This window comes from Leptodactylus fuscus, chromosome 5, assembly GCF_031893055.1.
Source record: "Leptodactylus fuscus isolate aLepFus1 chromosome 5, aLepFus1.hap2, whole genome shotgun sequence".
Classification (NCBI taxonomy): domain Eukaryota; kingdom Metazoa; phylum Chordata; class Amphibia; order Anura; family Leptodactylidae; genus Leptodactylus; species Leptodactylus fuscus.
The window spans coordinates 203,153,156-203,276,856 of record NC_134269.1 but is presented as its reverse complement, the minus strand read 5'-3'; the positions used below and the strand labels follow the sequence as shown (position 1 = coordinate 203,276,856).

Here is a 123,701-nt window from a genome sequence, read left to right as displayed (position 1 = left end):
TATACCCTGCTCCTTATCATACTGGTCCTATACCCTGCTCCTTATCATACTGATCCTATACCTGCTCCTTATCATACCGGACTTATACCCTGCTACTTATCAAACTGGTCCTATACCCTGCTCCTTAACATACTGGTCCTGTACCCTGCTCCTTAACATACTGGTCCTATACCCTGCTCCTTATCATACTGGTCCTATACCCTGCTCCTTATCATACTGGTCCTATACCCTGCTCCTTATCATAATGGACTTATACCCTGCTCCTTATCATACTGGTCCTATACCCTGCTCCTTATCATACTGGTCCTATACCCTGCTCCTTATCATACCGGTCCTATACCCTGCTCCTTATCATACCGGTCCTATACCCTGCTCCTTATCATACTGGACTTATACCCTGCTCCTTATCATAATGGACTTATACCCTGCTCCTTATCATACTGGTCTTATACTCTGCTCCTTATCATACTGGTCCTATACTCTGCTCCTTATCATACTGGTCTTATACCCTGCTCCTTCTCATACTGGACTTATACCCTGCTCCTTATCATACTGGTCCTATACTCTGCTCCTTATCATACTGGTCTTATACCCTGCTCCTTCTCATACCGGACTTATACCCTGCTCCTTATCATACTGGTCCTATACCCTGCTCCTTATCATACTGGTCTTATACCCTGCTCCTTATCATACTGGTCTTATACCCTGCTCCTTATCATACTGGTCCTATACCCTGCTCCTTATCATACTGGTCTCATACCCTGCTCCTTATCATACTGGTCCTATACCCTGCTCCTTATCATACTGGTCCTATACCTGCTCCTTATCATACTGGTCCTATACCCTGCTCCTTATCATACTGGTCCTATACCCTGCTCCTTATCATATTGATCCTATACCTGCTCCTTATCATACCGGACTTATACCCTGCTCCTTATCATACTGGAACTATACCCTGCTCCTTATCATACCGGTCCTATACCCTGCTCCTTATCAAACTGGTCCTATACCCTGCTCCTTATCATACTGGTCTTATACCCTGCTCCTTATCATACTGGTCTTATACCCTGCTCCTTATCATACTGGTCCTATACCCTGCTCCTTATCATACTGGTCCTATACCCTGCTCCTTATCATACTGATCCTATACCTGCTCCTTATCATACTGGTCCTATACCCTGCTCCTTATCATATTGATCCTATACCTGCTCCTTATCATACCGGACTTATACCCTGCTCCTTATCATACTGGAACTATACCCTGCTCCTTATCATACTGGTCCTATACCCTGCTCCTTATCATACTGGTCCTATACCCTGCTCCTTATCATACTGATCCTATACCTGCTCCTTATCATACCGGACTTATACCCTGCTACTTATCAAACTGGTCCTATACCCTGCTCCTTAACATACTGGTCCTGTACCCTGCTCCTTAACATACTGGTCCTATACCCTGCTCCTTATCATACTGGTCCTATACCCTGCTCCTTATCATACTGGACTTATACCCTGCTCCTTATCATAATGGACTTATACCCTGCTCCTTATCATACTGGTCCTATACCCTGCTCCTTATCATACTGGTCCTATACCCTGCTCCTTATCATACCGGTCCTATACCCTGCTCCTTATCATACCGGTCCTATACCCTGCTCCTTATCATACTGGACTTATACCCTGCTCCTTATCATAATGGACTTATACCCTGCTCCTTATCATACTGGTCTTATACTCTGCTCCTTATCATACTGGTCCTATACTCTGCTCCTTATCATACTGGTCTTATACCCTGCTCCTTCTCATACCGGACTTATACCCTGCTCCTTATCATACTGGTCCTATACTCTGCTCCTTATCATACTGGTCTTATACCCTGCTCCTTCTCATACCGGACTTATACCCTGCTCCTTATCATACTGGTCCTATACCCTGCTCCTTATCATACTGGTCTTATACCCTGCTCCTTATCATACTGGTCTTATACCCTGCTCCTTATCATACTGGTCCTATACCCTGCTCCTTATCATACTGGTCTCATACCCTGCTCCTTATCATACTGGTCCTATACCCTGCTCCTTATCATACTGGTCCTATACCTGCTCCTTATCATACTGGTCCTATACCCTGCTCCTTATCATACTGGTCCTATACCCTGCTCCTTATCATATTGATCCTATACCTGCTCCTTATCATACCGGACTTATACCCTGCTCCTTATCATACTGGAACTATACCCTGCTCCTTATCATACCGGTCCTATACCCTGCTCCTTATCAAACTGGTCCTATACCCTGCTCCTTATCATACTGGTCTTATACTCTGCTCCTTATCATACTGGTCTTATACCCTGCTCCTTATCATACTGGTCCTATACCCTGCTCCTTATCATACTGGTCCTATACCCTGCTCCTTATCATACTGGTCCTATACCCTGCTCCTTATCATACTGATCCTATACCTGCTCCTTATCATACCGGACTTATACCGTGCTCCTTATCAAACTGGTCCTATACCCTGCTCCTTAACATACTGGTCCTGTACCCTGCTCCTTAACATACTGGTCCTATACCCTGCTCCTTATCATACTGGTCCTATACCCTGCTCCTTATCATACTGGACTTATACCCTGCTCCTTATCATAATGGACTCATACCCTGCTCCTTATCATACTGGTCCTATACCCTGCTCCTTATCATACTGGTCCTATACCCTGCTCCTTATCATACCGGTCCTATACCCTGCTCCTTATCATACCGGTCCTATACCCTGCTCCTTATCATACTGGACTTATACCCTGCTCCTTATCATAATGGACTTATACCCTGCTCCTTATCATACTGGTCTTATACTCTGCTCCTTATCATACTGGTCCTATACTCTGCTCCTTATCATACTGGTCTTATACCCTGCTCCTTCTCATACCGGACTTATTCCCTGCTCCTTATCATACTGGTCTTATTCCCTGCTCCTTATCATACTGGACTTATACCCTGCTCCTTATCATACTGGTCCTATACCCTGCTCCTTATCATACTGGACTTATACTCTGCTCCTTATCATACTGGTCTCATACCCTGCTCCTTATCATACTGGTCCTCTACCCTGCTCCTTATCATACCGGACTTATACCCTGCTCCTTATCATACTGGTCCTATACCCTGCTCCTTATCATACTGGTCTTATTCCCTGCTCCTTATCATACTGGTCTTATTCCCTGCTCCTTATCATACTGGACTTATACCCTGCTCCTTATCATACTGGACTTATACTCTGCTCTTTATCATACTGGTCTCATACCATGCTCCTTATCATACTGGTCCTCTACCCTGCTCCTTATCATACTGGTCCTATACCCTGCTCCTTATCATATTGATCCTATACCTGCTCCTTATCATACCGGACTTATACCCTGCTCCTTATCATACTGGAACTATACCCTGCTCCTTATCATACCGGTCCTAAACCCTGCTCCTTATCAAACTGGTCCTATACCCTGCTCCTTATCATACTGGTCTTATACCCTGCTCCTTATCATACTGGTCTTATACCCTGCTCCTTATCATACTGGTCCTATACCCTGCTCCTTATCATACTGGTCCTATACCCTGCTCCTTATCATACTGATCCTATACCTGCTCCTTATCATACTGGTCTTATACCCTGCTCCTTATCATATTGATCCTATACCTGCTCCTTATCATACCGGACTTATACCCTGCTCCTTATCATACTGGAACTATACCCTGCTCCTTATCATACCGGTCCTATACCCTGCTCCTTATCATACTGGTCCTATACCCTGCTCCTTATCATACTGATCCTATACCTGCTCCTTATCATACCGGACTTATACCCTGCTACTTATCAAACTGGTCCTATACCCTGCTCCTTAACATACTGGTCCTGTACCCTGCTCCTTATCATACTGATCCTATACCTGCTCCTTATCATACTGGTCCTATACCCTGCTCCTTATCATATTGATCCTATACCTGCTCCTTATCATACCGGACTTATACCCTGCTCCTTATCATACTGGTCTCATACCCTGCTCCTTATCATACTGGTCCTATACCCTGCTCCTTATCATACTGGTCCTATACCTGCTCCTTATCATACTGGTCCTATACCCTGCTCCTTATCATACTGGTCCTATACCCTGCTCCTTATCATATTGATCCTATACCTGCTCCTTATTATACCGGACTTATACCCTGCTCCTTATCATACTGGAACTATACCCTGCTCCTTATCATACCGGTCCTATACCCTGCTCCTTATCAAACTGGTCCTATACCCTGCTCCTTATCATACTGGTCTTATACCCTGCTCCTTATCATACTGGTCTTATACCCTGCTCCTTATCATACTGGTCCTATACCCTGCTCCTTATCATACTGGTCCTATACCCTGCTCCTTATCATACTGATCCTATACCTGCTCCTTATCATACTGGTCCTATACCCTGCTCCTTATCATATTGATCCTATACCTGCTCCTTATCATACCGGACTTATACCCTGCTCCTTATCATACTGGAACTATACCCTGCTCCTTATCATACCGGTCCTATACCCTGCTCCTTATCATACTGGTCCTATACCCTGCTCCTTATCATACTGATCCTATACCTGCTCCTTATCATACCGGACTTATACCCTGCTACTTATCAAACTGGTCCTATACCCTGCTCCTTAACATACTGGTCCTGTACCCTGCTCCTTAACATACTGGTCCTATACCCTGCTCCTTATCATACTGGTCCTATACCCTGCTCCTTATCATACTGGACTTATACCCTGCTCCTTATCATAATGGACTTATACCCTGCTCCTTATCATACTGGTCCTATACCCTGCTCCTTATCATACTGGTCCTATACCCTGCTCCTTATCATACCGGTCCTATACCCTGCTCCTTATCATACCGGTCCTATACCCTGCTCCTTATCATACTGGACTTATACCCTGCTCCTTATCATAATGGACTTATACCCTGCTCCTTATCATACTGGTCTTATACTCTGCTCCTTATCATACTGGTCCTATACTCTGCTCCTTATCATACTGGTCTTATACCCTGCTCCTTCTCATACCGGACTTATACCCTGCTCCTTATCATACTGGTCCTATACTCTGCTCCTTATCATACTGGTCTTATACCCTGCTCCTTAACATACTGGTCCTATACCCTGCTCCTTATCATACTGGTCCTATACCCTGCTCCTTAACATACTGGTCCTGTACCCTGCTCCTTAACATACTGGTCCTATACCCTGCTCCTTATCATACTGGTCCTATACCCTGCTCCTTATCATACTGGACTTATACCCTGCTCCTTATCATAATGGACTTATACCCTGCTCCTTATCATACTGGTCCTATACCCTGCTCCTTATCATACTGGTCCTATACCCTGCTCCTTATCATACCGGTCCTATACCCTGCTCCTTATCATACCGGTCCTATACCCTGCTCCTTATCATACTGGACTTATACCCTGCTCCTTATCATAATGGACTTATACCCTGCTCCTTATCATACTGGTCTTATACTCTGCTCCTTATCATACTGGTCCTATACTCTGCTCCTTATCATACTGGTCTTATACCCTGCTCCTTCTCATACCGGACTTATACCCTGCTCCTTATCATACTGGTCCTATACTCTGCTCCTTATCATACTGGTCTTATACCCTGCTCCTTTTCATACCGGACTTATACCCTGCTCCTTATCATACTGGTCCTATACCCTGCTCCTTATCATACTGGTCTTATACCCTGCTCCTTATCATACTGGTCCTATACCCTGCTCCTTATCATACTGGTCTCATACCCTGCTCCTTATCATACTGGTCCTATACCCTGCTCCTTATCATACTGGTCCTATACCTGCTCCTTATCATACTGGTCCTATACCCTGCTCCTTATCATACTGGTCCTATACCCTGCTCCTTATCATATTGATCCTATACCTGCTCCTTATCATACCGGACTTATACCCTGCTCCTTATCATACTGGAACTATACCCTGCTCCTTATCATACCGGTCCTATACCCTGCTCCTTATCAAACTGGTCCTATACCCTGCTCCTTATCATACTGGTCTTATACCCTGCTCCTTATCATACTGGTCTTATACCCTGCTCTTTATCATACTGGTCCTATACCCTGCTCCTTATCATACTGGTCCTATACCCTGCTCCTTATCATACTGATCCTATACCTGCTCCTTATCATACTGGTCCTATACCCTGCTCCTTATCATATTGATCCTATACCTGCTCCTTATCATACCGGACTTATACCCTGCTCCTTATCATACTGGAACTATACCCTGCTCCTTATCATACCACTCCTATACCCTGCTCCTTATCATACTGGTCCTATACCCTGCTCCTTATCATACTGATCCTATACCTGCTCCTTATCATACCGGACTTATACCCTGCTACTTATCAAACTGGTCCTATACCCTGCTCCTTAACATACTGGTCCTGTACCCTGCTCCTTAACATACTGGTCCTATACCCTGCTCCTTATCATACTGGTCCTATACCCTGCTCCTTATCATACTGGTCCTATACCCTGCTCCTTATCATAATGGACTTATACCCTGCTCCTTATCATACTGGTCCTATACCCTGCTCCTTATCATACTGGTCCTATACCCTGCTCCTTATCATACCGGTCCTATACCCTGCTCCTTATCATACCGGTCCTATACCCTGCTCCTTATCATACTGGACTTATACCCTGCTCCTTATCATAATGGACTTATACCCTGCTCCTTATCATACTGGTCTTATACTCTGCTCCTTATCATACTGGTCCTATACTCTGCTCCTTATCATACTGGTCTTATACCCTGCTCCTTCTCATACTGGACTTATACCCTGCTCCTTATCATACTGGTCCTATACTCTGCTCCTTATCATACTGGTCTTATACCCTGCTCCTTCTCATACCGGACTTATACCCTGCTCCTTATCATACTGGTCCTATACCCTGCTCCTTATCATACTGGTCTTATACCCTGCTCCTTATCATACTGGTCTTATACCCTGCTCCTTATCATACTGGTCCTATACCCTGCTCCTTATCATACTGGTCTCATACCCTGCTCCTTATCATACTGGTCCTATACCCTGCTCCTTATCATACTGGTCCTATACCTGCTCCTTATCATACTGGTCCTATACCCTGCTCCTTATCATACTGGTCCTATACCCTGCTCCTTATCATATTGATCCTATACCTGCTCCTTATCATACCGGACTTATACCCTGCTCCTTATCATACTGGAACTATACCCTGCTCCTTATCATACCGGTCCTATACCCTGCTCCTTATCAAACTGGTCCTATACCCTGCTCCTTATCATACTGGTCTTATACCCTGCTCCTTATCATACTGGTCTTATACCCTGCTCCTTATCATACTGGTCCTATACCCTGCTCCTTATCATACTGGTCCTATACCCTGCTCCTTATCATACTGATCCTATACCTGCTCCTTATCATACTGGTCCTATACCCTGCTCCTTATCATATTGATCCTATACCTGCTCCTTATCATACCGGACTTATACCCTGCTCCTTATCATACTGGAACTATACCCTGCTCCTTATCATACTGGTCCTATACCCTGCTCCTTATCATACTGGTCCTATACCCTGCTCCTTATCATACTGATCCTATACCTGCTCCTTATCATACCGGACTTATACCCTGCTACTTATCAAACTGGTCCTATACCCTGCTCCTTAACATACTGGTTCTGTACCCTGCTCCTTAACATACTGGTCCTATACCCTGCTCCTTATCATACTGGTCCTATACCCTGCTCCTTATCATACTGGACTTATACCCTGCTCCTTATCATAATGGACTTATACCCTGCTCCTTATCATACTGGTCCTATACCCTGCTCCTTATCATACTGGTCCTATACCCTGCTCCTTATCATACCGGTCCTATACCCTGCTCCTTATCATACCGGTCCTATACCCTGCTCCTTATCATACTGGACTTATACCCTGCTCCTTATCATAATGGACTTATACCCTGCTCCTTATCATACTGGTCTTATACTCTGCTCCTTATCATACTGGTCCTATACTCTGCTCCTTATCATACTGGTCTTATACCCTGCTCCTTCTCATACCGGACTTATACCCTGCTCCTTATCATACTGGTCCTATACTCTGCTCCTTATCATACTGGTCTTATACCCTGCTCCTTCTCATACCGGACTTATACCCTGCTCCTTATCATACTGGTCCTATACCCTGCTCCTTATCATACTGGTCTTATACCCTGCTCCTTATCATACTGGTCTTATACCCTGCTCCTTATCATACTGGTCCTATACCCTGCTCCTTATCATACTGGTCTCATACCCTGCTCCTTATCATACTGGTCCTATACCCTGCTCCTTATCATACTGGTCCTATACCTGCTCCTTATCATACTGGTCCTATACCCTGCTCCTTATCATACTGGTCCTATACCCTGCTCCTTATCATATTGATCCTATACCTGCTCCTTATCATACCGGACTTATACCCTGCTCCTTATCATACTGGAACTATACCCTGCTCCTTATCATACCGGTCCTATACCCTGCTCCTTATCAAACTGGTCCTATACCCTGCTCCTTATCATACTGGTCTTATACCCTGCTCCTTATCATACTGGTCTTATACCCTGCTCCTTATCATACTGGTCCTATACCCTGCTCCTTATCATACTGGTCCTATACCCTGCTCCTTATCATACTGATCCTATACCTGCTCCTTATCATACTGGTCCTATACCCTGCTCCTTATCATATTGATCCTATACCTGCTCCTTATCATACCGGACTTATACCCTGCTCCTTATCATACTGGAACTATACCCTGCTCCTTATCATACCGGTCCTATACCCTGCTCCTTATCATACTGGTCCTATACCCTGCTCCTTATCATACTGATCCTATACCTGCTCCTTATCATACCGGACTTATACCCTGCTACTTATCAAACTGGTCCTATACCCTGCTCCTTAACATACTGGTCCTGTACCCTGCTCCTTATCATACTGATCCTATACCTGCTCCTTATCATACTGGTCCTATACCCTGCTCCTTATCATATTGATCCTATACCTGCTCCTTATCATACCGGACTTATACCCTGCTCCTTATCATACTGGTCTCATACCCTGCTCCTTATCATACTGGTCCTATACCCTGCTCCTTATCATACTGGTCCTATACCTGCTCCTTATCATACTGGTCCTATACCCTGCTCCTTATCATACTGGTCCTATACCCTGCTCCTTATCATATTGATCCTATACCTGCTCCTTATCATACCGGACTTATACCCTGCTCCTTATCATACTGGAACTATACCCTGCTCCTTATCATACCGGTCCTATACCCTGCTCCTTATCAAACTGGTCCTATACCCTGCTCCTTATCATACTGGTCTTATACCCTGCTCCTTATCATACTGGTCTTATACCCTGCTCCTTATCATACTGGTCCTATACCCTGCTCCTTATCATACTGGTCCTATACCCTGCTCCTTATCATACTGATCCTATACCTGCTCCTTATCATACTGGTCCTATACCCTGCTCCTTATCATATTGATCCTATACCTGCTCCTTATCATACCGGACTTATACCCTGCTCCTTATCATACTGGAACTATACCCTGCTCCTTATCATACCGGTCCTATACCCTGCTCCTTATCATACTGGTCCTATACCCTGCTCCTTATCATACTGATCCTATACCTGCTCCTTATCATACCGGACTTATACCCTGCTACTTATCAAACTGGTCCTATACCCTGCTCCTTAACATACTGGTCCTGTACCCTGCTCCTTAACATACTGGTCCTATACCCTGCTCCTTATCATACTGGTCCTATACCCTGCTCCTTATCATACTGGACTTATACCCTGCTCCTTATCATAATGGACTTATACCCTGCTCCTTATCATACTGGTCCTATACCCTGCTCCTTATCATACTGGTCCTATACCCTGCTCCTTATCATACCGGTCCTATACCCTGCTCCTTATCATACCGGTCCTATACCCTGCTCCTTATCATACTGGACTTATACCCTGCTCCTTATCATAATGGACTTATACCCTGCTCCTTATCATACTGGTCTTATACTCTGCTCCTTATCATACTGGTCCTATACTCTGCTCCTTATCATACTGGTCTTATACCCTGCTCCTTCTCATACCGGACTTATACCCTGCTCCTTATCATACTGGTCCTATACTCTGCTCCTTATCATACTGGTCTTATACCCTGCTCCTTCTCATACCGGACTTATACCCTGCTCCTTATCATACTGGTCCTATACCCTGCTCCTTATCATACTGGTCTTATACCCTGCTCCTTATCATACTGGTCTTATACCCTGCTCCTTATCATACTGGTCCTATACCCTGCTCCTTATCATACTGGTCTCATACCCTGCTCCTTATCATACTGGTCCTATACCCTGCTCCTTATCATACTGGTCCTATACCTGCTCCTTATCATACTGGTCCTATACCCTGCTCCTTATCATACTGGTCCTATACCCTGCTCCTTATCATATTGATCCTATACCTGCTCCTTATCATACCGGACTTATACCCTGCTCCTTATCATACTGGAACTATACCCTGCTCCTTATCATACCGGTCCTATACCCTGCTCCTTATCAAACTGGTCCTATACCCTGCTCCTTATCATACTGGTCTTATACCCTGCTCCTTATCATACTGGTCTTATACCCTGCTCCTTATCATACTGGTCCTATACCCTGCTCCTTATCATACTGGTCCTATACCCTGCTCCTTATCATACTGATCCTATACCTGCTCCTTATCATACCGGACTTATACCCTGCTCCTTATCATACTGGAACTATACCCTGCTCCTTATCATACCGGTCCTATACCCTGCTCCTTATCATACTGGTCCTATACCCTGCTCCTTATCATACTGATCCTATACCTGCTCCTTATCATACCGGACTTATACCCTGCTACTTATCAAACTGGTCCTATACCCTGCTCCTTAACATACTGGTCCTGTACCCTGCTCCTTATCATACTGATCCTATACCTGCTCCTTATCATACTGGTCCTATACCCTGCTCCTTATCATATTGATCCTATACCTGCTCCTTATCATACCGGACTTATACCCTGCTCCTTATCATACTGGTCTCATACCCTGCTCCTTATCATACTGGTCCTATACCCTGCTCCTTATCATACTGGTCCTATACCTGCTCCTTATCATACTGGTCCTATACCCTGCTCCTTATCATACTGGTCCTATACCCTGCTCCTTATCATATTGATCCTATACCTGCTCCTTATCATACCGGACTTATACCCTGCTCCTTATCATACTGGAACTATACCCTGCTCCTTATCATACCGGTCCTATACCCTGCTCCTTATCAAACTGGTCCTATACCCTGCTCCTTATCATACTGGTCTTATACCCTGCTCCTTATCATACTGGTCTTATACCCTGCTCCTTATCATACTGGTCCTATACCCTGCTCCTTATCATACTGGTCTTATACCCTGCTCCTTATCATACTGGTCTTATACCCTGCTCCTTATCATACTGGTCCTATACCCTGCTCCTTATCATACTGGTCCTATACCCTGCTCCTTATCATACTGATCCTATACCTGCTCCTTATCATACCGGACTTATACCCTGCTCCTTATCATACTGGAACTATACCCTGCTCCTTATCATACCGGTCCTATACCCTGCTCCTTATCATACTGGTCCTATACCCTGCTCCTTATCATACTGATCCTATACCTGCTCCTTATCATACCGGACTTATACCCTGCTACTTATCAAACTGGTCCTATACCCTGCTCCTTAACATACTGGTCCTGTACCCTGCTCCTTATCATACTGATCCTATACCTGCTCCTTATCATACTGGTCCTATACCCTGCTCCTTATCATATTGATCCTATACCTGCTCCTTATCATACCGGACTTATACCCTGCTCCTTATCATACTGGTCTCATACCCTGCTCCTTATCATACTGGTCCTATACCCTGCTCCTTATCATACTGGTCCTATACCTGCTCCTTATCATACTGGTCCTATACCCTGCTCCTTATCATACTGGTCCTATACCCTGCTCCTTATCATATTGATCCTATACCTGCTCCTTATCATACCGGACTTATACCCTGCTCCTTATCATACTGGAACTATACCCTGCTCCTTATCATACCGGTCCTATACCCTGCTCCTTATCAAACTGGTCCTATACCCTGCTCCTTATCATACTGGTCTTATACCCTGCTCCTTATCATACTGGTCTTATACCCTGCTCCTTATCATACTGGTCCTATACCCTGCTCCTTATCATACTGGTCCTATACCCTGCTCCTTATCATACTGATCCTATACCTGCTCCTTATCATACTGGTCCTATACCCTGCTCCTTATCATATTGATCCTATACCTGCTCCTTATCATACCGGACTTATACCCTGCTCCTTATCATACTGGAACTATACCCTGCTCCTTATCATACCGGTCCTATACCCTGCTCCTTATCATACTGGTCCTATACCCTGCTCCTTATCATACTGATCCTATACCTGCTCCTTATCATACCGGACTTATACCCTGCTACTTATCAAACTGGTCCTATACCCTGCTCCTTAACATACTGGTCCTGTACCCTGCTCCTTAACATACTGGTCCTATACCCTGCTCCTTATCATACTGGTCCTATACCCTGCTCCTTATCATACTGGACTTATACCCTGCTCCTTATCATAATGGACTTATACCCTGCTCCTTATCATACTGGTCCTATACCCTGCTCCTTATCATACTGGTCCTATACCCTGCTCCTTATCATACCGGTCCTATACCCTGCTCCTTATCATACCGGTCCTATACCCTGCTCCTTATCATACTGGACTTATACCCTGCTCCTTATCATAATGGACTTATACCCTGCTCCTTATCATACTGGTCTTATACTCTGCTCCTTATCATACTGGTCCTATACTCTGCTCCTTATCATACTGGTCTTATACCCTGCTCCTTCTCATACCGGACTTATACCCTGCTCCTTATCATACTGGTCCTATACTCTGCTCCTTATCATACTGGTCTTATACCCTGCTCCTTCTCATACCGGACTTATACCCTGCTCCTTATCATACTGGTCCTATACCCTGCTCCTTATCATACTGGTCTTATACCCTGCTCCTTATCATACTGGTCTTATACCCTGCTCCTTATCATACTGGTCCTATACCCTGCTCCTTATCATACTGGTCTCATACCCTGCTCCTTATCATACTGGTCCTATACCCTGCTCCTTATCATACTGGTCCTATACCTGCTCCTTATCATACTGGTCCTATACCCTGCTCCTTATCATACTGGTCCTATACCCTGCTCCTTATCATATTGATCCTATACCTGCTCCTTATCATACCGGACTTATACCCTGCTCCTTATCATACTGGAACTATACCCTGCTCCTTATCATACCGGTCCTATACCCTGCTCCTTATCAAACTGGTCCTATACCCTGCTCCTTATCATACTGGTCTTATACCCTGCTCCTTATCATACTGGTCTTATACCCTGCTCCTTATCATACTGGTCCTATACCCTGCTCCTTATCATACTGGTCCTATACCCTGCTCCTTATCATACTGATCCTATACCTGCTCCTTATCATACCGGACTTATACCCTGCTCCTTATCATACTGGAACTATACCCTGCTCCTTATCATACCGGTCCTATACCCTGCTCCTTATCATACTGGTCCTATACCCTGCTCCTTATCATACTGATCCTATACCTGCTCCTTATCATACCGGACTTATACCCTGCTACTTATCAAACTGGTCCTATACCCTGCTCCTTAACATACTGGTCCTGTACCCTGCTCCTTATCATACTGATCCTATACCTGCTCCTTATCATACTGGTCCTATACCCTGCTCCTTATCATATTGATCCTATACCTGCTCCTTATCATACCGGACTTATACCCTGCTCCTTATCATACTGGTCTCATACCCTGCTCCTTATCATACTGGTCCTATACCCTGCTCCTTATCATACTGGTCCTATACCTGCTCCTTATCATACTGGTCCTATACCCTGCTCCTTATCATACTGGTCCTATACCCTGCTCCTTATCATATTGATCCTATACCTGCTCCTTATCATACCGGACTTATACCCTGCTCCTTATCATACTGGAACTATACCCTGCTCCTTATCATACCGGTCCTATACCCTGCTCCTTATCAAACTGGTCCTATACCCTGCTCCTTATCATACTGGTCTTATACCCTGCTCCTTATCATACTGGTCTTATACCCTGCTCCTTATCATACTGGTCCTATACCCTGCTCCTTATCATACTGGTCCTATACCCTGCTCCTTATCATACTGATCCTATACCTGCTCCTTATCATACTGGTCCTATACCCTGCTCCTTATCATATTGATCCTATACCTGCTCCTTATCATACCGGACTTATACCCTGCTCCTTATCATACTGGAACTATACCCTGCTCCTTATCATACCGGTCCTATACCCTGCTCCTTATCATACTGGTCCTATACCCTGCTCCTTATCATACTGATCCTATACCTGCTCCTTATCATACCGGACTTATACCCTGCTACTTATCAAACTGGTCCTATACCCTGCTCCTTAACATACTGGTCCTGTACCCTGCTCCTTAACATACTGGTCCTATACCCTGCTCCTTATCATACTGGTCCTATACCCTGCTCCTTATCATACTGGACTTATACCCTGCTCCTTATCATAATGGACTTATACCCTGCTCCTTATCATACTGGTCCTATACCCTGCTCCTTATCATACTGGTCCTATACCCTGCTCCTTATCATACCGGTCCTATACCCTGCTCCTTATCATACCGGTCCTATACCCTGCTCCTTATCATACTGGACTTATACCCTGCTCCTTATCATAATGGACTTATACCCTGCTCCTTATCATACTGGTCTTATACTCTGCTCCTTATCATACTGGTCCTATACTCTGCTCCTTATCATACTGGTCTTATACCCTGCTCCTTCTCATACCGGACTTATACCCTGCTCCTTATCATACTGGTCCTATACTCTGCTCCTTATCATACTGGTCTTATACCCTGCTCCTTCTCATACCGGACTTATACCCTGCTCCTTATCATACTGGTCCTATACCCTGCTCCTTATCATACTGGTCTTATACCCTGCTCCTTATCATACTGGTCCTATACCCTGCTCCTTATCATACTGGTCTCATACCCTGCTCCTTATCATACTGGTCCTATACCCTGCTCCTTATCATACTGGTCCTATACCTGCTCCTTATCATACTGGTCCTATACCCTGCTCCTTATCATACTGGTCCTATACCCTGCTCCTTATCATATTGCTCCTATACCTGCTCCTTATCATACCGGACTTATACCCTGCTCCTTATCATACTGGAACTATACCCTGCTCCTTATCATACCGGTCCTATACCCTGCTCCTTATCAAACTGGTCCTATACCCTGCTCCTTATCATACTGGTCTTATACCCTGCTCCTTATCATACTGGTCTTATACCCTGCTCCTTATCATACTGGTCCTATACCCTGCTCCTTATCATACTGGTCCTATACCCTGCTCCTTATCATACTGATCCTATACCTGCTCCTTATCATACTGGTCCTATACCCTGCTCCTTATCATATTGATCCTATACCTGCTCCTTATCATACCGGACTTATACCCTGCTCCTTATCATACTGGAACTATACCCTGCTCCTTATCATACCGGTCCTATACCCTGCTCCTTATCATACTGGTCCTATACCCTGCTCCTTATCATACTGATCCTATACCTGCTCCTTATCATACCGGACTTATACCCTGCTACTTATCAAACTGGTCCTATACCCTGCTCCTTAACATACTGGTCCTGTACCCTGCTCCTTAACATACTGGTCCTATACCCTGCTCCTTATCATACTGGTCCTATACCCTGCTCCTTATCATACTGGACTTATACCCTGCTCCTTATCATAATGGACTTATACCCTGCTCCTTATCATACTGGTCCTATACCCTGCTCCTTATCATACTGGTCCTATACCCTGCTCCTTATCATACCGGTCCTATACCCTGCTCCTTATCATACCGGTCCTATACCCTGCTCCTTATCATACTGGACTTATACCCTGCTCCTTATCATAATGGACTTATACCCTGCTCCTTATCATACTGGTCTTATACTCTGCTCCTTATCATACTGGTCCTATACTCTGCTCCTTATCATACTGGTCTTATACCCTGCTCCTTCTCATACCGGACTTATACCCTGCTCCTTATCATACTGGTCCTATACTCTGCTCCTTATCATACTGGTCTTATACCCTGCTCCTTCTCATACCGGACTTATACCCTGCTCCTTATCATACTGGTCCTATACCCTGCTCCTTATCATACTGGTCTTATACCCTGCTCCTTATCATACTGGTCTTATACCCTGCTCCTTATCATACTGGTCCTATACCCTGCTCCTTATCATACTGGTCTCATACCCTGCTCCTTATCATACTGGTCCTATACCCTGCTCCTTATCATACTGGTCCTATACCTGCTCCTTATCATACTGGTCCTATACCCTGCTCCTTATCATACTGGTCCTATACCCTGCTCCTTATCATATTGATCCTATACCTGCTCCTTATCATACCGGACTTATACCCTGCTCCTTATCATACTGGAACTATACCCTGCTCCTTATCATACCGGTCCTATACCCTGCTCCTTATCAAACTGGTCCTATACCCTGCTCCTTATCATACTGGTCTTATACTCTGCTCCTTATCATACTGGTCTTATACCCTGCTCCTTATCATACTGGTCCTATACCCTGCTCCTTATCATACTGGTCCTATACCCTGCTCCTTATCATACTGGTCCTATACCCTGCTCCTTATCATACTGATCCTATACCTGCTCCTTATCATACCGGACTTATACCGTGCTCCTTATCAAACTGGTCCTATACCCTGCTCCTTAACATACTGGTCCTGTACCCTGCTCCTTAACATACTGGTCCTATACCCTGCTCCTTATCATACTGGTCCTATACCCTGCTCCTTATCATACTGGACTTATACCCTGCTCCTTATCATAATGGACTCATACCCTGCTCCTTATCATACTGGTCCTATACCCTGCTCCTTATCATACTGGTCCTATACCCTGCTCCTTATCATACCGGTCCTATACCCTGCTCCTTATCATACCGGTCCTATACCCTGCTCCTTATCATACTGGACTTATACCCTGCTCCTTATCATAATGGACTTATACCCTGCTCCTTATCATACTGGTCTTATACTCTGCTCCTTATCATACTGGTCCTATACTCTGCTCCTTATCATACTGGTCTTATACCCTGCTCCTTCTCATACCGGACTTATTCCCTGCTCCTTATCATACTGGTCTTATTCCCTGCTCCTTATCATACTGGACTTATACCCTGCTCCTTATCATACTGGTCCTATACCCTGCTCCTTATCATACTGGACTTATACTCTGCTCCTTATCATACTGGTCTCATACCCTGCTCCTTATCATACTGGTCCTCTACCCTGCTCCTTATCATACCGGACTTATACCCTGCTCCTTATCATACTGGTCCTATACCCTGCTCCTTATCAAACTGGTCTTATTCCCTGCTCCTTATCATACTGGTCTTATTCCCTGCTCCTTATCATACTGGACTTATACCCTGCTCCTTATCATACTGGACTTATACTCTGCTCTTTATCATACTGGTCTCATACCATGCTCCTTATCATACTGGTCCTCTACCCTGCTCCTTATCATACCGGACTTATACCCTGCTCCTTATCATACTGGTCTCATACCCTTCTCCTTATCATACTGGTCTCATACCCTGCTCCTTATCATACTGGTCCTCTACCCTGCTCCTTATCATACTGGTCCTATACCCTGCTCCTTATCATACTGGTCCTACACTTCAAGTTTATGCTTAAAACATATAGCTCTGCCCTTTACCTCGCCAAACAAGACTATTTCACCGCCCTCATCTCTTCTCTCTCCAGCAACCCTAAAAGGCTTTTTGAAACCTTTCACTCCTTACTCACACCCAAGGTACAGACGCCATTCACAGACCTTAGTGCTGATGACCTGGCCATGTATTTCCATGATAAAATTGATAAGATCCGTCAGGAAATTACTGCCCAAGCCCCAGGTGGCATTGACTCCCACACCTACGATAGTACTGATCCCCTCACCAGCCGCACTTCAGACTGTCCATTCTCATCTTTTGAACCTGTTACAGAAGAGGAAGTTTCCCAGCTACTTTCTTCATCTCGCCCTACAACCTGCAGTAGTGACCCCTTCCCCTCACACCTTCTCCAATCTCTGTCCCCTGCTGTCACTACTTACCTTACTAAAATATTTAACCTCTCTCTCTCTTCTGGAATCTTCCCATCCTCCTTCAAGCATGCTGTTATAACCCCGCTACTGAAAAAACCCTCCCTGGACCCATCCTGTGCTGCTAACTATCGACCCGTCTCTAACCTCCCCTTCATCTCTAAACTTTTGGAACGCCTGGTTTATTCTCGGTTAATCCGTTATCTCTCTGCTAACTCTCTGCTTGACCCCTTACAATCTGGTTTCCGCGCTCTGCACTCTACTGAAACAGCTCTCACAAAAGTCTCTAATGATCTACTAAAGGCTAAATCCAATGGTGACTTCTCTCTTCTTATTCTTCTGGACCTCTCTGCAGCTTTTGACACTGTTGACCATCAACTTCTCCTCACTATGCTCCGCTCAGTCGGCCTCAATGACACTGCGCTCTCCTGGTTCTCCTCTTTTCTCTCAGACCGCACTTTCAGTGTATCATTTGCGGGCTCTGTTTCCTCCCCTCTTTCCCTTGCTGTTGGGAATCCTCAGGGCTCGGTCCTTGTCCCCCTGCCCTCTTTTCTCTCTACACAGCCCCCATTGGACAAACCATCGCCAGATTTGGCTTCAGGTACCATCTTTATGCTGATGACACCCAATTATACACATCTTCCCGTGACATCACCCCTGCACTCATACAGAACACCAGTGACTGTCTCTCTGCTGTCTCTAATATCATGTCCTCGCTCTATCTGAAACTAAATCTCTCTAAGACTGAACTACTACTGTTTCCACCATCTAACAGATCTTTCCCTGATATATCCACTGCAGTCTCAGGCCTTACTATAACTCCTAGGCAGCATGCCCGCTGCCTCGGGGTCATATTTGACGCAGACCTTTCCTTCACCCCTCATATTGAATCACTCGCACGTTCATGTCACCTCCACCTCAAAAACATCTCCAGAATACTCCCTTTCCTTACCAGAGATACATAAAGACACTTATTGTCTCTCTGATTCATTCTCGCCTTGACTACTGTAACTCCTCACTAATCGGTCTTCCCCTCACTAAACTCTCCCCTCTATAATCTATTCTGAATGCAGCGGCCAGGCTCATCTACCAGGCTAGACGCTACAGCGATGCCTCTGGTCTGTGCCAGTCACTACATTGGCTGCCTATTCATTATAGAATAAAATATAAAGTTATTACTCTCATCCACAAGGCTCTCCATAATGCCGCACCTCCCTACATTTCTTCCCTCATCTCTGTCTACCGCCCAACCCGTGCTCTCCGCTCACTCAATGACCTAACACTTACATCCTCTATTATCAGAACCTCCCACGCTCGTATACAAGAGTTCTCCCGAGCTGCACCACTTCTCTGGAATGCTCTACCCCGGACAATAAGATTAACTCCCAACTTCTACAGTTTCAAACGCAAACTAAAGACGCATCTTTTCAGACAGACCTATCACAATTCCTAATGCACAAAATTGTCTGAACACTGTATAAGCAATGCCGCCCCTGCTACCTCTTGTGTCACCCCCTCTACCTCATAGATTGTAAGCTCTTTTGAGCAGGGCCCTCAGTCCCATTGTGTGAAATGACGTTCTTTGTTATGTATGTCTGTATCTGAACCCTATAAATTGTACAGTGCTGCGGAATATGTTGGCGCTATATAAATAAAATGTATTATTATTATTATTATTATACCCTGCTCCTTATCATACTGGTCTACCTAGACTATAATGGGGTCCATGAGCTTGCCGCACGCTGCCCACACGAATCATGCGGACAGGAAAGTAGATTGTGAACTACTTTCCTGTCCGCACAATCCCTGGGGATCTATGGGAATTTGTGTGTTTTTACAGCACACCGCTTGCCATTGCATTTGGTATTCCGTTCGGGGGTCCCCGACCGGAATCTAAACACTGATGTGAACGAGGGGTAAAGGCTAAAAGCCCAATAATCTGGCAAGGAGGAATCTGGCTTAAATATAGGAAGTCCAAGGGTGGAGCTAATTAGGCAATCAAGACAAGATTAACTAGGAACAAGAAATTGTCCAGAATTCCCAGTAGCCCGGGACTCAGAACATTCTGGGTTCAAATACTAACAATGTCATTTTTCTTTATAGGATTAAAAATCTCTAGATAACACCATTATACAAGGGGTTCTTTCAGGTCCAAAGGGGCTCTTAAAGGGGTTTTCTGGCCCCAAATCGATTTTTTTCATAGTGAAGACTTATCCTCAGTCATTAGTAACTGATTTGTAGGTATCTAACACACGAGCGTGGCGCAGATCAGCTGTTGCAGGAGCCTCTGGGTGACGAACATTGCTTGTGGATGAGTAGTGCATCGCTTATGCATGTGATAGGGTCAGAGCTGCAATTCCCCGGAACCACTACTTATAGAGGTGGTGTTCCATGCAGTCTTAAGAAGGCTACTGCAACAGCTGATCTGTATGGGGTCTGGGGCTCGGACCACCACAAATCACATCTGATCTATTCTTTGGATAGTGTGAAAAATTGATATGGGGCTGAATCCGATGAAGCAAAGCAGAGAAAATCAGAGCTATGCAAATCTGCTAGCACGTCAGGAATGGAGACCGATTAAACAGATTTGCATAGAGACAGGCAGGATGCAGACATGGAAAGTCTGAGTATTTGAATAAATATAGAAAGAGGTCATATTTCTGAAATATATCATTTTCATTATCCTATAACTTTCCATCAGTTTCACCCCATTAGGAGACTTGCACACGACTGTAGTGGTTTGTACTGTCACTCAAAATGGATCTGAATTGCACAAACAAACATGTCCGTATTGTATCCATAGTCACAGATCCACAACATGACTTGTATAATCCCATATACCTGTATTGTTCAGTCTTTGCCGCAGTTACAGCCATAGAACCTGCTCCATATTGTGTGGACGGTTTCTACAGCTCAGACGCTGATCTGCAAAAACTACAGATGTAAAATTGTGGTTAATCTACGGAAAACCACTAGGGTCATGTGGGCTTAAAACAAACTCACTATCCAGTGGCGTAACTAGGAATGGCGGGGCCCCGTGGCGAACTTTTGACACGCCCCCCGACCGACGCAGAAGGCCTCGACCGAGCCCCTCCTACGCATTCCTGCGCGTTCTATTATGCCCCATAGTGGCCCCTTCACACAGTATTATCCCCCATAGTGGCCCCTGCACACAGTATTATCCCCCATAGTGGCTCCTGCACACAGTATTATCCCCCATAGTGGCCCCTGCACACAGTATTATCCTCCATAGTGGCCCCGGCACACAGTATTATCCCCAATAGTGGTCCCTGCACAAAGTATTATCCCCCATAGTGGCCCCTGCACACAGTATTATCCCCCATAGTGGCCCCTGCACACAGTATTATCCCCCATAGTGGCCCCTGCACACAGTATTATCCCCCATAGTGGCTCCTGCACACAGTATTATCCCCCATAGTGGCCCCTGCACACAGTATTATCCCCCATAGTGGCCCCGGCACACAGTATTATCCCCAATAGTGGTCCCTGCACAAAGTATTATCCCCCATAGTGTCCCCTGCACGCAGTATTATCCCCCATAGTGGCCCCTGCACACAGTATTATCCCCCATAGTGGCCCCTGCACACAGTATTATGCCCCATAGTAGCCCCTAATGTCCCGGGCCCTGTGGCAGCTGCCTCTGCTGCTATGGCGGTAGTTTCGCCACTGTCACTATCCATCGAGCCCCAGAAGCTTGACACGAGAACATTTGTGTCTTTGGCCACATGACCGCCCCAGGGATATGGGTGACTATACATTTTTTGGATAAATAATGATATTTAGAAGGTAGGAGGGTGCTTAGACTAGTGTAGGGATTTGTAGTAGGGTTGAGCCGATCTTGAGATTTCAGGATCGATTTTAAAATCCGATTTCCGATCATTTCCCAGCCGATCCCGATTGTGAAATTTGTTCGATCGCCGATCGGGATCCGATCTTTCCCAATCCCTCAACCCTAATTTCTAGTTATTCCGGACAACCCCTTCAATCTGAAATCTAGCTTTATAGAGACATTGTGTAAGTGTGGACTTACCCTTTAAGTTTTAATACTGGGATACATTTGCACAAGTCTGTCTTCACACAGTGCTAAATATACAGCACGTTACACCTGAGAGTAAGAAGCCGTGCCCCATCACCCCCCGCCACGCCACCTGTCAAAACAAATAAGAGAACGCGTGTCTCAGCTGTTTGGGAGACTCAGAATAAGGGTATATATTGTCAGGGGAGTTTCACTTGAGGAATTGTCACTATTTTAGCCTCAACAAGGAAAACAAATACAAACTTGCAGTAAACAGAAAATAGAATATTTTGGTATCAATTGTAAATATTTGTACAATAAAACAAATACAAATTATTATATTACCTGATAGGCTGCATAAACATTTTCCTTGCTAGTGCTTGGCAGACCCGGCATACATTGGGTGCTGCTTGCAGGACTTTTCTCTCCCGCATGTTTTGTGCGGAAACCACATGGACTCCATTATAGTCTATGGGGTCCACGGGTTTCCCAGTTAACTACTTTTTAATGCGTATAGGTTTCCATTCGGGGGTCCCCAAGTGGACTTCCTGAACGTAAGTGGGGGGCATTAATTACTTCCGGCTTTCAGCTAACATCTTTAAAGATAATGAGGGTTGAGCAATCGGGACCGGGAAAGATCGGATCCGATCGGCGATCGAGCAAATTTCACGATCGGGATCGGCTGGAAAATGATCGGATTTTAAAATCGATCCTGAAATCTCAAGATTGGCTCAACCCTAGTAACAACACAAGTGCCAGATCTGTGCATGACACCCACTGTACCCCGATAGACCCCACTGACCATAATTGGAGGTGTTAAAGGGATTCTACCATTAAAACCCTTTTTTTGTGGATAAGACGTCGGAATAGTCTTTAGAAAGGCTATTCGTCTCTTACCTTTAGATGTGATCTCCGCCGCACCGTTTCTTAGAAATACTGGTATGCAAATTAGTTAATTCGCAGCGATGGGGGCGGGCCCCAGCACTGGAAATGCGATGGGGGCGTCCCCACTGCTGCTCGAGAAAACGATCCTGCGACGCCTCTATCTTCAGCTGGATCCTCCCCTTCTTTCTTCCGGTTTTTACCGGTATGCAAATTAGTTCTCTCGTAGCAATGGGGGCGTCCCCACTGCTGCTCGAAAACAGGCTCCAGTGCCGCCTCTATCTTCTGCGGGATCCTACCCTTCTTTCTTCGGCGCCTGCGCAGTTGGCTCTGCCACTGAGACTCTAGTAGAGCCGACTGCGCATGCCTGCGGCCATAGTTCCGACGCTGCAATTGCGCGCATGCGCAGTCGGCTCTACTAGTGTCTCACTGGCAGAACCAACTGCGCAGGCGTCGGAGGTGACGCCGAAGAAAGAAGGGTAGGATCCCGCAGAAGATAGAGGCGGCACTGGAGCCTGTTTTCGAGCAGCAGTGGGGACGCCCCCATTGCTACGAGAGAACTAATTTGCATACCGGTAAAAACCGGTATTTCTAAGGAACGGTGCGGCGGAGATCGCATCTAAAGGTAAGAGACGAATAGCCTTTCTAAAGGCTATTCCGATGTCTTATCCACAAAAAAAAGGGTTTTAATGGTAGAATCCCTTTAAGTTTCTGTCATGGCGTCTTTTGTCACAGGAAGCTCAGGAAATAAATCTTCACCTTATCTATAAACAATCCCTTATTGTAAGTGTATTGCTAGAACTTGTAAGAATTGGAGGAAATGTTATGTTATTGACAGGGCAGTGTTCACACCTTCCTCACATGCCTGAGCAAACCAGAGCGGGGCACGTGGGAGGCGTGGCTACCTAATGAGCCGGCCAATCACAGCACGCCATTGCTGGCCCTGTTGATATAGCGGGGACTCCGGGGCGGCTGCAGTCAGTAGGCGGGCATGTCGGGTGCCGCCTTGTTGTGCGGAGTCCGGGCGCAGTAACTTCTATGGCGGCTCCTGCCGTCCTGTCACACACGAGTCCGCCATGGACGAGGTCATAAGTCTCTTAGAGGACTCCGAGGAAGACGAGCAGACATGGCAGAGAAGAAGCAGGCGGAAGCGGCGGCGGCATAGCGCCTCACCTACACAGGTGGGAAACGAGTGGGTGTGGTCAGCGCCGCCGTCACGTGAGGTGAGGAGGAAATCTTTATGTCGGGGTGTAGCGGTCACCCCTGGTTGTCACCGGTAACAGCGGCAGGTTATGTAACGGTAGGGAGGTCCGTCTCCTGAGAAGTGAAAGTGAAAGCTGCTGACGGGTGTGGGTGAGGAGGTCGGGGGTAGAGTGATGGCTATAGGGGAATAGATAGGAACGTGGCTCGGGCTTCAGCTCTACGGCTATCCCAGTACAGCAGGCGGCCTCCTCTGGTGCGGAACGTAGTCGGGTCGCCTAAGGGCAACAAGTGTGAGGGATAGATGGCTCGTCCGGAGGTGTAGTCGGCAGCCATGGAAACCTGACTAATGTACTACAGGGGGCTCTGGGGTCCCACTTATCAGTGTCACATGGTCTGAGAACCGCCAGTGGTTGTAGGGGGCCCCGTATATTGGGTAGGTAGCCGGTTATACAGGGCAGGGGAGCCCCTTATATTGGGTAGGTAGCCGGTTATACAGGGCAGGGAGCCCCTTATATTGGGTAGGTAGCCGGTTATACAGGGTGGGGAGCCCCTTATATTGGGTAGGTAGCCGGTTATACAGGGTGGGGAGCCCCGTATATTGGGTAGGTAGCCGGTTATACAGGGTGCGGAGCCCCTTATATTGGGTAGGTAGCCGGTTATACAGGGTGGGGAGCCCCGTATATTGGGTAGGTAGCCGGTTATACAGGGTGGGGAGCCCCTTATATTGGGTAGGTAGCCGGTTATACAGGGTGGGGAGCCCCTTATATTGGGTAGGTAGCCAGTTATACAGGGTGGGGAGCCCCTTATATTGGGTAAATAGCTGGTTATACAGGGCAGGGGGCCCCTTATATTGGGTAAATAGCTGGTTATACAGGGCAGGGGGCCCCTTATATTGGGTAAATAGCTGGTTATACAGGGCAGGGGGCCCCTTATATTGGGTAAATAGCTGGTTATACAGAGCAGGGGCCCCTTATATTGGGTAAATAGCTGGTTATACAGGGCAGGGGGCCCCTTATATTGGGTAAATAGCTGGTTATACAGGGCAGGGGGCCACTCTTCACCTAACAGGGTTTCAGGTCTTTGTTCTAGCAGTCTAAGCCTTTCTTCATATCATGTTTATACATCAATTTAATGGATGCAGAAAAGGCCAGAAGGTTTTCTGTTTACATGGACTTCAATGTTTATATTTATATTTTTATCTTTGCATTAAACACATGGAAGGATCTGTGATCTGAATAGCGTCTGACTATGACCCCATGTAGACGGCCGCTCACCAGTTTCCATTTTTAATGTCTGTTTCTTACAACTTTCTTTGTATCTGCAAAACTAATCGGGAACATTGATCAAATTGTGATGTGACCGGGCCCTTCTAGAAAATAACATCTCTATTCACATTCTCTATACCCCAAATCACACATGTCCACTAAATAAGGAGAGTGACAAGACCTCAAGGACTAGTGCGGCCTGAGAAATGGGACTTGGAAGACCACACAATCCTTCTAATGTGCGGAACTGCCTTGTGGCTCCAGATCAGGGGTCAGGGGGTTGTAGTTAAACATGCCCAATCTGTGGTATGTGGCAGCTGCTCATGACCCTCACCACATATAGACTATATACATTCTAGACAGGGTGTATGGGGGAGTGGGGAGGGATATGTCAGGTGATGTGCATTTAGCCAACAGTTCCCTAAAGTCTATGGCCAGTTTTAAAGGGCAAGTTGCTATTAAACCAGACACAGGGCACTGTAGGGGTTAAGTTGAACATTTGTTTGTAAGACCTTTTTATAGCTATGCAAATAAGTCTCCATATTCTGGCCCTGGCATCTCCATTTCACGTCAGCATCATTTGCATTTGCAACAAATGGCTTCTCCAGGTATTGTAGGATATGCAGTATTATTATATAAAGGTGTGGGGGCGCTCAGTATAACACCCCCTACAATGCACCGCGCCTGGTTTCGTTTGCTGGTGCCAGACTTGTTCCAAATCTCGCTCGTCTGTGAGGAAGAGATGAATGGATCGTCTCACTGAGCGAATGTTCAAATAAGGGGGAACCCCGCTACAGCTGACAGGCTTTGGCATTATATTGCTGCTGGTTGGGCCCATTCATCTTAGGCCTAGAGTCTCAAACTTTGGAATCCACAGCAAGTTCAAGCAAGACTTTTTTTGTTTTTTTGGTGCCCTGCCATGATCTTTGCCTTCCATTGAAAACAATAGGAGGCAGATTCTGCGTGACATTCATTCTGTCAGGTTACAGCCGTATCCTCTAGCCCAGGGGTAGGGAACGTACGGCTCTCCAGCTGTTGCAAAACTACAACTCCCAGCATGCATACTGGCTCTGCTGTTCTGGGAACTTCCATTGAAGTGAATGGAGCATGTTGGGAGTTGTAGTTTCATAGCAGCTGGAGAGCCGAAGGTTCCCTACCCCTGGTCTAGCCCCTGTTCTACCAGATATAGTATCCCAGTAAAGAAGGGGTATATAGCAGTTAGTATGGGAGCTGGGGAAATCTAGATTTTAAAAGGAATGATCAGATTTTGCAAACTTATTAACCTCTCCTCCCCAGCAAAATAAAACCTAACATCCAAAATTTAGGTCCCATATATACTCGAGTATAAGCTGAATTTTTCAGCCCAGTTTTTGTGCTGAAAAAGCCCCCCTCGGCTTATGCTCGAGTCAGCAAAAAAAAAACAAAAAAAAACAGCCACAATATCAATGTATAGAATCTCCCATAAAATAGTGCAAAAAAAAATAAAATAAAAGTTGTAAATCCCTCCTTTCCCTAGAATACATATAAAAGTAGGAAATGACTGTGACACACATACACATTAGGTCTCCCTGTGTCTGACAGTACCCGGTCTACTGAATATAGGGGATCTGCAGTGCTCCTGTTCCGTCGGGAAGGGGTTAATAGGAGCACTGCAGATCCCCTATAGTCAGCCAGGCTGAATTCCAAGTGAGGAGAAAAAAAACAGTCCTGAATCTCAGGGAAGGGGCAGACAGACAACCAAAACACCCCCTCCCCTTCCCCAGAAACTACTGCACCCAAAAACTCCGACCATTTTAATTTTTGAAATTTTCCAGTAGCTGCTGCATTTCCCCCCCTCGGCTTATACTCGAGTCAATAAGTTTTCCCAGTTTTTTGTGGTAAAATTAGGGGCCTCGGCTTATATTCGAGTATATACGGTAATTAAAAAAACTTATAGAAGTCTATGGAGCCTGAGTCCAGTATACAAACAAAGGAGTCAGGTCAGTCCCAGCAAACACGGTGGTAGCATACAGGTAAGGGCACCAGATCTTTCTGGTTATCGTGAGGTCTTGCATTGACTTAACCCTATACACAGCATAATAACAATCACCAGTCAATAACTAGTGTCATCAGGATGGATCAATAACTGTTAGGGTAAGTTCACACGGGGTTTTTTGGTCCTGAACCTGAAGTGGAGGCTGCCTCAGGTTCCAGTCCAAAATACGGGTAGCCGCAACTGGATGCCGATGCAGTGAATTGCACACTCTGCTCCGGATTAGGCCCAAAAGAACAGGCCTAGCAGAGAGGGCGTGTCTTCAGGTGTATTCGCGAGGTGACTCCGCCTGAAGAATGAGCATGTACGTTCTTTTTTCCTGATTTCAATGGGAGCCGTCTTTTTGGTCAGGATTTTGAGGTGGATACAGCCTCAAAATCCTGACCAAAAAACTAATTCTGCGTGCCTGCAGAATTAGTAAAGAGGGAGCTGTCCAAGCCTGGATGGTAAGTATATAATAGGGTCGGGGGTTGGGCTGAGTGAGTAAGGAAGGGCTAGTAGTGGGCAGGGTAGCTAGAGAAACAGGGAGGGGGTGTATGCAGAGGGAAGGAGAGGGGTTAGTGTGGAAGTCACATAGCAGGAAGCTGAACCCTTGTACACAAGGAGCTCCCAGAAATCGCTCAAAACACAAGGTATATGGGTGCATTTATTAACCCATTAATAGCACTGACACGCACACAAAAAAATTACCTGGAAAATCCCTTTAAGCCAATTTATCTGTGCAGGGTCCAGCAGTCCTTACCAGTGTGATCCCTCACTCGTACCTGTATGACCGCAGCCCTGACCATTTCTTGCTAGCGTCTTGTTTATGGCAGGCACATTGCTGCTGACCTGAGAACGGCCTTATTTCTGCTGGTTAATATCCGTGCGCCAGTATACCGCCATGTGCAGTGTGTAACGTTACTTTCCTTTGTTTCAGGATATCATAGATCTGACTGGTAACAGCGATACAAGTGACACAAGCTCAGAGGACGCAATAGACTTGACCAGTCCTGAAGATGACTCCTTATATATGCCGTCACAGCAGCAGACTAACCCTGAAGACACATGTATCAGTTCCTTGTCCGAAGACGTAGACCTGGTCAGTGATGTGTTCAGCTACCCTATGGCTGTGGCGTCGTCCTGTAATGGCGACTATGTGGAATTTCATGGGCCGTCGAGTTCCAACAGCAGCCTGTGCTCTGCAGAGAGTATAACTGAGCCCTGCCAACCAGACGATGGGCTTCCTGCAGGTTGGGAATCACATCTTCCTTCTGAAAGCAACACGAAGCCCCCCTATGTAAACTCTTCACACTTAGAAGATCGGACCCATCAAGCCATTCACAATCCAGAGCCTGCTACCCAGGTGCAGCACATCACCAGCTCCACCACGGCTACTGTTACCGCCATGTGGGGAGGCTCGGAGCCAGCGCCCTGTAGCCAGTCTGCCCAAATCAACAGCCCACTTCTGTATAAACTTAGATACTTCAAGAAGCCTCCAGTCAGCCATATGTTTTCTTGTAGGTTAAGACATGACAAGGTAAGAAGTGCCATCTCTTGTGTGTGTGGTGTTTGCTGTCTGTGACTAGCGCTCTCCTTACAAAGGTGCCCATTATGGAAGTGTCATTGCCACCAGGGCTGTAGGCCAAACCACCAACTCCCAACTTTTTCTTCTTTCAATAGTCTGGCTTTGTCTCCTTTATAAATGGCGGCCTGCCAGGCAGACGGCAGCGACAAAGCTTCTCTAATTTGGGAAAAAGGCCAGTGGTTGTAAAAAGTCTAGAGAGGAGTAGACCACAAAAACCGGTTATTGTGCCGCCGAGACAGAACAGTCTCGATCTTCAGGTGCACAAGAATTGGAAAAGAAGAATTTCTTTTCTTTAAAGGGATTCAATAATTAAAAAGCAATTTTTTGCCCCTAACACATAGGGCTAGCTTTAAGAAGTCTCCGTGCCGCCGTTCCGTAGAAAACCTGGTTTTCTTCTGTATGCAAATCAGTTCTCTCGCAGCACTAGGGGCGGTCCCAACGCTGCGAGAGAACTCTCCAGCGTCGCCTCCATCTTCTTCTGGAACGCCCTCTCCCTGCATATTCATCCAGAGTTGGTTCAAACTTCTAGGCCTTGGGCAGAGCCAATTGCGCATGCCCATGGCAATTTTCCTGTGGCCGCTTACACAGTAAACTAGCGTAAGCGGCCATTTTCTTGTGGCTGGGGTAAGTGGCCACAAGAAAATGGCTGTGGGCTTTCGCAGTCAGCTCTGCCCAAGGCCTAGAAGTATGAACCCAGCTGCGGAAGAAGACGCAGGGAGAGGCCATTCCAGGCAGAGATGGAGGTGTCGCCGGAGATTTCCCTCGCAGCATTGGGACCGCCTCCAGTGCTGCGAGAGAACTCATTTGCATACAGAAGAAAACCAGGATTTCTACAAAACAGTGGCGCGGAGAAGACTTCTAAAGGTAGGAGAATAGCTTTTCTTAAAGGGGTTGGCCACTTTCAGACCAATATTGAGAAACAAATGTTATTGTTTGTACAATAAAAGGATATACAACTCTCCAATACACTTTCTGTATCAATTCCTCACGGTTTTCTAGATCTCTGCTTGTTGTCATTCATTCTGTTACCTCTAGTGGATAAAACTCTGACCATGGTCATGTGATTTACGGTCCATGGTCATGTGATGAGTACACAGGTGCAAAGCTCGTTACCTGGCAGATGTCTGATTGAGCTTTTCTGCCGTGTGAACTTGCACTAATATGATATTAATCACTTTATTTGGACATTTGAGTCAAACTTTTTTCAGACTTTTATTCACGGCTTCCTATACCAGGAGTGTTTTCTTATCCTGGACCGTTCCTTTCTATTACAGTGAACGAACTGAACTCCTTGGTGCTCTAGTTACATAGTAGATGAGGTTGGATGAAGACATCAGTCCATCAAGTCCAACCTATAACCTTACAATCCCTACAGTGCTGATCCAGAGGAAGGCAAAAACCCCCATGAGGTTTATGCCAATTGCCCCATTTCAAGGGAAAAAATTCCTTCCCGACTCCAATCTGTCAATATAAAAACCCTAGATCGGTTGACTAAGCTTCAGTACACACTTTGCCGTTTCAGAGCCTGCAGCCGGCGCCAATGCCATTAAGTCGTATGAACATAGTGAACAACACGAGGGATGAAAACTTCCATCAAGGCACCTTATATTTTCTGTCCGAGTTTACAACCACAAATCTCTACCCACCAAAAGACATCGTCGGCCATGTCATCCGCTCCATCCTGCTGGGAGCAGAGGAACAAACCACCAGACAAGAAGCTTACATGGTCCTGATGAAAGTCCAGAGGTAAGAGTGTAACCTGCACAGCCGTATATGGGTGCACGATTATCGGCTCATGTACAGATTGGTATAGTCAAAGCTGCAGAGTAACAGTATGCCGTGTATAAAGGGCTCGGGGAAGTCTTTGTCCTCGGAGGGAAAATCTAATCACGCCTCCTTCTGAAGGTAGTTCCCCATAGACAACGCTTTGTTTTCTGGGAATACAGCCAAACCAGAACATCTCTTCTAAGAGTCCCCGTCCACTGACTGCTGTTTGGGGGTTATCGTCCTGTTAAGGAGGCTGCAAAGGTCCTACCACCGAACTAAGGGTAAGGTCACACGCGGTTTTTTGGTCCGGAACCTGAGGAGGAGGCCAACATACTGGTATAGTGCACTGGCATCCAGTCACGCGCTCCACTCCAGATTAGGCCCAAATGAATGGGAGTGTCGCGAGGCGACTCCGCCTGAAAGAATTGACCATCTCGCTTCTTTTTCCCGCGGGCCGGAATAAACGGCTTTCGGAAAGAAGAACTGAATGGCCCTCATTGATTTCAATGGGAGCCATCTTTTTGGTCAGGATTTTGAGGCGGATACGGCCTCCAAACCTGACCAAAATACCCCGTGTGAACTTACCCTTATAGTCATCATTCATTAACTTTTCCTTTGAAGAATATCGGCAGTGATAATATCCATACGTACTCCAGTTATCCACTAGGTGGCGCCATTTCCAGTAATTTAAAATTGCAAATGCTTTGCAAGTTAAATTTTTTTTTTTTTTTTTTTTTTTTTTTTTTTTTTTACAAAAACTTCTGTCTGGAAGCAAAACTGCCTTCACAGGAATAACAGGAGCTGGGGGTGTTCCAAAGCCCCATAGAAAGGCCCGGTGTGTGGGAAGAGCTTATTCTCTATATTTGCCCTGTGTAAATATGCCGGAGGGCGACAAACATATTCTTGTCAGCTGCTCAGTATTTATGCACTTGTAAGCAACGTATAACCTCATGTGAGTTGGGATGTGCTGCCAGCCCTCAGGTCTCGCCCCTCGCTCACATCAGCGTTTGGATTCCGTCCGGAGAAATCCGTATGGGGCCCCCCGAACGGAATACAAACGCAAGTGCTGTGCTCTTAAGGCACATGGACCCCCATAGACTATAATGGGGTCGGGGTGCTTACCGCGTGCTGCCCGCACGAATCACGCGGACAGGAAAGAAGATGGTGAACTATTTCCCTGTCTGCATGATCCCTGCCATCTTCCTGTGACATCACCCCTGCACTCATACAGAACACCAGTGACTGTCTCTCTGCTGTCTCTAATATCATGTCCTCGCTCTATCTGAAACTAAATCTCTCTAAGACTGAACTACTACTGTTTCCACCATCTAACAGATCTGTCCCTGATATATCCATTGCAGTCTCAGGCCTTACTATAACTCCTAGGCAGCAGGGCCGCTGCCTCGGGGTCATGTTTGATGCAGACCTTTCCTTCACCCCTCATATTGAATCACTCGCACGTTCATGTCACCTCCACCTCAAAAACATCTCCAGAATACGTCCTTTCCTCACCAGAGATACATTAAAGACACTGTCACCTTAATTCATTCTCGCCTTGACTACTGTAACTCCTTACTAATCAGTCTTCCCCTCACTAAACTCTCCCCTCTACAATCTATTCTGAATGCAGTGGCCAGGCTCATCTATCAGGCTAGACGCTACAGCGATGCCTCCGGTCTGTGCCGGTCACTACACTGGCTGCCTATTCATTATAGAATAAAATATAAAGTTATCACTCTCATCCACAAGGCTCTCCATAATGCCGCACCTCCATACATTTCTTCCCTCATCTCTGTCTACCATCCAACCCGTGTTCTCCGCTCACTCAATGACCTAACACTTACATCCTCTATTATCAGAACCTCCCACGCTCGTATACAAGACTTCTCCCGAGCTGCACCACTTCTCTGGAATGCTCTACCCCGGACAATAAGATTAACTCACAACTTCTACAGTTTCAAACGCAAACTAAAGACACATCTTATCAGACAGGCCTATCACAATTCCTAACGTAAACCCTTCCGTACTATAATTAGAATCCCCAAAATTTAACCCTCCTCTGTCCCCGCTCCCACATTTCCCCACATGATATGAGGCCATTTCAGGCTAACTCTATATGTCCAGGAACCATCCACATGTTACAGGACACGACTGGTGACAGCTCATAAAGTCTTATGTTTGTGTAATGACAGTAATCTCTATTACAGGAGTGTCTGACCCCTGTATAAGCAATGCCGCCCCTGCTACCTCTTGTGTCACCCCCTCTACCTCATAGATTGTAAGCTCTTGCGAGCAGGGCCCTCAGTCCCATTGTGTGAAATGATTCTCTTTGTAATGTATCTGTCTGTATTTGAACCCTACAAATTGTACAGCGCTGCGGAATATGTTGGCGCTATATAAATAACATTTCTGTCCAGCTGTAATATTGTTGCTGCTATTTAACCATTTGACCTCTTACATTCCCAGACTACATCCAGCTACCTCTGAGTCAGTGGCCTGGGACTGGGACCTCCTATCAGAGGTGATGTCAAAACAGGTGAGCGCTATCCATATTGTAATGTAATGTACAAAGGATTGTAGTAACACAGAGGACCTCAATAAAAATCCTCAATAAGACAGTCACATAACGCCAGACAAACGTAGAGAGAGCTGTGCGGGAAGAGATTTGGGAAACCTTAATCTTTCCTATATTAGTATAAAAGTGACCGGTCATTTAGGTAACCCAGCTTTTCCCCATTCAGGGGGACCCTGTCAGTACACGTCTATAAACTCCAAAGCCACTGAAAACTGACCCAACTTTACACCCATAATCTCATCTCTAAGCCTGATCAGAAGCAAAAGATGGGGAAATGAGGCTGGACCTAGAAATATATACCGTATTTTTCGGACTATAAGACGCACTTTTTTTCCCCAAAATTTGGGGGGAAAAGAAGGGTGCGTCTTATAGTCTGAATGTGGCTCCTGGCATCCGCTGTAATAGAGAGGCGGAAGCCGGCAAGTGATAGACGCCGGGGCCTGAGACATCGCTGCGCTCCTCTGTCCTGCATGAAGCCAGCAGCGGGAGGAGTGATGCTATTCCGCTCCTCCGTCCCCCCACCGCTGGCTTCAGGCAGGGCAGAGGAGCGATGTCTCAGGCCCCGGCACCTGTGATGGCTTCTATCCCTCCCCGGCATCCGCCTCTCTAGTACAGCGGATGCCGGGTCAGTATCGGTGGCCTCTTCTCCCCCGGGGCCGGTCCCCACCGGCCCCGTACCTGTGACGTTGCAGGCCGGCTCATGCGCGGCGATATCGCAGGAGCCGACCTGTTCGGGTGAGAGCCAGGAGCCTAATGAGGCTCCCAGGCCTGTCACTGCTATATATTAGTATTGCGGCTGGGTCTATGACCAGCCGTAATACTAATAGACAGAATGTCCCATAGACAGCAATACAGTTGTATTGCCGTCTATGGGACTTGCAATCAAGTGACCGCAGGCTCAAGCCCCCGGGGGGGAATAAAATAGTGAAAAAAAAAAACAAACAAAAAACTTTAAAATATATAATAAAAATATAAAATAAAAGTTCTAAATCACCTCCTGTTTTTTTTTCAATACAAGGTGATCTAAGAAATAGACATTCCCCAAAATGGTATAACTAAAAAGTACAGCTGGCCCCGCAAAAAAAAAACGCTCTATGCATCCCCGTACAGCTGCAGGGTCACCTGTCAATGTGGCCTTGCAGCTGTTGCAAAACTACAACTCCCATATAGTAAATATTTTACCAGTTTTTGCTTCAAAATTTTTTTTCCCTATTTTCCTCCTCTAAAACCTGGGTGCGTCTTATAGTCCGAAAAATACGGTAAACTATAGACTTACTGTGTCGCGGTATAAGCAGCATGTCCAGGGCAGATCGGCTGCAGGCAGGAGGGTCCCTCGGCTCTTCCAATTAAGAATACATGTGGAGCAGGCGTGTATGGGGGGGTTGGATGGAATTGCTGGCCCAGGCTCCATGGCTGCCTGTAGAGGAGTTCACTTCCTAGGAGGCTGTGAAGGCAGATACTTGTATCACGAGCGATCTGGAGAATGGATCTGAATGGGAAGAAAGACTTTCTCTAGCCTGTTTCCATCTCAGGGAAAAGCTGGCCACAGGAATTCATTCCTTCTGATGGAACAATTGAGCTTGTGTGCCCGTGATTGTTCCAGCAGCTCGCTGGGACGCCATATAATGAGTGTGTTGTTGGTGCGGATGATCCCCCTCAGCTCCACTTGAGGAGAACTCTGTGACTTCTGGCTCCTTTATAGCTCTCGTTGTTTTAGAATTTTGCAACAAATTAGATTTTCTTTTTCCCGGCATGTTTAAAAGTAGCAAACTGCCAATGTGGATTAAAGCTATATTCCTGTCCAGTGCGTTAGCACTGCCTGGAGCAGATCAGATAATAGGCAAGTGGATGTACAGAATGGACTGAGGGTTAGTGTATGTTTACACATAGATAACAGACGTGGCTGAGATAAGCTGCTGCAGGAGCAGTGTAATATAGTATGTGAACATAAATTCATAATGTTCTGCCGTCTGTGTGATTGAGGAACAAACATCCAAACTTTTACATTTGATATTAGTAGGATAGATGGATATACAGTAGATACAGATAACTTTTTTTTTTTTTTCCTCTCATTTCTGTTTAGGAAACCCAGCCTTGTCCCCTCTTCCTCCAGTACGTGGTACAAACCTTAGATGACGATTTCCACCTCTGCTTACAGCGGCGGACCCTGCATAGATGTCTGTGTAGATCTATGCTTTCATGTGACAAGAGCTTTGGTAATGTCAAGTAAGTGAAGCGGAGAGCGGTGGAGTTGGTCAGGAAAGCTGTTCTATTTCTATAGTACCATCTACTTTGATATCCCTAGACATGTAGATAGTACAATGAATGTTATGCTGAGATTTTGCATTTGACATACAGTGAACTTTCCAAAAGCTCACATCCTTACTAGCAGTCGTCTTTTGGAAGGCTACCTCTCTAGAAGGTGGTCTTGCCAAAAAGATGGCTAGTATGGAAAACTGAATCTGTGGTCTGCTTTAAGAGCTGGTCTTCAGGAGAGGTTTTACATCACACTATACTACTGTCTGGGGTACGCTACCTACTAAGGAGGTATAACTCGCATGGGCCTATTTGGTAATGTCACATCACCTCAATAAGGGTCAACTACACCCCCCGCCCCAACTAGACACTTTACTTACTACAGCAGTCATGATTATTTATACCGCCAGTCCTCGTAATCCCACTATCCTGTATGTAATGTGTTGCAGACAAGTCATTGACTGGTTAATAGATGCCGTGAAACTTGTAACCGAGACCGGACAGGATTCCCTCTCACAGTCCAACCTGCAAAGGTAAGGACTTTTTTTTTTTTTTCTAATTCATATTTTGCTTTTACAATAAAAAAAAAAAAAACCTGAATTCTTGTTGTTTTTGGTCCAGGATAATTTATCTGTTACAGCGTATGCTCTCCATAGCTGTGGATGTGGATAACTCTCCCACAATGACCTCAAACAAGATGGCAGACTACATCTTTCCTTATGTGACCATCCTAAAAACAAGACAACAGAGGTATTTTAATTTTTTTTAAACAAAAACTTGCTGTATGAAGCTTCAACTTTTTATTTCCTACCTCTATAATATGATATCCATTACAGTTTTCATAAATGAATAGCTTATGCTCAGTTTGGGTTTCTGTACTTTCGATTAGTTTGCGTATTGAGGAACATATAACACGGGGAGGATGTGTATTGAGGAGCATGTAATACTGCATGTGTGGGGTACTGAGGAGCATATAATATGGTGTGTGGAGGGAGGATTACTGAGGAGCATATAATATGGTGTGTGGAGGGGGGTACTGAGGAGCATATAATATGGTGTGTGTGTGTGTGTGGGGGGATTACTGAGGCGCATATAATATGGTGTGTGGAGGGGGGTACTGTGTGTGGGGGGATTACGGAGGAGCATATAATGTGTGTGGAGGGGGGTACTGAGGAGCATATAATATGGTGTGTGGAGGGGGGGTACTGAGGAGCATATAATATGGTGTGTGGAGGGGGGGTACTGAGAAGCATATAATATGGTGTGTGGAGGGGGTACTGAGGAGAATATAATATTGGGGAGTGTACTGAGTAGCATATAATACTGGGGGGGGGGGGGGCACTGAGGAGCATATATTACTGGGGGGGCATATTGATAAGCATATAATACTGTGTGGGTGCCACTGTGGAGCATATAATCCTGTGGGAGGAGGAGGGGGGGGGCGCGCGCCGTGCCGCTGCAGAGCATATAAAACTGTCTGGAGTCCCCTCACTATTTATATCACACAGTATCTGTTTTATTGCAGATGTGATATTAGTACAGGCTGTAATAACATTGCACAGTCACTATTAAACAAATCCTGTGCGATGTAATGAGTGAACATTAATTGTTCAAAGTACTAAATGCAGATCGCTTTACCTTTCAGTACAAAGTTGTTTGTATTATTGATATCTCTGTAAAGCCCCATTCACACGACTGTAATTTGTGGGTCCGTAACATGGTCGGTCACTGTCCTAGGACCAGGAATGCGGGTCGGGGAGGAGGGCGCACATGCTGGGTCCTCCTTAATTGGGGAAATGAGTGCTAGTCACTTGTGATTAGGGATCCTTTGAGCCTCTGGCCAGAGCAAAGAACTAATAAATGTGAATACACTTTATCTTTACCTTCTATCTATCTAATCTATATATCTCAGTACTGCAGTTTATTTTGTGTTAGTTACACTATACATTATTATTTTTTAATTCCCACAGAGAGATGTTCTTTAAGAGCACAGAAAACGGTCTACTCCGGGCAAAGATCCTGGAGGTAATCTTTGATCACGGATGTCTATCTCCTCCAGTCCCAAATTTGTCCCTTTCTCTCGGAAAAATTCTTCACTTCCTTACCAATTCTACACTACAGCTGGAGAGTCAGGTGAGTAATAATGGTCAGAATCTGCTTACTAAACAATATATCACATAGGCGACTGTTCTTGTCATGTCTCTATTTAACATCATTGGTCAGATAGTATTTAAAAGGGGTATTCCCATGACGTACGTTCACTAACCTGCAGGCTGTTGTGCTCTCTTCACTTCCTGCTTTTATCGGCACATTGGTGGGCGGGGTTTCACTTGTACGGGATTGGTTGTAAATGAATTACCACAGTGTGAAGCTGATGTAGCAGAGCTGGATTTGAGTCAGTTTGCATTACATACAGAGGTAACAGACTCCCTATCTCAGCCCTTATCAGCCAAATTCAATTAAACCGACTGATAAGAGCTCAGAAATCCCAGAGCTCTCTGAGAAACTCCACTACTTATCAGACACAAACAGCTCAGAGCTACTCCCAGCCCCTCCCTTCCCCCTGAGAGCAGGCAGCTACATCACTTGACAAATGAGTAGATAATCCCAAGGGCCATAGAAATTTAGTGTAAACAATGAAGTGAATAAATTAAGATAACGGCCAAACAAAGCAGTTTTGATAAAGCAATGCATTTAGGAAAAGTCTTAAATCCAAATAAATTAGCAGTATAGATAGGATCCTTGTGATGGGACAACCCCTTTAAGCTTTCGAATAGAGTTGGTAACTTTATTGGAAACCGCACTCTTATCCTCTACAGCTACGGTCATCGTTCTTTCCTTCTGTATAAGTGAAGACCATAAGTCTATAAACATGGCGGCAACACTAGATATCAGAGATGATAGGTGCTGGCTTTGATATCTGAGATTCTGCTCCCCTGTGTAAGACTTGTGTGGTACAGTTCATGTCATTTCATTATACAGGTAGTGCTGAAGCCTGTTATGGGTGACACCCAGGCCCTCAGGCACATGGGAAAGGGTCACCAGAGCCTGTATAAGGGGGCATTCACACGGAGTAACGCCGGACGTGTATCACAGCTGTACACGCCGGTGTTACGGCAGACTGCCGAACACTTCCCATTCACTTCAATGGGAGCGCTCGTAAACGCCGCAGTTACTCCGTGTGAATGCCCCCTAACAGAGTTAATCTGCAACAGTCTCATTTTATATCGATAGCAAGGAAAAAGCATGTGACATGAAATACCAGAATACAAAATATCAGGTTTTGAGTGGAGTTTCCCTTTAACAGACGTTTGACTATCTTGGCAGGTTGTGAAGGGAAAAAGTTATTCCAAATGCACCAAACTACCGTATATACTGTAGTATAAGCCGACCCGAATATAAGCACAGACCCCTAATTTTACCACAAAAAAACCTGGGAAAACTTATTGACTCTAGTATAAGCCAAAGGGGGGAATCCACCATTGCAGATAAAGTCTGGTCATGTGTAGAGTTGAGCGAGTACTGTTCGGATCAGCCGATCCGAACAGCACGCACGCATTGAAATCGATGCACGCAGCTGGCCGCTTACATTACAGCTTAGTAACTCCATGGGGATCATACTAATAGCGGTTAACCCCATCATGTCCTTCACATTAACCCCTGTGTGCCTCACATAACAGTTACTGATATGTGGGACATATGGAGGTAATAAGGTATCTTCGTAATTAAGGTCCTTCATTAGTCTCACATATTAGTAACCCTTATATGGGGCACACAGGGATTAATATGAGGGACATGATGGGGTTAACTTAATGTGAGGCACATGGAGTTACTGAAACTAAATTTATAACCCCAAATGCCTGACATTAATAGGCAGAGTAACTAAAGGAAGGTCCCTGTGTGTCACGTTACTGGAGCTTCCTCTCCTCCATACAACAGACATCTTCCATAAGACACAATGAATCCTGGCCACTCATCTGCAGGGGAGATGCTAAATCCTAGTGTGCTAAAGGACCTCTGATGACGTCATGACCATGTGATCGGACTCTGGTGTGGGCGGAGCTACTAGGATTTAGACTCCACCTTATCTGCAGATGTTACATACCAGTGGCTACAGGAGCTTTGACAGTCACATGACCTCATGACAAGCCAATCACAGCAGTAGCACTAAAGGACCTCTCCCTTTCAGGTCCTTCCAGTTTTCTGTGCTCCGTGGACCCTGAATCGTGTATAAGCCGAGGAAAGCATTATCAGCATGAAAAATGTGCTGAAAAAGTTGGCTTATACTTGAGTATATACGGTAGGCTGTGCCTTTTAATAAATTGTTCTATAGTAGGAATAAAAGTTATTCAAAACTCCAAATATTGTAACCAAAATAAATCCCTGTGTTGGTGCCCAGTCCCAAAATACACAGTCCAGTCACATTAATGTGACCACCTGTCAAAATCCAGAATAACCCCCTTTGGCAGAGTGGACCGCTGCGAGACGTGCAGGAAGAGAGGGGATGTTGTGATGATGTCACTGGGATGCTGAGCCATGCCGACTCCAGTGCCGTGGCCAGCGGCGCTAGGCTATGCGGTTGAGCATCCACCGATCGAGGTGATCCCACAGATTCTCGATTGGGTTCAAGTCCGGGGAATTTGCTGGCCAAGGGAGTACGGTAACCTCATCCTGGTGCTCCTCCAACCACACACGTACACTGTGAGCTTTATGACATGTCACATTGTCCTGCTGGTAGATGCCATCATCCTGAGGAAAAACAATTTGCATGTAGGGGTGAACATGGTCCGCAAGGATAGATGCATACTTGTGTTGATCCATTGTGCCTTCCACAATGATGAGTGCGCCCAGATGGCTGATGACACGCGCCTTCTGCCATTGGTTATTTATCGTTGACGTCAAAAATAGGCGCTGGTCACATTAATAGGACTGTGCACTAGTTCCAATAAGTTGTGAGCTCCTCATTTTCAGGAAAGGCATCCAGGACCCTCGTGTACTAGTCATCAGCCATAACAATCCTGTGGTTGCATAGTATCACCACTGTTACTGTAAAGCCTCATCTACGACTGTGGTGTAAACACTCCCTGGAGATTTAGGTGATGCCCCCTTGTTACGGTTACAGGGCTAGGTGCAAAGTGATCCTGAGAGATCTCTGTACTGTCATATATTTGTATACTGAAGTCAAATTGCCACTTAAGCTGTACACACATAGACAACCACAAGTTTCTAATAACTTTGGTACCGACTGTAGTTCAGCTGCCCAAAATTGCACAGTATTCCACGTTGCTTGTACAGAGGCAAAACTATATCCTAGTCATGGGCATCTGTGCCCGTCTCGATGCCTCTCATGACTATATTATCCTTGGCAGCAGCTGCCTGGCACTGGTTGCTGATATTCAGTTTCCCCAATTCTTCGCCCAGATCCATAACTTTACACCTATCCCACTTTCCTGCCCATCACTTCTACTTTTGCTTTACAGGGTCCAGATTGGGAAAGATGGGACGAAATGCTGCATCATATTATTACACTCTGCCTGAGTTTACAGACTATTGTAACAGGTAAGTTTCTGTGACCGATTCCTAATCTGGGGTGACCATACTGAGGGCTGGAGTGTTGAACACTTATTGGGAGGTGGAGGGGATAATTTTGCCTCCCAAACAATGGAATTGGGGGAGCCTAAAGGTGGCATACATTGCCTACAATGGTATCTACAGCCTGACCCACAAAAAATGTATTGGATCTCTCAAGAAACTTGTTTAACTGTATCTGTACAGAGCTGCAGAATAAGCCTGTCACTTCTACAAGACCGTGAAGGGCCTGTAATAGAACGGCTGCTTTATTATTTATTCAGCCTCATTACAATAGGACACTGAATAAGGTAAATCTTATTGTCCTCATGACTTACAGGAGAAGGCAGATATGAAATTTGATGCAAAATTTAGACAAGTGGAAAATCTGCTGTAATCCCTGAAGTTGAATCATTTTCTTCAACTTGGGGAAAACTTACCCTTAGGCTGAGTTCAGATGGCGTTTTTTGGTCTGAAATTTAACGTGGAGGCCGCCTCAGATTCCAGACCAAAAAAAAAAGATATTGCGACTGGATGCCGCTGCAGCGCACCAGCATCCAGTCACAGCACTCCGCTCCGGATTAGGCCCAAATGAATGGGCTTAGTCGGGAGGTGGGATTGTCTTCAGGTGGATGTCTGCAGCTGAACCGGCCGTAGAATCTGCCTGAAGAAAAGGCACATTGCCGCTTTCTTTCACAAGCAGGAACAAACCGCAATTTATTTTTTCTGGGGGTCAGGATTTTGACTGACAAAATCCAGACCTAAAAACAGTCTGAACTCAGCCTTGGGGTCAGTGCACACAATTTTGAGGCGTATTCAGCAGCAAAATCAGCGCCAAAACAACTGTGCACTGACCCTGAGGGGCAGTTCACTCAGAGGGTTTGGGGGGTAGCAAATACTCATGAGCTTAAAGAGGACCTTTCATGGTCCAGGGCACAGGTAGTTTTATATACTGCTGGAAAGCTGACAGTGCACTGAATTCAGCGCAGTCGGCTTTCCCGATCTGTGCCCTGGGTAAAGCGCTTTCGGTCCCAATACCGTAGCTCTTTACAGTCAGAAGGGCGTTTCTGACAGTCTGTCAGGTACGTCCTTCTCTACAGCAGCGCCTATCGCGCTGTACAGTGTGAGCGGGGAGGAACGCCCCCTCCCTCTGCTCACAGTGCTCGTCCATATACGAGTATTATCAGGAAGGAAGGGGGCGTTCCTCCCCGCTCACACTGTACAGTGCGATAGGCGCTGCTGTAGAGAAGGACGTACCTGACAGACTGTCAGAAACGCCCTTCTGACTGTAAAGAGCTACGGTACCGGGACCGAAAGCCCTTTACCTGGGGCACAGATCGGGAAAGCCGACTGCGCTGAATTCAGCGCACTGTCATCTTTCCAGCAGTATATAGAACTGCATGTGCCCCAAACCATGAAAGGTCCTCTTTAATTCACAGTCAAAAGTCACAAATGTGTGCCGAATCTGTCAGAATTACTCTTCATTTTCTGCCTTACTGTTGGAGCCAACACCCTTGGGACGTCTAAAGCTATGTTATGGATTGAGAAAACTTCCCAAAATCTTATCTTGTTTGTAGGATAACAAGACAGACTTGGATAGTCTGATTTTGGTGGTGGCAAAAGACAAATTGCTACTGCTATACTATATTCCTGTAAACTACAATCTTATTAGGAAACGTCAGTTATGAACAAGGGCCAGCACCGTGCTCTCTGGGTCAGGAGTGTTGGCTACACAACTCTCTCTATTTCATGGGGTAGTCCCATTAGATCCTTATGTACATTCAGAATACATCATTCTACCGTCCCTTAAGGGTGTTGGAGATGTGCGGCAGCCACTCGCTCCCTGTCTTTTGCGTCCCTTTGATGAAAGCAGATGCCATGTTTGTCCTTCTAGCAATGTGACAGACTGGCTATTACTATTCTTTACATCCATTTCCTTGCAGATCACCTGAGAACACCCATCGGAGACCGTACGGATGAAATTCTGAAGAGACCACAGTTGCGGTTACGTCAGTCAGAGGACATCACTGAATCGGAGGTGGACATTTCGCTCGCTCGCTTCCGGCAGCGGACTTGTCTAGGGGCCGAGCCGGCCGCCGCTCTCCTACATAGACTGTTCCTCTTGCGTTCTCTGCTACAGACAGCTGTGAAAAGGTAGAATATGGCGGCAATGAACTTACCCAAACACAAGTTCCTTTCCTGGTTTTTAATTTTATTTTTTTTTAACCACTGAACGTTTTAATGTAGAGGCTGCAGGATTCAGCTCTATAGCTCAGCACTTTGTACTGTACATAGGATTTGCTTTGTATATAGTGACCTTTTACATAAATGGTTTGTATAACTTTGTAATAGAAAAGTCACATTCAAATACCAGTGTGCCGTTATATGCTTTGTGTCTACTTTCTTACTGTAGGGGGTCAGGGATATATTTAGCTCTATAGTTTGGGGCATTATGCCAGTCCTCTGCACATGCTGGCACACTGAAGCTATACGTCCCCTACTGAGATGCCATCTGGTGGTGGGAAGAGGGAGGTCCCCCACAGCCCAGTTAGACTGTCAAGAACACCTTTCTGACAGTGGACAGATCGGTGCCGAAACTAACAACACCAATCTCTCCAGCCCAGGGGCACATAAAGCCAACCGTGCACTCGTTCTATATATAGAACCGCATGTGCCCGAGGACATGAAAGATTCTCTTTGAGTCTGTCCTTATACTGCCACTTCAGAGTTTGTGGCAACTACCGTATTTTTTGGACTATAAGACACACTGGACTATAAGACGCACCTAGGTTTTAGAGGAGGAAAATAGGGGAAAAAAAAATTGAAGCAAAAAATGGTAAAATATTTAATATATGGGAGTTGTAGTTTTGCAACAGCTGCAAGGCCACATTGACAGGTGACCCTGCAGCTGTACGGGGACGCATAGTGTTTTTTTTTTTTGCGGGGCCAGATGTACTTTTTAGTTATACCATTTTGGGGAATATCTATTGCTTAGATCACCTTGTATTGAAAAAAAAACCCGGTGGTTTATGATATATGATTTTCTACTTTTTTTATATATATATTCTAGGGACAGGAGGTGATTTAGAACTTTTATTTCATATTTTTATTTTTAAAGGTTTTTTTTTTTTTTTTTTTTTTTTTTTTTTTTACTATTTTACTCCCCCCCCCGGGGGCTTGAACCTGCGGTCACTTGATTGCAAGTCCCATAGACGGCAATACAACTGTATTGCCGTCTATGGGACATTCTGTCTATTAGTATTACGGCTGGTCATAGACCCAGCCGCAATACTAATATATAGCAGTGACAGGCCTGGGAGCCTCATTAGGCTCCCGGCTGTCACCCGAACAGGTCGGCTCCTGCGATATCTCCGCGCAGGAGCCGGCCTGCAACTTTACAGGTATGGGGCCGGTGGGGACCGGCCCCGGGGGAGAAGGGGCCACCGATACTGACCCGGCATCCGCTGTACTAGAGAGGAGGATGCCGGGGAGGGATAGACGCCGGGGCCTGAGACATCGCTACCCTGCCCTGCATGAAGCCAGCGGCGGGGGGACGGAGGAGCGGAATAGCATCACTCCTGCAGCTGCTGGCTTCATGCAGGGAAGAGGAGTGCAGCGATGTCTCAGGCCCCGGCGTCTATCCCTTGCCGGCATTCGCCTCTCTATTACGGCGGGTACCAGGCGCCACATTCAGACTATAAGACGCACCCTTCTTTTCCCCCCAAATTTTTTGGGGAAAAAAGTGCGTCTTATAGTCCGAAAAATACGGTAACAATGTTATATTTACACAAAAAATAAGTGTAAAAATCTGAAAAAATTCCAGGTTTTGCTCACCTGTTGAGTTTTATTAGGAACAACTCCTTTGTCAGTGTCACTGTAGCCTTATTCATTTGGCACAGTATTGAGTGGTGTCTGGGTAGAAGAATGCCAAGATAAGAGTAATATCAGTACTGCCAACTATTCCACAGAATAAAAGGTAAGTAATCTTGTATAACCTCCACAGGACCATGTACCAAGTAACAGATCAGCATTGGTAATTTAAAGGGATCCTATCATTGGATACCCTTTTTTTCAAGACCAAACACATAGGAATAGCCTTAAGAGTCTATTCTTCTCCTACCTTTAGATGTCTTCTCCGCACCGCCGTTCGGTAGAAATCCGGGTTTTCTTTGGTATGCAAATGAGTTCTCGCAGTTCTGGGGGCATTGCCAGTGCTGTGAGAACTCTCCAGCGCCGCCTCTATCTTCTTCTGGAACGGCCTCTCCCTGTGTCATCTTCTGTCCTGGGTTTCAATTTTCTAGGCCTTGGGCAGAGCCGACTGCGCATGGCTGGGCTACAAGAAAATGGCCACTTACACAATAAGCTGGTGTAAGCAGCCATTTTCTTGTGGCCTGGGCATGTGCAGTCAGCCTAGAAAACTGAAACCCAGGACAGAAGATGAAAAGGGAGAGGGCGTTCCAGAAGAAGATGGAGGTGGCGCTGGAGATGTCTCTTGCCGCATTGGCAACGCCCCCCAGCGTTGCGAGAGAACTTATTTGCACACCGAAGAAAACTGGGACTTCTACCAAATGGAGGTGTGGAGAAGAATAGCTTTTAAGGCCATTCCTAAGAGTTATCGAGGAAGGGGGGGGTATCCAATGATAGGACCCCTTTAATAAAAGTTGGCATAGAATATGACTTAGACTATCCCCTGTAGTTCTCCAAAGTTTGGGAGGTAGTGAACAGCTACGCCCCTGACTCAACCCCCCCCCCAGTTTGCTAAGAGCTAAGTAGGTATGGTTATAGTTAACATGCTGTAATTTCCATAACCGTGCTGGTTTAGAAATCGCAGCATGTCCATAATGTGTATTTTTCTGTACTTTACTAGACTCCCAGTCATTATACAAAATGCCACAGAGACCCCTGGCCAAAATGAGTTTCCATTGCTCACGACTACCATAGATATAAATCAAATGTTATCCATGTTTCCATTCCTAACACCCGGAGAACAAGCTTTATCCCTTGTCACATGTAATAGAAACAGAAGTGTCCCTCCACCTGACACATCTCACCGGGGGTCGCCAAAAAACAGCAAATCCAACCGAATCCTTCTTTCAAATTTATTTTACAACATAAATGGGGCACGGGTTACAGAAGCGCGCACACACAAAATGCATACAAATAAATTAAAACCCAACAGGCTTTCCGTGTGCAATGTCTCTGAAGTGGAATGCATAAATGCTGTGACGTCTGCACGTGCCATCCTAGAAAGCTGAAGATATAGCAGAGCTGGCTGCGTCTCATGTCCTTTGTTACGTAGCTAACAGCCAGGCTTTCATTAGCGATATTATGGCGGACAGAGCAAGTTACACTCCGCTAGCTTGTGCAGTCTTCAAGATATGACACAAAAACCAAATCCAATCATGTGAAGACATAGGTGCTAGATCTGTAGAGAAGTCCATGAGTGCATAGTGGTAGAAGTTTCTATACAGACTTACCTTCCGGTACAATGAATTGTCTTATACAAATAAGAAAATGAAGCCTACAACTTAAGAACAGAGAGTGGTTTACCGGGGATCTCCTTGGCGTAAGGGATCCATATCATGCCTGCAGTGTAACTAGAATTCTCCTGAAGTGCGTGTTAGAAGCCGGTGGGGGTGAGGATGTTCATGTCCCTGGGCTTCAGGTTGTGGCCTTTGCTAACCTTCTTATTCTCTGAGGAGAACTGCGGCATGTCCATCTTAGGTGGTTTAAAGGTAACGGGGTCATCGGCTATCCTATTGGCCTGAGCTCGCATCAGCTCCATGGGGGTGGGCTTCTGGGCACCTTTGTAGGACTGGACAGTAAAGCCGCCTGTAATACAAGGTATATAAGGGTTAGTGAGGAAACGAGCAAGCCATTTCAGGCAGGAGGAGGATTCGGCCATATTGGCATTACCTGGGTCTGTGGTAGATTTTTGCACAGTACGAGGACCGAACACGCTCCATTTATCCATCTCGGAGCTCTGAAATTCACCAGCAGGGAGGGATGTGGTGGAGCCTTGACTGAACCATGATCTAAGGAGGAAGACAAAGTCTGGTTAACATCTGCATGGAGTTTCTAGATTCTCCTTAGGCTTGCATTTTTCCTTTCAAAGACAAACTAATAGGGAATTTTGATTGTGACCCCTAATGGGGGCAGAAAGTTCTCAAGTGCTGAAGTTCTGCCTATTTCCAGAGGTCTCAGGGCTCGTTCACATCTGTGTTCTGCTCTCCGTACTTCAGGTTTCCGTTTCCTGCATAAAACAGAGGCAGGATACGGAAACCTGCAGTATTCTTTCTCACCCATTCATTTGAATGGGTGAGAAAGCTGTCCGGCGCGAAACCGGGTTTTATAATCCGGACACAGAGTCGGACATGCAGTACTCTGTGTCCGGATTAAAAAAAAAACCGGTTTCGTGGCAGAGAGCATAAAACGCTCACGGCCGGACCCGGTCTGTGGTTTCCATCTTCTGGCATGCAGAAGACGGAGACCCTGAACGCAGGTGTGAACCTAGCGTCACTGGTTTGAAAGAAGGAAAAAAAAACCCCCCACAGGATTGGCGTGAGAGATCTTAGGGCCCGTTCACACGGGCACAGAGGGGTGGGAGTCACGACAGTTGGGTTTTGACCTGAGAGTGACGCGGCTCCTGCGTCACTCTCTGTGCCAAAATCCGCGCCCCGTATGAACTTGGCAAAGTAAGGCTAAGCCGCTTGGCCTACCTGTGAGTGCCTGAGTTCATAGGATAATATGATGAGCTTTATGAATTTTATATATTTATTAACCTGAGTGGGTTGATACTAGCCACTAACATATAATATACATCAATGGATGGTCAAGCAAATACAGGTAAAAGCAAAATACAGTGCAGAAAATAAAATGGGATTAAAAGAGTAGTACCAATTGATGTTGTGGTCTGCTTCGCTGGGGCCTCACTCCTAAGCCTCAGAATGCTTGCTTAAGTCGATTGGCACCCCATGTCTCCCAGGATGGATCAAAACCAGTGTAGAGTCTTCTTGTATAGAAGGGGCACCCCAGCTAACCCCTAGCTGCCTCCTTACTGAGTGACCCAGAATCTTCCTCTCAATATAAGTCTAGTGTCCAGCCACACCTCACTTCCAGGTAGCCCCCCCCCCCCCCCCAATCTCCTGGATCTTGAGAAAGAAGGAGATTTTCCCAGTTTGGGAAGGATGTGTGTCTGGGGTTCAGCTGAGGGTCATTAGCCTTCTCGCCCTCATCTGTTGTCAAGGGGTAATAAACTGGCTGGCCATAAAGGGCAATCTCCCATGGTATACACTTAAGACCAGTGAAACAAATGGACCATCAATATAAACACAACATTCCTAAAGCCAAAAGGGTTTAGATAACCATCTTAAAGGCCACACTGAGTAGGGGTCATCTGAGGAAGTGAGAACAAAGCAATGTACGTAACTGGAAAATACATGGGGGGGGGGGGGGGGGTGTCATCACAATTGGAATATCTGTATGCAGTGTCATGTGACAGATAAGCGTACTTCACAGCAGCCACATAGGCAGAGGAAACTGCTCTCTCAGCATCAATTAGACATAGTCCGATGAAAACCTGTTACCCATAATCTCTACGTTATCATTGGGAGTGGGCTGTTATACTTATTGGGGAAGCCGCATCGGAATTGGACCAAAATGTGCCTGTCATGGCTTTCCCCTCCGGAGTAGGCTCAAATGAATGGGCCTAGTCCGGAGGGTGCTGTCGCGAGGCGGACGCCGGGGCTGACTCAGCCGCGGAACCCGCCTGAAGAAAGGACAGCTCGCTTCTTTTTTCCGTGAGCCGGAACATAGCGCTCACGGAAAAAAGGAAAGCTATCGGTCTACATAGACCTCTATTGTGAGGGGGCGGATTCTGAGGTGGATTCGGCACCAGAATCCGCCCCTTCTTGCCCCGTGTGAAAGTATCATATTAACCCCCAATATTCCCCATGTCCGTTACCTTCTCATCTGCTTAGGAGAGGAGCTCGGAGTGCTGCATGGAGTGGACTGAGCAGACGAACTTTGTTTCTCTTCATTAGATTCTCCGGTTTGCATCTTAAGCTTCTGTTATGGGGGAGAAAAAAAAAAAGTGTGTGAATAACACCCAAGGTCACCACAGTATAGCTCAGTCATTGTCCTATTCTCTACACTTGGGTTCTCTTTATATGTAGGGCAAAGAGGCAAAGCTGGGACTTGGTGGAGCGTTACTTGTCGCAGAAAAGCAGCCATAATGTGACAGCCATGACCAGGCTAGCCAGCGTCCCTGCCTACACCCGTGTACATATCAGGAGAGTTATATGTCCATATATACCAGTCATATGTAAGAGAGGAGCTATGGGACTTCCCACCTACCAGGATTATTAAGTACGGGCATCTCAAACCCACAGTATGTGACAACATTTTTCTCAAGTAAAATACAACCCCCCCTATAAACGTGTACAGTGTGGCAAAGGAGCAATGGATTGCGGTGAGCAATAGTCGCCGCTTCCTTATGGGACTGCAGCCAAGTAGTTTTACATAATGTACCGGCCTAAACGTACAAGCCGTCCCTTCCAAGAACAGTTCTTACGTAATATTACCTAAAGTACAGGGAACTTTACACCTGCCAAGGTTTTGTGTCTTCAGTAAAATCTCTGTCTGCATTCGGTAACACGGTGTCACCCCTGCCCTATGGACCTCATAGAGGAGATACGCTCTGTCCTGTTATTACATCCGGCCTTGTATCCCCTGACAAGGCAGCACCTATTGTATTACTGACCTAGACCCCGGTCAAAAAATGTAATCTATTAAAACGGCAGTCAGCGTGTTTCACAAAAACTTTCCTATCTCCTGTCTAACAAGGTCCGTCACCCATACACATACATGCAGGTACAGCACAAGACACATGCTATGGAAGAAAAAAAAATAAAGCAAAGCACAAGCACAGTCACGATTGCCATCAATAGGTACAGCAGGCAGGGTGCAGGGGCACAGAATTGGAGTAGTACAGGGTAGAGAGCACGATACGAGTCTTACATGCAGGGCCTCCGCCACGCGATGATATTTGGTCTCTTCAGCAGTAAGGCCCTTGTGTGGAGTATAGCCAGCATCCCTGAGACCGGCTTGCTGCTCGAAACGCTGAATGCTCTCCTGTGTATGCTCTGAAATGGGAGACATTTGCACACACAGCTTTCAAGCAGGTGCCAAAGCCGGAGACTGACTGTAGCAGTAGTATATGCCGCCATCACAGCAACACAAGGCACAGGCATCATAGACAATGAAGAACAGTGCTACATGATAGTTACCACCTCGGAGGACTCATATAGGGATCACAATATACATTTATTTCCCCATCAGTATGTCTTTGGAATATGGGAGGAAATCCACGCAAACACGGGGAGAACATACAAACTCCTTGCAGATGTTGTCCTTGGCCGGATTCAAACCCAGGACTCCAGCGCCGCAAGGCTGCAGTGCTAACCACTGAGCCACCGTGTTGCTCCGTCTGACACTTCATTTGGTTTAGTCACAAAATCTGAGCGTACTTGTCAGGAGATTTCTGCTGCCCTATCTGAGAATAGGTAATAGAAGTGGGAGGGGAGCAGAAACATTCCCGGGAAACCAATTGTGTGTGTGTGTGGGGGGGGGGGTGAGCATTATCCTGCTTAATAATAATAATAATAATAAAAAAAATTATATACCGTAGATGTCCTGCAATGAGATGCAACACATAGCTGCTGCATAACATCTTGCACGTCAATGAGCTGTCCCTAGAGGGGACAGTGTCATAAGGGACGGCTCCTCATTACACTCGCAGTTATTCGGGGCACTGTGAACAAGAGGCCTCTATACATGAAACCACAAGAGAACCTGGACTCAGCACTAAAGACATTTCCAGTTCTCGTTCGTGACACCATGGCAAACTAATGTCTGCCAAGTTTCCTTCTGCCAAGTGGGTGTTTTGGAGGTACGAGAGTCCTTGGGGTCACCTAGTCCTTTAACAGATCTGCTTGAGACATTGCTGCAAAGACTCAGCATGAAGAGATCTGCCACAAAGAAATGTCAATGAGTGTAGGTTTATTTATTATTTATTTTATTTTTTTTAAATGTAGATTATGAGCCCCACGTAGAGCTCACAATGTACATTTTTCCCTATCAGTATGTCTTTGGAATATGGGATGGAAATCCATGCAAACACAGGGAGAACATACAAACTCCTTGCAGATGGTTTTTTGCCCTTGACGGGATTTGAACACCAGGACTCCAGCGCTGCAAGGCTGCAGTGCTAACCACTGAGCCACAGTGTGGCCCCCACCAATGAATGTAGGTTTATGTAGGAGGAAAAGCAGATTATTATAACAGGACTCCTAGGAGAGCCAGGAGTCCAGATCACTCCGCCCACACACTGACTGACACACGGATGTAGGGACCGCTGTCCACCAGTGTGAGGGATTATTAGGATCACACCTAGATGACCTGTCAGTATTTGCTCTGCTTTATGCCCCTGTATCTCGCAGAGCTCGGCTTCTCCATTATATCCTGAGATAGGGCAGTAGAAATCTCCTGACAGCAGGGGGGGCTTCGATAGGATTACAAGCCAAACCTGGATTGTGACACCACTGGATAGAAGTAAAGAAATTCATCTTTGTATACACATTAGCAATAAGCAGCCCCTCTCCTCAAATCTCCATACCCTCAGCCTCGGTCACTGCTGTAGTACCGGGTCTGAAAGTCTCGAGCAGACACTTAGGATGTCAATGGTTTGTGGTCACCCAGGTCTGACTGTAGTCCTATGAGAGCCATTAGTAGTTTGGGAGGCACTTAGGAGCAGAGACCTTCTTTAGTCTGCTCTATATCCTATAGCCTCCACCGTCAGAGGGTCCGACTACCAATAATGCATGCAATATTCTCATAAGTAATAATTCGAGAACGTGTCTGAGGTTAGAGATGAGCAAATAGTATTCTAAACTCTAGTTTCGAACACCTCGCTCCATAGGAATGAATGGGAGCGGCCGGCGCTTAACCCCTTGCTGTTCGGCCGCTTCCATTCATTCCTATGGGAGCGAGGTATTTGAAACTAGAATTTAGAATACTATTCGAATCAACTCTACTAGGGGCATCTAAATGTTACCATTGTCAGTAGTGACTGGATTAAGAAGATGGTTAACACCCAGTTATGTGATTAATTCCTCTGTTATTCCTCCTGGAAATATATATTACAACCCCTTTGTGCTGTGAAAAGTTACCTCAGAATTGTGCCCCCCCTCCCCCCCTACTAAATCAGACATTTGCACACTCAGTGGAGAGAGTGTTAGATTTAGGTGTAATGGAGATGACACTCGTGATGGTTCAGTTACCGAACTGCTGCAAATGACAAGAATAAAGAGCACCTTCTCTTTGGCGAGCCGGTTATACAGTCCTGTATACAGAATGGCTGCAGGTAAGGTGAGATCACTTTGTCTACTTGATATTCAGTGCAAATAAAACTCCCGGCCAGCCGCTGTTCTTACACTAAAAATAAAAGCTGAGCTGGCCGTCTTGTCAGAGTAAACAAGGAACAGATGGCAAAGAAGACCCGGCTGACGTCCAACCGTACAGTGCGGACCGAGCCGGCTCATCTCATCTCTGCAGCCTTATACCAACAGGGTAATAAAGGGGAACCCGTCACCAGGTCTGGTGCTGCCAATAGCCCAAACCACCAATAACAAGTCTGACCATTACGGCGTTACCTAAAGAACACATACATGAGCAGCACCCTGCACGGAAAGCCAAGGACAGTGCACCCCAATTCACTAATACCCAAATAATATCCCCATATAGCAGACAAAAACTTCAACAAATCTTTATTCGTAAGAATACACAGAATTATAGTAAGGATAAAAGCCTAGTAGCCAAAAAATAAAATAAAAATCACGACCGCAGGTTTTTAAAAGGGGCCCTATCAATGGATACCTTTTTTTTTTTTTTTTTTTTTGACTAACACGTAGAAGTAGCCTTAATAAAGTCTATTCTTCTTCAACCTTTAGGAGTCTTCTCCGCGCTGCCGTTCGGTAGAAATCCAGGTTTTCTTTGGTATTCAAATGAGTTCTCTCGCAGCACTGGAGGTGTCCCCAATGCTGTGAGAGAAATCTCCAGCGACACCTCCGTCTTCTTTAGGAACGCCCTCTCCCTCCGTTCTGGGTTTCAATCTTCTAGGCCTCGGGCCAAGCAGACTGCGCATGGCCGGGCCACAAGAAAATGGATGCTTCCACAATAACCTGGTGTACGCAGCCATTTTCTTGTGGCCCGGCCATGCGCAGTCTGCTTGGCCCGAGGCCTAGAAGATTGAAACCCAGAACGGAGGAAGACGCAGGGAGAGGGCGTTCCTGAAGAAGATGGAGGCGGTGCTGGAGAGAGTTCTCTCACAGCATTGGGGACGCCCCCAGTGCTGCGAGAGAACTCATGTGAATACCAAAGAAAACCCCGATTTCTATCGAACGGCGGCGCGGAGAAGACCTCTAAAGGTAGGAGAGGAATAGACTTTAAAGGGATTCTACCACTAAAACACTTTTTTCTAGTTACCACGTCGGAATAGCCTTTAAAAAGGCTATTCGTCTCTTACCTGTGGAAGTGCTCTCCGCCGCGCCGTTCGTTCAAAATACCGGTTTGTATCGGTATGCTAATGAGTTCTCTCGCAGCGATGGGGGCGTCCCCATTGCAGCTCGAAAACTCACCGCAGCGCCGCCTCTCCGGTGTCCTCCTCTTACTTCTTCAGCGTACTGTCGGATGCCTGCGCAGTACGCTCTGCTCGACGAAGATTGCCGAACGTACTGCGCATGCGCGAAATAGCAGTCCCAGCCATAGTGCGGGCATCGCACTTTCGCGCATGCGCAGTACGTTCGGCAATCTTCGCCGAACAGAGAGCATACTGCGCAGGCGTCCGACAGACGCTGAAGAGGCAAGGGGAGGACACCGAAGACCGGAGAGGCGGCGCTGCGGTGAGTTTTCGAGCTGCAATGGGGACGCCCCCATTGCTGCGAGAGAACTCATTAGCATACCGGTACAAACCGGTATTTTGAACGAACGGCGCAGCGGAGATCACTTCCACAGGTAAGAGACGAATAGCCTTTTTAAAGGCTATTCCGACGTGGTAACTAGAAAAAAAAAAGTGTTTTAGTGGTAGAATCCCTTTAAGGCTATTCCTACGTGTTAGGATCCCTTTAAATACATTCTTTTATACTACAGCCTGGTTGACATTTACATTTCGGGTTTCCGTTTGGGGACCTCCATGAACAGAAACCTAATCCACATAAAAAAGCGGTTACCTTAGGAAACCCATGGACCCTTGGACTATAATGGGGTCCGTGTGGTTTCCTTGTGAAAAATGCGGAGAGAAAAGTGCTGCATGCGTCTTTCATGCAGAGAGAGGACCAGAACGACCCAAACACAGATGTGATCCGGGCCTGACCTATATATGACATTTACCATTGGCTACAAGCTCACACGTTACATATAAGGAAGATGATTCAACATCTATATACCAAAAAGATCTAACTTAGCATTGTGCCACAACACAATACACACTACAAAGGAATCAATTCGTCCCAAATAAATACCAGACCCGTCTACACACCCACCCCTCTCACCCAAGACTCTGCATGAATACACATTCAGGGAGTCCAGGTGCTTAATAGGGCCTTGTTCACATCTGCATGGGAATCCTGATCTAGAGCACAATACATCTTGTTCTGTCACCTACTACTTGTACGATCCTCTGCTGTATCACCCCAATTGCTGGATCCCTCTTCCTATTTAATGCCAAAGCGCAGATGCCGACTCCATTTTGTCAGAGCCCGTCTCCAACCCTAATATCCTTGTAAACTGCTGACAGCCATGGTCTGGTATATCTTAAGTTTCCTTCATTTGCAGCAGTCGGTGAACACCACAAAGTAAGATACCCAAGTTTCTTTAGTTCTGTATCAAAGGAGTTTTCGGGGACTGACCTGGGCACCCCACCGATCAGCTGACTGAACGGAGAGAATAGCAGTACCATTCATGGCCACAGATACCCCTATAAAGCATCACTAACCTTTTTTTCAGGTCAAGATAAATTTTGTAATATATTTCACATAAGAAAAGTGTCTGCTTCTTCACTTACCCGCCCCTCTCTCTCACTGATCAAACCTGAGCTATAGAAGTCTATGGAGAGAAGGGGAAAGAAAAGAGCAGAGAGACATCAGCAGTATATTAGAGACTGTTCTGATTCTGGAATTACTATCCAGCCTTATCTCTGTCTCCTCTTCCACTCCCCTCTCCATAGACCTCACTATATACAGACTGCTTGTATATGGAGTACAGACTAAAGCCACATAAGAAGTAAAGAGAGGAGTAATAATTTAAGACACAGGCACTTTTCCTTACTGACAAGCACACACAAGCTGTATGTCTCCTCGCGCAGGTACATAGACCTCAATTATACTGTAAGATATAATATATAATCACCATAGAGGAGAGCAGCTTACTTGTTAATAGGGAGTTCATGATGACAGAGGTTGCTTTGGCTTTCACCACAGGGGCCTTCTCAACAGAAGTGGTATTGGGCAGAGCAGGCGGGGGCATGCCATTATCCCCATCCTCAACCTGCTCAAAAAGGGAGGACAATGTATAGGGTCACAGAACGGGGGAGGGGGGGGGGGGGATTATGGTGGAAGGAAAGAGGAGAAAGCAGAGATTATTTACCACGTCATCAGTTTATTCCCCCCCCTTCTATTCCAAAAGTCAGCCTTATTTACACGACTGCGCCCCCATTTAGTATGGACATAAGACTTTTTTTTTTTTTTTAAATAGTCTGTCACATAGCCGTTCCTCACTGTCGTGTGAATAAGACCTCACCCGACAAGTGTTTATTAAAAGGGACTCCATCATTAAAAAAAACCACACTTTAATCTACTTTTATCTCCAGGGTACGCTCCACCATTTTTGACTTTTTCTTCATTGTGCTCAGAAAACACAGGGGGCGTTCAGCTTGTGCTCTGAGCACAGCATGGTCATCCATTCCAGCGCCGCCAACAGCCATTCTCCTCCTCTTCTTACATGAGACCACCACAAAATAGCCAATAGACGCGCAGTCTCCTGCGGTGGTCTCCTGGAAGAAGAAGAATGAAGAGGAGAATGGCTGACGGAGCAGAAGAAGGTCGGTGCTGGAATGGATGACGATGCTGTGCTCAGAGCATAAGGTGCGTTTTCTGAGCACAACGAAGAAAAAGTCAAAACGGCAGCGCAGACCTTCAAGATAAAGGTAAGAGATGAATAGCTTTTATAAAGGCTGTTCCTAGGTGATTTTAGTTTAAAATGTGTTTTTTAATAATAGAATCCCTTTAAAAGGTGACTGTCCTATAACAAGAAGTGTCTGATCTCTGTGACCGCCACCAATCGTGAGAACGTGCAAAGTGCCAGAAGTGCAACCTGGTGCCATGTTCAGTTGCTCTTATAGATATGGCTACTAGATTTCTAGGCCGGGATGCTGATCCAGGGATTTATTCAGTACTGTGTTAGATAAAATAATTAGGGGAGGTTTATTCGCAATCTTATAGTTTTATTATTAAATTTTGACCCTTCTATTGGCCAACCAGATAAATGAGATTTACAGGTTCCCAGAGAAGACCCTTCATCAGGCTGGGATAGATTATTTAGATTAAAGAAATAATTTTTCAACAATATGTGGCATCGGGGATCAGCATTATGTATACTGTCAGATTATAGGTCAGCCTTTATGGTTCGGAGACTTCTATGTAAATAGAAGCTGGGGACAAACTGAAATCTCTTCTTTGGCACAACGCTGAAAAGGATACTGGTGAGTGAGGAGTCTTTCAGCAGAATGCCAGGCCGGGGAGCTCTTTTACTAAAATGCCTATGTTTTAGGACAGTGGTGCAATAAAGAGGGCCTTTCATGTCCTCAGGCACATGTGGTTTTATATACCTAATAGAAAGCCAACAGGGTGCTGAATTGGTTTTCCCATTATGTTCCCCAGGGCTGGAGATATCGGTGCTGTTACTGAGGTCTACCCACTGTCAGTAGGGCGTTCCTGACAGTCTAGCTGGACTATGAAGAGTACTCATGCATAGACTAGTACTGGGGGTCGTTCTTCACAGCTTAGGGTCACTAAGTTACACCCCCTCTGACAGTACAGGGCTATGGACGAGTACTGTCAGGGGAACGTTCCTCACAGCCCAGCTAGACTGTCAGGAACGCCTTTCTGACAGTGGGGAGATATCGGTAACGGCACCGATATCTCCAGCCCGAGGAACAAAACAGAAAAGACAAGAGTGCACTGAATTCAGCGTACTGTTAGCTTTCTAGCGGTTTATAAAACCGCATATGCCTAGGGACCTAAAAGGTCCTCTTTAATACTCTACAAGCCCATGTTGCAGAAATGGACTATAAAAGTATACAGGTACCTTCGACAGCTTCTGATATTTGCGTTCTGGGATTACAGGATTTCTCCATAGGGTATTACTGCACATATCCGATGGAGGTGGCGTCATCGGTGCTGTATCCTCCAGGGCATCGTCATAGCTGAAAGCACGACGGTGCATCCCAATTGGCAGAGACATTTTCCCAAGAAGCCCACTCGAGCTGTGCTCAATGGCTGCAGACAAACAACTACTTACTACATACATTTAACCAAAAACATCCTTATCAGCACGCTCTATACATCACCATGCCATCAATGCATTGACCAAATGCACAATGAAACAGATTCTGTAAATTTGCAGCTAAATCGTATCAGACCACAAGCACGTTTTCTTAAAAAGAGAAACAAAAAGATGGAAAAGTTTGTGATTCGGACCAACAGAATCTGCAAAGACATCACAACTGGAAAATACACTTGGAGAGATTTTAGGACACTGGTTTTCCAAAACGCACAAAAATCCACTAGACAGACACAAAAAATCCCATCCTCGTCCTCCAATGGTGGTAAAAATAGCGATAAAATAACCTTCATCTAAAGGGATTGGCAATGGTGGTCATTTAGCAGACTTGCTGTCTATTTAGGGCGGGTTCACATCTGCGCCTGGTCTCTGCTTTTGGGTTTGTCTTCTGCCAACAGAAACCCAGCAGTCAGTGTCCGCCGGTGAGCGTTTTGTGGTCTCCGCGGCGAAAACGTTTTTTTTTTTTTTTTTTTTAAACCGGACACAATGTCCTGCATGTCCGGTTAAAAAGAAACCGGTTTCGCCGCGGAGACCACAAAATGCTCACTGGCGCTCACTTTGCAAACCCATTCAAGTCAATGGGTTTGAAAAGTGACTGCCAGTTTCAGTCTCTTGTCCAGTTTCTCGGACAGAAGATGGAAACCAAAAAGCGGTGAACGGGGCAAGGATGTGAACCCGCCCTAACACTAAAGATGATGGGATAGTTACCCAATATCCACAGGATAGAGAGTAACATGCTGATCAGTGGACCTACAGATCAAGATCTGGCGTGTTTTGCACCCCAATTTTGAATGGAGTAATTGGTCATAGAGTGTGTGCACTACTCCATTCATTCAAATGGGGGCACCAGAGAGAGCTACTGAAAATTGCCAAATTCAGAGGAATAGACTTGCACACTCCATCTGACCAGCTACTCCATTCAACACTGGGGTGCTGAGATCCCTGGGATTGGTGAGCGGTTAGGGTGCAGATTAATGCACATGAGACACTGACAGCTTAATAGGTTATACATAGAGATGAGCGAGTACTATTCGAAGCGGCAGTTTCTAATAGCATGCACCGATAGCAATGAATGGAGCTGGGTGGCACTTAGACGGGGTTGGCGTCCTGCCGCTTAACCCCCTGCATGCCGGCTGCATCCATTCATTCCTATGGCTGCGTGCTATTCAAAATGGCCGCTTCAAATAGTTCTCGCTCATCTCTAGTGATATATTAAAAAGTAAAAAAAGTACGGATATTCAATTTTTACCAAAAACATAAAACAAGTAGAACTCACTGAAGAATGTATGCGATCACTTATAGAAAGCTGTTGGCAAAAAAAAATAAATAACCACAGGTTTATGGCAGTTCTGCTTTTCTCCAACCTTTCTTAAACGCACCAGAAAACTGATGGGATTATAGAGTCAGCGACGGCATACAGGACAATGCTAGTCTGTGTTCTGCTCATGATAGACTCAGGGCCCCTTCACATGGCGTAAGCGCGCTGCTCATTTAGACACGTATACACATCTGAGAGCGGCGCTTCAAAACAGAGCCCATTGAATAGGAGGCTCGCGTATATCGGCACCCATTGAAGCGCCGCGCTCGGACACGTGTATACATGTCTAAATGAGCGGCGTGCTTACGCCGTATGAAGGGGCCCTCAGGCTGCAAGTCCATTGAGTACTGGAGTCTGTCATGTGCGAGAGTCAGGGATAGGAGTTCCCCCACAAATATAATGCATGGGGCGGTGTAGGGTAAAGATAATCCATTATAATATATACATATAATATATAATCCAGTACAATATATAAAAGTGCAGTAGGATATTATGAGGGCAGCATTGTATAGAAGGTCTGTGTATTAACCCTTAAGTCCTACTCTGGTGTCCTTCATACATATATCATTATGATAGACACCATGACTGTACTTAAGGGTTAAGTATCCACAGATATATACGGTAGTATAAAACACCTACTACCTCTGACTTGCAGATAAGGCATCACACACCATGCTCATGCCTGCTATGCACACGTATACAATACATTATACAGGTTATGGGGATAATACCACTAGTCATGCATGAGGTGTAAGAGGGCTACCCCTAGAGGGCAGCAGGCAGAGGCATTGTTTTCCTAATTACATCCTGGAAAACGGATTTGCATATTATCTCCCATACATTATACAGTGATATATGGTAATGCAGGTGCAGTGTTTGCTCTTCATATACAAGAGATGGAGTGACGGACCACACGGACAGGAGGAGCATTGCCACCATCTACTCTCCCTTCTGTCTCATACTGTCACTAAATGTAAGATATCCAATCAGATATACAGATATGAGAATCACATTATTCCAACTAGATCGCGTACACTTAGTAATATCTATGATAGCCAATGGCAACATGAGAGAGTGGCTTAAATGGATCCTATCATTGGATACCCCTTGTATGACTAACACGTAGGAATATCCTTAAGAAAGACTATTCTTCTCCTACCTTTAGATGTCTTCTCCGCGCCGCCGTTCAGTAGAAATCCTGGTTTTCTTTGGTATGCTAATGAGTCCTGGGTTTCAATCTTCTAGGCCTCGGGCAGAACCGATTGCGCATGCCTGGGCCACAAGAAAATGGCTCCTTACACCAACGTACTGTGTAAGCGGCCATTTTCTTGTGGCCTGGGCATGTGAAGTCAGCTCTGCCTGAGGCCTAGAAGATTGAAACCCAGGACGGAAGAAGATACAAGGAGAGGCCGTTCTAGAAGATAGAAGCGTCGCTGGAGAGATCTCTGGCAGCGTTGGGCCCGCCCCCAGTGCTGTGAGAGAACTCATTTGCATACTGAAGATAACTCAGATTTCTACCGAACGGCGGCGCGGAGAAGACATCTAAAGGTAGGAGAAGAATAGCCTTTCTTAAGGCTATTCCTATGTATTAGTCATAAAAAAGGATATCCAATGATAGGATCCCTTTAAATCGGACAAAGGTTATGTTTTGGTTATCGGATTAATTCCCCAGCCCTATATACTGTAGCACGCTGCCGCTGATGTATATAGCTCTGCCTACACTGACAATCCTAAGTGGCTCTTAGCTCAGTGTCCATCAGGTTATTACAGGCCGGAGTGCGGCCTATAATAACACCTCTGTGTAGCCTGCTCATGGCAATGTCATGGAGGAGAAGCAAGCACAGGAGTCGTCTGTTACCAGGTACATCGGGCTGTCTTGATGCCATTACAGATTACGGTGCTGCCTTTTTCTATGGAATCCCAGAATACGCTCGTTACCTGGTAAAAATAAGGAGCCATTTACTATTCAGAAAGTCAGACATGATCTAGAAGCACATCTATGCACAATGACAAGCGAGCCGTCTATTAAGGTGAAGAGTCAGCAAAGTGAAATGACCCGTGTGATGTACATGCGGCTCATGTGTGACAAGAGAAGAGCGACTCAGTGCTTACCAGGCTGCTGCACAATGAGGATTATGTAGAAGGAAAGAAGTCACCCTGGAGCATAGTGCAAGGAACGAGGAATCCCTGAAGAGAGCTGGATGGTGGTCCATGCAGGGTCCCTGGAGAGCAGGAGAAACAGGACACATGAATACTATGCCGTCATTACAAAGCTCCATTAATAAAACCAACACGGTCCAGCTATTGCACATGGCTGGGGCATCTCGTTGCACCATTTTGATACCGAAACCTCAGTTTTACCTGCAAATTCATGCAAACTGGCCACTGTAAACTAGTAGACGGTGGCCCCATGTGAACATCAGACTGTTCTTACTCTCTGAGGCATCGACAAACCAAATGGCTATGTGGCTCATCAAAACCCATCTCATCGACATTACACCAAAGTCTGTGCATGGTGTGCGGCATACAGCAGCTCAGCCTTATGCCCTGATCCACGTCCAATCTGCAATAATTGACGCAACGCCTTGAGACATGGCACCGAAGAAAAAATAAATAAATAAGAATCTGGAAAAGGCGGTGCGGCCTGAGTCATGAAAACATAAAAGGAATGTCTTCAGAAAACGATCTGTTCTTACAGAGGACTCTTCACTGTGTGGGGTACAGGTGGTGTTATATACCGCTAGAAAGCCAATGGTGCGCTGAATTCAGCGCACTGTCGGCTTTCACGATCTGTGCCCCTGGTAAAGAGCTATTGGTCCCGGTACCGTAGCTCTTCACCCGGGGCACAGATCGGGAAAGCCGACTGAATTCAGTGCACTAGCGCGATATAAACCGCAGGCGCTCCAGGTGATGAAAGGCCCTTAAACCAAAAAAGAAAATGTCCATTTCACCCAATATATAGACACACAAAATTACCTATTTCTTAAACCAATTTCTTATGGGAATCGGTTTAAGAATTTTTGATGATTCTGTTTACATTTTTCATGTCACTATATTTAAAAAAATAAAAATAAAAAAAATTATATATATATATATATATATATACACACACACACACTACATCCTGCCATTGTCCCTGTCCACTAAGCCCTGCACTTGCTCATTCTGTAGGGTTTTCATTTCAGCAGTGACCAACACAAAGACAACACAGCAGACCACAATAGAACACGAAACCTCTATAGATAACACCCATGACTGATAACAGGAGACCCCACAGTTTATCTGCTCCCCCCACCCAATGCACAGAGCAGCTCTACAACAAAACTGTCCCATAGATAGGACCACCCGGGGACATGACTATGCGGGAAATAAAACTAAATGAGACGGTGGCGCCAAAATAATGTACGGAGAGTAATAAAAATCTGCAATAAGAAAATACAAACTGATTAGAAGAGCGATAGATTTGGCTTCAATAAGGGGCGACACTATATACTTATAGACCGGAGTCCCCTATACGTCAGAAATGATCTGAAACCGAACAGGGACGGACGTAGATTTACGGTATAATGGACACCGGCTTTCTGGTGGGGGTTACAGTATATTAGATCGGGTAAAGTCCCGGAATTGGGCAAAAAAAATAAATATAAATATATATACACACACACACACATATATATATATATATATAGGGGCGTAGTGATGGGGTGTATTTGGCCCCCTGCCTATATATATAGATAGATATAGGCCAGTATACTGCCCCCCTATGAGGTAGAAGAATAAACCTAAAAAATTAATTATTTCAAGGGGTTTTTTTGGACATTTTTTACATCTATACGTATTTGGTTGTTATAATATATATATATATCTGTGGAATATAAGGGAATACATATATACAGCACGCAGAATACATATACATATACAGTCTAACCAAAACCATACAAAGCCACTAAAACTGCAGTGTGTGAATGCGGCCCTAGTGATGAGGGTGTATAATGGTGGGGGGATGGGACAGATGATACTGATGACTGGCCAGGACTACAGAGGACCAGCCCTGGCCACCACTAGCCAACACACCCGGGACACCCACCAGCTGGACATCCCTAAAGCAATGGGGTCTCCCACCCCCCACCACACCAGCCCTGTTACCCCAGCACCTCACCTGCACAGCCCCGCCGTACTAGCAGCCTTCTCTGCTCCTTCTCCCCAGTATTACACCCTGACCAGGAAAGATGCTGAACAAGCGGAGAACACAACAAGCCATTATCTACTTCGGAATGGCGACCGGAAATAAAACACACTGCGCAGGCGTGGGGAGAAAGGCGGGTGCTCGCGTTAGGGAATACGCAGGCGCAATACGCCCGTCTTCGTCGAAGCGCCGTCAGCCATGATTCTTAAGGGAGTCAGCGCACTGCGCATGAGCGAATACTGAATAATGTTTGTACCCTTAGCCAATAGGGGTTACTGTTTGGGTTTCTTAGCAACTGATGTAAACTACTTTGTGGTGGAGGAAATCCCGAGGAAAATCATGGACCCCTCTCTAGAAGTCAGGTATAGTGACATGTGTGCTCTGTCTACTGCATCCATGGCTGGTCTTTAGTCTCCTCAGTATAGAGGTTTTTGCAAATATTTTACAATGTGTATTTGCTACAAAGTTGCAGGATGGTGTAAAAGTGTTGTATCATTAGGTATCTGCTCATATACGGGATTGTAATGGGAAGACGCGCACTATCCCATGGCAAAATGGTCCCAATAATTCCAATGACACTTTTCTTATAGTGTGTGTGTGTGTGTATATATATATATATATATATATATATATATATATATATATATATACACTCACCGGCCACTTTATTAGGTACACCATGCTAGTAATGGGTTGGACCCCCTTTTGCCTTCAGAACTGCCTCAATTCTTCGTGGCATAGATACAACAAGGTGCTGGAAGCATTCCTCAGAGATTTTGGTCCATATTGACATGATGGCATCACACAGTTGCCGCAGATTTGTCGGCTGCACATCCATGATGTGAATCTCCCGTTCCACCACATCCCAAAGATGCTCTATTGGATTGAGATCTGGTGACTGTGGAGGCCATTGGAGTACAGTGAACTCATTGTCATGTTCAAGAAACCAGTGTGAGATGATTCCAGCTTTATGACATGGCATTGCATTATCCTGCTGAAAGTAGCCATCAGATGTTGGGTACATTGTGGTCATAAAGGGATGCACATGGTCAGCAACAATACTCAGGTAGGCTTTGGCGTTGCAACGATGCTCAATTGGTACCAAGGGGCCCAAAGAGTGCCGAGAAAATATTCCCCACACCATGACACCACCACCACCAGCCTGAACCGTTGATACAAGGCAGGATGGATCCATGCTTTCATGTTGTTGACGCCAAATTCTGACCCTACCATCCGAATGTCGCAGCAGAAATTGAGACTCATCAGACCAGGTAACGTTTTTCCAATCTTCAATTGTCCAATTTCGATGAAATTGTGCAAATTGTAGCCTCAGTTTCCTGTTCTTAGCTGAAAGGAGTGGCACCCGGTGTGGTCTTCTGCTGCTGTAGCCCATCTGCCTCAAAGTTCGACATACTGTGCGTTCAGAGATGCTCTTCTGGCTACCTTGGTTGTAACGGGTGGCTATTTGAGTCACTGTTGCCTTTCTATCAGCTCGAACCAGTCTGGCCATTCTCCTCTGACCTCTGGCATCAACAACGCATTTCCGCCCACAGAACTGCCGCTCACTGGATGTTTTTTCTTTTTCGGACCATTCTCTGTAAACCCTAGAGATGGTTGTGCGTGAAAATCCCAGTAGAACAGCAGTTTCTGAAATACTCAGACCAGCCCTTCTGGCACCAACAACCATGCCACGTTCAAAGGCACTCAAATCACCTTTCTTCCCCATACTGATGCTCGGTTTGAACTGCAGGAGATTGTCTTGACCATGTCTACATGCCTAAATGCACTGAGTTGCCGCCATGTGATTGGCTGATTAGAAATTAAGTGTTAACGAGCAGTTGGACAGGTGTACCTAATAAAGTGGCCGGTGAGTGTATATATATATATATATATATATATATAGTCCGCACGAGAGCCATTCTTGGGGTGATGGGGCAAAATAGTGGCAGACCCATCACATAATACAGAATATGCTATCCTGGTATGTTATTTCCCCATTAAAGTCAATGTGAAATTGGGGAATGGAAAACATCATCCGTTGCGCCTTCTCCACCAGACGGTCAAACATGGCACCCCAGGACAGCTGGACATGTGCGCCCACACCCAAACATTGAAGACAATTTCCATACTGAGTAAGGCCCGGTTCACATCTGCATTCGAATCTCCTAATCCGCATAAAAAAGCTGTTACCTTAGGAAACCCGCGGACCCCATAGACTATAATGAGGTCCGTGTGGTTTCCGTGCAAAAAAATGCAGAGAGGAAGGTGCTGCCTGCAGCGCTTTTCTCTTTCGATTTTTGCTGTTGTTATGTAGATGGTGAGCCCCATATAGGGATCACAATGTAGGTTTTTTTCCCTGTCAGTATGTCTTTGTAGAAAGGGAAGAAATCCACGCAAACACAGGGAGAACATACAAACTCCTTGCAGATGTTGATCCTGGTGGGATTCGAACCCAGGACTCCAGCGCTGCAAGGCTAACCACTGAGCCACCGTGTTGCCCTTTTCTCTCTGCATTTTTCACGTGGAGAGGGGAAGGGAATCCCTGATCGCAGATATGAACAAGGCCTATGATAACAACTATGGCTAAAACTTGAATTTTTTATTTAAGTTTTTTAAACTATTTTTACACTTTTTAAAAAATGTTTAATTCCACAAGGGCAGTTGTACAATATACTGTAATACAAGTAAGTATAGCAGGTTCCTGTTAGATCCTGACTCTGGATGAATCTAATAAGTATCCGTACTGATAGGCCTTAACCTGCTGCCAAGGCACCCTGTAATTCCATCACAGTGAGACATGGGGCCGGAGAGAAACCCCCCTTCATCTGTCAAACCAGATGCCAAGTAAGCAAAGACAGGGAGGAGCAGAGCGTCACTACCAGAGTAGGCTTCAAAGAACAAGGTTGCCATCAGGAATTTCAGAACCCCATACAATCACATTGTCTTGACCCTTCACTCCTGTTTTTTATTTGAGGATCCTTAAAGGGATCCAACAGTCAGACACAATTTTTTTGTAGGTACCACGTCGGAATAGCCTTAAGAAAGGCTATTCTTCTCCTACGTTTCGTCATCTTCTCCGCGCCACCGTTAGTCTACAATCTCGTTTTTTCTCAGTATGTAAATTAGCTCTCTCGCAGCACTGGGGGCGTCCCCAATGCTGCGAGAGAACTCTCTCCAGCGCCCCCTCCTCTTCTTCAGCAGCGTCATCTTCTGCCTCTTCTTCCAGCGGTGGCTTGTAACTTCTAAGGCCTCAGTCCTTGGGCAGAGCAGACTGCACATGCCCAAAGGCCACGAGAAAATGGCCGCTTCCCACAGTATTGTAAGTGGCCATTTTCTTGTGGCCTGTGGGCATGCACAGTCTGCTCTGCCCGAGGCCTTAGAAGTTACAAGCCACCGCCGGAAGAAGAGGCTGAAGATGATGCTGCTGTAGAAGAGGAGGCGGCGCTGGAGAGAGTTCTCTCGCAGCATTGGGGACTGTCTGAGTGCTGGGGCCTGCCCCCAGTGCTGCGAGAGAGCTAATTTACATACCGAGAAAAAACGGGATTGTAGGCGAATGGTGGCGCGGAGAAGGCGACGAAAGGTAGGAGACGAATAGCCTTTCTTAAGGCTATTCCGACGTGGTACTTACAAAAAATTGTGTCTGACTGATAGGATCCCTTTAAATAGAATAACCCCGCCAACACATATACACACTTTTGTGACAAAGTTAACGGGACAATTAAGATGCTGTCACAGGTGACACAGATAAAATCTCCACCAATTACATCCATTGACTCAGTGGAGCCATTTCTGCGGATTGAAGACTACGGATTGCAGAAGGCCTCCTTTTATGCCCATTTTGTCAAGGAGCCTCAGTACCACCATCACTACCCTGAGGGGTATCCTGCCATATGATTCTAGGGGCTGTAACCTGTGTTCTTTGAAGACAGATCTGAAGAGTGAACTGAAAAGTTTTGAATGGGAATGGGAACAGAAAAAGAACCTAAGTGGAGAAAGAAGCATTTATATTATAAAATTGCATATCATACCTATACGATACATAGTCGCTTGTACTATTGCTAGAAATTTTAGAATAACATCATGTGTTTTAACAGATTGACTGTAACACTGCCATTTTATTTCATCTCTAGATGGGTGCAAGGAATTAACCAGAACCAAGTCACCTTTATTAACCCTACGACCGTGTGCCACCCTTGTGGAAATTTCATTATATTTACTGACATTGAAACAAAGCGTCAGTCGCTGTTACAATGTCCGTCTGGAGCTATCGGAGCCTTTGCTGTTAATACGTCCAGTGAGGTGGTGGCGTTTAGTGATAAGAAACTTCCTCCAAATATTCACGTCTTTACCTTTCCAGGACTGGTGAAAAGAGCAGAACTGAATGGTATTATATGAAATATGAATATGATATTTGTATTATAGCTAGGAGTGATTTTACAGCTAAATGACCTTCTAAATTTCCTTTTCCAGGTGGAGCACAACTGGATTATTCCTTGCTAGCGTTCAGTCACTCAGGTCACTACTTGGGGAGTTACTCATCCGCTCCAGACCACCTACTTACAATCTGGTAAGGGAGAACATTCATATCATTTTATAATGCACAGATTTTAAAGGGATTCTACCATTAAAATACATTTTTTTCTCGTTGACACGTAGGAATAGCCTTAAGAAAGTCTATTCTTCTCCTACCTTTAGGTAGAAATCCTGGCTTTCGTCAGTTTGCAAATGAGTTCTCTCGCAGCACTAGGGGCGGTCCCCAGCGCTCAAACAGCACTAGGGTGTCCCCAATGCTGCCAGAGAATTCTCCAGCACCGCCTCCATCTTCTTCAGGAACGGCCTCTTCACGCGTCTTCTTCCGGCACAGGCGGTCAAACTTGTAGGCCTTGGGCAAAGCCGACTGCGCATGGCCGCGGCCACAAGAAAAATGGCCACTTATACAGTAAGTAAGCTGCCATTTTCTTGTTGCCTGTGGGCATCTCCAGCCGGCTTTGCCGAAGCCTACAAGTTTGACCGCCTGCGCTGGAAGAACATGCATGAAAAGGACGTTCCTGAAGAAGATGGAGAGTGTTCTCTCGCTGCATTAGGGACGCCCCTAGTGCTGTTTGAGCGCTGGGGCCGCCCCCAGTGCTGCGAGAGAACTCATTTGCATACCGACGAAAACCGGGATTTATACTGAACAGTGGCGCAGAGAAGACATCTAACGGTAGGAGAAGAATAGACTTTGAAGAATAGCCTTTCCTAAGGCAACGAGAAAAAAATATGTTTTAATGGTAGAATCCCTTTAAGGTCAGTTCCTGTATAGGAATGTAATCCCAGAAGTTTCATCCATACCTGCCAAGCATTCTGGATTCCTCACGTCAGTCCTGGATTATCTGCATGGTTCCTAAATCCTGGGATGTAACCCTTCTGTCCTATGTGATCAGTTCTACAAGGCAGCCTTCTCCCCCCCAGTATACTCCTATTAAACAGGAGGTGAATATCAGACGACCTCCCGTTCCTATTATACAGCATATATGACTGTTTCTTACTTATATTTACAGTAACACATCTAATAATTTACTTATAGTCTCTTTGTTATCCTACTCTAGGAGCTGGCAGGAAGGTATTGCCCTATGCAGTGTACCAGATACCACATCCAACTTTACCAGTTTGATGTTTAACCCTATGGACTGGCACCAGTTGTGTTTGTCTGGTGAAGAGTCGCTCACTCTTTGGAATATTGAAGTTTGTGACACAGTGTACCACCTCAAGTCAACGTAAGTCTTCAGTCACTCATTTCATGCTTGTATCTTAGGCCTGGTTCACATCTGCGTTCGATATACCGCATGGGGACCCTCAGAACGGAATTCCAACGCATTAAAAAGCGGTGAGCAATGAAAGCACACGGACCCCATAGACTATAATGGGGTCTGTGTTTTTTCCGTATGAATTGTGCAGAGAGGAAACTATTTCAAGCAGTATGATTTGTGTGACACCGCACGGAGAACACATGGACCCCATTATAGTTTATATAGTTCACTGCTCACCGCTTTATAATGCGTTCGGAATTCCGTTCGGGGGGGTCCCCAAGCAGAATACTGAACGCAGATGTGAACCGGGCCTAGAACTTATCTGCTAAAATAAGCTATACATGGTGTACACAAGTACCAAATCCACTGAAAATAGACATGATGCACAATAAAGTGCACATATACAGTCAATATATAATGATGACGTATTGTATTCACAGGCCAGTCAAACTTCTCAATGAGAACGGATTAATGTCTGAAGATGATCCCAGTGCACAACTGGACAATCTGCCATCTTACTTTGGACCTCAAGTGCCCTTGACTGCCATTGCAGGCTTAGTAGGCGATGAGGCTGAAGGATTTATAGTAAGTTATCAATCGCACATCTCCGCTCTGATATGTCTATTGGATATACACTACTGTGGAAGTGAGGAAAAATGCTTCAAAGTCAGAATACTTATAACAATAGAAGCGGTAATGGTTTATTTTTGACAAGATGAAGTGGATCAAGGAAAGACGAAGTGTAAATCACATCAATATTGGGCTCGGGGACTAGGCTGTTTGTTAGTGGTCAAAAGTCGCTTATTGTATCAGAAACTTTCTACAATATTCTGTCTGCACAGACTTAGAATCTTTAATTCATTTTTATTCATTTTTTTATGCCTATAAGCCAAAAGAACAAAGAAAACCTGTTGTTAAACCCAGTGCCCATTGCTGGAGCTCTACATCAAATTTGTATGTTGGATGTAAAGGAGGACAACTATTGTCTGTTAACCCCGAGACACAGAAAATGACTGTTCTAAACTTAACGGAGACGCCAACCGATGGTAATGTATACAATAAGTCATTAGTAAAAAATAAACACTAAATCATAACTAGCTTTCATTGTTAAAGGAGCCATGATACTTATGAGGGATTCCTATTGAATCTGTCCATTCAGTTTCCATCAGATATTTGTGTTATGCCGGATAGAAATACATAGCATGGTCTCAGGTTCAGACTACATGGCAAAGTAAGCTGGTGTAAGCGGCCATCTTCTTGTGGCCTGGGCAAGCGCCGTCGGCTCTGCCCGAGGCCTAGAAGATTGAAACCGAAGACGGAAGAAGAGGCCGTTCCTGAAGAAGATGGAGATTTCTCTCGCAGCATTGGGGATACCCCCAGTGCTGTTTGAGCACTAAGGACCGCCCCCAGTGCTGTGAGAGAACTCATTTGCATACAGAAGAAAACCAGGATATCTACCGAATGGCGGCGCAGAGAAGACATCTAAAGGTAGGAGAAGAATAGCCTTTCTTAAGGCTATTCATACGAGTTAGGGAGAAAAAAAGGGTATCCAATGATAGGGTCCCTTTAAGTATCTGCTTGTGATAGCACCCCCTGGCGTTCAAGTATAGGTCCGTTTATGTCATTCTAGTGAAGTCCAGGGATAACATTTAGGCTGGACATAGGCTTTCTTTTTCCTTTTCAGGGACAAAGATGACAATGATCGTTTTGGTTGGATTGGTATGGAATGGTGTGGTGCTTATCTCCACTACATATAGTATTTTCCATTAATACAGATATATTTTTTCTTTTTTCAGGAGAATCACAGAGAGCGGCTTTATATGAAGGAAACATAAAAACAATGGCCCTTCACAGAGATGGACTATACATAGGCGGCAGCGTAAGACCTTTTTTAACATGAGTATAGTTAAAGTTGTCCCATAATCACAACCTGAGTGATAAGTAACTGCTGGTGGTCTCACCCCGGGACCCCACCAGCCATGAGAAAAGTCCTGTATCCCCCATCTGAATGCAGTGACGGTTGTGCATGCACATTGCTGCTCCATTCAGAATCACAATGATGGCAAAATGATGACATTTTTACATTTGACAGACTTTGGCTGTACTGAATGAATTGGAGAGTTGTTCTTACATGTTTTCTTACTTATATTTAGGATGGTATTTTATGGTCATGCTCCATAAAAGGTTCAGAGTGTAAAATGAAAGAATGTTGGAATGCCAGTGATCCTATTGAAAGCATCGGATTGTCCCCAGATTACAAGGCGCTTTCTATAGCAACACGGAAGGTATGAGTCCACCACGTCTGATATTTACTGTCACATAAAATGTCATTCATTGACCTTTGTCCATTTAAAACAGTTACTCTATGCTCCACAGTCACAGAATGAGGCCACGTGTGTCCTGTTACATGGGATAATACACACAGTGATGTCACAGTACAGAGATAATACACACAGTGATGTCACAGTACAGAGATAATACACAGTGATGTCACAGTACAGGGATAATACACACAGTGATGTCACAGTACAGAGATAATACACACAGTGATGTCACAGTACAGGATAATACACACAGTGATGTCACAGTACAGGGATAATACACACAGTGATGTCACAGTACAGAGATAATACACACAGTGATGTCACAGTACAGGATAATACACACAGTGATGTCACAGTACAGGGATAATACACACAGTGATGTCACAGTACAGGATAATACACACAGTGATGTCACAGTACAGGATAATACACACAGTGATGTCACAGTACAGGATAATACACACAGTGATGTCACAGTACAGGGATAATACACACAGTGATGTCACAGTACAGAGATAATACACAGAGTGATGTCACAGTACAGAGATAATACACAGAGTGATGTCACAGTACAGAGATAATACACACAGTGATGTCACAGTACAGGGATAATACACACAGTGATGTCACAGTACAGGGATAATACACACAGTGATGTCACAGTACAGGATAATACACACAGTGATGTCACAGTACAGGGATAATACACACAGTGATGTCACAGTACAGAGATAATACACACAGTGATGTCACAGTACAGAGATAATACACACAGTGATGTCACAGTACAGAGATAATACACACAGTGATGTCACAGTACAGAGATAATACACACAGTGATGTCACAGTACAGAGATAATACACACAGTGATGTCACAGTACAGGGATAATACACACAGTGATGTCACAGTACAGGATAATACACACAGTGATGTCACAGTACAGGGATAATACACACAGTGATGTCACAGTACAGGATAATACACACAGTGATGTCACAGTACAGGGATAATACACACAGTGATGTCACAGTACAGGGATAATACACACAGTGATGTCACAGTACAGAGATAATACACAGAGTGATGTCACAGTACAGAGATAATACACAGAGTGATGTCACAGTACAGGGATAATACACACAGTGATGTCACAGTGTAGGGATAATACACAGAGTGATGTCACAGTACAGGGATAATACACAGAGTGATGTCACAGTACAGGGATAATACACACAGTGATGTCACAGTACAGGATAATACACACAGTGATGTCACAGTACAGGGATAATACACAGAGTGATGTCACAGTACAGAGATAATACACAGAGTGATGTCACAGTACAGAGATAATACACACAGTGATGTCACAGTACAGGATAATACACACAGTGATGTCACAGTACAGAGATAATACACACAGTGATGTCACAGTACAGGATAATACACACAGTGATGTCACAGTACAGGGATAATACACACAGTGATGTCACAGTACAGAGATAATACACAGAGTGATGTCACAGTACAGAGATAATACACACAGTGATGTCACAGTACAGGATAATACACACAGTGATGTCACAGTACAGAGATAATACACAGAGTGATGTCACAGTACAGAGATAATACACACAGTGATGTCACAGTACAGGATAATACACACAGTGATGTCACAGTACAGGATAATACACACAGTGATGTCACAGTACAGGATAATACACACAGTGATGTCACAGTACAGGATAATACACACAGTGATGTCACAGTACAGAGATAATACACACAGTGATGTCACAGTACAGGATAATACACACAGTGATGTCACAGTACAGGATAATACACACAGTGATGTCACAGTACAGGGATAATACACACAGTGATGTCACAGTACAGGATAATACACAGAGTGATGTCACAGTACAGGGATAATACACACAGTGATGTCACAGTACAGGGATAATACACACAGTGATGTCACAGTACAGAGATAATACACAGAGTGATGTCACAGTACAGGATAATACACACAGTGATGTCACAGTACAGGGATAATACACACAGTGATGTCACAGTACAGGATAATACACACAGTGATGTCACAGTGCAGGGATAATACACAGAGTGATGTCACAGTACAGAGAAAATACACACAGTGATGTCACAGTACAGGGATAATACACACAGTGATGTCACAGTACAGAGATAATACACAGAGTGATGTCACAGTACAGAGATAATACACACAGTGATGTCACAGTACAGGATAATACACACAGTGATGTCACAGTACAGGATAATACACACAGTGATATCACAGTACAGGATAATACACACAGTGATGTCACAGTACAGGGATAATACACACAGTGATGTCACAGTACAGGATAATACACACAGTGATGTCACAGTACAGGGATAATACACACAGTGATGTCACAGTACAGAGATAATACACACAGTGATGTCACAGTACAGGGATAATACACACAGTGATGTCACAGTACAGGATAATACACACAGTGATGTCACAGTACAGGGATAATACACAGAGTGATGTCACAGTACAGAGATAATACACAGAGTGATGTCACAGTACAGAGATAATACACACAGTGATGTCACAGTACAGGATAATACACACAGTGATGTCACAGTACAGAGATAATACACACAGTGATGTCACAGTACAGGATAATACACACAGTGATGTCACAGTACAGGGATAATACACACAGTGATGTCACAGTACAGGATAATACACACAGTGATGTCACAGTACAGGGATAATACACACAGTGATGTCACAGTACAGAGATAATACACAGAGTGATGTCACAGTACAGAGATAATACACACAGTGATGTCACAGTACAGGATAATACACACAGTGATGTCACAGTACAGAGATAATACACACAGTGATGTCACAGTACAGGATAATACACACAGTGATGTCACAGTACAGGATAATACACACAGTGATGTCACAGTACAGAGATAATACACACAGTGATGTCACAGTACAGGGATAATACACACAGTGATGTCACAGTACAGGGATAATACACAGAGTGATGTCACAGTACAGAGATAATACACAGAGTGATGTCACAGTACAGAGATAATACACACAGTGATGTCACAGTACAGGATAATACACACAGTGATGTCACAGTACAGGGATAATACACACAGTGATGTCACAGTACAGGATAATACACACAGTGATGTCACAGTACAGGATAATACACACAGTGATGTCACAGTACAGGATAATACACACAGTGATGTCACAGTACAGAGATAATACACACAGTGATGTCACAGTACAGGGATAATACACAGAGTGATGTCACAGTACAGAGATAATACACACAGTGATGTCACAGTACATAGATAATACACACAGTGATGTCACAGTACAGAGATAATACACACAGTGATGTCACAGTACAGGATAATACACACAGTGATGTCACAGTACAGGGCTAATACACACAGTGATGTCATAGTACAGAGATAATACACACAGTGATGTCACAGTACAGGGATAATACACACAGTGATGTCACAGTACAGGGATAATACACACAGTGATGTCACAGTACAGAGATAATACACACAGTGATGTCACAGTACAGGGATAATACACACAGTGATGTCACAGTACAGGGATAATACACACAGTGATGTCACAGTACAGGGATAATACACACAGTGATGTCACAGTACAGAGATAATACACACAGTGATGTCACAGTACAGGGATAATACACACAGTGATGTCACAGTACAGAGATAATACACACAGTGATGTCACAGTACAGGATAATACACACAGTGATGTCACAGTACAGGATAATACACACAGTGATGTCACAGTACAGGGATAATACACACAGTGATGTCACAGTACAGAGATAATACACACAGTGATGTCACAGTACAGGGATAATACACACAGTGATGTCACAGTACAGGATAATACACACAGTGATGTCACAGTACAGGGATAATACACACAGTGATGTCACAGTACAGGATAATACACACAGTGATGTCACAGTACAGAGATAATACACACAGTGATGTCACAGTACAGAGATAATACACACAGTGATGTCACAGTACAGGGATAATACACACAGTGATGTCACAGTACAGGGATAATACACACAGTGATGTCACAGTACAGAGATAATACACACAGTGATATCACAGTACAGGATAATACACACAGTGATGTCACAGTACAGGGATAATACACACAGTGATGTCACAGTACAGAGATAATACACACAGTGATATCACAGTACAGGATAATACACACAGTGATGTCACAGTACAGGGATAATACACACAGTGATGTCACAGTACAGAGATAATACACACAGTGATATCACAGTACAGGATAATACACACAGTGATGTCACAGTACAGAGATAATACACACAGTGATGTCACAGTACAGGATAATACACACAGTGATGTCACAGTACAGGATAATACACACAGTGATGTCACAGTACAGGATAATACACACAGTGATGTCACAGTACAGGGATAATACACACAGTGATGTCACAGTACAGGATAATACACACAGTGATGTCACAGTACAGGGATAATACACACAGTGATGTCACAGTACAGGGATAATACACACAGTGATGTCACAGTACAGGATAATACACACAGTGATGTCACAGTACAGGGATAATACACACAGTGATGTCACAGTACAGGATAATACACACAGTGATGTCACAGTACAGGGATAATACACCCAGTGATGTCACAGTACAGAGATAATACACACAGTGATGTCACAGTACAGAGATAATACACACAGTGATGTCACAGTACAGGATAATACACACAGTGATGTCACAGTACAGGGATAATACACACAGTGATGTCACAGTACAGGGATAATACACACAGTGATGTCACAGTACAGGATAATACACAATAATATACACCTATTCTCTATACATCCTCTTTGTATTCTCTTTAGGGTTCAGTATACATATACAACTACAAACAGCCTGGAGACCCAATACAGATACTGAATGCATGTAATGGTGAGATAACTGCTGCTGGATTCTTAACTAATGGAAACAAGTCCTGCTGGGTGAGTCGGTATTCACAATGCCGAAAATGACTACATTGTATATATATTCTATATTACTTTACTAAGTCAGAGCCATATGACAAGACATTAGAATAGTTCTGCTATTGTGTATGTGTATAAACATCATCTATATCCGATATGTATGGGGGGTCATTATGACGGCTGAAGCGTACGGCCACCATATATAGTCACATATAGTTTACAATAGAGGATGAATTATGTAGCGGTATATATAAGCAGCTAATATTCTGTTATCTACTGATAGAGCGTTGGACGCTCAGGGCGAGTGCAGTTCTGGTCACTGGAGGATGGAGCCAATATCAGCTCACTGAACCTTGATATAGAGGTATGTGTTCCTTATATTACAATTCTAATACATTATCAATATATTGTGCTGCATTCTTGCGATACCTGATTTCCATTGACTTCCCTAGACCACTTGCGTGGCGTCCTGCCCATCTTCCCATTACGCGGTGATCGGGACCAGTACCGGACATATCTACTTTGTTGATGCCGTGAAAGTAAAAGCTTCTCGAATAATTGCCAGGAAAAGACTTTACCATGTCCCTGTGCTACATCTGCAGTGAGTTCTTGTGATCGTATGACTGGGCTTCCATGTTATTCCCATGTTTAACCCCCGACACATCCTCTTCACATATCCTAAACAAGTGTCATGACTATAAAGCAGCGCCTATTAATGATATAAAGAATAGAAGTTGGTGGAGGTGGTAAATTGTAATTGTTTTGACAATATTAAATAGAGATTATTTTTATTATTTTCTATGTTATTTTATAAGCTTTGATCAGAAGGGCAATGTTCTTATGACCGGGGCTGCAGATGGACACATTTTCATTCTGGATGCCAGGCCATCAAGTTCATTCCGGGTCCTTGGATACACAGGTAATGGTGTCGAGTAGCTTTTACAGTAAGGCCTGGTTCATATCTGCATCGGTAATCCATTCAGAGGGTCTGCATGAGAACCCTACCCGAACGGACTACCGAACGCATTGGCAAGTGGTGTGCAGGGAAAGCACACGGACCCCATAGACTATAATAGGGTCTGTGTGGTGTCCACACGAGTCATGCGGACAGGAAAGTAGATCATGAAGTAGTTTTCTGTCCGCATGTGCCGTGCGGTCACCACACGGACCCCATTATAGTCTAGGGGGTCCGTGTGCTTTCACTGTACACCGCATGCCAATGCATTCGGTATTCTGTTCGAGGGGGGATCCCCATGCAGACTCTCCTGGACGGAATACCCACGCAGATATGAACCAGGCCTAAGATCTGTGCCATGATGATAAATGTTGAGTTGTATTGTTCACGTACACATTGCAATACTACCTGAGTGATACTGTGTTTGCTATTATGTCAATCAGTTATCAAGGTTGTGCCGATCTTGAGATTTCAGGATCGATTTTAAAATCCGATTTCCGATTATTTTCCAGCCGATCGCGATTGTGAAATTTGCTCGATCGCCGATCGGAATCCGATCTTTTCCGATCCCGGTCGCTCAATCCTAGTCAATGCTTCTCTATGGGAAAAGTCACTTTTGGGGTTGAGCCGATCCCTCAACCCTAGTCAATGCTTCTCTATGGGAAAAGTCTCTTTTAGGATTGAGCCGATCTTGAAATTTCAAAATCCGATTTCCGATCATTTTCTAGCCGATCGCGATCGTGAAATTTGCTCAATCGCCGATCAGGCTCCGAACTTTCCCGATCGCTCAACCCTAGTTATTTCCTTCATCATTCTTCCTTATAATGTAAATTTAGATTAATAATAGCTAATATACAGACAGATGAGATGTCAGTGATACGGAGCATTCTCCTGCCTAGAGCTCTGTGTTACTCCTATCTAAATGGATCACTGGATGCGTAAAACAACTAATAGCAATCTCTGCCCTGATCCAACAATCCTTATTTACAAGCCTTACGTTCTCGTGCAGACGACTTGGCCAAGGGGGGGCCAATTTTTTAACAGAAGGTACTCGGATAACACTCAGATGACATTCAAGAACCTTCTGTGCTTCCTTTATTCCTATGGGGAGGATGTGTCCCATTCTGATCCGATATCACAGAGCAGGATAAGACCTGCTACAGATAGTTATTGGATCACAACGGAGTATCGGTCGAGTACATGTCGGTTTATGGGTCTAGGTTGGTGACAGAAAGAAAGGGATAAAGTAATTCATGACAATTCGGTTTAAATAATGTTTTTTCTTTCAGTGGTCGGTGGAGACGTTGTGTCGTTGTCATTGCTAAGCTCAGTGGATTCACAGCAAATTAAAGCCCTGGCACTTGTCTGCCCCTTGGGGGAGAAGGAAGATGAGGAGGGAGGAGGAACCCAGCTGGAATTGTTCTCTCTGCCTCTGAAAATCTTGCAAAGTAAGAGCTACAAACTAGCAGAATCCTTCTCTGTACGCAGGTTTTATTGTGGGTCCTCATACTGCTGTATTTTTATATGGCAATATATGCAGGTTTTGGAAATAAAACCATTAGATGAACCATAGGCTCTCCTAGGAGTCCTGCTTCTAGTGCAGGATACTGTGCTACATATAGATTTCTGCAAGGGAATTGCTAGTTGTGCAATTCCCTAGTGCTGCTGCCAAAACCAGGGAGGATGGGGAAGACAGAGACAGTGAGACCTAAACTTGACCCACCCCCTGCCCCTAACCTGTTTGCCTCAGCTACGACAACTGGGCGACAATCCCTTCTCTGAATAACTGTTACACAGAACAGGACAAGACAAAACAATACAGAAGAGGAGTCAGCAAGCTGAGGTTAGACCAGAGAGACAAAGCAGTACCAAATCACAATCCAAAAGAGTAGTAACAAGAGAAGACTATTAACATGCTACCCTCACGATCACCAGAAGCAGTCAAGCACATGCATACCCAGAACCATTCAAGAGCTTCAAAGCTGTCGAAGATAACCGAGTGTCATTCTAATGTCACTATTAATGCATTCAGTTTAGTCGCTGCCATGATCTCCTTCTGTGGTCCTGTTATCATCTCATACATGTTCATAACCTAGTCACAATAGGGAAATCATGGCTGGGTTCCCAAAGTCCCAGATGTCAGAAGGTTCCTGCTATATGGTCATATCCATTGTCAACTAAGAAGATTGGAGAAAATCTGTAAAGCTCTGCAAAATATTTTTATGACTTATACACAGTCCAGTCATATTAATGTGACCACCTGTCAAAATCCAGAATAACCCCCTTTGGCAGAGCGGACCGCTGCGAGACCTGCAGGATGAGAGGGGATGTTGTGATGATGTCACTGGGATGTTGGGCCATGCCGACTCCAGTGCCGTGGCCAGCTGCGCTAGGTTACGCGGTTGAGCATCCATGGTGTGAACAACCCGATCGAGGTGGTCCCACAGATTCTCTATTGGGAATTTGCTGACCAAGGGAGTAAACTCATCCTGGTGCTCTTCGCACCACGCACGTACACTGTGAGCTTTATGACATGTCGCATTGTCCTGCTGGTAGATGCCATCATCCTGAGGAAAAACAATTCGCATGTAGGGGTGAACATGGTCCACAAGGATAGATGCATACTTGTGTTGATCCATCGTGCCTTCCACAATGATGAGCGCACCCAGATGGCTGATGACACGCGCCTTCTGCCATTGGTTATTTAACGTTGACGTCAAAAGTAGGCGCTGGTCACATTAATATGACAGGACTGTGTAGTTGTAAAAATGATTCATTTTTTGTTAATTTATAAATTTAAATAGTTATGTTCATGGGAAAACCCCTTTTGGCTGAGGCCCGGTTCACCTCTGCGTTCGGGTTTCCATTCGAGAAGTCCGCCTAGGGACCCCGCCAAATGGAAACCTATCCACATAAAAAAGCGTTACCTTCCGAAACCCGCAGACCCCATAGACTATAATGGGGTCGTGTGGTTTCCGTACAAAAATGTACACATGGAGCCACATAGATTAGAAAAGTTCTTCCCCCCTAAAGCTTGGTTGTGTAGTGATCCTTTCTTTGTACCAGGTCCCAATGAATACGTGGATCAGCGTGGGATGTGTAAAGAGTCCATGATCCAAAAGCAGCAATACAAGGTGGAGGAGCCTTTATTTTCTGCTGTTCTAGGGAGCAACGGCAACTCAGTCTATGGATACTGCAGCGACTCCCCGTATATATGCAAGTTTACTCTGCCAAAGGTACATTCCATCTTTTATTAGTTGGTGCCACTAGTCTACAACATAATAGAAGCCAATCCATTGAAAGCACATGAAAAGTAAAACATATAACAAGGTACTTCTTGTTAACATATATTTGGAAAGTTATTCCCTGTGACCTTATCAGTGCCTGCACCATTCATGTGTAGACAAGCTTTGGCCTCATGCACATGACCGTAGCTTTTATAAGCCATTGCAGATCCAAAATTACAGATTAAAGTAGGGTCCATTCATTCCTATAGGTTCAAACATACAACTGCAATTTTTGCAGCTGTGCCATATTTCAGGGCTGCAGATTATGAAGCATGTCTTATTTTTGGCTGCACTTGCGGCACAGACCCTTGTATTATACATAATCCGTAATTGTGGATGACTTATTGTGGATGTAATGCAGGCAGGTTTTTTTGTGGATTGGTATGGACGGATAGTAAATCCCATGGGGTCGTGTGCAGGAGGCCTTAGGTCCATAATGTCATAATGATGGTTATTAAACATGCGGTTTTATATACCGATAGTAAGCTGACAGTGTGCTGAATTCAGTGCACTGTCAGCTTTCCCATTATGTGCCCAGGGGCTGGAGGTAGCGGTGCCATTACCGATGTCTCCCCACTGTCAGAAAGGCGTTTCTGACAGTCTAGCTGGGCTGTGAGGAACACCCCCCCACTCGACTGTACTCGTCCATAGCTCTGTACTGTCAGAGGAGACGTTCCTTACCGCCCAGCGATGATGATGAGCTGTGAAGAACGCCCCGAGTACAGTCGGGGGGGGGGGGGGGCGTTCATCACAGCCCAGCAACACTATCAGGAACGCCCTTCTGACAGTGGGCAGACATCGGTGACGGCACTGATATCTCCAGCCCCGGGGTACAGAACAAGAAACTGAATTCAGCGCACTGTCGGCTTTCTAGCAGTGTATAAAACCACATGTGCCCGAGGAGATAAAAGGTCCTCTTTAAAGCTCACTTAGGTACATTATATACTATATGTGCCCAGACTAATAAGCTAAATATAGACATATGTCAGTATAATTTATTATAATGAAAAAATCTGTACATTTATCTGTAGGAAACATCTGGGGATAGGGTTAAAGTTCTACCTGCAGAAAAAAGAGTTCGGGGAAGTCAAATGGGACCGGGCTCCCTCTGTATGTCTCCTCATCACAAGTGGTTGTCAGTGTCGGCCGCAGATGGGATTCTGTACCTTCAAGATTCTTTCAATTTGGTAAGTTCATGTACAGTAGAATAAATACATTTATAAAGGACAAGGAACTGTTTTAGTCATCACTCTCTATATTTATGTATAAAATAGATTAATGGGTAGCCCGCAGCCAGATACGCGGGGTCTGATGTTTGGTCTCGGGGTATGTGCCATGGCTAAGACCACTGCTTTGAAAGTGGCAGATTTAGTGAGTGTATACGTTCTGGGGCGTCTCAATCCAACCCCCTATCTGTGTGCCTGAAACACACGTCCCAACAAATAAAAGTATTTGCTTCATAAGTCGATTTCCCTTTTTCATTTGAGGCCAGGAGCATAGGATGGACACCACATTGTACATTGGGGGTACTTAGGGGACACTTTGTGATGTGCTTGGTGTCCAAGGACCTTTCTAACAAATAAGGAATGTAGAAAGTGAAAAACCCGCTCAATATGTGGTTAAAGCCAGCAGGCAATGAGATTGGGAACAAGAAGGTTGCTGGATACCACTTTCCCCTATTAACTTTATATGACAAAGACGTACTACTGATGTAGGGGGAACTTACATTCTACAAGAAAAGGTCGAGGTCAAGTCTTCTTTTCTCCAAGATTAAAAAGAACATAATATTTCCCGTATAATAAGTCCGTGTTATTTTTTCACAGTCTCTGTTCTGTCTCCTGTTTTCCAGGAAGCCTTTGCCGAGGCTTATTGCCATTCCTACCTCACAGGCGGCATTGTCTCAATGGCGTTTTCCCTGGACGGCCATACACTCATTACTGCGGGGGTGGGAGATGGCACCGTTGTGTGTCTGACATGGAGGTAAGTGTATGAATTTAGCAGATGCTTTCATTTATAGATTCTTATATATCCCTATACAATATGGTATTTAGGGCATGTTTATGTTGTATAGGTTACGTGCGTAATAATTGGGGACGATTTACGCTTTTGCATCAGAATTCCAGAGCGAATCAGAAAAGATTCTGATTCACTTTTCTACGTGAAAAATAAGCCCTAGATGTTATTTCGGAGAAAAAATAATAATATGGTGGCTCAAGCATTGCAGTCTTGCAGTGTTGGAGTCCTGGGTTCGAATCCCACCAGGAACAACATCTGCCAGGAGTTTGTATATTCTCCCCGTGTTTGCGTGGATTTCCTCCCATTCTACAAAGACATACTGATAGGGAAAAATGTACATTGTGATCCCTATATGGGGCTCACAATCTGCATTAAAAAAAATAATAATAATATAGGATCCTGTCTTATTTTTGGAGAAACACGGTATGCACCAGCCTGAGAGATACGCTATTGCAAAAAAAAAAAAAACTAGAAAAAAAGAAAAGTCAGAAAAGTGGCATAAAAATCCTCTCATGATAAAGCGGCTCCAATGTTCTTGTGTTTGCAGACATCCAGGAAATAATGTAGTGAATGAAGCCTTGGAGTACGGTCGGAGTCTGGGCATTTCCCTTCAAGATACAATATTCCTGGAGGATGAGGCTTTAAGGAAAATGCCGCCATGGAGCCCTGATTCAGATATCTCACTTGCGCAAGACAAAGAGGTACAAAGAGGTTATTAACTGGTTAAATATGTTTATTTAAAGCCTCGTTCACATCTGCGTTTGGTATTCTGTTTGGGGAGTCTGCTTGGGGACCCCCGAATGGAATACCGAACGCATTGACAAGTGGTGAGTTTATGAAAGCACACGGACCCCATAGACTATGGGGTCTATATATAGACAAGTCATGCATAGAGGAAAGTAGTTCATTAAGTGCTTTTCTCTCCACATGTTCTGCGCAGACACCGCACGGAAAAAAAACACGGACCCCATTATAGTCTATGGGGTCCATGTGCTTTTATAAGCTCACCGCTTGTCAGTCCGTTCGGTATTCCATTCGGGGGGGTCCCCAAGCGGACCAGTGAACCAGGTCTAAGATAATAGGATCTCCTACAAGAGAACTACAAACCATCTACAGTAGAACTCAAGGAAGTACCGGCATAAAGTTGAGCAGAACTAATGCTGATGATACATGTAATATGGAACATCACCACAGATTACTGGAGACCGCCCACTTGACAGTCCAAAACTAAGGGCAGTGGGATTGCTGGTGAACAGGTGTAGCTGGTCTTTGTTACCAGTGATGCGCCAAACCAGTACAAGACCAGCCAGCCATTTCTATACCACATGTTACTTCCCCTCATCATCAGTATTGCATGTGTAATGCCTTACCCCTCGTTCACATCTGCATTGGTATTCCCTCCAGGGGAGTCCGCATGGGGACCCACCGAACGGAATATAGAACGCAATTACAAGCCCTGTGCAGTAAAAGCACACGGACCCCATAGACTATAATGGGGTCCGCGTGCTTGCCGCACGCTGCCTGCATGAATCATTCAGACAGGAAAGTAGATTGTGAACTACTTTCCAGTCCGCATGTTCTCTGCGGAGATCTGGCGGCAAGCACACGGACCCCATTATAGTCTATGGGGTCCGTGTGCTTTTACTGCACAGCATCTGCAATTGCAATCGGTATTCCGTTCGGGGGGGGGGGGGAGGGCATGCCGGGATGTGAGCCAACCCTTAGAGTGTGTCCGCTTTACCATATGTCATACTATTAGAAAAACATCATAAGAAAAGATTCTGCAAAAAATAACTATGGTCAGTGTAGCAGATAATTCATTTTCCAGTAAAAGTACCCTATACAGGCTCAGTAATACTGATATATTTGTTTAGTGTCCTAGTGCTAAGTAACCAGTAGGAATTGTAGGCATGTGGACTATTTCACCGCATGTTTATACACTCACAACCTCCCATGATGGCGTGACCGAGTGTGGAATAAACATGTAACAGGGGTATACGGCTTGTGCTCGATGGTTTAGCAGGATTTTCTATATACTACTATTGAGATGTATTTAATACTGTAATCTTTATTTAGGAGAACCAACGTAGTGTTGAGGTGACCGAGCAAGATGACAACTACACCGGCACCGCCTTGGTGCGCTCTCCGGATCCCACTTGGCTTGATCACAAATTTGCTGACGTAAGATTTTACATGACCAAAGTAATTGATTTATTTTATGACAACACAATGTAATGAATAATGACTTGTAATGATACACAATACAGGCTGTAACAGAGGAGGAGAAGAAGTATGCAGACCAGAAGAAGAGTCTCAAGAATGGCATAAAAGAACTAAGGCAGAAAGTAAGGACATCTGATATTAATATAAAGAATATGTTACCATGTTTTATTACAGGTACTAGCCTCTTCCCGCGACTTCATCTGTGGGTTGTTGGTGATGATTCGCCTATATTTGGCAAATGCACGGGGCGATGATCGGCCTGCGCCCGCGTCTCGGCTCTGCTACATCTGTGCATATGCGCAGCACACCCAGCGGCGCCCGCGTCTCGGCTCTGCTACATCTGTGCATATGCACAGCAGACCCAGCGGTATGTACATCCCTATGAAGAGCAGAATAAGCAGGGCTACAGCGCTGCCTCAGACTTGCTACATCAGTCATTTTGGATTACAGGGGTTGTCTTCTGTCAGTGTGTGAGCAGATTCTGTGCTGGAAAGGGCTGTTGTATTGTCTTACGCCACAAACTGAACCCCACATATACTCCTTGTACCCATACACAGCCTGATTGATCTGCACTGTACCGAGCTTCATCAATCTCACCGCTGATGGCTTCCACCATATACAGATAGCTAGCCTCTCACACTACATCTTTCTCAGATACAAGCGATGATGCGGGAGAACGAATCCTTACCTGACATTGAAAAATTGGACCAGCAAGAATTTAACTTGGACACAGAAGAGCAGGAAAGACTCCGAGCGGAAAGTGAGCGGGAAGTGGAAAGAGTAAGTAGTCCCCTATAGGATATAGTCATGGGCACGAGTGCTATGGGGCTGGTTTCTGCCTATTCGCCTCTCTCTACTTGTCAGAGAAGGAGCCGGAACCTCTGACAAGTAGAGAAGATCCATCACATACATAGTGTCATCTACTCCTGGTCAGCTGTGACGAGGGGCGATGTGGTCCCATACATGGGATTGCTATGGGTTGCATAGTTATATTTCATGTCTCTGAATCTGAGGTAAATCAATTAGTAATCTTCTTTTTCGTGTTTTTTAAAGGTTCGAAGAGAAATTGAGCTGGAAAATTTGTCCAAACAATATCTGCGGGAAATAATTAAAAAGGAATGCTGGGATTCCATGTCAGTGAAAGGACGCTCCATCATGGTAAATGTACTTTATGCTCATGGATTGTCAATGTCGTCTATGTAAGAGTGTAATTATTAAAGGGGTTTTCCAGACTAGTAATAATAATTGTAATATTAAAGGGATCCTATCATTGGATTCCCTTTTTTCTCACTAACACGTAGGAATAACCTTAAGAAAGGCTATTCTTTTCCTACCTTTAGATGTCTTCTCGGCGGCGCCGTTCGGTAGAAATCCGGGTTTTCTTCGGTGTGCAAATGAGTTCTCTGACAGCACTGGGGGCGTCCCCAATGCTGCGAGAGAAATCTCCAGCAACGCCTCCATCTTCTTCTGAAACGGCTTCTCCCTGCGTCTTCTTCCATCCTAGGTTTCAATCTTCTAGGCCTTGGGCCTCGGGCAGAGCAGACTGTGCATGCCCAGGCCACAAGAAAATGGCTGCTTAAACATTAAGCTGGTGTAAGCGGCCATTTTCTTGTGGCCCGGGCATGTGCAGTCGGCGCTGCCCGAAGCCTAGAAGATTGACACCCAGGACGGAAGAAGACATAGGGAGAGGGTGTTCCAGAAGAAGATGGAGGCGGGACTGGAGAGTTCTCTCGCAGCATTGGAGATGCCCCCGGTGCTGTTTGAGCGCTGAGAACTCATTTGCACACAGAAGAAAACCGGGATTTCTACCGAACGCGGAGAAGACATCTAAAGGTAGGAGAAGAATAGACAAAAAATTAGATTTTAATGGTAGAATCCCTTTAAGGATTTTCAGTTACTCACTCCTATATTTTAGGACCTATTAACAGAATATAGGACCACTTACAAGTGCCTATCTCGCCCATCTCTTGTTCCAATCCGATCTGACTACTACAATGTTATTACATGTGGCCGGCACATTGTGACCCCCTCCATCTACAATGCTCGCAGTACAGCAATGTGTGTATGAAATCCAGATCATTATCATTTGTAAAGCTGAAAATCTGACAGTAACATTATCTACAGCCATAGCTGGTGTCGCAGTTGCCTAATAGGATCGGTACGACTCTGTAGTTGCGGCTTTACAGATTTACAGTAGGTATTTTGCTAATTTGTGCTATTACTTTAAGTCTTTTCATACAGACAATGAAGTGACAAACTATCCCCTGAAAGAACGGACCGCAAAGGAATTGGAAGATATTGAAAAAGTGCTGAATGTCAAGAAGACGGAATCTATTGATCTCAAAGTAAATACATTATTTGTACAGACGTTACAGATTTATACGCTGTGTACTGACAGTTGTCAAACATTGACAGCAAAAGGAGTAAAATGTGCTGCAGCCTTAAAGGGGATTTTCCATCAAAGCGAGTTTTCCCTTGCCCAAAAGATGGGGGATAACTTGCAGATCGGTGGAGGTCCAACATTGATTGGGAGAACAAAATTACACCATTCGCTATCTCTGACGCTCCTATTGAAATGAATGCTGCCCAGCCAGCACTCCGTTCAGAACGGGGGACAAAAGTGCCCCATTCTTCTGATCAGTGGGGTCTAAGCAGTTGAACCCCAACCTATCTACAAGTTATCCCCTGTCCCATGGATAGAGGATAACCCCTTTAACTTAGTAGCCAGTTCATTTCAGAGGGGTATCTGTGGCTAAGCATTGACTTTACATGAAGGGTTCTCCACAGAGTAAAGGGAGCTGAAATGTTAATACGCAAAATTAGGGAATTAATTTATTTGTAATCCTTCTTGGCCTCTAATCTAGTTGGAGCCTGGACACAGATCTGCTATTGTTCTCTACGGGGCCCTTTTTCACTCATATAAGAGCTTATGTATTTTTAGCAAAGCCCTCTGCAGACCCTGTGTGTTCCTGCCGAATTTTATAGGGTCACCCTGCACATAGGGCTTGCAAAGGATTAAAATACTTGAGTAATTCTTACATGCAGGACCTATATGAAGCCTAGAAAGGCCTTGTTATACCATATATACATACAAAGCCTCATGCACAAGGCTCTTCTGTGTACACAGACAAGTATTGCACTATAGTTTCTTATTGCAGACCCTTTAGCGTACATTGTGATACACTGCCTTATCTCAGGCTCACAGAAGCACGGTATAGACCCACAGATATTGAGGATTTCTGTTACACTAGGTTCACCACTTGGGAACCCGAAGAATGGGAACCTAATCCGGTTAAAAAGCAGTTATCCGCAGAAACCCGGTGACCCTATAGACTATAATGGGGTTCACTGGGTTTCCGACCGACAGAATGCAGTAAAATGAGGAGAGAAAAGTCATTTTTGTGGATTCGGGGACAGAAACCCCATACATTGTGAACCTAGCCTTACACAGATGGTCATGTGCATGGGACCTCCCCAAAAAATTGACAATGTATATACTTACATTCTATCATGGATGATGGAAAATTCTTTTAACTTTAGATCAGAAAAGAAATTGTTGAGGTTCAGGCAAAAATTGGAACTGAAGAGGAGGAAGAAGCGGAAGAGGAGACTGAGAAAAGTCATGATAGCGTCTCTCTTATTGGGAGCCTGAGTGATCAATATGGCGGAGATATCTCCAACCTGTACAGCCAGCTGGAGATGCACAGCCGAGAGGAGAAAATCAACCAAATCATATTGCTGCAGGTACGTGACCTGCAAATGGCGACTGTCACATCATATCTATTAGAGCGCTGACTGCATTAAAAGCGGTGGCTATAAACGGTTAAACAGGCATGTACTGGTTTCTAATTAAAATAATTAATGTTTCCTAGAGTACCATTATACCATGTAGATTTATTATTTAATGGGATTGAAAGTAATTTGTCAAAAGGTTTTGAGATATCTGTGATAAAGCCATGGTCCGTACTGCGCATGTGCAGTGAAGCCATGGTCCATACTGTGCATGCGCTGCCCTCTGAGCATGTGCAGTGAAGCCATGGCCCGTACTGTGCATGCGCTGCCCACTGAACACGTGTAGTGATGCCATGGTCCGTACTGTGCATGCACTGCCCACTGAGCACATGTAGTAAAGCCATTGTCCGTACTGCGCATGCACTGCCCACTGAGCATGTGTAGTGAAGCTATGGTCCGTACTGCGCATGCGCTGCCCACTGAGCACGTGTAGTGACGCCATGGTCCGTACTGCGCATGCACTGCCCACTGAGCATGTGTAGTGACGCCATGGTCCATACTGCGCATGCACTGCCCACTGAGCACGTGTAGTAAAGTCATGGTCTGTACTGCGCATGCGCTGCCCTCTGAGCACGTGTAGTGAAGCCACGGTCCATACTGTGCATGCACTGCCTACTGAGCACGTGTAGTGACGCTATGGTCCGTACTGTGAATGCGCTGCCTACTGAGCACGTGTAGTAAAGCCATTGTCCGTACTGCGCATGCACTGCCCACTGAGCATGTGTAGTGAAGCTATGGTCCGTACTGCGCATGCACTGCCCACTGAACATGTGTAGTGACGCCATGGTCCGTACTGCGCATGCACTGCCCACTGAGCACGTGTAGTAAAGTCATGGTCTGTACTGCGCATGCGCTGCCCTCTGAGCACGTGTAGTGAAGCCACGGTCCATACTGTGCATGCACTGCCTACTGAGCACGTGTAGTGACGCTATGGTCCGTACTGTGAATGCGCTGCCTACTGAGCACGTGTAGTAAAGCCATTGTCCATACTGCGCATGCACTGCCCACTGAGCATGTGTAGTGAAGCTATGGTCCGTACTGCGCATGCACTGCCCACTGAACATGTGTAGTGACGCCATGGTCCGTACTGCGCATGCACTGCCCACTGAGCACGTGTAGTAAAGTCATGGTCTGTACTGCGCATGCGCTGCCCTCTGAGCACGTGTAGTGAAGCCATGGTCCATACTGTGCATGCACTGCCTACTGAGCATGTGTAGTAAAGCCATGGTCCGTACTGCGCATGCGCTGTCCACTGAGCATGTGTAGTAAAGCCATGGTCCGTACTGCGCATGCGCTGTCCACTGAGCATGTGTAGTGAAGCCAAGATGTACTGACAATAAGACAATGAATTATGACCTGATTAAGAAACCCATATTATTACTGCCTAGACAACCCCATTTACATTTATGGAACTGATTTTTCGGCACAGAAGCTTGTGCCATGCCATGTGTAAGTATACCCAAAGCGTGGATAATAGTATATAGTATAATAGTGTATATTTCTTTATCATGCAGGACATTATCTATAATGTAAAAGCTGCCTTTAACAAAGAGTTTGAAGTGTTCTACAGACAGAAAGAACAAGAAGTGACTCGTGTGAATGAAAGGAATCAGAGAATCCGGGAGATAATGGCTGAGCTAAATATACAAGAAAAACTCATAGAACCAAAATTGTCAGATAACGAAAAGCCGGAAAGAGCCCTCACTGTGGAAGACTCAGAGGTAACGTTATTACTGAGTATGATCACATATTGGCCAACATTTACTAAGGGTGAAGGCCTAGAAAGTGGGCAAAAATGCGCTTGTACTTGGTGTATTTTTGCTGCACTGTAGTGCCCTGAGCCCACGTGCAACTTTCTTAGGCAGGCTGGTCCGCCAGATTTACCTTAATTCTCACCAGAAAACTATAGTTGTAATTCACGGTCATGTGCAGGGCCCACAGAAATCCAGGAAAAGCCATGGAGCAACACGGTGGTCCAGTGGTTAGCACTGGATTCCTGGGTTCGAATCAGGAACATCTGCAAGGAGTTTGTATGTTCTTCCCGTGTTTGAGTGGATTTCCTCCCATACTCCAAAGACATACTGATAGGGAAAAAAATGTACATTGTGATCCCTATATGAGGCACAATCTACATTAAAAAAAAATCCAGGAAAAACCCAAATAGCACCCTGACCTAGCACATGGTCGGTCGTCTGTAAGGGGCTTAACTTTGCACATCTGTCTACCTGTATCAGATATTCCTCTTATGCCGGAAATCCATGGCTGTTCCATTAACTACAAACTTTTTTATGTCACTTAGATAAAGGTTGAAAAATATTTAACCCCTGAACAAAAAGAAAAGGCAGAGCAGCAAGCAAAGCAGGAAGAGGAGAAGCGACTGGCCGCACAGGTACGTGGAGAACTCAGGCAGGGAGGAAGAGGCCAATAGTTATTCATGTATGTGCACGCTTTATTTGAAGCATTTTACTCCATAATACGTATCTTTTATGTCACCATTTGGATCAAACTTTTTGGATCATTTTTGCCACATATGTCAGTTTGCAAAATTAAAGCTGAAAAGTGATTTACTGCTTACTCAGAATTATTAAAAAGTCACATCCAAATCACAAATGAGAATAAACTGGCATTACTACCCCATACAGACCCCGGCGTAGAATAGGTGTCGGAAGTTTTTTACACTATATGAAAGTTAATGGCAGTGACTAATGTATCAGGTAGGTCACATAGGTACAATACATACCATCATTGCTTAAATTGGGAAAAAATTTTTAGGGGAACTCTGGAATAATTATGCCCCATCCATATACAATTATTATACTCTGGGGTCTTTTCAGACCCCAGAGTATAATAATCGGAGACCCGGGGGAGGATACAAACATAAAAAACACTGTTACTTACCTCTCCTGGGTACGGGCACACTCCCAGCTGATGTCGGCCATCTTCAATGATGGAAGAGATGTCACTTGAGCCGGGCTTGCGTCGTGACGCATAAGGATGCAAGCTGGGCCCACGTGATGGCTATGACGTCACCAAGTAGCCCCGAAGCCCAGGAGAGGTAAGTAACAGTGTTTCTTACGTTCCCTCAAACACCCCCCCCCCCCCGGTCTCTGATCATTATACTCAGGAGTCTGAAAAGCCCCCCAGGTATGATGATAGCATTGTTTGTGGGGGGTCTTTATACAGGAACGCTGAAAGACAATTTGTAATTATGCCGGAACTGAGTTCTGGCGCGTTCCAACCCAATTTAAGCCCCGCGTACCCATAAATTGGCTGGACTTTTACTTTGGCTAACATGATGCCGCTTATGATCCATGTGGGCCACAATTCCCAGTTGCTCCTTTTACCCTTTTTAAGGTTTATTTATCTATCTAGAAGATAAATAATGTGTTTGGGATTTTTTTTTAGGATGTAACATTTATTTCTGTAGGTGTAACAACCACCCTGCCATAATAGAGATACACACGTCCTTCCTGCACTGTCACTATGGAGCGCGCAGCAGGATGTCCTCGCTTTATGGCTGCTGCAGTCAGTTCATTGACAGATATTAATAGACTATTACAGTCTTCAGGAAATGGATGGATCAGTGTATTGTTCCTTGGGGGACAGCGTTGTCGGCAGCAGCCTTTCCCCTTCCCTCTCTTGAAATAAATAAGAGCCGTCGGCTGGATTCCGAAGACTTAGTTTTTAGGATATTTATTGATCTATCTCCTTATGTTTTTTAGGAAGACAATGCGAAACAGCGAGCTCTCAATGACATGATGGGGGGCGTCCTGGAGGTGAAGAAGGAAGATATTTTGAGAATGGTGAGATTCATTATTTGTTGTGACAAACCTGAGACTACGGATGAAATGGGAACTCTTATTTTACAGTATATTTTTGGCCTTCAAATAGGTTCCCATGCCATACAAATCACTTCGGTAAGCTCTCTGAGCCCAAATATTCACTCAGCAGTAAGATATGGGCAAGATGCCACTTGATATGAGGGATGTGGCCCGAGGTCTCTCTGTGCTGCTCATGCAAAACACTTTAGGGGGCATTCACACGGAGGAAGTTGGCGCAAATTCTGGCGCGACGATAAGTCGTGTCAGAATTGGCGCGAAAATAAAGCCTCTCATTGACTTCAATGGGTTCCGTTTTCCATGCGGAAACCATTGAACTCAATGGGAAAAAAAGCCTTCCATTGATTACAATGGGTTCTGTGCGGAAAACGGAACCCATTGAAGTCAATGAGAGGCTTTATTTCCACGCGGATTCTGACACGAGTTATCACGAGGAATAGGACAAATGCAGGTCTCAGAGTTGAGATCTGTATGTATAGGACATGTGTTGCATATCCTGTGGCTATGCCATAAACAGCTTAGATGGAAAACCCCTTTAATGATACGTATAGGTTTCGTATACGTAGAGGTTCACACAGGGTATTTTGGTTAGGATTTTGAGCCCGTATCCGCCTCAAAATCCTGGACAAAAAGACTGCTCCCATTGAAATCAATGGGAGCCGGTCAGTTCTTTTTTCCGGGAGCTGTTTGTTCCGGGAACAAATGGCTGCCAGAAAAAAGAAGCGACATGCTCATTCTTCAGGTCGAGTCACCTCGCGAATCCACCTAAAGACACTCCCTCCCAACTAGGCCTAATCCGGAGCGGAGTGCGCGATTGGATAACGGTATACAGCACCGGCATCCAGACGCAGATACCCGTTTTTTGGTACGTAAACTGAGGTGTCCTCCGCCTCAGTTTCCGGACCAAAAAACCTGTGTGAACCCAGCCTTAGGGAGAAAGCTATCCATAATGGTAGTAAAAGTTAAAAAATGTAAATCCCATCACCTTACACATCATGTGTCTTTCAGGAAGTGGCACAGCCAGGCTTTCTGTCCAAAGCAGAGACTGAATGGACTGAAGATGAAAAAAAGCAGTTCAAGGACTATGATAAAAAATGTAAGGAGCTCAATGAGGAGAAGGAGAAGTATAGGAAGGTAAGAGGTTGAAGCGTTCTTTGTCTTTGATGCTCAGGATAGGTCAGTGGAGGGCAGCGACACCTGGGACCTCCTATACAGCTGTATGAAGAGCCTGCAGCGCCGTGCGGGTCCTGTTATTCCTTCACTGTATATTGCACAGAGTCTGTTTCATGGCAGCCATGAGATGTAGTTATAGCTCCATCCTATAGAAGTGAATGGGAAGAGGCTGTAACTAGCACTCGGCAGTCACCCTAACACTGCAGCCTCTTCAGTCAATCATCATGGCTGAGCTTAGCTCCCGTGTAGTTGTGGAGATGTGATCTGCTTGGCCATTAACGTCTGTCCATTCATCACTAGATACTAGAGGCAGAAATGAAAAAGATTCAGGCGTCCATAATGGAGACCACGCTGGCGTTCGATGAGATCTTGAGTAAATTATTTGAGAAAAAGGTGAAATGTGAAATGGTCATCTATCAGGTAATAAGCATGAGAAGACGTCATCTTCTCTTTACCTAAAGGGGACAATTTAATAATCAAACTTTGTAATTTGTTTTGGATGCAGTCATAGTTTTGGCTACTGTGTGAACAGTGCTGTAGTGTTTACCTGGTTATAAGGCTAAGGTTCACATGACAGAATTTGGGGCAGTCTTCCACCTCGGATTCCTCCACAAATTTCAGCGTTGTGGATCCCATGGCAGAAAACAGTTTTTCTCACTGATTACCCACACAATAGGGTTTATAAGGCCTAGTTCACACGGGCTAGTGACCGCGTATTTTGGTCCTGATTTAGATGCGGGTCAGAATCAGGACCAAAATGCGACTGTCGTGGCTTCCCACTTTGGAATGAATGGGCCTAGTCCGGAGATATTGTCCTCAAAATCAGCTTCAAATTACATAGTGTGAACCTTGCCCTGATGTATTATTGTGGTTTATTGTTGGAAGGTTTGCTTACCATATATACTCAAGTATAAGCCGACCCGAGTATAAGCCGACTCCCCTAATTTTACCACAAAAAAAATGGGAAAACTTATTAACTCGAGTATAAGCCTAGGGGGGAAATGCAGCAGCTACTGGAAAATTAAAAAAAAAAAAAATTATGCTTGACTCGAGTATAAGCCGCAAAAACTGTGCTTAAAAATTCGGCTTATACTCGAGTATATACGATATATTGAATTTAACTCTCTATTGAACAGGAAGAACTGAAAATAAGCAATCTCCTTTTCTCAATTCTCATCGAAGAAGAGATAAACGTCAGAGCGGCACAACTGTACCAGACCATGGACAAGAGACGGAAACACAAGGTGGGATTTCTTGCAGGGATGACTTATTTGCTGCGCTATAATGCTTAATACCTCACACCTTCGTGGTGGGCATAGTAGGATGAAATCATAGGAATAATAAGTCTATCTGTTACAGAATCAAACATCTGACCTGGTGAAGACCTTCAAAGCTGCGGTGGAGTCTTTTAGGGAGTCTTACGACAATCTGGTGGCAGAAGATAAGGTAAAAACAAGTGTATCAAGTAGGAAACCTCAAGCGCTAACTTCTGTATTGACACTATGGCAATTGTTCTGGTTTTAGTTGTTAGATCGCGGATTTAAGAAAGAATTTTCTGATGTCCCGGCTCATCTTGTGGACCAGCTTTATAAACTGTACAAAAAAAGGCCAAGGTACGTTTATGGAGGGAAATGTTCCACTTGGTTGACTTGTCGCCAGGAATGTCTGGTATAGATCAGCTATATTCTCTCTTGTAGAGTTCAGCGACTCAGGACTCAGACAGAAAGCGAGGCGCCGTTTGGTGACCGGCCAGGATCAGCAAAAGCTCATAATGACTCAATTGTTCAGCTCATGAAAGCTATGGATGAACTGGATGCTCCGGAGATTATGCCCGATGGGCTGGACCTTCCAGTGTGGCAGCGATTCTGTCTGGCGCGGAGGTCAAAAATGGAATATGAACAACAAGTATGTAACCGAAAGCAATAACCAACCCATCATCTGTATTCTATGAAGCACATAGTATAAGGGATATTTTGTTATATAAGCTGTGGGGAAGGTAGCTCGGTAGCGGCAATGGTGCGGACCCAACCAGTAAGAGACAGGGACACAAAGTCTGGTGCAAACAGGTTTATTTGGAAAAAACAGCAAAATAAATAAACCTTCACTTCAGGTCCAGAATATGCAATTTAAAATAGAACCTTAAGACAGAAAACCCTGCTCGTCCGAGCACTAACTAAACAGTATAATGCTAACTATACATGTGGGTTACTACCAACCACACGAACAAACAAAATAGCACAGTACTATCTCACCAGACTCAGTATTTCAGGACAGACCCAGGCACCTCTTCTCACCCCAGGATCTGCCCTGACGTGCAGGCTATGCAACCTTTTATGGTTTTATGGTTGTAGCATCTTAACAGATCTCACCCACTTTGCCCCAACTGTATTCCATTGCAGATTTTACACCCGCAAATCCAGATATAAAATCTGTAGCAATCCCACAACATGTGGACATCACACACAACAAGTATTTATAAGGGTGCCTGTACTCGCTGTGCTGTATTGGTCTCAAATGGGTATGGTCTTGTGTAGTGTATATATATGTATCTTATTGTGTCCATTTACATCTTACCTGGTGTAGGTAAAGCGCAAAGCCCTGGTCCTAGCTGAGATGCAGGAATTTCTACATAAAAGAATTGAAGAAGATGAAAGAACACGACAAGACATTGAAGATATCATGCAAGAACTCAACATGTAACTAACCAGCCATAGCGCACTTCAGGGGACATTATGCTGAGCATCATCTTACCTTTAGATAGTCCAGTAGACCCGTTCCTTGAAAAAGAAATTTTTGGAATATAAAAATGAGACTCGAGTGCAATAGGAGCAGTGCCATAGCCCCAGGTTTTCACTAACTGTATGTACCTCTGATATATCAGCATCCTGTGTCCATTTGTCCCATAACCGGCAATGATATTTTAATAATAATGAGAACTCTAATATAATATCTATTTGCCGCTTTCCACCCTTACATCCCAGTATTTAGCACTATGTCATTATTAGACGTCATTATGTCTTCTATAACATATACATCTCTCTCAACTATCGGTTATCAGATTGCGAAATGAGAAAATGAAGTTTCAGCTCGATCTGACCGTCCAGTTCGTATTAAAACAAGGTCAGGTGGAAGTGGAGAACGCGGACTTAATTCCCAGCTATATGGATGCCATACTGCTTCACAGGAGTGTCATAGAAGATCTAAACAGCAATATACGGGTAGGTAACACATTACACAATGTACATGGGCAGCCTGAGTCTATAGGAGGCGCTGCTCCTTGTCATAGATAGAAATGGTGATGATGTGAGTTTGTGCTAGTATTGGCCTCAATAACATTGTCATATCTCTATCTAGCGCAGGGGTAGGGAACCTTTGGCTCTTCAGCTGTTGTAAAACTACAACTCCCAGCATGCATACTTGCTCTGCTGTTCTTGGAACTCCCATAGAAGTGAATAGAGCATGCTGGGAGATGTAGTTTCACAGCAGCTGGAGAGCCGGAGGTTCCCTTCTCCATGCAGAAGACGGAAACCTGATAACGGAGTCGGGGCGCTAGTGTGAACCCAGCGTAACTTTTGTCTCTACTCACTGATATATGTATCCAGGGCCTAGGAGAGCAGAAGATAGCAAGTATGGTGGAAAGCAAAGACTTCCGGAAAGGAATCTTCCAGCTTGAGTGGGAACATAAGAAGATACAAATGGAGATGGAAGACCTGAAGAAGAAGTCCAGAGATATTACAATGCTTCGTGTGACAAAAGAAATTCAGACGGTATGATATGCTAAAATTGATTGATAAAATAATCAACTAATACAATGCTAATACTAACTAGACTAACAGTATGGAAGCCATTTCTGGGGTATCTCCATACCAGCAAACCTCCCAAACTTCTGCATACCCATACTGTCTCATAGGTTGTTATATCTCATTATCCTATAAGATTATCCGCTTTTTGATTGAATTTATGTCTTTGTGTAGTTCCTCAATGAAACAAACTACGACGCTCGCATATCTAATCAGATGCAAATCCTGGAAGAGACCATCAACGTTCAAGAGAAGGTACGTATTAGGGATTAAAGCATGGAACGGTTTATGACTCTATTTTAGTAGATTCACTGTTATTGATGAGCATTAGGGCGGGTTCACATCAAAGTCGAACATGCAGGGCTTAAAAACGGTTTAGCCGCGGAGAGGTACAAAACGTACACGGGTGGTCACTTTTCAAACCCATTCACTTGAATGGGTTGGAAAACTGACTGCCGGGTTTCCGTCCCCTGTCCAGTTTCTCGGGGCAGAAGATGGAAACCCAGCAGGATTGCTTAAAGAGCGCACGGGCGCAGATGTGAACCTGCCCTAAGCAATAGCTCAGGAGAGGAGGGGGACAGTAGCTGTTTGTATCCCGGGGGTGTTAGTTTGCTGTTCGTGTTGAACTGGGATGTCTAGGACTATCGGAGGACGCAGGACTGTACAGCCACCTGTAAATATTACCTGCCCCCATTCACAGATTCCTAAAAATGCCCATTTTTTTCAATAGCAACCTCCTGCCTACCCCTTGCCTTGGACTGTTTGTTTTTTCTTGCGGGCCCTCTCAGTACACTCCCTCAGTATGGAGTATGGTTTGTGCATAGAAGTCACCAATCCATTTTTTGGGGAGATGAGTGCAGGACTCACAGACTTTCTCTCCTATACAAAGTGACTGACAGCTCTCCCTGTGTATAGAATCATATGGAATAAGCCGTCAATCCCTGTGTATTGGGCCCGGCCTTACACCGCTTTTTTAAAGAATAAATCAGATTATAGAGATATAAATCAGATTAAACAGTAAGCTGGTGTAAGCAGCCATTCTCTTGTGGCCCAGGCATGCGCAGTCGGCTCTGTCTGAGGCCTAGAAGATTCAAACCCAGGACGGAAGAAGACACAAGGAGAGGGCGTTCCAGAAGAAGATGGAGGCGGCGCTGGAGAGTTCTCTCGCAGCATTGGGGACGCCCCCGGTGCTGTTTGAGCTCTTAGGCCTGCCCCCAGTGCTGTTTGAGCGTTGAGGACCGCCCCCAGTGCTGCGAGAGAATTCAATTGCATACAGACGAAAACCTGGATTTCTACCGAACGGCATCGCGGAGAAGACATCTAAAGGTAGGAGAAGAATAGCCTTTCTTAAGGCTATTCCGACGTGTTAGTCAAAAAAAAATGTATCCAATGATAGGATCCCTTTAAAACTAATTCTAAGTGTACTTCTCTGAAGACGTACATATGTGCAATGCATTGTGTAGTAATATTCTCCGTTATGTGCATGTTGTACCTGTCTGCAGTCATACAATAATATGAATTTACCTACTTTATTGCAGCAACATGAAAAAAATGTGAAACAGTACAAACAAGTTATTAAGGACTTGGAAAAACATATTAATAAAAAGAAAGAGACAAACTCACAACTAGATAAGGAACTACAGGACGCGCTCATCTCCTTCTCAGAGAGGAAGCATATCTATGATGTGGTTGGTAAGTTGTATATTATTAACTGAAATTATTGGCATTACTTTGTTAGGCCTGGTTCACATCTACGTTCGGTATTCCATTCGGAGAGCTTCCTCTCCTCCATACAACAGACATCTTTCATAAGACACAATGAATCCTGGCCACTCATCTGCAGGGTAGATGCTAAATCCTAGTGGGCTAAAGGACCTCTGGTGACGACATGACCATGTGATCGGACTCTGGTGTGGGCGGAGCTACTAGGATTTAGACTCAACCTTATCTGCAGATGTTACATACCAGTGGCTACAGGACCTCTGATGACATCACAGTCACGTGACCTCATGACAAGCCAATCACAGAGCAGTAGCACTAAAGGACCTCTCCCTTCCAGGTCCTTCCAGTTTTCTGTGCTCCGTGGACCCTGACTCGTGTATAAGCCTAGGGGAGCTTTTTCAGCATGAAAAATGTGCTGAACAAGTCGGCTTATACTTGAGTATATACGGTAGGAATAATAAGGACAGAAAGTCCGCACAATGCGTTTCTACCACTGTCTTTTCTGCAAGGTTTTTTGGCTTTGCCTCGCCTGGCCTTAAGGAGTTAATGTTCCCCTATCCCTGGAATTTCTAAGAGATTCCAATTAAATAACTTTTTTTTTTTTGCTTACATCAGGAGTAGAACAGAATTTGGAGAAGAATGCCAGGGACAGATACATGGACATCGTCCAGCGCAGGAGATTGGTAGACCTTGTAAAGGCTCAAGCACAAGAGATTGCTATTCTCCGAACTGAATTAGATCGATTACGGATGAAAACGTTCCCTGCACTTGTACAAATGGAGTATTAGATACATGTATATGAAACATGGCGCTACTCAATAAAAGCAAACACGATTGTATCCAGCCATGATACCGTTGTCTTGTTAAACCTTCATCCTATTTGTGGATAAGATTGTGTCTATTAGATATACTGTATATTATAATAATACGCCTAGTACTAACCACAACGATGGAAGAAGGACATTGAGACCCCCCATGATATGACTTAGTAATGTGTTGTTACCCGGTACCCGCTCCATGATACAATCTACCGGGTTGTCAGATTTAGGAGTCGGAGCCCTGTGTGTATAGGCCATGGGGATGTCAGCACTTCCTGCCAATGGGGCCAGTGTTAATACAACCTCTAAGAGCATACTGAGCAAGCAAAGGAAAAGGTTTTTTGCTTTTTTTCTGAGATCTACTGCGAGGAAAGAGGAAGTTACTTGGTCTTATCTGTTCAGTCGTCCAACTTGATGTTATTGTAACTATTCACACACATAGGAGATCTATCAAGACTTAAGTTTCATATACTAGTCTAGACCTTACCTGTGCCAGAGTCAGATGTGCCTATCTAGGGCAACATGGTGGCTCAGTGGTTAGCACTGTAGCCTTGCAGCACTGGAGTCCTGGGTTCAAATCCTGCCAGGAACAACATCTGCAAGGAGTTTGTATGTTCTCCCTGTGTTTGTGTGGATTTCCTCTCATCATACTGATAGGAAAAAAAAAAGTACATTGTGATCCCTATATGGGGCTCACAATCTACATAAAAAAATAGATGTGCCTATTTTATTAACGATGACCCCTAAATCAGGAGCATCTCTTGTCTGCGTGCGCCACAAACTCCGCACAGGGGTGGGTAGGGGCTGGTGTGAATTTGGGCTATAATATAAAGGGATTCTATCATTAGAATCCCTTTTTAAGGTAATACCACGTCCAGCGGCATAACTAAGAATGGCGGGGCCCCGTGACGAACTTTTGACATGGGCCCCCCTCATCTGATGCTGAAGACCCCGACCAACCAATCTCCCGCATTCCTGCATGCACTATTATGCCCCATAGTATTATGGTCCAGATAAATTCCCCTTAAATTCCACTTGCAGATACATTTTCTTTACAATCTACATTCCTCAGGCACATCTGACACATTCCTAACTCAGATGACAGGATCAGGAATTTGTGAAACGCTACCGAACATTCTCTCCACTTGGAGAACACTTGGAGGCTTCTCGGTTTGGTTTGCCACAGGCAAGATGGTTTTCAATTTTCATATACCATATGTACTCGAGTATAAGCTGACCTGAATATAAGCCGAGGCCCCTAATTTTACCACAATAAACTGGGAAAACTTATTGACTCGAGTATAAGCCGAGGGGGGGGGGGAATGCAGCAGCTACTGGAAAATTTCAACAATTAAAATGGTCGGAGTTTTTGGGTGCAGTAGGTGCTGGGGAAGGGGAGGGGAGGGGGTGTTTTGGTTGTCTGTCTGCCCCTTCCCTGAGCTTGAGGTTTTTTTTTCTTCCCCCACTTGGAATTCAGTCTGGCTGAATATAGGGGATCTGCAGTGCTCCTATTAACCCCTTCCTGACGGAACAGGAGCACTGCAGATCCCCTATATTCAGTAGACCGGGCACTGTCAGACACAGGGATACCTAATGTGTATGTGTGTCACAGTCATTTTCTACTTTTATATGTATTCTAGGGAAGGGAGGGATTTACAACTTATTTTTATTTTTTTTTGCACTATTTTATGGGAGATTCTATACATTGATATTGTGGATGGTCATAGACCACCCCCTCCTTAAAAAAAAAAATTTTTTTTTTTTTTTGCTGACTCGAGTATAAGCCGAGGGGGGCTTTTTCAGCACAAAAACTGGGCTGAAAAAATCGGCTTATACTCAAGTATATACGGTAATTACTAACATGAAACTGACCCTAATTTCCATCAGTAAAAAAATGAATCTATAAAATTAATGGCCTACAGATCATGTTTTTAGAGCTTGTTCACATGTGGTAAAATGGTTTGTCTTTCTTTCGTAAAATTGCAGGTCTGATATTTACAGGTATATTTATTTCACTTTTACAAAGGTTAGTTCACACCTGCACTTAGGTTTTCGTTCTTTGGGTCTGCTTGGGGACCCGAACAAAAGAAACCCAATCTGCTTAAAAAGCGGTTACCTGTGGAACCCTTAGACCAGGTTCACATGGAGTTTTTTGGTCCAGAGTTTTACGCAGCTCAAAAAAACCACTTCAATGGGAGCCAGTCATGATTTTTTCCTGCTCGTGGAAAAAGAAGCGACATGGGCTTTCTTCAGGCGGATTCCATAGCTGATTCAGCGGCGGACGTCCGCCTCGCGACACTCCCTCCTGACTAGCTCCATTTATTTGGGCTTAATCTGTAGCGGAATTCCGCAACTGGATGCCGGTGCACTGTGAGCACTGTACTGGCATCCAGTCACGGCTAGTCGTTTTTTGGACCGGATTCTAAGGTGGCCTCCGCCTCAAAATCCGGTCCAAAAACTCCTGTGTATTCACACGTCAGCTTGTAATGGGGTCTGCCGGATTTCCACCTGAAAAATGTGCATTTTTTGAGCAGAATGGGGGACAGAATGCCTGAACAGAGACCATGGGCTAGTTTGAACCCCACCTTACACATAACTGGTGTATAGTATACAAGTTGCGATATAAGAGAGCCTACTTTCACTATATTACCCTAACAGTAAGTTCACACGGGTTTTTTGGTCAGGATTTTGAGGCCGTATCCGCCTCAAAATCCTGACCAAAAAGACGGCTCCCATCGAAATCAATGGGAGCTGGTCAGTTCTTTTTTCCAGGAACCGTTTGTTCCAACTCCTGGAAAGAAGAAGCGAGATGCTCATTCTTCAGGCGGATTCACCTCGCAACATCCACCTGAAGACACTCCCTCCAAACTAGGCCCATTCATTTGGGCCTAATCTGCACCAGCGTCCAGTCGCAGCTACCCGTATCTTGGTCCGGAACCTAAAGCGGCCTGTGCCTCAGGTTCCGGACCAAAAAACCCTGTGTAATTTCAACCTTAGGCACATGGACCTTATATCAGAGTGGCGATATGGAATGACATTGCGCTCTGTAGCTCCTGACTGCTAGAAGGTTCTTTATGGACATTTATGAGGTCAGATATACCAAACAGAGCGTCCAAATAAGCTATTACACTCACCATGGTTAATGAACCCTCACCAGGATCACGTGAGCAGCGGAGCAGCGCTTCCCGTTCCGGCCTTCCCCTGACTCATCACAGATCAGACTCAAGCAATGGTATTTCACATCAGGTTTCAACTTTTACTAATTTTCCCCTCATAGGGGGAAACTACAATCTATGGGGCACACTTATCACTTATCACTGTGTATGCACCTGATTTTGGTGTGTGCTAAGCTTTTAGGGTAAGTTCACACAGGGTTTTTTGGATCGGAGCCTGAGGTGGAGGCCGCCTCCAGTTCCGATCCAAAAACCGGGTAGCCGCGACTGAAGGCACCAGCATCCGGCCACGCTCTCTGGGCCAATGAATGGTCCTAGTCCGGAGGAGGGAGTGTCTTCAGGCCGAATCGCGAGGCTTCTTTATTCCGGGAGCTGGAACAGACCGCTCACGGAATAAAGAAATGACCGACTCTCATTGATTTCAATGGGAGACGTTTTTTTGGTCAGGATTTTGAGGCAGATTCCTGACTCCGGCGTTTTTTTTGAGGGTTTTTTTTGCTAAAAACTTTGCTTCAAAAAATGCCTTGGGAATTTTCCTGAACCCGGTGTGAACTCAGCCTGATAGAGGGTCCATTCACACGAAAGAAAACGGTGAGGAATTTGGTGTGGAATTTCGGCGCCGAAAAAAAAAAAGTTCCCATTCAAACCAATGGGAGGCTTTTTTTTCAGTGCTGAAATTCCACACCAAATTCCTCACCGTTTTCCTCCGTGTGAATGGACCCTAATAGTCTATGGGGTCAGAGGTAACCGCTAGGTTTCCGTTTTTCGTGACAGTGTCAGGTTCCCTTGTTCCTCTGACAGAACGACGGACACCCGTCCTGACCGCTGGACTCATTGTCACGCATGCGCAGAGTGCAAGGACCAGCCCCTGTACTTATAGCATCGCCCCTGTAGATGTTATGTATGTGTAGGGCGTGGCAGGCAGCGGTGACGTCACGACCGGGCAGGGATCCCCGCTGGATGAGCTGCGGTTGCCCGGTCCATAGATGGCCGCTCTCAGAAACCTGTCAATGGTGATCGGGGCGGCGGTGGCGGCGCTGGGCTCGGTGCTGTTTATCGCTTGGAGCCGGTATGTGCCCGGCAGGAGGAAGTGGCGGAGGACGGGCTATGAGCTGGAGTGCCGGCAGCTGTGTGATCAGGTGAGCCCGGGCTGCCCGGATTGGACGCCGCATACTCCGCACTAGTACCTGCTGCCTGGGGCGGTCACCGGGGGCTATAGTGCAGCATTGCAGGGACTACAGTAAGAAATCCCCGGGCAAGGAGTCAGTGTCCTCCTGTAACCCCTCCTGGCACTAGTTACAAGCCCTATCAGTGTGTTCCCTGCCTTATCTCTGCAGCCTGCGCTGACCCCGAGTCCTCCCCCATCTCCCAGATGTGTGCAGGATGGCAGTGATCGTATCTGAGAAGATCGGCCGATTACACTTTCTGCAGACCAATAACATGATTGCAGATATGGGTGCACTCCAGTGCAGTACCTGCTTCATGTCAAGCTTAGTGTTCAGACCTGCTACCCTTTATGCTAGGTTCACCGTTCTTCATGGCTGCTTGGGGTCCTGAAGAACAGCAACTTAATCCACTTATGGCTAAGGCCCCACGGGATGTCCTGCAGCTAAAAACCGTGACCACAGCGCATGGTGATTCTTCCCGCAGCGCTTTAGACAGAAAGTTCGCGGAAGTTTCCTCTGCGGACTTTGTTGCAATTATACATATGGGGAAACCGCCAGCGTTTCTGTAGGTGTAATTGACATGCTGCGATTTCCAAAACTGCGCTGGCTTTGGAAATCACAGCGTGTCCGCATGGCGGTTTTTACCGCAAAATGGGCATGGGATTCGCTAGAATCCCATCCGCTTTGCCTATACTGTAAAGCGCCACAATTTGCAATAAAAAACGCTGCATTTTGGCAACATGGATCCTGTATAAATGGGTTTCTCTTTACAGAAACCCATCCCCTATCCCATGGATTGTCACATCACTGGGTTGACTGCAGTCTCGTACAGCCCCAAAGAAGTGAACGAAGCGCTGGAAACTTAAGCACATCAGTGCATTATTGACAGGGAGAGAGCAGGGGACCCGGTGGTCAGTGACAGGGGGAGAGCAGGGGACCCGGTGGTCAGTGACAGGGAGAGAGCAGGGGACCCGGTGGTCAGTGACAGGGAGAGAGCAGGGGACCCGGTGGTCAGTGACAGGGAGAGAGCAGGGGACCCGGTGGTCAGTGACAGGGGGAGAGCAGGGGACCCGGTGGTCAGTGACAGGGGGAGAGCAGGGGACCCGGTGGTCAGTGACAGGGAGAGAGCAGGGGACCCGGTGGTCAGTGACAGGGAGAGAGCAGGGGACCCGGTGGTCAGTGACAGGGGGAGAGCAGGGGACCCGGTGGTCAGTGACAGGGAGAGAGCAGGGGACCCGGTGGTCAGTGACAGGGGGAGAGCAGGGGACCCGGTGGTCAGTGACAGGGGGAGAGCAGGGGACCCGGTGGTCAGTGACAGGGAGAGAGCAGGGGACCCGGTGGTCAGTGACAGGGAGAGAGCAGGGGACCCGGTGGTCAGTGACAGGGAGAGAGCAGGGGACCCGGTGGTCAGTGACAGGGAGAGAGCAGGGGACCCGGTGGTCAGTGACAGGGGGAGAGCAGGGGACCCGGTGGTCAGTGACAGGGAGAGAGCAGGGGACCCGGTGGTCAGTGACAGGGAGAGAGCAGGGGACTCGGTGGTCAGTGACAGGGAGAGAGCAGGGGACCCGGTGGTCAGTGACAGGGGGAGAGCAGGGGACCCGGTGGTCAGTGACAGGGAGAGAGCAGGGGACTCGGTGGTCAGTGACAGGGAGAGAGCAGGGGACCCGGTGGTCAGTGACAGGGAGAGAGCAGGGGACCCGGTGGTCAGTGACAGGGGAGAGCAGGGGACCCGGTGGTCAGTGACAGGGGGAGAGCAGGGGACCCGGTGGTCAGTGACAGGGAGAGAGCAGAGGACCCGGTGGTCAGTGACAGGGGGAGAGGAGGGGACCCGGTGGTCAGTGACAGGGGGAGAGCAGGGGACCCTGTGGTCAGTGACAGGGGGAGAGGAGGGGACCCGGTGGTCAGTGACAGGGGGAGAGCAGGGGACCCGGTGGTCAGTGACAGGGGGAAAACAAGAGATTACTAGAGCGTCCCCCACCCACATAACACTTCTATCAATGCCTGTAAGCCACTGTAGACAACCCATAAAACCTAGCAAGGCAAAATGTCCTTGTGGCTGGAGCTGATAAGACGTTGTATCTGCTGGTCAGTATTAGGATATGTTTGTCCAGTTGCTTAGTAGCAGGTAAGTTGGGTGACAACCATGGTGTCTATATGAATAGGGCTGTGACCTGTCAGTCTATAGACGTTCTGCCTGTAACCCTATATCATGTCCATCCTCTGGACAATGGCGTCCAATACTGCTGGATACAAGGTACAGCTGGTGTGGATGTGGGCTGAGGTGTGGCCGGTATGCGACATTTTGCCCATGGAAAGTTCTTGCCATTTGCTTTCTTTATTGATCTTCTACCGCTCTGTGTATGTTCAGTGTAAATGACTACTTGCACTTTAACCCTGAGACATAAGCACGGTATAGTATATAATATAGACGGGGTCATAAAACCTGATATTCGCCCAAGAGATTGTGTCATGAGAGCTGCAGAGAGTAGGCATTGTCATGGCCGCCATACCAAGACTTTACTAAAGTGAACATTCAGCACAATACAATGCTATAACTACAACCAGAGGGCCAGGTATTATGGCGCTGATGTGGTTGCTTAAATCAGGGCTTTGGAGTCAATTGGATATGCTGGCTGATTCTGAACGGGTAAACGTTCCAAATCAGCGGAGTTTAAAACAGATCCCATTGCTTTCTATGGGAGCCAGCATACGTGCGCTCCCCATAGAAATGAATGGAAAAAAGCAGCCCATTCAATTGTATGGGGAGCACATGTATGCCAGCTCCCATAGAAAGCAATGGGATCTGTTTTAAACGCCTCTGATTCGGAACATTCACACGTTCAGAATCAGCCAGCGTATCCTCCATGTGAAGGGGCCCTAAGATTCAGGCGTGTTGGATTTTAACCTGTCTGATCCTTTGTTCCTACAGCAAATAAGGGGTTACTCAACTTAATATTTCTGACTTGCCCCTCTGATATCCCATTAACTTTACATTTGCAACAATCCAACTCCCAGCACCCCCGCCGACAAGCTTTGGCTCAAAAAACTGCAGCAAAATCTGCAACAAGAAATGCTTAGTTTCCGCAATGTTGGGATTCTGCCTTAGAGTTTTCTCTCCTGTAGGTAAGATCTCTTGTATCCACCAGGTCACGCTCTTACCGTTTCTTTTGTATTTCCTCAGGACAGCTATTTGGATCGGCAGATTTTAGTCCTGGGTTTAGATGGAGCAGGTAAAAGCAGTATAATCCATGCAATAAGCACCAACACCACCAAGTCCAGCTCCGCACCCACTCATGGCTTTAACACGGCCCAGATTCTCAGCCAAGGCTTCAGGATAGAACTGTTAGAAGGTGAGTTTCCTGCCTGATCCCTATACCAAATTTATAGTACACTAGCAGTACCCGCGACTTCATCCGAAGAACCCTGACCCCCTACGCGACCCACCTGTAGCGCCGCGCAGGCTTCTTCCTTTGCTTTGTGTCCACAGCGGATCCCTTTTCTTCATCCAACCCCCTTTTTTCTTACCCACTCCCTCATGTGCTCGTTTCTTTCTCCTACCCCGTATCCCCTTCCCCCCCCCCAACCCCATGCCCCCTTCTCCCGTGTTACCTACCCCATGCCCCCTTTTTCCCACCACCCCATGCCCCCTTCCCTGTGTTACCTACCCAGTGACCCCATTCCCCCCCCCCCCCCCCCCCAGACCCTGTGTCACCATTCCCCCCACCAACCTGTGCCCACAGCCTCACCAAACCCCGGGCTCCCCGTGCACCGATGTTACAGGTGTGCCTATGAGGGCCCCCCTCCTGCGGCAAGCCATGTGCCCCCATTCCATCTGTGGGCGCTGTGGCGGCCCTGTCCCCGTCCCCCTTCCAGGGGGGCAGCGTACACACTTCTTGCTGCCCCAGAATACGGGCGCTGGTTCAGGACTCTCTGGATCTCTGAGAGCCGCCATGTTCTTGTGGACACCGGCCGGCCGATAGCTCCGCCCACATAGAGAAGCGGCACCCATCCAGGTGAGCTGCTGATGGGGCTGGGATGACGTCATCCCAGGTCCTATAGTGTCCCAGGTCCTGCAGCGAATTCAAAAGTGGAAAGCATCGGTCACGGGAGGGAATTGCGGTGGTGTACAGGAATTCCATGTAGCCTATCTTTCAATGCGGGACCCAAGGTATGTATGTATGCGCAATTTCAGCCAAATCCGTTCGCCCGTCTAGGTGTCATTGCGTCCTCTTTCCCCTTTAGTAGGATTTTGTATATTTTGTTACAGCTTAATTTATAATCATTGAAAAGATGGCAAAAAGTCAATGGCTTTATAAGAACATTTTCATTGTATATAGTTGGAGGCAGCCAGAACCTTCGGACGTATTGGAACCAATATCTAAAGAAGACGCACATTCTGGTCTTTGTCGTGGACTCCACAGATGACATACGCTTGCAGCTAGCAAGACATGAATTACATAGACTTTTGGAGGAAGCGCCACGGTTACCTCTGATGGTTCTTGCAAATAAGCAGGTAGGTAAATGGGAATGGGGTGAATTAATGTCAGATGAATACACTGTGGGACCTGACGCTGGGATCACACCGGCGCTTGCACCACGTTTGGGGATTTTGTTCCCCTCTCCGCATTTTTTGTCCATTTTGGGTAGAAACCGATCAGAAATCACACGGACCCCATTATAGTCTATGGGATCCTCGGATTTCCTAAGGTAACCTCATAAGTTATTGATCGCTAAGATAACCAATAGCCGCTCCCCATACTTGTCAGCAGTACGAAGCCGCTTCCATTGCCTATACTATACACAGCATAGAGCTAAAGTAGTTGGTTTGGGTCCCATAAATATCCTAGCAGTAGGGGGCGCTAGGCCTAGGTTCACAACTACATCTGGTTTCCCTTCGGGGGAATCCACATTTTTCGTGTGGAAACCTGGACCATTTTGGTCTATGGAGTGACCACTTTTTAAGCAGATTGGGTTTCTGGGGTTTTTTGGGATCCAAAGAACGGAAACGCAGGTGTAAATCTAACGTCACGTCTGGCTCCCGGGTGGATCATCTGTAGGGGGGCGATTCCAATTTCTCATACTACACCCAGCACAGATTTGGAAGCATTTGGCTCCATGCAGCTTACCACTCACTCCCCAGGGCGCCTACAACTGCAATGAGTACTGATGGAAGTGTTCATTGCTCCTGCAAGGTAAGGAGAGCACCACAGGGGTACAAGACAGCGGCTCTCGCCATGGGGGATACTCCTCATTGACAACTATTGATCTAGAGAAATATTATAGCGAGGCCTTAGAATAATAAAACATAATTGTATAATGTGTAAGAAATTCACTCTGAAGCCGGGTCAGTAGTTGTAGCTCCCCCCCCCCCCCCAACCCCACAGCCCTGCTTATAAATGTTGAACGCAGTATCTTTAATACCAGACGTTGTTTCTTTCCAGGACTGTAAATCTGTTCTTACCGTCTCGGACATTTACACGGAGCTATCATTGCACCGAATCCAAGGGATAAGAGAAGTGACAGTGTTGGGGACTAGTGCGGTGCGGGATGGGTATGGAAGCAGCACCTCTTTACAGACTGTCAGATCAATGCTGGTGGAAAGACTGCACAAAATCCAGGGATCACATGAAAGCACAAGTCTCCAAAGTAACCACTATCCAACCTTTCTGGCAAGAGAGAAAAGTGCCTGATGGACGCCACCGGGAATTTTGGCCTAGCTGAAGGATATCGTCTAGCTCCATCTGACTGGTGGAGAGGATGGACCTTGGTCAGATTGACCGGAAGCTGCCATATGAGTAATACTTGGATGGGGCACAGGAGTGGGGCAGGTTCTCACTACACCCTGTGCTCTTTAGGAAAGCACCACTGCGTCATACATAATTTATTTTATAGACACTTAATGTGGATTTTTTAAAATGAAGGAATAAATTTTTTTGTTTGGGAATATTTATTGGTTATGAACACAAAATAATTTTCTTGGACCCAAAAACGGCGTTGTAATTCCCACTGATGTCTGCCCCTGTGGCGGCGTTGTCATTTCCGCTGCTGTCTGCCCCTGGGTATCCGCTGTAATCCCCGGGGAAACCGGACAACAGACGGCTTGCGAGTGGTCGGCTTTAAAACCCATTCATTTTTGATGGTATCCGCCCGTACGAGTCATTGGAAGGTGACCGCCGGGCGTTTTCAGCCTCTCCACCTGGAAACCGGTTTTTCCCCACAGGCACAAAGTCCTCCATGAAGGGCTTTGTGTCCGTGGACAAAAACAATTTCCAGTCGGAGAGGCTGAATGGGTTTTCAAAGGTGAGCGCACGAGCGTGTCATTGGTAGGTGACCGCCCGTACGCCTCATTCGAAGGTGACTGCCCGGGCGTGTTTTCAGCCTCTCCACCTGCAAACCGTTTTTTCCCACGGGCACAAAGTCCTCCATGGAGGGCTTTGTGTCCGTGGAAAAAAAAAACGGTTTCCAGGTGGGGAGGCTGAAAACGCGCACGGGCAGTCACCTATGAAAACCCAATGAATGGGTTTTAAAGCCGACCTCTTGCAAGCCGTCTGCTGTCCGGTTTCCCAGGGGATTACAGCGGACATCCTGGGGCGGACAGCCTGTTGTTGTTTTCTGAAAAGTTTTCGTTTTAGGTCGGCAGAATCGGGTCACTGCACAGGAAGCTGTAAAATAAAACAGATGCACAGTAAAGGTATTGCTTGTAGTATTAAGTACTTGGCAGCGGTGGTATATACATATTGTGTCTAGATTATTACAGCATCGAAATACCTGGTGATCTTTAGGACAGATTGTTTCGTCTTTAGGACAGAGTTGTCGGAGCTTTTAGATCTGGAAGAAAAAGTACAAGTCAGCGTCCAGTATAATACTGCCTTATATCTAAGGGGCTACAAACTAAGTTGTGCCTTCTATATTTAATAGGTTACAGTAAAAGTGTATAGTATTCAGTATACAGTGACCCCTGTGCACCAGCAGTTCTTATGATATCACATTAAAGCTCGGCCTACACATTAGATATCCAAACTGAGATACACATGACGCTTATGGACCAACGGAAAGTTGCAGGTTCTTCAGTCTTCACATACACCAGGTTTCCATACCAAAAACTATTCTTATGGGGCACCCACATTCTACAGTCTAACAGCACTAGAAGTATATGCAAATGTCCGTGCTCTACATACCAAGTTTACATAATACCTGTTGTGATACTTAATCTCATTTTCCTCATAATGCGATATACCGTGATGTGCAAATGTTTTAGGCAGATGTGGGAAAATGTTATAAAGTAAGAGTGCTTTCAGAAATAAAAGAGTAAGGGTATGTACACATAGCAGAATTTGCATTCCTCATGTGAACACTCCGCGCGACTAGCTGCGACAGGATGTCAATGCAGTGCACCAGCATTCTGCTCTGGATTAGGCCTAAATGGGAGCCATTTTTGGAAGCGTATTTTGAGGCTGTGTCAAAAATCTGCTGCCACACAACTCCGCGTGAACACAGCCTTAATAGTGAAGAAAAGAGAAATGTAAATTCCGTCAATATTTGGTGTGACCTTTGCCGTAGAAAGACACATAATGTATACCAAACATAATAGGACACGTTTATGTAGACTGCTGTTACTAACGCCAGTCTTTAGAACCCCGGAGGCTGCGCCACATGTAAGACGAGGCACACACCTCTATAGTAATAACATGCACCCTCTGTTGGGTTGTAAATGATGATAAATCTGGTAGGGCCGATGTGTCTGCCCCCTGCCTGCCCGTAACACTCCCCCTATCCAGAAAAGTGGCAAAGGCAGCACAGAAGCAAAAAACCAATTCACGCCAAAAATTGTGATTTTATTTATTGCCTTGTAAGCCAGAAAACTTTGTGTACAAGGGTTAATAAATCTGCCCCATTATATGTTTGGAGTATACAGAATTTTAAAAAAAGTGCATAACGTTTTTTTCGGAAATCCTATGAAGGTATGTGTAAGAACACAACAATATACCCTGATATATCACCATATACATTACTGTGTGCCATTATATACCATCAAATACTGTATATCTATCCTCCACATCAATGGATGCCAGAGAAAAGCCATCCTGCCACAGGGGCGTAACGTTCGTGGTCACAGGGAGTGCGAGGGGGCCCGGCAAGGTACAACTGGAGGTGGCCGGGGCCCGGTACCAATGTGACAGCGGTCGGGGAAAGCCTGGTTCATACATACTGTAAATGAAAAGAGACCCCGGCATTTCAATAGATACTAGCCCGGGGAGGTGACTTAATATAATAAATAGATATACTCACCTCTCCGGCGTCTTCTGTCACGTGACTGAGGTCTGTGATCAGGCCCCAGCAGTCGCCTATGGCGTAATGACGTCACTGCGCCCCCACGTGACTGCTGAGGACCAATCACAGGCCTCAGTAGAGACGACGGGAAGATGGACGAAGAAGCTGCAGACAGATGGAGCCAGGATGCCCAGGAAAAGTGAGGCAAGGTGAGTATTAGTGTTTGTTACTTTTATTCACCTTCCCTGAGCATCCGATTATTATACTCTGGGGTCTGAGAAGACCCCAGAGTATAAGAATAGATCCGGAGCGGTGGGAGGCTGTTGGGAGCATATAATACCGTAGGGGGGACACTGCTGGGTATATAATACTGTGTGGGAGGGCACTGCTGGGCATAAATACCTCCCAACCTTCCTGGATTCTGCGGGACATTCCCAGATTCAGGGTCCTGTCCCGGTCGGTGGGAGGAATGTCCCGGTTTCAACTCATCTGTGTTCGGAGGACTCAGATGAGTTGAATACACAGGCGAGTAAATTAGGAGCTGTCACCGCTGAGCTCCGGCGACACAAGCTGTAGGTGCGATGTGATGATGTCATTCACATCGTGCGTACAGCTCAGGGGCGGTTCACACTTGAGCCCAGTCTCCAGTTTGTCATTCCGCCAGGTTTGCGTCATCAGCCCCAGCGAAACTGGACAGGGGACGGAAACCCGGCGGTCAATTTTAAAAGCTATTCACTTGAATGGGTTTGTAAAGGTGATCGTCTGTGTCCGCATTCTGCCTGTCCGTGGGGAAACTGTTTTTTTGGGGGGGTTTTTAGCTGGACACAAAGCCCTGCATGTCCGACTTTGTGTCCGGCTAAAAAAAAAAGGTTTCCCCGTGGACAGGCAGAAGGCGGACACAGATGGACGTCTTCACAAACCCATTCAAGTGAATGCGGTTTTGAAACTGACCGCCGGGTTTCCGTCCCCTGTCCAGGTTCGCCGGGGCTGAAGATGGAAGTCCGGTGGAATGCACAAACTGGACACCAGGCGCAAGTGTGAACCGCCCCTCAGTGACTGAGACAGAGCAGCGGGGGAGAGAGGAAAGGTGTGCCCGTGTTTTTTCATGTTAAATCTTGAGGGCAAATTGAGTGGGGGCATGAAAGAGGTACATGAACTAGGGGCAGATGAAGGGGGGGGCGTGAAACTGGGGGCAGAGATGGAGGGGGGGGGGGGACATGAAACTGGGGAGAGATGACTGTTTTAGGCCGGGGCCCCATGTCGCAGAAATAACGGTGGCGTTAAATAGTGACTGTACAGTGGATGGTATTCTACAGAATCCCATCCACACACTGTGGGAAAATACAAGCTGCGGACATGCTGCTATTTCCAAAACCGGTGCAGTTTTTAAAATCACAGTATGTCAATTATACATAAGGAAACGCCGGCGGATTCCCTATAGGTATAATGGAAGCAGAAAGTCTGCAAAGGAAACCATTGCGAACTTTGTGAAAAAACACGATCCGTTGCCGCTACGAGGAGTGCGTTCACCCAGACACTAATTTATTCATTTTCAAGATGAGTAATTGAGGAACAGTTTGACACAATATACTGCTGGGAATTCTAGCAGTAATGCCCAATACAATAAAAGTTAGTTGAAAATGCCAGAATTATTTTATTATGAAGCAACTACAAAGTTATAACGTGACGCACTTTCAGTCTCGGAGACAAGTTTATTAGAAATCTCAAACTATGAAACTCAGATGGACTGAAATCTAAAAAGCAAGACAATGACATACCCACCCTGGTGTTTCCCACTGCGGTCCAATCCTGTTCCTCTTCTGGCAGAAGTTCTCTCCTCACGTGACCAATGAGGTCAAGCAGCGGCCTAAGGAAAAGACACAGAACGTGACAAGACACCAGGATCTGATCGAGGTGGGAGACACCGGAGCTTACGGCACCAAAGAGCTCATTTACATATTGACAAAACCAGAGATATTGTGACTATGGAGGCGCTGCTTCACAAAGGGAAACCAGTTTGATTCAGGTGACCCCAGCGGACATCTCTGTGGGGTTGGTTTGATATTTTATGTTCTGGCAGCAGTGCTGTCCTAAGGGGCAACATAAAAATCCAGAAGAGTGTCAACAACACCATTCCTGTCTTATTGGACAAAACGTGTACATGTAAATAAATTCAACATTTGGTAATGTAATTTCAGCCAATTCTTACTGGGTCTGGATGAATTGGGAGCTCCTTGTTGGGGTCTACAGTGAGGCCCATGTCTGCCAGGTTTGACGCTACAGACTTCGTGTCATCTCAAGCTTTTCTGATTTCATCACTGGAAATGAGACATGACGGTGAGTCGCCCCAGCTCGGCCTATGTAGATTCACGGTGCGAGCAGGCCCGACACCGGGGGCGGCAGCGCCTTGAAAAAGGGGAGTTTTAAGCAAAAATGGATTAAAGAAAAATAAAGAAAAATAAAAGTTTGTCGTGACGCCAGTTGGGGTTTCGGCTTGAGGTGAAGCCGGGCACTGTAGATAGGGCCTCTGGGAATAGGTGGTGATGCAGTGCCAGATGTTATACCCTCCCCAACCAGGGCAGGTCCCAGGGCCAGATGATATAGGTGAGGAAGGGATGATTTCCAGGAGGAGTAACAGAGGATCGATGAAAGAACACAGTCCAGACAGGGGTTAACCAAACACTTACAGTTTACTTCTGTAGTCAGCAGGAGATAACAGATGTTACAGGAGGATTCGCCTTGCTCCAGTATAGTGAGATGCCAGTCTTCCCTTTTACCACCAGTATGATTCAGCCTTCCATTGCTGCTCAAACTCTCTAATAGATTTCCTCTGGTCCTGGGTTCCAGGAGCTCAGAGGTTAAGTACAACTGGGTAGATCCCCCTTCTGGACAGCAGGTAACTCGAGTTCTTTAGGATGCTGGATACACTCACCCCAACTCTGTATGTTACTGAGCCTCCAGGAATCTTGCATTCACTAGGCCTCGGTCCAGTGAGTCTCTCAATGTTCTTAGTGTTTCTCACACTAGTTAGGAATTGATGGTCCTATAACTGCAGCTCCGTGCCTGTGAGGTCTCATCTCTAGAGATGAGCGAACACTAAAATGTTCGAGGTTCGAAATTCGATTCGAACAGCCGCTCACTGTTCGAGTGTTCGAATGGGTTTCGAACCCCATTATAGTCTATGGGGAACATAAACTCGTTAAGGGGGAAACCCAAATTCGTGTCTGGAGGGTCACCAAGTCCACTATGACACCCCAGGAAATGATACCAACACCCTGGAATGACACTGGGACAGCAGGGGAAGCATGTCTGGGGGCATAAAAGTCACTTTATTTCATGGAAATCCCTGTCAGTTTGCGATTTTCGCAAGCTAACTTTTCCCCATAGAAATGCATTGGCCAGTGCTGATTGGCCAGAGTACGGAACTCGACCAATCAGCGCTGGCTCTGCTGGAGGAGGCGGAGTCTAAGATAGCTCCACACCAGTCTCCATTCAGGTCCGACCTTAGACTCCGCCTCCTCCGGCAGAGCCAGCGCTGATTGGCCGAAGGCTGGCCAATGCATTCCTATGCGAATGCAGACTTAGCAGTGCTGAGTCAGTTTTGCTCAACTACACATCTGATGCACACTCGGCACTGCTACATCAGATGTAGCAATCTGATGTAGCAGAGCCGAGGGTGCACTAGAACCCCTGTGCAAACTCAGTTCACGCTAATAGAATGCATTGGCCAGCGCTGATTGGCCAATGCATTCTATTAGCCCGATGAAGTAGAGCTGAATGTGTGTGCTAAGCACACACATTCAGCACTGCTTCATCAAGCCAATACAATGCATTAGCCAGTGCTGATTGGCCAGAGTACGGAATTCGGCCAATCAGCGCTGGCTCTGCTGGAGGAGGCGGAGTCTAAGGTCGGACCTGAATGGAGACTGGTGTGGAGCGATCTTAGACTCCGCCTCCTCCAGCAGAGCCAGCGCTGATTGGCCGAATTCCGTACTCTGGCCAATCAGCACTGGCTAATGCATTGTATTGGCGTGATGAAGCAGTGCTGAATGTGTGTGCTTAGCACACACATTCAGCTCTACTTCATCGGGCTAATAGAATGCATTGGCCAATCAGCGCTGGCCAATGCATTCTATTAGCTTGATGAAGCAGAGTGTGCACAAGGGTTCAAGCGCACCCTCGGCTCTGATGTAGCAGAGCCGAGGCTGCACAAGGGTTCAAGCGCACCCTCGGCTCTGATGTAGGAGAGCCGAGGGTGCACTTGAACCCTTGTGCACCCTCAGCTCTGCTACATCAGAGCCGAGGGTGCGCTTGAACCCTTGTGCACACTCTGCTTCATCAAGCTAATAGAATGCATTGGCCAGCGCTGATTGGCCAATGTATTCTATTAGCCTGATGAAGTAGAGCTGAATGTGTGTGCTAAGCACACACATTCAGCTCTACTTCATCGGGCTAATAGAATGCATTGGCCAGCGCTGATTGGCCAGAGTACGGAACTCGACCAATCAGCGCTGGCTCTGCTGGAGGAGGCGGAGTCTAAGATCGCTCCACACCAGTCTCCATTCAGGTCCGACCTTAGACTCCGCCTCCTCCAGCAGAGCCAGCGCTGATTGGCCGAATTCCGTACTCTGGCCAATCAGCACTGGCTAATGCATTGTATTGGCGTGATGAAGCAGTGCTGAATGTGTGTGCTTAGCACACACATTCAGCTCTACTTCATCGGGCTAATAGAATGCATTGGCCAATCAGCGCTGGCCAATGCATTCTATTAGCGTGAACTGAGTTTGCACAGGGGTTCTAGTGCACCCTCGGCTCTGCTACATCAGATTGCTACATCTGATGTAGCAGTGCCGAGTGTGCATCAGATGTGTAGTTGAGCAAAACTGACTCAGCACTGCTAAGTCTCTGCATTCGCATAGGAATGCATTGGCCAGCCTTCGGCCAATCAGCGCTGGCTCTGCCGGAGGAGGCGGAGTCTAAGGTCGGACCTGAATGGAGACTGGTGTGGAGCGATCTTAGACTCCGCCTCCTCCAGCAGAGCCAGCGCTGATTGGTCGAGTTCCGTACTCTGGCCAATCAGCGCTGGCCAATGCATTCTATTAGCCCGATGAAGTAGAGCTGAATGTGTGTGCTTAGCACACACATTCAGCTCTACTTCATCAGGCTAATAGAATACATTGGCCAATCAGCGCTGGCCAATGCATTCTATTAGCTTGATGAAGCAGAGTGTGCACAAGGGTTCAAGCGCACCCTCGGCTCTGATGTAGCAGAGCTGAGGGTGCACAAGGGTTCAAGTGCACCCTCGGCTCTCCTACATCAGAGCCGAGGGTGCGCTTGAACCCTTGTGCAGCCTCGGCTCTGCTACATCAGAGCCGAGGGTGCGCTTGAACCCTTGTGCACACTCTGCTTCATCAAGCTAATAGAATGCATTGGCCAGCACTGATTGGCCAGAGTACGGAATTCGGCCAATCAGCGCTGGCCAATGCATCCCTATGGGAAAAAGTTTATCTCACAAAAATCACAATTACACACCCGATAGAGCCCCAAAAAGTTATTTTTAATAACATTCCCCCCTAAATAAAGGTTATCCCTAGCTATCCCTGCCTGTACAGCTATCCCTGTCTCATAGTCACAAAGTTCACATTCTCATATGACCCGGATTTGAAATCCACTATTCGTCTAAAATGGAGGTCACCTGATTTCGGCAGCCAATGACTTTTTCCAATTTTTTTCAATGCCCCCAGTGTCGTAGTTCCTGTCCCACCTCCCCTGCGCTGTTATTGGTGCAAAAAAGGCGCCAGGGAAGGTGGGAGGGGAATCGAATTTTGGCGCACTTTACCACGTGGTGTTCGATTCGATTCGAACATGGCGAACACCCTGATATCCGATCGAACATGTGTTCGATAGAACACTGTTCGCTCATCTCTACTCATCTCACCTCTGCAGGTCTCCGGCCTCCTGTGCTGTTCTATCACACCATGAGGCTGCAGCATACCCTGCACCTGCACACACCTGCTCCTCTCTCTTGCACTCCTGCCCAGGATCTGAAAAAGAGAGAGACCCTCTTCCAGTCTGTAGCTCCACCCCTTTTCTTAAAGAGATAATGGCTGTGGAACTTTGTGTATGCTAACAGGTTGACTGGATCTCACTATACCTTCACAGTACACAGTATAGATCACATAAGATGACATTTGTAGTGACCCACTCTGTGGGGCGCTACAACATCATCAGTTCTCACTTGTTCACATACTGCTTAAAGGGATCCTATCATTTAAACACTTTTTTTTCTAGTTGACACGTCGGAATAGCCTTAAGAAAGACTGTTCTTCTCCTACCTTAATAAGTCGTCTCTGGCCCGCTGTTTGTTGGTACACACCTGTAGTTCTATGGAGAACAGGAGCGTACTGCACATGTGCGTGTAAGGGGCCTCCAAAAAAATGGCTGCCGGCCTGTACTCTCGGCTCTGCCTGAGTCGCGATGGCAGAGCCGACTGCACAGGTGTACAAGTCTGACCCCAGCCGGTAGAAGAAGATGAAAAGGCGGTTGCTGCAGAAGATGGAGGCGTCGCTGGAGAGAGTTCCCTCGCAGCATTGGGGAGGCCCCCAGTGCTGTTTGAGCGCTGGGGCCCGTCCCCAGTGTTGCGAGAGAACTCATTTGCATACCGACAAAAACCGGATCTTTCACCAAACGGCGGGCTGGAGACGACTTATAAAGGTAGGAGACGAATCGCCTTTCTTAAGGCTATTCAAAAAGTGTTTAAATGATAGAATCCCTTTAAGCTATACAGTACAATACAGAGGGTATACAGTAACAGAACTTACTTGGGCCCCTTCCCAAGGCACAAATGGCAGCCCCTAGGGACCGGAACCCCTATCATACAGGTGGCCCCCCGAGGGTCCGGATCACAACCGCACACAGACAGCAGTGTCCCAAATACTGGAGATCCTAGCACACAGATGCAGGCCCCCAGCATACAGGTGGCAGTCCCCCAAGGACCGGACCACCACCCTCCCCTAGCATACAGCCAGCAGCCGCCCATGGACTGTCAGCAGCGGTATTAATCAGCACCTAGTCTCACTTGAGTAGCAAACAATACAGCAGTAGTAGTTGTTGCCTTACATATACAGGGTCGGACCGGGGTGCCTAGGGCCCACCAGTGGGATTTTTTCCAGGGGCCCACCCTACTGCCATATGAAATATCGCTAATAATAATAATACAAATAATACTTTGTATAGGGGGTTTGCTGGGATTCCTCAGCTCTACTCCCATTCACTGGCATAGGAACTGAGCTGAAATACTCTGGCATGTCCACTATGTAGTGGATGGAGACATCTGCTTTTGGTTCCGTACCCAGTTTATCTCTGAAACAGCTCATCATCCCCATCCCCAATCTGATACTGACGGCCTATCCTGTATGAACAATTTTACAATGTATTTACACACTATGCAATGTATGTACACTATGCATAACACAACACTACAACAAAAGCAGGGTAGAAAAGCCATTGCTATGCAACACAAGTAATATGACTGTAATAACTGCATTGTTTCTTAGGTTCAGAATTCTCATCTAATATAGCGCTGCTCAGTTCGTGCCGCAGCGTAAAGGGTAATATGCACTCAAGTAGAAAAGACAACTTAAGTCTGTGATTAACTGCAGCAAGGAACTGTCCTTAAAGAGGTTGTCCAGGATAACTCATTTTTGGCAAGGAGGCCAGGAAGGTAAAAAAAACCCCGCATACTAACCTGTCCCCAGCGCTCCGGTGTCACCCACTGTGGTCCGGTTCTGCTCCTCCCTGGTCTTGTTTTGGAGGATCTCCACATCTCATGTGACCGCTGAGGCCAATCAGCGGCATCAGCGGCCTAAGTAACCAGGACATCACTAACAATTGTGACGTCCCATGTCCGTTCCTTAGGCTGTTGATTGGCCTCAGCAGTCACATAAGGTGAGGACTTCTTCCAAAACAAGACCCGGGAGGAGCAGAACCGGACCACAGTGGGAGACATCGGGGACAGGTGAGTATTTTATGTTTTGGGATTTTTTTACCATCCCCAGCCAACTTGCCAAAAACAGGTTATACTGGACAACCCCTTTAACACTAACAATTTTTCTGTCCACGTGTTATCTGTAAAAAAAACATCATCCATCTGTTGTCCATTTTCACACTTAGATTGCTACAGATGTGAAGTGATGTATACATGCATGATATTTTGCACCCGCATTGCTCCCCAGGGACATGATGGGGTTAACTGTTATTAATATGAGGCAAATGGAGTTACTAAAATAATAACCCCAAATGCCTGACATTTCTAGGCCGAGTAACCTCATGTACCTGGTGGTTTCTTTCTTACTCTCACTTTGCTGGAGCTCTCCTCGGCTCCTTCTCTTCTGTGCAGGAGGTAATGGCAGCAGCTCCGCAGGGTCCATCTTCTGTGTAGGGATAAGCCCCGCCTCCTGGACTCTCCTCACCCTGTCATTGGTGGGCAGAGAGCAGCCAGAGAAGGAGGGGGGAGCTTCCTGAGCACGCTGAATGCAGCATCCTCTATCACAGCTTCAGCCCTGCGCTGGCTGCTATTAGCCCATGCTGCAAACACACGCAAGAAATCATAGGCAGGGGCCCGATTGGAATGTCAGGGCCCCGATCGGGCCCCTAACCATCCCGATCCAGCCCATGATCATGCAGATCGGGCCCCTGCCTATGATTTTAGACTGTTAAAATGAGCTGCAGTATAGTCGGGGGAGGGGCCCACCGGGCAATTCACCGGTGTCCCGGTGGGCCAGTCCGACCCTGAATGTGTGCTTGGAGAAAGGAAGAGGGAAAAGGTACGCCGGGGGAGACAGAATTGAAAGCCCGTAGAAGTGGTAAGAGCAACTCGGTCTTGTATGTGGATTTTTTTAAATTAAGGAAGGAATACATTTTTTTCGTTTGGAAATATTTATTGCTTAGAATCAATATATATTTTTTTATCCCGACTTTATGGCGGCGTTGTCCTTCCCGCTGCTGTCTGCCCCTGGGTATCCGCTGTAATCCCCGGGGAAACTGGACAACAGACGGCTTGCGAGTGGTCGGCTTTAAAACCCATTCATTTTCGATGGTATCCGCCCGTACGAGTCATTGGAAGGTGACCGCCGGGCGTTTTCAGCCTCTCCACCTGGAAACCGGTTTTTCCCCACGGGCACAAAGTCCTCCATGAAGGGCTTTGTGTCCGTGGACAAAAACGATTTCCAGGCGGAGAGGCTGAATGGGTTTTCAAAGGTGAGCGCACGAGCGTGTCATTGGCAGGTGACCGCCCGTGCGCGTCACTTGAAGGTGACTGTCCGTGTGCGTTTTCAGCCTCTCCACCTGGAAACCGGGTTTTCCCACGGGCACAAAGTCCTCCATGAAGGGCTTTGTGTCCGTGGAAAAAAAAACGGTTTCCAGGTGGGGAGGCTGAAAACGCGCACGGGCAGTCACCTATGAAAACCCAATGAATGGGTTTTAAAGCCGACCTCTTGCAAGCCGTCTGCTGTCCGGTTTCCCAGGGGATTACAGCGGACATCCTGGGGCGGACAGCCTGTTGTCATTAATCGGGTCCCACGATGTCAGCGGGTCACATGATGTCAGCTGTAAAATAAAACAGATGCATGAGGACTCGGCCCCTGAGCTTGCCCCAACCCCGCACAGTAAAGGTATTGCTCGTAGTATTAAGCACTTGGCAGCGGTGGTATATACATATTGTGTCTAGATTATTACAGCTTCAAAATACCTGGCAGTCTTTAGAATAGGTCTTTATCTTGTGGCGACATAAACGAGAGCTTGGAGCTTTTAGATCTGGAATAAAAAGTACAAGTCAGCGTCCAGTGTAATACTGCCTTATATCTAAGGGGCTACAAACTAAGTTGTGCCTTCTATATTTCATAGGTTACAGTAACAGTGTATAGTATTCAGTATACAGTGACCCCTGTGCACCAGCAGTTCTTATGATATCACATTAAAGCTCGGCCTACACATTAGATATCCAAACTGAGATACACATGACGCTTATGGACCAACGGAAAGTTGCAGGTTCTTCAGTCTTCACATACACCAGGTTTCCATAGCAAACAACCTATTCTTATGGGGCACTACACAAACAACGCATGAAATATACCCGTGAGAAGCCGGGTCCTCCTGGTAGTATATATATATATATGTGTGTGATTTCTAGGGCTCCACCCAACCTTTACATTTCTTCACCCTTCTTTGCCCTCCATTTTATCTCCTATACTACATGTTCAGGTTTATAGTGCACATCATGTTTCTTACCTTTGCTCTCTTCACTTTCTGCCATGGACTCTCCTCGGATCGGGTTCACACCTGCGCCCGCTCTCTGCCTCAGCCAATCCGGTGGGTTCCAGTCTTCTAC

At 45.7% G+C, this 123,701-nt stretch overlaps 4 protein-coding genes across 5 annotated transcripts; 3 read left to right on the top strand and 1 right to left on the bottom strand.

Annotated features, from left to right (window-relative positions):
- The first annotated feature begins 24,446 nt into the window (after window positions 1–24,446).
- On the top strand, window positions 24,447–43,920 carry SIMC1 (SUMO interacting motifs containing 1). Its single transcript, XM_075273601.1, has 10 exons — window positions 24,447–24,660; window positions 28,857–29,456; window positions 31,027–31,250; window positions 33,738–33,807; window positions 35,930–36,072; window positions 36,552–36,635; window positions 36,724–36,852; window positions 38,073–38,235; window positions 41,583–41,661; window positions 43,614–43,920. Exons 1-10 carry the CDS (start codon window positions 24,514–24,516, stop codon window positions 43,826–43,828), a joined length of 1,854 nt encoding a protein of 617 aa, XP_075129702.1. The 5' UTR covers window positions 24,447–24,513; the 3' UTR covers window positions 43,829–43,920.
- A 2,841-nt stretch (window positions 43,921–46,761) lies between these two features.
- On the bottom strand, window positions 46,762–63,967 carry KIAA1191 (KIAA1191 ortholog). Of its 2 annotated transcripts, XM_075275000.1 has the most exons (9): window positions 63,822–63,967; window positions 61,775–61,884; window positions 61,521–61,600; window positions 58,090–58,280; window positions 56,154–56,271; window positions 50,689–50,813; window positions 49,634–49,737; window positions 47,587–47,705; window positions 46,762–47,502 (listed from the first exon to the last, which is right to left on the bottom strand). In XM_075275000.1, the coding sequence occupies exons 3-9, from the start codon at window positions 61,546–61,548 to the stop codon at window positions 47,291–47,293; spliced, it is 897 nt and encodes a 298-aa protein (XP_075131101.1). In that variant the 5' UTR covers window positions 61,549–61,600; window positions 61,775–61,884; window positions 63,822–63,967; the 3' UTR covers window positions 46,762–47,290. The 2 variants fall into 2 exon arrangements, with proteins under 2 accessions (XP_075131101.1, XP_075131100.1); XM_075274999.1 differs by having other exon boundaries at window positions 46,762–47,705.
- Window positions 63,968–64,130: 163 nt separating this feature from the next.
- Window positions 64,131–100,689, top strand: CFAP43 (cilia and flagella associated protein 43). The gene is made up of 38 exons (XM_075275003.1): window positions 64,131–64,210; window positions 67,979–68,232; window positions 68,319–68,415; window positions 69,437–69,604; window positions 70,078–70,222; window positions 70,527–70,683; window positions 71,434–71,516; window positions 71,791–71,922; window positions 76,981–77,097; window positions 77,363–77,443; window positions 77,532–77,680; window positions 77,895–77,998; window positions 79,324–79,482; window positions 81,101–81,270; window positions 82,353–82,508; window positions 83,171–83,301; window positions 83,885–84,038; window positions 85,414–85,518; window positions 85,605–85,682; window positions 86,215–86,340; window positions 86,614–86,718; window positions 87,789–87,905; window positions 89,101–89,304; window positions 90,867–91,073; window positions 91,652–91,741; window positions 93,075–93,155; window positions 94,200–94,325; window positions 94,665–94,784; window positions 95,501–95,608; window positions 95,724–95,810; window positions 95,889–95,977; window positions 96,062–96,269; window positions 96,948–97,060; window positions 97,423–97,582; window positions 97,967–98,131; window positions 98,339–98,419; window positions 99,703–99,856; window positions 100,502–100,689. Exons 1-38 carry the CDS (start codon window positions 64,188–64,190, stop codon window positions 100,672–100,674), a joined length of 4,977 nt encoding a protein of 1,658 aa, XP_075131104.1. The 5' UTR covers window positions 64,131–64,187; the 3' UTR covers window positions 100,675–100,689.
- Window positions 100,690–104,831: 4,142 nt separating this feature from the next.
- On the top strand, window positions 104,832–110,958 carry ARL10 (ARF like GTPase 10). Its single transcript, XM_075276431.1, has 4 exons — window positions 104,832–105,016; window positions 108,225–108,393; window positions 109,381–109,556; window positions 110,485–110,958. Exons 1-4 carry the CDS (start codon window positions 104,864–104,866, stop codon window positions 110,731–110,733), a joined length of 747 nt encoding a protein of 248 aa, XP_075132532.1. The 5' UTR covers window positions 104,832–104,863; the 3' UTR covers window positions 110,734–110,958.
- The last annotated feature ends 12,743 nt before the right edge of the window (window positions 110,959–123,701 follow it).

Coding starts and splice junctions, on each gene's coding strand:
- CFAP43 (XM_075275003.1), top strand. CDS start 64,188: ATGGACCCCTCTCTAGAAGTCAG. Junction 64,211..67,978: donor GACCCCTCTCTAGAAGTCAG/GTATAGTGACAT, acceptor TTTCATCTCTAG/ATGGGTGCAAGGAATTAACC. Junction 91,742..93,074: donor AGAAGCGACTGGCCGCACAG/GTACGTGGAGAA, acceptor TATGTTTTTTAG/GAAGACAATGCGAAACAGCG.
- KIAA1191 (XM_075274999.1), bottom strand. CDS start 61,548: ATGGCATCAAGACAGCCCGATGTACCTG. Junction 58,281..61,520: donor AAGACAGCCCGATGTACCTG/GTAACAGACGAC, acceptor GTTTGTCTGCAG/CCATTGAGCACAGCTCGAGT. Junction 50,814..56,153: donor CATGAACTCCCTATTAACAA/GTAAGCTGCTCT, acceptor CTCCCATTTCAG/AGCATACACAGGAGAGCATT.
- ARL10 (XM_075276431.1), top strand. CDS start 104,864: ATGGCCGCTCTCAGAAACCTGTCAATGGTGATCGGGGCGGCGGTGGCG. Junction 105,017..108,224: donor GCCGGCAGCTGTGTGATCAG/GTGAGCCCGGGC, acceptor GTATTTCCTCAG/GACAGCTATTTGGATCGGCA. Junction 109,557..110,484: donor TGGTTCTTGCAAATAAGCAG/GTAGGTAAATGG, acceptor GTTTCTTTCCAG/GACTGTAAATCTGTTCTTAC.
- SIMC1 (XM_075273601.1), top strand. CDS start 24,514: ATGGACGAGGTCATAAGTCTCTTAGAGGACTCCGAGGAAGACGAGCAG. Junction 36,073..36,551: donor AAGAGCTTTGGTAATGTCAA/GTAAGTGAAGCG, acceptor AATGTGTTGCAG/ACAAGTCATTGACTGGTTAA. Junction 36,853..38,072: donor CTAAAAACAAGACAACAGAG/GTATTTTAATTT, acceptor TAATTCCCACAG/AGAGATGTTCTTTAAGAGCA.